Raw genomic sequence first — 107758 nt, 5'->3', positions numbered from 1 at the left:
AAACTGGCAGTTGTTAAGTGACAGAACTCAAAGTATCCTTTGAGGAAAAAGTTTCAGGATAACTTGGTATTTTCTGTGAGGTTTGTGGGCTTGAGTGGTGCATTCCAAGGTGCAGCATTTTTTGGCAGGAAGGGGGGCAAGGAGAAAGGAAAACCATGGAAGGACTGATAGCTCTAATTACTGTGGCCTGAAGAGGAGTATAGAGATATGACCCAAATCCCTATGAAACTAGACATCACTAATTTTGCTGTTTGCGGAGCAACCTGGGTTTTTTTTTGTTTTGTTTTGTTTTTTTTCAGATGACTGTTATTTATTTATTTATAACAATTCCCAGTGATGGATTTATATACATAAGGAAAGCAGAGCTGAAAGCTCTTATGTATTACTGCAGTAATAATTTTTAAAAGGAAGGAAAACAATTCCTTATATAAGGATACACATGCATCTCCTGCTAAGATTATGAGTTTCTGGCAAAATCTACATGGATGGGTTAGCCTAAATGGCTTATTTTATGTCCTGGAGACGTTTGCATCTCTTCCTAAATCTTTCCATTCAGGTTTTCATGTAATCATCTTTAGTGACCTCTGAATTAGTTTTCGTGAACTGTATGTAGTGTTTGGTAATGTCTCCATTGAATAAAGGAATACAGGGGAAATGTTTAGCACATTTGATATTGCTTTCAGTGCTACTGATAGCCTGTACAACACATACAGGGAGCGAAAGAACATCCTCTTTTCCCTAGCTGGGTTTTAGAGGACTGACCAGTGAGGCATGCTGGCAAGAAAATCTAGAAAGAAGCATACACTGCCTGTTCTACAGCAGCTGTCTGTCTAAAAAGTGGAGTTTGGATTTCTGATTTGCCTTTCACAAACACTGAAGTTATTCTTACAAAACAATGTGTCTGCAGCTCTTCGAGCATGTTCAAATTGCTTCTGAAATGTAGAAGTCAGCTGTGTCAGTCTACTTCAGGGATGGTGTAGTTTGCATAAGCAAAGACTGGGAAGAAAAGTAAATTTCTGTTAAATAAAACATTCTGATGGAAGTGTGGACAAGAAACCTTGCCCCTTCTCATTAGTTTTGTTTCAATAATTTGAATTCACAAGAATAACTGCATTTATTCTTCTTTCTTCTGAAGCATCACCCTCTATTTTTTATTTATGAAGCAAATTATACAACCCAACTATGTAATCATTGATGAGGGTACATACGTTGCAATCAAAATGCAAGCACACATGGATAGAACCTGGGATCAGAAATTCAATTCGACTACAACTGCTAATGTGTTAATCTGCCCGATTTGTAAGATTCTGACATGTCACACAAGTGATATGTTCTCTAAGCATTAGTCTGGAGTTTTCCTCTGCATAACCAGAATTAACAGCTGTGGTCAGCTGGGCTTAAAATCTGAGGACTCAGTTTTGTGAAACGTTACCATGATAGTCTGTTTACCTCCTCCTCTGAGAATGCAACCGGCACTGATAGCATTATCACTTTCAAACACAAAGATAGCACTATCATTTTCAGGTATCAGTAGCACTTAGGGACATATAAAAAAAGCCTAAATGATTGGATTAGTTAATTATATATCTGGTTATTAATTAAATGATCACAAGAAGGCATTACTCACAGACTTCAAAAAGGAGTAGAAATGAACAGTTGTCCTAGATTGTAACAGGAGTAGAAGCAATATGTGAATTCTTTTGGATGAAAAAAAGGCTACATTTGGATGCCAACTTATGTAAAACTGTTGGTACAATTGTGCATTGGCAGTTTTGCAGCTAGTATAATGACTTAGTAATAATTTTGTGTTTACATAGGAATTTTTCCGGTTACATTATTTTGTAAAACAGAACTGACTATTTTGTTATATAAGCTTTTTCAAAAAGTCCACTGTATAACTTGAAGAATGTAGAGCAAAGGATGCCTGGTTTTCTATGGATTTGTGTCTTGAAGTTTAAGTCATGTATTATCACTCCTTGGTGTCTAAAATGGGCATTACTCTAAAGCATTTTCCATACTGCAGACAGTACTTCACGCCCAAAACATAGTTAGTTGTGGTCAGCCAAGGGTTTGAATTATAGCGAATTCATCCATGCTCCATACTCATATCCTGTAAGAATAGCAGGCCAAAATGCCTGTGCTTACTAATTTAATTCTGTATGAACAAATCTGTCCCTTAATACACTGGATATACTGCTCTGCAGTTACCGAAGATGGGGCATGAAGACATGTCATATGTCACAAACTGTGAATATATTTCAGAATAAGTGTCTTTTGACAGATACTTGTGTCTTTTTCCTGTGTAACAAGTGTATGTTCAAATCAAAAGTTGTATTAAGGGAAAGATCAAGTCATGTCTGTTGAACATCTGATAAGCAGGTCCATTTACAAAGTAAGATGCAAAGAGTAAGTAACATTCCCCAAACTCTATTTTATGTGTTGTGGAAAGCGTAAGCATTTTTCCACCTAGACAATGGTGTGTCAGATGATCTGTGTACCCTTCAGCTAGTCTGTCAGAGACTTGCTTGAGGGAACCCTGTGTCAATCACTTCACACTCTGTTCCTCAGCTCTGCTCCAGAGCATTACGATATCACCTACTATTCTGAATTTACATTTTAAATTATATATTTCATATTTTATGCTTATAATGCTTGCTATGGGCATTAATTCAGATACCCTAATATAATAGCTGCATGACCTCAGAGTAAAATACTGATCCATATTCCATCTTGCCTTAGTGGTTGAAGCTGATTTATTTTTCAAAGAAAAATCCAAACAGTTCAATATAAGTAGGTAATACATGAAGCACAGAATCCTAGAGATGCAGCTCAATGGTCAAGTTATAACATAGATACCATTCAAATCAGAGCTGTAAATTTTCAAAACCTCTTATATACTTTTGGTCTCCAGGATCTCATTTTAACTACTGCTTTGTACAATCCAAAAGTTAATAGTTACACAAAATGAGGCATTTCCAGGTTAGCAGAGAAATTAGGTATGTTTAATTACTCTCCTGGTAATCTGGTTTGTGGTAGCTTCCTTGAAGGCTAAGCTAATTAGCAGAGAGAAAATCCTCCTACCCATCAGTAAAGACTGGATGGAGCTTTTGTATTGTTACACAAGAGGAGGGAAGAGCTGAACAGCTTTAGCTGCTCTCCTGTCCTGTGACTGTCTTAGCAAAGAACTGTAGAAGGGCTGCACTGTCAGGTAAAAGCTGCTGCTTCAATCTCTCTCCAGCCAGAGGCCTTGACATCGCCCAGGGAAAAAGCACACACAAGGTGAGTAAAGTGTGCATAAATGAGGCATTTAGTGCAGAAGTACTGTCTCTGAAAGCCCCTACTTGAAAAGGCAGTTAAAAAACCCACAACATTTCTAGATATCTTGCTTACAATATCAAAAAACGATCAATTATTTCATTTTTTTTACATGGACTTACAAAACAGACTCGTGCATTCACAGCACTGCTGCACAGGTCTTTTCCCAAACCTGCTGCTTTTAGCTTGCTACCTGTTCTGCACTTCCTTGTCCATTGTAACTGATGTAATAAAGACCAGAACAGCATGAATACGAGACAGTCTTCTCAAACTACATTTCTTATCAGATGCTCACAAAATGTGGTATTTAGTAATTTTAGAACAACCAACCTGTTGTGTCTTTCTAACTTTCGAAGTCCTTTTCCTCAGAGAAGTTTTAACAATGAAGCCAGACAGCTTCCCAGCCAGGCGCCTCAATCACAGAATGTCAGGGGTTGGAAAAGACCTCCAAAGATCATCCAGTCCAGTCCCCCGGAGCAGGAACGCCCAGATGAGGTCACACAGGAATGTGTCCAGGTGGGTTTTTAATGTCTCCAGAGAAGGAGACTCCACAACCTCCCTGGGCAGCCTGTTCCAGTGTCTGTCACCCTCACTGAGAAGTTTCTTCTCATATTTAAGTAGAACCTCTTGTGTTGCAGTTTGAACCCATTACCCCTTGTCCTATCATTGGCTGTCACTGAGAAGAGCCTGGCTCCATCCTCATGACACTCACCCTTTACATATTTATAAACATTAATGAGGTCACCCCTCTGTCTCCTCTTCTCCAAGCCAAAGAGATCCAGCTCCCTCTGCCTCTCCTCATAAGGGAGATGCTCCACTCCATCATCTTTGTTGCCCTGTGCTGGACTCTCTCCAGCAGTTCCCCGTCCCTTCTTGGACAGAGGGGCCTCACCGAGGTACCCCTCGGGATTTCCACAGTCTGCTCAGTACTGATTCCTGCCGCCGCCAGCTCACACACGAACACAGCTGCCTTCATTCCCCGAAGTGTTATCACAGGCAGCGGCTGAGCGGCGAGCCGGGAGCGGCCCCGGCAGCTGCGGACCGGGCCCTTCGCGCCAGCCTACGTGCCCCACGGCCCGTCCCGCGCACCGGCGCCGCAGAGGCGCGCAGGGAGACAGGCGCCGCGAGCCCGGCGCATGCGCAGTTCGTACTCCCGATGCGCGGGACAGCGGGCACTCGCCACGCGCCCCCCCCACCTCTCCGTCCTCGGGTCAGCGCGGTTGGTCGAGCAGAGCGCACGCGCACACGGCTCCGGGCCCGGCTCGGGAGCCCTCCGCGCCTCTCCTGCCCCGCCCCTGCAAAGGGCGGGTGTCTAACGACGCTCTTCCCTATTGGTGGAGGCGGCGCCTGCGCGCGAGGAGGGGCGGGGCCCGCGGCGCGGCGGTGCCATGTGTGCCGAGCGCTGCCCGGGCGCGGAGTCCGCCTCAGAGCGGGGGCAGCGGCTGCCGGGCAGCGCTGCGCTCTCCCGCCCGCAGGCCCCCGCCCCGGGCGGGGAGCGAGCCCGGGCCATGTGCTCCGTGCGGGGCTTCCTCTACGGCTACTTCTGCCTCGCCAGCCGGGCGGCCACCCGCCGTGCCCTGCTGCTCTGCCAGAGGGCGGTGGGGACCTCCTCCGCTGTGCCCGGGCCGCCGCTGCTCGGCGGTACCCGCCGGTGCCTCCTCGCCCTCCGCGGGCTGAGTCCCGCCGCCCGCTGGGCGGCGGCAGGGCGTGGGGCGGCGGGGCCCAGGCCGTGCGCGCCGCGGCGGCGGGACAGCAGCGGACTGGGGGCGGCGGGTGGCGGATTCCGGCCGTCGCGGGTGGCGGTGGTGGTGAAGACGACGCGGTACGAGTTCGAGCAGCAGCGGTACCGCTACGCCGGGCTCTCCGAGGAGGATCTCAAGCAGCTGGTGAGCGGCGGGAGGGGGCGGCGGTCCCAGCCTCCCCGGGCGCAGCCGCCGGGGTGGCGGTGGGTCCGGGAGCAGGGGAGCTTGAGGCGTCACCGGGGCGGTGCGTCCGGAGTGGGCCTGGGGCTTCCCCTCGCCTCGATGCGCGGGGCGGCACCGGGGGCGGGGCGGCTGCCGGGCGGCTCTGCCCGTCCCGCCGGCTCACCGGGCCCCGGAGCTCGACTCGGAGCTGGCGAGTGGCACTGCCGCCGCGGTAGCCCGGGAGGGGCGCTCCTAGCGGCGCCCCCACCCGTTCTCCCTTCATCTGTTGCAAATTACCGAGGGATTTGTGTAGTAAGCGCGTTTGGGTTTTATCCTCGGAGTGATTCCAGCAGCCTTCAGTAAGTTGCAGGGTTTTTTCTCTTGCAGCGTGTAATATAAAATGTGTTTAGATAAGTGCATGCTGAGAAAAACACTACGTTGTGAAAATTCCCTCTGAGACTTAGAAGGGACTCATTGCCATTTCTCCCGCCCCTTTGCTCTGTCACCTCGCCTTACTTCATTCTCCAGGTATTTTTCTAAAAACTCCTCCAGCTGAGCAGCCAAATCTGTTATTCACATCCGTCTTGCTCCAGTCTTTAGAAAAGCCCATTTATTTGGTCTTTAAGAAACATTCAGCACAAAAACAGGTAGCTGTTCCATCAGTGAAGGTGTGCTAAGGAAAGGAGGTATCTCTGAGTGCTGATGTACACACCCAGCGACTAGTGTCTTCATCTCCACCAAGCTTAGTGACCCCATCCTGTTCTGCACGTCCCTGTGACTGTCTCCTTCCCGTGCTCATCTGCTGCTGGTGGAAGTAAAGCGAGGTACCTTATGGAGATACTTTGGTTGCCAGCAGCCCACAGGTCATGAGCTCGTATTATTGTCTTTATCTTGAATAAGACCCATTAATTTGTGTCTGTCTGGTCTCTTACAACTGGAAATGTTGTAGACCTCTACTTGTTTGCAGTGCTTGGGTTAAACTTGAAAGTGTGTTTAACATACATAGCAGTGACAAATGCTGTGGTTGCATAGCTTTGCTTTGCAAAGCGCTAGGGTAAAAAGTACAGTATCTAAAGGAAGATTGTTCTTAAATTTTTCAGCATACTTTGGTCATCCATCTCCTGTGGAATTACTGTCCAAACGTTTTTACTTCTTTTGTAAAGCTCTAGTCAAATTTTATATGGCACCAAGTTTAATATGTAAACATCAACGCGTGTTCTTATTCTCAGCTACATGTAGGTTCCTGTTGCTGACATGCCCCTGTGCTTCCTTTCATATGGTAGCTGTGGAAAAGCAATGTATTTCACAGCTAATCTCTAGGACTGGTTTTTGTCTTTTTTAAGCTTCTCTTGAGGAAGCTTTTCTTGCTCTTAAGTGTAGAGAACCAGGTTGTCCTTAGTGCACAACTAAAACCAGGAAAAACAGAATGTTTGGTCACCTTTCCCTAACCGCATGTGTACAGGCAGGAATGGGACAGTGAATTACTAAGCAAGCAGTGTCCTCAGCATTGCAGAGTCCTGAAGGTGCTTCTGACTGAATGCAGCAATAGTTGCAGTTCCTCTTCTCACAGGGATGCAAGTTTTGCGTTTTCGGTAACCTGTGTCTGTCTGAAGTAAGTGAACGCACGGTGTCTGACTGCAATAGTTGCAGAAAAACCTTAGAGTTTGTCCTTTGGGGGAACTTACAGGTATAAGATAATTTTCCATATATAGGAGAATTCTAGAATTTTTATTCTAGGACTGGTGTTTTTTAAAATCTAGCTTTCCTGTGGAAATACCTCTGCGTGAGGGCTTGCAGCAGTAAAACTCATGATGTTGCCAGGTAGCCCAACTTGCCTGTGTGTGTAGCAATATCAAGTTTGGCTCTTGCCATGTCAGTGGGAGTACAAAGATTTGCTCAAGAACACACTGAATAGCTCTTCCAGAATGTTATCCTTTGAAATGTGAAATAAGAGAGTGAAGGAATTTTCCTTACTGCCCAGTTCTGAAATTTTTTAGCTGACCTGTAAAAGTTTATCTGTTTACATTTTTACATTCTATTGTGACTCTGATCTCTTCCCCCCACCCCAAACTGTTTGAGCTAATGGCAGCCTCAGTAAATATGTTGGGTGAAGGTTCAGGAAACTCTTACCCCTCTGCTGTGAGCAGAGATCACTTCTTAGTGGAGTGATTGTTGCAAAATGTGCCTGTCCCTCTGTGCCGTACTTTGCGGGCAGCTTGGGAATGCAGTGCCTTTTGCTTCCTGAGGTTAGGTGTGCTCTGTGTCTGCTCTGTGCTCCCTGTGCCCCTGCTTCTCCTGGGGAAGCTTCAGATGCTGCTCCCAAGGCTGCTGATCCCGGAGAAATGGGGCCAGAAGCTGCCCTTGGACCTGCAGCAAGTCCCTGCTGCTGCTGCGGCCCAGGGTGATGCTGGGTTTATCCTACAGGTTATGAATTGCAGCTGTTGTGCATGGGGGCACATGGGGGCTCGGTGGCCAAACAGCTGTGCAGAGGGCAGGGTGGGTGTCCAGGCTTCCAGGACAGTGTGGTGTCGGGCAGTGGCAAAGAGTGAAAGCAAAAGCGCATGGGAGAGGTTTGGGTTGCCTGATGCTGTTAGCTAACCCAGAGGATGGGTTGGTGGGTTGGTGTGTTACATTGCAGGTGCTCAAGCTCTGGTGACCCTGGAGCTGGCTGATGGTGTGACAGCATGGAGACGTGAGGGGGCCCATACCACGGATCTTCAGGTGTCCAGATGCTGACTATCTGAAATACAGAAGTTCAGTTTCAAGGCAATGTTAGAGGCTTATATTTGAGAAGCTGTACCTGGGCTTGTTTGCCTACCGCTTGCAGTTAGAAGAGATGTTTGCAGGTTCCTAGAAGATGACTGATGTCTCTATTTGGGAGCTTCAGATTTTAGTATAACATAAACAATGGTCATTATGGGCTTAAGCAGTTGTGCCTGGTGACAGAAACAGGAGAGCAGACCTGAACTTAGCTGTTGCAGTCAGTGTGTTTGTGTAATAAGACAGAAAATGCAGAAAGTCACTCAATGCAGAAGTGACACTGCGTGTGTGCCTTTGGGCACCCATCCTCATTAAATGAAATTTGTTCCATATTTAAGAAGGCTGAAGATGAATCATTGGTGTGCAGCAATAGATATTGAAATATTATACAGATCATAGCATGTATCATATATACGATATATTTTATAAATCACAGCATACTAAAAGAATCAGAATATCTGAGTATCAAAGTTGGCTGGCTGGTGCTTCTAATGGCAACAGTGGCCCTGAGCAGCTGTGGCCTAAATACTTCTGTGGCCTTGCTTTTGGGCACACCAAGTGAGTTGTACTGTACAAATGCTACTAAATGTTGCAGAGTCAAAGCTGCAAGGTCACGATTCCCAAATTCTTTCTCTGTGCAAACAGGGACCAGGGTGGTGAAGAAGCAGTGTGGGCAGCAGGAGAACAGAGCAGTTGGGGAAGAGATGGAGAGCAAGGGTGAACACTCTTCAAATGAAGAGTGGTAGATCTGTGAATGATTAAATCTTGCATCTCTACGCACATGTTATATATGCTTGCTCCAGGTGGTTGTTTTTATATATCTTATGGCAGATGCTTACACACAGGTCTTCTAAATCTCTTTATAGCTGTACCTAATCACATCTGACTGTCGTAATTAGTATTCTAATTCTGAACTATTTTGAAAATTGTAATTGAGTGCTCTGAATGCTGTTGTCCAGGGGAGGATTTTAGAGTCTTTAGTTCAGAAGGGAGATTAGAGACCTATAAAAATGAGAGATTTCTAATACCGGGAAAGAAAAATGCCCCCAAATGACCCAGCACTTTAAAAAGAAATGTTGCATCACTAAATTCTGTGCATCAAATCACACAAGAAAGAGTTTTGTTTTCCTTCATGAGATGTAACGAGACTGTGGGATTTCTGACACAGTTACCAGCTTAAAGGTAAATAAAAATACTAGTAATTTTCTTAAGTCCCTACAAACAGTTTGTGTACCACAAATGACAGCAATTTGAATTTCCTCTGACCTGGTTATTGGGATTGGCATCTAAATACAGCTGGTTATGAAAACGAAAGATCCAGTCAACTAATAGTAAGGCTGCTATATGTCCTGACTCCATTTAACTCTCAGCAAATCCATTCAGAGCAAGCATTGCTGTTGTCCTTGTGTAAGCTAAGAGAGCTGAATATGCCAGTAACATTAATAGATAAAGCTAATTTCCTGAGTCCTGTTTTTCTTTGATAGTGCAGTTGAGATACAGCTGGTGACTTCTCAATGCTGGAAGGCGTCTAGGGAAGATCAGTGATTTAGCTGTCCAAACACACTTCATATGTGGTTTTAATTACCTTTGAAAATGTCTTGTCAGGTGAAAAGTTGTTTGTTTTGGTCTTGAATGGGGAAAAATTATTCAGTGTGGACCACGGCTGATATTCTGTTGTGACTGGTTAATGTGTCTTTATTTGGAGTGGGGAGGGAGAAGAAGGAGTTGGAGTTTGGGACAAGTTTTGGCTCTTTTGGACCACTGCAACAAGTTGGTAGGGATGGTCATCTTGGAAGTGTGAAGTTCATACAGAAACAGAGTAGTGTTTCTGCTACAGTAGCTGCTTTATCATGAAAATACATAATTGAAAGTTTGACATTTTCTGACATTTTCTAAAATACACTAATTTTTATCTGTTTGCTGTACACAGCTGGTATTAAACATATTGTAATTGTTAAGGAGAATTTAGGACTTAGCACAAATTCTCGTCTAGTTGCACATACTGTTGCCACTGTTTGAATAACGAAAATTTTCACGTTTCTGCTGAATTCCTGACATCTTGCATTAGCAAAAATGTTTTATGGAAAACAGGGGAGTTGGCTATTTCACCTGAAGCTGATGAAGCCTCACTTCGGAGAACACTTTCCAATTTGTCTAGAACACAGTAGTAAGCATTAATACAAAAAAAGAGAGAGTAATAGAAGGCAGCAATAGGCAGTAAGAATTACATGATTAATGAAATAATTTGGTTTGATTTGATTTCTTGAAAACTGGTATCTGCCTAGAGAAGAGGTAGCCTGTCAGCAGGATGTTGCCTCCTCTAAAAGAGGCAGAACATGAGCTTCGGTGTCCTGGGCAGGGCTGGTCCAGCGGGAGCTCCTGCCCTCTGGTGCACCAGAACGATCCCGCAGAACTGTGGAGGGTGGGGAAGGGGGGTGCATGGGGGTGTGGAACACCTTTCCCCTGCCTTCCCCCCCAGTTCCTAATCTAAGTGTTTTTAGCACCAGCTGTTACTGATCTGCACGTTAAAGTTGTCGTGTTTGTTAGGAAATTCTCTATTGGGATAAATGTACTATTTTACCTGTAATGTGACAGATGATTGATTTTTTAATTTTTTTTTAATTACCAAAAAAAAAAATTTCTTAACCACCTTTTACATGAAAGGGTGAAAGATACATTTTTAGTATTGCTTTTGAATTACCTTTCCTACGTACTAGTTTTTTGCATTTGGGAATTTCACAGTACCACCGCAAGGTGTGGTTTTGGAAACTAGCCAGGTATTTCATTCTTAGTTTCTTGTTGTAGAGAGCTGCGCTTCAGCCCAGGTGTGGGTGATCCACTAGAACTCTAATTACAAAATGTTACCCAAATATTTTCAAAACACCAGGATTTTTACAGATATAGGGAAGGTAGCAGAAGGAAAAAGTATTATGCAAACTTCAAAGTTCAGCAGAATTCTAATTTTAAAATTAAATCAGATAATTCAGCAGAGTCTTCAAAAATTGTGTTTTGTTTTCTTAAAAAAAACCACAGTTGAGCTATTCTAAAAATCAGTAAGTACTAGGGTATTTACTCCACGTTCTCTTTGGATCCAAATGTACAGTGGTACACTTGAAGGTAATATCTTTAAATAGAAACTTATTTAATGAGTGAAGTGGTACTGTGAAGCTTTTTATCCTTCTGATGAATTCAGACTACCCATCTCTGCTTATGTTTTAATGTGAATTATTTCAGACGATGTTCCAGGGAGCACATAAAAGTGCTTAAGAACTGTTAGGACTGTTGTTAGCTGTACCTCACCCTGAAAAGGCCTCATCTCAATCTACTGAATTTGAAGCATTCAGGACAGAGGTTATAGTGCACCAAGGTTATATAAAGGTAAAGACACTTCTTTCAGAAATAAAATTTTTGAGCTAACCCACTGAAAACTTGGATGTAAATGTTTTTCAAGTTACACAGTCTCTATGTACAGTTGTTCATCTTTGCATTTGAAATTTGGTATACTTGAATCAATGTTAAATAACTTCAGTTCCATCTGTTTTTTAAAAAAGTTCCTCCTAGGTTGTCATTCTGTCATAAGAGGAGTCTGGAAAATGATGGAAACAAATGGGATGTACTAATTCATTTTTCCACAAGATTTGTTTTTTCCAGTAAGCTATTCTAGTACACTCAGTCATATATAGCAAATAGATGCAAAAGTATGGTGTTCCAGTGTACCTGAATTAAAATTTATGGACTACCTCACCAAGCACCTGATAGTATATACAGCTGAAAAAGACCACTTTTTGGAAGTGATGTTAATAACTGTTTTAAAGTAGTTATCTAGTTGCAATTTATGTTATGTTGGTATCCTGCTGAATTAGTGAGAACTGAGTGACTGAATTGCCTGGATTGCACTGAATTTCTAGAAACTTACCAGTGCAAGAAAGTAGTTACAGCTCTGTTTATAGTTAACACAACAATTTGCTTTGCATTAGCCGTTGAATTAAAACCACTATGTGCATTCCTCAGTTGTGGTTAAAAAGACAATAATACTTTAGTGTGGTAGATGAAGAATTAGAAAACAGTTTGTGGCATTTTTACTTTTGTTCATGTACAGATCAAACTCTTGCCCCAAAGCAGCATTTCTGTAAAGCTTCAGGAACATAGCATTGCCAGTTTCACATTCCATGTGAAGAAATTATTCAAGTCAGCTGCTACAGAAGTGATGTCATACAAAATGCTACAATATACCATCCCCTTGATATTCGTTACTCTACAGCAGATACAGAGGCAGCATTTGAAAGGCTGCCATGGCTGTGTATTGAAAGCTAGGGGTCTAAGTTGCTGAAGAAAACAGTGAGGAAAGTATAAGCGAAAAAATTTCCTAGCTAAAGCAGCACACTGGGCTTCTACAGCATGAGAGGTGACACAGAAACCTGGTAGAAAATGAGCAAAAGGGCAGGAGCAATATTGGAAACAATTCTGAGCAATCAACAACTGGTTAGTAAATGAGGTAACAGCAGACAGGCAAGAGTGTTGGTCAGATAGGACCAGCCTACTGCCTTGCCTTTGTGGTAGGTATTGACCTACTGTATGGGTTAACCTACCACAGTTTTTTATAAACAAACCATTGATGGCCTGTATAATGTCTAATAACCCAGGCTGGGGAGGGAGGCAGAACTGGGCTGAGAGTCTGCAGCTTGCAGCGCAGCAGTGGTTTGTAACTGAAGACTTGATTAATGTTTGAAGCTTTGTAGAGAACTTAAACCTGAGCCTAAGTAGGGCTGATTATCCGTAGGACTTTAGTTTGGGAAGCTGCATGTTTTGCTACTGCTTTAGCTAAGGTAAATGATTATTATTAAAGCCATCCTGTAAACAGTGTTTGTGGATTGCATTTTTTTAACTGTTATCTGAAACCAATCATTTTAAGTCCATTTGGGATCTGCAGGTGCTCAGTGAAACTGATTCTCAGGTTCACGTTGAGAGGGCTTCAGAGCACTCCTGCTAGTCTCAATTACCTGGACCAAAGGTCTCTGAAAGAACTGGATGTCCCAAAATGAGTAAATCTGCTAGTACTGCAAGCGTGATTTTGCTTAAACCTGCCCTATTGTTAGCGAAGAATTTGAGCTGGAGGCTTATCAAATAAATAATGAATCAAATTATCAAATAAAGCATGAATTCACTGATGTCAAGGTTTAAGGACCTTGGTTAACCAAGGTTAAGGAGAATGGAATTTTTCAACAAAAACTAAAATTCCACTGGTGTTTTTCTTTCCAAATGTGGTGACCCTACCATGTCTTTTTTCTCTAGCAAAACCATGCAATATCAGACTTCATGTGAAAGCAAGTAGGAGAGCACACTTCCGCTTCTGAGAAGGTTAATTCAAGAAACTTCTGTGAAAGGAGAATCACAGAATCGTAGAATGGTTTGGGTTGGAAGAGACATTAAAGATCATATGGTTCCAGTACCTGTGCCTTGCAGGGTCACTTTGCACTAGACTAGGTTGCTTAAGCCCCATGCAACCTCACCTTGGACACTCAGCCTGTCCTCACAGCAGAGCTGTTCCAGCCTCTGATCATTTTTGTGGCTCCTCTGGCCCCTCTCCAACAGGTCCATGTCTTTCCTGTGCTGAGGGCTCCAGAGCTGGACACAGGACTCCCGGTGAGGCCTCACCAGAGCAGAGGGGCAGAATCACCTTCCTTGGCCTGCTGAACATGCTGCTTTTGATGCAGCATAAGATACTATTGGCCTTCTGGGTTGGAAGTATGTATTGCCATCACATGTCCCATCTTTCATCCACCAGTACCCCCAAGTCCTTCTCCACAGGGCTGCTCTCAATCCCTTCATCCTCCAGCCTGTATTGATACCAAGGGTTGCCCTGATCCAGGTGCAGGACCCTGCACTTGGCCTTGTTGAACATCATGAGGTCCACATGGATCTGCTTTTCAAGCTTGTCCAGGTCCCTCTGGATGGCATCCTGTCCCTCAGGTGTGTCAATTGCACCACTAAGCTTGGTGTCATCTGCAGATTTGCTGTCATAAGTATAAATACAGCAGTTGAAGCTCCTAAGTGATAATTGTCATGACAACTCTCCTCTAGTTAGAAGAAATTACAGGTGGCATGCGGTCCTATACTTGAAGTGAAAGTTGGTGTCATATCCAAACCTGGACATGAGTTGTATTCAGCCACCAAATTCAACTCCCCAGTCAGTTTCAGCTGATGCTGACAAACCCACTGAATGTTCAGGATTGCTGTGGTGGTGCCTCAAGGAAATCCTCTTCTATGGAGCACTTGAAATGTGTCTCTGAAGTGCAGATTTCCACTTGGCAGGTTCTGCCATGGCTAACTGCTCAGTTTATTTTTATCTCTTTTGTGTTTTGCATTTTAAGATTCAGAAGCGAAGTCATGCTTTAATCCTATTTGTTGGTATGTGGGTTACATTACAAATAGGAAAGCTTAGTAAGTGGTTTGAGCTCTTAGAAAGTTCAGTGTTTGTCTGACCTGTGAAGAAAACTGGATTTTTTTAATGTGACAGTTGAAGATTTAACTTACCTAGTAGTTAACACTAGAACATAAGAAATTTAGTTGCATGCAACTATAGATGCCAGTCTTTGGCTCTTAAGCAAATATTGAGTCAGTGTTCCTTATTTGTCAGGGAAGCTGAGGAGTGTATTATTTGAGGCTTGTGCTATATTCAAAGCTTTTCTAGTGTAAGTTCAAAACTTAATGCTTTTGGAATTTTTTCTTTTTCCATTTTCCTGTCAAAATAAATGCTTGTTTCTTTTAAAACCGAGAGAACTAACTTTGTCTATACCTGGGAAGGGGGGCAATTTCTCTTTAATAGTGCTGTACTCTGCCGAGAAATGATTAGATGTTTTTGTCAATGTCATAGTATCTTCATGTTAAACTCCTGTGTTCAGCTGTTGCTTTCTAAATCCATTTGTTTGGTGGTTCTTTCTGTAAAAATTAGCCAGATTGGCAAGCTGTAATCTGTTCTTGTTTCCCTTCTGGGGTGTGTGCGTGGGCAAGTTCATTGTAGAAAATTAAGAGAGCAATAATTTCTAGATCTGTGTTTTTTGTTTGTTTATGTTTGTTTGTGGGGTTTTTGTGGGTTTTGTTTTTCTAATCAGGTATTTAACAAGCACCTGATTGGTACACTGAGGCATTAATTCCACCTGATGCAGTGGCAGTTTAAGGCAAGATGAAGGTTAGTGCTGTCAATCCAGGATTAGCACAATAAAAATATGAATATATGTTTCATATATGCATATTCATATATAGGCACAATAGATTGGGAAGGTTCCTGTTAATCTTGGTGTACTAGGATGAGATGTAGAAAGTGGTTGATTCACATTTGCATTCTGGACAACATTCACATTACTCTTTTGAGAGAGCATGCTGTTCTATCCTAACGCCTAGGTTAGCAGTGCCAGTGAGAATTGGCTGTAGCTTTTCTTTTTCCCATTCGCTAACTCAAGGATCGTATTCCAAATATGTGGACAACAGTGGGTATTTGGGTGTTATTTGGCTTCCTGTTTTTTTTTTTTTTTCCATATTCGTGGCTACAAACCATGTCCTCTTTGTGCAGCGTGGCTCCTGGAGGGCCAGCATTACCAAAGGACAGCAGACCCAGCGTCCAAACCCAGTGGGGTGAGGCTTGCCAGAAGTGAGAGATAAGGTGCCAGGAGGAAGGAGCTCTGTGAAAAATTATCCTTTTATCAAAAAAGGATCTGGCCAGAAGATACCAGAACTTTTTTAGGCATTCAGTCTAGACCTTTTGTCCGTCATTCTCCTGAGGAAAAATAGCTCCATTATAGGGCACATTCTGCTCACCTGAGTGTGTTTTCCAGTGCAAGTTCTTCTGGAAGTCTGCTTTGCATCACATCTCTGCTGTGAGGTTTAAGAATACTGAGACTGTGCCTGAATATATTTTTGGCCAGTTTGTCCCTGTTTTCTTATGCTAATGTACTTATAGCTACAATAGTTCTCATGTAAATATTAATACATTTTATTTTACATTCTTGTGGGCTGTTGAGGTCAGATTAATAGGCCTACAGTTGCTCTTGTTTCTTCCCACTCTTCGTGAATACTTCTGCTTTTCAGAACTTCCACTAATGCCACCTGCAGCTGACTACCCTTGTGCTCTTATGTGACATTTCCTGCACATTTTAGCCTTATTTTTTTCCTGTTCCAGGAGCCTCAGCAAGTGGGACTTGGCAAACAGCATGCTTCCTGTGTGTTTGCAGACCTAGAGCTGATAACTTCTGTTCATCAGTACTTTTCCTTTGCTCTTACTGATCTTTGCAGATAACCGCTGGAGGGAATTACTCAACCTGCAGTGCGGGGCTCCAGACCTGTGTGTGGCCCCTCATGTAGGCTTTTACAGCTTCCACACCAAGAAATGCCAAGTATTCTGCAGTTTGAAGGTCCTGAGCTCTGTAGGAATAGTGTTTTTATTTTCTTACCCATGTCTAGAGGGTCATTCTGCAGTTTCTGGAAGAATATCGCTAAGTTTGAAATGTTGGGATTTTGTAGTATGCTCCTTTTACTGACCTGACAGGCTTCTTCCCATTCTTTGTTATTTTTTTAAGTTCTCTGTGTTACTAAAGTAAGTTTTGCAGGAGTGTATAGTACTGCACCGTGACACTTAGTTAAGGATTTTTTTTACATTTTATGAGGTTTTCTTCAGTTTCATGGGCCAAACATATCTTTTTATTCCATGGAAGGAAGTGACTTTTTATAAAAAAGGCTAGTGGTGAAATGAAGTAGAAGGATTATTTTGGATGAGAATTTTTTGCTGTAAAATGTCAGAGCTCTGTTGTTTCACTTCATTTAAGTCTTAATGAGGATTTTAAAAAACAAAACCCAAAGAAACTACCTTATAGAAAGCTGCTTACATAGGTGTTACCTGACGTTTGGTATCTCTGTTTTTCTTCAGGTAGACTTGGTGCTCAGATCAAATTGTTACTACATGCAGTTTCAAATGCCAAATAAACTCAATATGTGTCTGTCATAATATCTGTTTCTTCACATTTTAGCCAAGAATGGCGATACTTTTTACAAAGACACCTGCTCTGTAAGACTTTTGGACTTGCTTTGAATGTTGAAAATGGAGGCTGGCCTGTCAGACCCTTTCCTTTTGGAAGGATGACCATGACAATTGTACATCAGAGCTTCCTCTGAAGAAAGAAGTATTTGCATGTTGTCTTCATGCAGAAGCTAAAACCAATGGGACTTTTTGAGGGGTGGGTTGGTAAGACCCAGGCCTGGGTTCACAGGCCTGTCCGATGAGTGGGCTCAGGAGCCAGGCTCTCCTGCAGTCTGGGGTTTTTTGTACATCACACGTTCCTCCCAGGCTCTTTGGGGAGGTGATCATGTACACAGCAACTCAACCAACCGTCTGATCTTTGCCTTCAGCTCTTTTAGACCAAAAAGGAGGTGGTGGTCTGTAATTTATCTTGTTCTTTATCCTTGGTGCAGAGCTCTTTTAAGGATTATTTGTTGTCGTTTCAGTGTTCAGGTCCTGGCTATGAGGCAGGATCAGAGGCAGTAGGCTCAAACTGAAACAGAGGAGGGTCTATCTGAACTTTGGGAGACACTTTTTCACTGTGAGGGTGGCTGAGTACAGGGACAGGTTGCCGCCAGACGTTGTGGAGGGTCTGTCTGTGAAGGTCTGAAGCCCAAATACAGGGTCCTAGGCAAGTGGTTCCAGGTGGCCCTGTCTGAGCAGGGGGCTTGGACCAAATGGTATACAGAGGTACCTTCCCACCTTAGCCACTCTGTGAGTCTGTGGCCTCTGGCAACAAGAGCCGTAGACACTTCTCTGCTTCTTTGGAGCAGTTACACGAAAAGCAGCTGATGATCAGCATTCCTGTTCAATATACTTGACTGTGGTTAGGCTCCGGCAGGCTCTCACTTTGTGGGTGCTTAGATCAATGGACTGGTGAGTTATTTATCTCTGAACTAGAGAGATGAGGCTAGAGATGAGCAGCGTGTTTTTAATCTCTGGAGCCTTTTGCAAATTAGGACGATTCATTAACTCCGTAGATGTATCTTCACCATTTAAACTCAAGGCCCTATTTTGTTGCTTAGTGATACCTGCTTGCCTGTTCTAGAGATAAGTTTGAAGACGAGACCTCTACCCATATGATACCTGCTTTGTGGTGCTGCTCTTAGCAAGAGTGGAAGTATCCCTGGAAATTCTTCAGCCAGTCATGAGGATACAGACGGTTTATTTGCTAAGCATCTTCTTCTGCCTTGTGAGGATGTTGTTGAAATACTTTAACACACCTAAGGGAAATGTAAGTTACAGAATAGACACTGTTCCACACCAGTGACACTACCCGTACCTGTCCTTGCTAGTAGTGCCCATGAAGCGTTATCTGTAGGCTCGCCACTGATGTTGGTGACTCAAAGTCCTGAAGATGATAATACAGAGATTCATTACACTCTTTGTTCTGAGAGTGAAGCTCTTTGACCAAGTTGAAAGATAGCATGCTGACAAATTAGCCAAATAAATGAGGTACATAAAATGGCAAGATGGAGTTTTTGGTACCTGTTGTGTGTGGAAATAGCAGCCTGAAAAACGTATGCTGCAGCAGCAATCTGCTTTTCAGGTGCTCGTCTTTCATTCATGGCAGATATTTCTAGAGGGGAGGCATGAATGGGAACCCTGATTTTAGCAGTACAGTTGATTTTTTTTTGAGGTTATTTGCTGTGGATTTCTTGTTCTTTCTGGTAGTAAAACAAGGTAAATTTGTGCTTCAAACATATAATTGAAAATCCCTCTTCTAGCAAATTAGAGCTATGGTGCTCAGAAGCAGATGTTGCCTGTGGGAGGCAAATACCTTCTTTTATCCTTTCCACTTACATTTTTCTGCCCCAAATGGATCATGAGAGGCTGACAGCAGACCCTGCAATGGGCAGAGCTGTAACTGGCCATAGCCCTGCTTACTGTTTCCCTCCCCACAGCAGGACAGGAGCACCATTCAGGTTCCCTGTGCAACACCATGGGTGCTGGAGGAGCAAGATGTGTGCAAGCATGGTAGTGGGGAGTAGAAACAAGGAGTGTAGGTCTGTGAGGCAAAGTGATGGGACATAACACCCTGTACCACAGTAAATCAGTATCAACAGGTTTTTTCTGGTTATTTTCTGATCACTCACGTGCTTATCTGTGTGTGGGACTAATCATGGCTGGAAGCCACTTCCATTTCTGCCTGTAGTGGTGCTGGTGGCATCCCCACAAAGTGCAGGAGCTGCTCTGCTGGAGGCAGTTTCCTGATCCCAGCTGTAAGACCACCTAAAGATTTTGTTCTTGCAGGTCAGTTGCTGATTGTAAACACTGTTAATAGGACTGTGATGCCTTTCCAGAGCAACCAGTTCCATAAGCTGGTTCCAGTGCTGCAACCAGTTCCATAAGCTGGTTCCAGTGCTGCAACCAGTTCCATAAGCTGGTTCCAGTGCTGCAACCAGTTCCATAAGCTGGTTCCAGTGCTGCAACCAGTTCCATAAGCTGGTTCCAGTGCTGCAACCAGTTCCATAAGCTGGTTCCAGTGCTGCAACCAGTTCCATAAGCTGGTTCCAGTGCTGCAACCAGTTCCATAAGCTGGTTCCAGTGCTGCAACCAGTTCCATAAGCTGGTTCCAGTGCTGCAACCAGTTCCATAAGCTGGTTCCAGTGCTGCAATTCCTTCAGCACTGAATCTTTCTTCTTGCTTAGCTCATGGTTGGATTACTTGACATCAACAGTTTTGGGTGAAGAAAGATTGCATTTGTTGGGCATTGGATTGCAGTTAACTGTAATTGTCATATCTTGCCAGTCCTCCCCACTTTGCTGTGGAGTTCTGTGGTGTGGGAGTCTCTGTGGAAATGCAATTAGATGTGGCTCTCTGGCACCATTTTCTCTTGGAAGGGTGTGCAACAGTGAGTAAAGGCACTTGAGTAAGTTGTTGGAAGTTCAAGGTATCTGGCACAGATTATTTTCTCTACACGAATGCTAGGAGAAGTTCTGGTTTTAACTGCTCAGGGCAAAGGAAGCAATGGCAGTGTAATTGGAGAATAACTCAGGCTAGAAGGAGCCTCAGGAGTTCATCTAGTCTAGCCTGCTGCTGAAAGCAGGATCACTATAATTATGAGAATGTATTTATAAACTCATTTTGCTAAACATCCATTCCACCCTCTTCTACTTGTTTAGTCTCCATGCAAACTTGTATCGGGTAGTACCCAGCCCCACATGAGCACATGCTAAGTGAGGTGAAGACTGAGTGCATACAGGTGGTGACTGAATTACTTGCACAGAAACCTGTTTCAAAAAAATCCAGTCTTCAGCCAGCAGTCTGATCTGCCTGCTCATAAGTCTATCTATATGAACTGCAAAACATTCATATGGTCTAAAAGGTGTGTGAAGATTTGATTTAAATTCTCTGACTTCCAAGAAGAATGATGCTAAAATAGAACTGCTAAATACTGTTTATGTTGTTATTGCTATGAATTTGTTTGAAAAATCTGGTTTATAGTCCAAGGGACAGTGTCAAAGGTAGTAGGTAGAATGTCCTTACTCTTTTTTTGACACAGGGGACATGTCACCTTTGTCACCACTCGGCAGTCTGCCATTTTAGCTCAAATACAATTAGACGGTTAATTCTCTAGGTATTTCAAAGAGACATGTTTTCTTAATTATTGTTCCTGTTGCATTTTCTGTTGTCCTCTATAGCACAGTATTTTTGACTCTTCAGGTAATTAGCTGTTTGTCTGGGTGCTTTTAGCACATGATAGGAGTATAGTTACTATAACTATTTTATGTAGATTTACCTAGGGTTAAATTACTTAACAGATTCAGGGAACACAGAGTGTCTGTAGTGGCACAGAAGACAATGTAGCATACTTGTTTGCATATTTTTTTAGAGCCCTTGAAAGGTCTGTGATTTGTTGGCTGCTGTGGCCACGTAACTCATTTAATGAACCAATCAGTGTGAGCTGACTGGTATGTATAGAGATGTAACTAATGGAATTCTTATAAAAGCATGTGTCTCTACTGAGATAAGATACATGGCTTTTTTATAGCTTCAGTTACTCAAGAGCATTTGCTGTAGCGATTAACTTCAACAGAATCAATTTATGTCTTGCAGCTTGCCTTGAAGGGATCTAACTATGCTGGCCTGCTGGAGCGGCATCGCATTCATACAAAAAACGTGGAGCACGTTGTAGAGAGTTTACGGTAAGAATGTATGTATGTTGAGATTTTCAGACAAAGTGCAAATATCCATTGATTGTGTAAATCAACAGAAGGAAGCTTTGTGTTACAAACTCTAATAAAACAAATACTGAAAACAGGGTGATACAGATCAACAGTCATCCCTGAAACAATCATAATGTGGACTAGCTCAGTTCAGTTAAGTAACACACTTTGAAAGTAACATACTTTGAAAACACAAGAAAAAGATGTAAAGTCTTTGTGTGACTGTCAAATGCTTATAAGCCAAATAGCAATGTAAATTGTGTCACTAATTACGTATCAGTTTTTCAGAAGGATGTGACAGGAAACAATATAGGATACACTCAGGCTTTTTCTGCACTTTGTAGGAACGAGGGGATAGAAGTTCGTCTTGTAAAACGTCGTGAATATAATGAAGAAACAGTTCGGTGGGCAGATGCTATTATATCAGCAGGAGGTACGACTTTATGGAAGAGAAGTATTTGTTTCAGTATGTTTTCATACATACTTTTAAAAAAAAATTTGCAGTGCATGAAGCATCTGCACATTTTGACTGTATGCACATTTTGAAAACAAATTGGTCATCTAATTGTCAGAAAATATGACCCAATGCTGTGGTTGTGACCGTTCTCTCTATCTCTAGTGTTTAAAAGTGTAGAACTGGGAAGTGAATCCCAGTGCATGGCCGCTTTGGAAATGTTCAGTATTGTTTTGTGTAAAATAGTATAGACTGTGGAATTTACTATAGTTTTCAAATAAAGAGGATAAAATGCTTTCTGTCATATGATTATACATAGCCCTAAACAATACTCTTTAGATTTTTGTATGCGAGATGGAGATTAATGTACTACCTTTTCCTGCCCTTGCTCAAACTGTCTTTCTTGCTTCCGCACTTAATTCCAGTGACTGTAGTATCTAGTTGGATGGTACAGGTAAATGTACGTGTCTTTTGAGCAGCCTCAGAAGCAACTACAGCTAACCTGGTTGTTCCTTTTTAACATTGGATTGCAGCAGTTCGTTCAGTTATTTTTGTGATTTGCTGCAAATACTGCAGAGTGTTGCTGGGCTCTGACATAATGTTCGGTCATGTGTGGCAGTTCGAGTTGACCAGGCTCTGCCTTCTTGAAGCATCCTAATATACTCCTGTAGAACTCCTCCAAAGAACTCCTCCAAGCTGGAGATTAAAGTGCCAGTTTGGCTGTGGCAACATCTGTCACGGTTATGAGGCAAGCAGCTGGGAAATGATATATCATCAGAGGGTTTCAGAGGTTGTGTCTTGGTGCAAAGACTGATTCAGGTTATTGCTGTCCTTCTGTTTAACAGACAGGACATAATACCAATAGCAGAAGAAGCCAATGACACTGAAAGAATTCTGTTTCAACAGCTTTATCTAAGACTTCTTTTCCAAGTGTGCTTATTTGGGGCCAAATAAGACCTTTAAATTGTGCCTTCTAGGATGAAAATGGAAATTGAACGAAAGTAATCGTGTTCATGTGATTTGCAGTAAAGTTTGGTATTGTTTCTTGTGTCCTGTGGCTTTGATTAGCAATACTTTATACATTTACTTTCTTAAAGAATTTCTCTTACCAGCTGATAGAGAGAAATTTCCGTAAATCTCTCTTCAGACTCGCTTCTGCCAAATTCAGTTGCCCAGGCCTGTGTAGCTGTTAGAGAAGTAGTACTTTTTCCAATCACATTTGTCGTCTTGAATTCAGTTGTCACTACACCACTCTGAAAGGGGTTAGTAGTTTTGTGGTCCCATTTTATTTCTGTGCAGCGTATGTGACCGATTGTTGATACAAAAATATGTAGTGATAATGCTGCAGGAGAGATGTGAAACTGTTTTCTTCTGGGATATCAAAACATGAAGTGAAACTAACTTTGGTTCTGCTTTTTCTGTAGGTGATGGTACAATGTTGTTGGCAGCCAGTAAAGTCTTTGATAAATTTAAACCAGTTATTGGAGTAAATACTGATCCTGAAAGGTAAAAGCACATCTGGGAAAGCTATGCTTTATTGAATATCAGGCACAATATACATCTATTTCCATGATGCCTGCCTCTGGCATTTGGCAGCATAAATGTCTTTTTTTGTGGATTGTAGCTATCAAATGAACCTGTTGTTTTATTAGAAAAGTTTCCACAATGAGTTATCCCATCTTGTCGGAGAGGACATTAAGGGGTATTGGATAAGCATGACTGTGTTAAACTGCTACATCTGTTTTCACACACCAGTGTAACAGCACTTGGAGTTAGTTAACTCATATTACTGACCAGAAGTTTGAGGCTAGAGATGGCAGTATTGAACAGGGACAGGAAAAGGGACTTAACAAAAGGAACTAACAATGTGGTGCCTGAACACAGGGAAAGTTGGTTTCTTTATGAAGATGAATCCTATTGGAAATCTGATAGGGCCTCAGATGAAGAAGTTTGCTTTGGTTTCTTCATGTAAGCCATGTCATAGCTCAGAGGACGCAGTCTCCTCAGCCGGTTAATGGCATTTAGTTGTCCTATTATAAACTGCACACAAGTTGCATCCACCTAGCTGTGAGATTGATTTGGGCAGGTGGATACAGTGTTTTAGTACTGCCTGGTTGGTATAACCTTCAAAAGATGACTAGCAAAACTCAGGATTCACCAAGGCTGTGTCTGCTGAGATTCCCACATATAGATTTCTGCTTTTGATATTACCAGTTAATTTAATCTTAGTAGGTAAGAAAGTGGTGGCCAGAAGTTTTTGTTCCTTCTGTATGTTACTTCCAAAACATTTCAAATGCTGTGAATAGATGTTCTCCAGTATCAAGCCTGAATAGCAGGGTTCAAATAACAAGTGCCTTCAGGTTATCAAATATCACTCATAAAAGTGGAACAGCATTTAGTCTTCTGGCTTTGACATGAGATTCGTTTGATCTTAGGCATGTTGCTTACCTGTCTCGTATCACTAATTTGTGTGTAAATGGAAGAAATTTTCTTTCTAACTTGCAAGGTTTATTAAGCTTGAATTCTTTGGCAAGAACTATGCTGACAGGAACTATATTAGTTACCTACATACTCCTGCAGGATTACTGTCTGGATAGCCAGTTTTTAGGGAAAATGTGGGAGAAAGATCTTATATTTCACACGTACACCCTAGGAGCTGAAAGAGGTGTGTTGTTGCTGATGTGCTGTTATGTAAGAATAGTATAGATTCACAAAGATCAAAACCTAGCTTTGCTTTATGTAACAGAAGGAGGTGTTTGGTTTGGTTTATGTTATAAAGATGCCAGATCTTAATAGTTATACTGTCCTTTTCATTGTCCTTTTTTTCTTCCAGATCAGAGGGTCACTTGTGCTTGCCTGTAAGATACACACATTCGTTCCCTGAAGCGCTACAGAAGCTTTATTGTGGTGAGTTCAGGTAGGATTCACTGATCTTTGGTTTTCCAGAAACTGTTATCGTTGTCAAATACATAATGATGTGCAGTTCCTAAGCAACAGATAATGCTTAGTGAAAATCTTAATGCCTCAAATAGTGAATTCTGTGTAGATGTTTACCATGTTAAAAAATGAGTTTATGGTCAAAAGTGAGATTAGAATAGGAAGTATAAAATTGTCAGTTCCAGCAAAAAGACTTGTTATGACCATCAGTAATGGATTTTATTTTCTGACTTAGCAAATTCATAAATTAAGAACTACATTGTCATAAAGGCTGTATTGGTTTACATATTTTAACACTCAAATTCATGTGTAGTAGAGGGGTGTGCCATGCTGATAGAAGCTAATGAAGTCTGTTGCATCTGGGGTTTTGGTGATTAAGGTGGAGTGGCTACCGTTTTGTTAAAAGATTAGTGTAAGGCAAAGCTGTTTTTATGCTGAAGGTAGCTCGATGTTTTTAATACTAGATATTCTTAAAATAGAATCTTACTTGAATTAAGAAGGAAGCAAGCTGAATTTTAAAGGACAGACTACACGTAAAACTTCCATAACACCAGGGAAGAGTTTTGTAAGAACTATTTAAAAAGAGACATTGTTCTGTGGTGTGTTAACATTCCAGAATAATTTTATGATGGTTTATAATGGCAAACCTTCAAACAGAAATAAGCCATGCAGGTGAAAATATATTGCAGTTGGATTTTATTGATACTTCTGGCATATTTGATTTGTAGCTTGAAGTGTAACTGTATTTGTTCCAAGTTCTAAACTGAGGTGAATGCAGTCATTTGGACTGATTATAGATAGCTGAAGAAGTTTCAATAGGTACTACTAAGTGTAAAGGTACTTTCAAGTCACATGTTCTGAAACTCAGAAAACAAAAGCTTTTATCTCTCCATCATGCTAAGTCGCTTAGGTAAAGCTGGTAGGGCTAATGCAGATAACCTCCCTTGGTAATGTGGCACTTCCAGTGTTTTCTTGGATGCCATATTATATTTTTGTTGCTGACACTGCTGTCTTGTTGCTCATGGTGGAGCTGAAGGCTTGCCAAAGTGAAACAGAATGGATCTCCCTGGTTATTTTTTCAGAATAATAGGAACTGATATTCCTAAGCAAGGACCTGAGCAGGTGTTTAACTGGGCAGTTCTCAGATTTATTTGGCCCTAAGGAAACTTTAGAATAGGTAGGCAACTGGATGAGCCTATCTGGAAGAGCTTCTGGTGGCTCAGAGCTCCATAAGGATGGTGAGGTGCCAGAGACTGGAAAAGGGGGTTGTCTTTTCTCCTTATCCTTGAAGTGTCAGACACTTCAGTGCAACAGTCTGCCTAAGCACTTCCCGGTAGTCCCATGAAACAAACGTCATCATTGATTTATAAAGGACAAACTGTATCAGACTGTGCATGTTTATTTTTTGTGGTAAATCGTTTAACAGGATCTCAGAATAGGAGTATAATAAGGGAACAAATCCCATCAATACCTCCTGTAGGAAAAATTGAAAAATTTGAATGTTGTAACAGCTTAAGGAAGAATGCCTTTTATATCCTTGTCTTTCTTCAGTTTAATTCCTCTTAAGCATCCTAACGTTCTTAGGTTAGGAGAGATACTTAAAGTATAAGGATACTTGTAGCCCTAATGTATAAAAAGGTTTGTTTTTCAAACAAACAATGGTAAAAATACATACATTGCTGTATAGATTCCTGAGAGCTTTTTGTTCTCAAAATCATCGCATCAGTCATTATTTGCTAAGTTAGGATCCCATGCCTAAAAAGATTAGTTGTTATCTATAATGTTTGTAGACTACTTTTGGCCAATGTCCTCTTATTTCACATGTACAAAAAAAAACTTAGGTAGCAAATTTGTAAGTGTAAAGTATTTACATTTTAGTATGATTAACTTTCTAAATGCAGAAATGATAGTGGAAGCTATAAAACTTGAAACAGACTTTGAATTTATTTAAGTTTTAATCTTAAGATGCTCTGCTTTGAGAGTGAAGACACTCTGACCCTATCTAATTTTGTAATGAATATTTCAGGTACTGATACCAGCTTCTTTCTTCTCTCTAAGGTGGCAGTGGCGGCAAAGAATCCGACTGTATCTTGAAGGAACTGGTATTAACCCAGCCCCTGTAGATTTGCATGAACAGCAGCTAAGCCAAGAGCAGCACAGCAGGGCTCACATAAATGAAAGGTTCCAGGATCAAAGTGAGTTAAAATCTGACGAGAATGTAATCACTTTGCTATGAGAACTTGGAACAGGAGATAAAGATTTTTAAGAGCTGAAGTATTTGAAGCCTGATTGCTGTATTTGAGAGACAGGGAGAGACAGCTCTAATTAGCTGAAGACCCAGATTAAGGTATATTTATTCTGGACTGCACACTTAGAACCAGTTTTCATTATTAACAGTTAATTTAGAGATGGTTTTAAATAGTATCTGCTGGCAAAACACCCGAGCTTTTTTAAAATGCTGTGTTTTTAGGGCTTCTGCAGACACTTCGAGTTACCACGTGAACATTTTACCATGCATTTAGCTGCTCCACACTAAAAGTTGTGTGTGAGTGTGCACGTGCGCTCTTAACTTGTGCTAAATTTGAGGTAGGTTACTTGACAATTGAAAAAGCTGGTCTCAGACTGCCAGCAAGCAAATGAGAAATTAGAAGTGAGAATCTCTCCCTGGGCAGTTCTTAGGTCATCAGACACCTTGGACTGTTTTCTTTATGACGGCTCGAAGATGCATGGTTCTATCCTTAATCTGTGTCTACCACTGCATTTCCTCGCTGGGGAGTCCTTAGGCAACATGAACATTAACAAAATCTCCCTTAATTACCCTGTGGTACAAACTCTGATTCTTGGAACTTCATCAGAACTGTCTGTTAAGTCACTGTCAGTAAATTTAACTAGGCTGTAAGAGGGACTGACAGAAGAGAAGACTTCAGTCTGTCTGATTGCTCAGTGAGTTTTCAGGGCAAGCAATGTCTGAACATAAGTGCCTTTGCCTTACTGACCTTGATTCAAATATTTGTAGTCTCCAGTAAAGGACATTGACTGGGTACAGACTAATTAATCAGTGAAAGATTGAGTCCTTGAGGAAAGTAGAGCACTAGATCTAGAAAACAAACCAAGGCAGCAGAGTGTGTCCTCCAATGACTTGTGAATTGTTTTGAAAATCCATGGTTTAGAGCCATGATTCAAAACTGTTATATTCAATATCTGCAGGGTCTGACATTTCTGGTCCACATCTTTTACCAGTGAGAGCACTCAATGAAGTCTTCATTGGGGAATCTCTTTCCTCCAGGTATGTTTGATTGTTTGTTGTTGCAGCAAGGCACAATTTACTTAATTTCCTTTTATGACATTGCAATGGGCAATCAATGATGGGATGTCTTTGCTGTCAAATTTCAGTTCTAGTCCTTGAATATATAACACTGATTGTATTGTTGCTGGTTACAAAGAGTATTTTCAGAGATGTAGGTGCAGTGATGTTAATCTCTGGTCTTCTACCTTCTGTCTGGCCATTCTTTCATCATTCCTGGCTGTTTCCTTTCCTCTTCATCATTTTACTCCTTTCCTGGTTAGTTAGTTGTTAGTTAGTTGTTACGTACCCAAATACCTTCAGTTACTGTCTTTACAGTGGATTGAAGATTTAAACTGCCTTTTCTCCTACATCTCTTCTTAAATATATTTTCATAAGCTTTTAGCATGACCAAGCAGAAATAACTTTTGACATGACTAAATACTCCTTTCCCTACCTCTCTGTCACTAGAGGCAAAGGTATCCGCCTGCCTTTGGCAGAGGCTTTGTTACTGTAGGAAACCGTTTATTTCCTTGTAAGAAACCAGTCTCCATCAAACCTTGGTATTGTGTTATCCAGGATAACTTTGACTGTTCTTTCTGTCCTGAAGATCAATGCATTTCTACCAGCCAAATGATAACAAGAAAGATGTGGGAAATGTGACTGGGGCTGCGGGAAAGGCGTTCAAATGTGATCTGTGGTCAGGACTTGGCCAGGTTTTTACTTGTATTTTCCCTTTATTCTGTATCTTTTTTTTTTTTTTTTAACTTTAGAGAGTAACATATTCTTGTGTTTGTACAGTGCCTGGAACACTGTGGTTGCTGCTGGAAACAGTATTAAATGTTCCATGAGTGCTTTATTCTCCGTCTGGACTGCAGCCTCAGACTGGCAGAAGGAATTAGTCTCAAAGAGATACAAATTTTGCTCTCTACTAAATCAGACCTAATTTTGTCAAGATTGTGAAAGGTTTCTTAAACTTACCATGATAGAGGAACAGAAAGCTGCTTTCCAATGCTTTAGAATAGCCCTTTCCTTCTAAGTGTCACAAACACATTGTGCTTTTTTGTTCCCGTGTGTCTGAGAAGCATTGGGGGAAACAATGCCCGTAGGAACAAATCTCTCGTGATAGATTTTCTGTTAGTAGGACCTTACACTTGAAAACTAAGTAATGATGTCACACAGATGAATCTTCTGTAAAGTTCAAACACACTCATCTGCTCTATATTAAGACAAAATGACTCTAGATGCTTCTGCCAAAGTCTTATTCTGCATGTCAGTTAAGAAAACAAGGAAACTGAAAGAAAAAAACAAACACCACCACCTTTTATGTGTAGCTTGCAAAAATTATCTCAAACTGAATCAAGCTATGCACCTGTGTTCTTAATTTGCTTCCAGTTCTTTCATTGTCCCATCTTCTCAAGAGTGAGTACATAAAATGCTCTTAGTTACCAAGAGTCTAAACTATTTGTCACCAAATATTCTTCACCTAAAACACATCAGTAAGCTCCTTTTACTGAGAACGGTGAAACTCAGTTGTGCTGAACACAGTGAATGTGTTGTTTTTCTGAGGGTACCTATTAATCTGAAGACCACGTCATACTGTTTGAATTAGGCACTATGAGCAACTTCAGTTCATAAATATACACTGGGGTGTTCTGAAGCTTAGCGAGAGATACTATCTGGTCTCTCTAGGCCTAACATTAGGAATCCCCTGATACATAAATAATACCATGCAGAATGATGATTGTGCCCCAAGACATACTACATTTGAGTTTTAGGAAGAATTTGCCCTGGAGAGAAACATGAGCCTGCTGACTGTTGTAAATCTAAAACTGTTCGTGAAGAATCACAGTGGATTTTTAATTACTGAAGTGATGAAGAATTCAGCTTGAAGCCATGGTATTACTTACTGGCGTTGGAGTCCCTAACTTCTTAGTGTTCACTGAGGTAGTTTTATGAGACCCAGTCACAGCATAAACACAGTTTTTTGGTAGTTCAACAATTATGTGAACAAGGTAATGTATGCGTGGTTTCATTTGTAAGTCCAGCAAACCCTGTTTGTGTACAGAGCTATTCCCAGATGAACCACAGAGGTTTTTGTGCAGAATTTAATTTGAAAAGTAGCTCCAGAAATACTGCTTAAAAGTTTATGCTGCAAATCACTTTTATCCATTGTAAAAGCTGCTATAAAACAGTGAATCAAAAGTGGCTGCCAAATCGGAAACACTGTGCGAAGTGTGTGAAATTGTCATCCAGATTTGAAAGTAGCCCCTCTAAATTTTTATGTGCCTGATAAGGCTGTGTGTTCTGTCTTATTCAGGGAGAACTTTAAGTCCTGCAAACCCAGTTTTAAATTCTCGCTTCATAGGGCATCCTATTATGAGATATCAGTTGATGATGGTCCTTGGGAAAAACAGAAGAGTTCAGGGCTTAATGTGTGTACTGGAACAGGATCAAAAGCATGGTGAGTACATGCTCTACATATTGCTGCTTTGATAGAACAAGTCACTTCGGATAAGCTAGGTGAGATGGACCAATTTTGCTTAAGCGTTTTGTCCATGCTGAGACAAAACAGTGCGTGTCAGTTTTATCCAAATATTCTCACAATTGGTATGGTTCAGAGCTGTCTTGGGTGTCTGAGAAAAGCAGAGCACCCCACACTTGTAGGTATGGAGAGAAAAGCTGAAAGGATGAGGAGCTCAGGCATTGAGACAGAAGTTTACCTTAGGTGTAGCTTTTAATGAAAGTGTTTGCATGCTGCATGTGCAGGTGAATGGTTGGGGGTGGCAAAGGGAGGAGATTCTGCCCTGACCTGGACTACTCCTGTTGGTTAAAATGAAACTTCTTAGATGAAGTAGCTCAGAAAACTTAAAAAATCTAAGCTCCAAGAAGAATGATAAAACATGTACTTGCAAACAGTGTTAAATGTTTTCTGGCATACCTACTGTCCATTCTCCTTCCAAGCCTCTTGCTTCTTTCAAACTTCATTGAAAGGGAATGGTCTCCTTGCCAAAATATTCCCACTAGAAAAAGACAGGCATATCTAACTGGAGCTGTGCTAGCTTAATCAAAGGGGTAAATTATCTTCAGTTTAAGCAGGCTGCAAGTCTAATAAACTTAGTTTTGAGTTGTGAAAGAGATGTACAGTGAGAGCCTCACTAGTTGTGCTTATAGTCTAAAGTTGTACAATAGGCCCTGGATCTATGTGGCAAGCTAAGATGAACTAAACCAAGCTTTTAATGAAATTCAAAAATGAATATTCATGCTGTAACCATGGTTACTAGGTTTTACTCTTCATTGTAATTCAGGATTTTGCATTCAGTCAACATAACTTGGTCCTGGAGGCTGCCCAGGATGAAATTGGCAGACTGCTAGGGGAACTTTCCTAGCGTTCAGTACCTTGGGAATGTACAGTCTTAGTTCAAAGCTGTTCTTATGCATTTCATTTGCTTATACACTCTGTACTGAGCAATCCCAGAACCAGGGACCCAACTCCAGGATTGCCCATCTCCATTGCTGGAAGCAGTGTGTGCTGCTGGACTTTTCTAAACCAAGGCTCAGGCTCAGCGGAGTCATCTTCCTTAGCCTGTGATCTGGGAACTCTCCTGGGATTTCAGACCTCCTTGGCCTGAGAGGCATTTAAATGTCCGAGCCATTCCTTCAGCTGCCAAAACTTGCATGAAAGAATAGTTGAGAGAGAACAAGTTCAAACTGTGCATCTCAGTTTCTTGTTAGTTTCTACTCAGGCTTGCAGGTAGGCAACATGTGAAAGAGAAGGAGCCTCGGACAAGCACCATCAGCAGCTCTGAAGTCTGTTAGGTGTATGGTGGATGTCTGAGGTGTTTTACTGCCATGACAGAAGTGCTGGAGTGAGGATTTTAAGCTGTGTAGAGACCTGGGCGGCTGAGATGTTCACTGTGCCGATGCGCTGAGGCTGTGATTGATAACTAATTTCTTTTGATCCCAGGCACAGAAGGGAGACTTTTATCAGAGTTTAGATTTGGTTCAGATTGAGGTTTTATTTTGACTTGGGCATGCAAATGTGGCAAATGCAAAAGTGCCTGATCTAACTGTTTCTTTTCCATATACACTGATTCTTGTGAGATTCAAGCCCACACCTTAGGATACAGACAAAGAGGCAGAATATTTGTTAAGAAGTGTTGGTTTCATAAATGAGAACTAGCAAAAGAAATTAATTAGCAGGAGATGGATAGAGGAGATAAGAACACACACAGTCTGTAGAACCGTCATGGTTCAGTTTTTCTAATGCAGACTTAAATCAGCAATTATTTGGGTTCTAAGGCAGGAGGATTATTGATAAGGAGACTACATCCTGTGTATCATGCTCTTCTTTCCTGAAGACTTCACTTAATGGATTCTTAAAGTTCAGAAAGCCACAGGTCAAGCCATGAGTAACTTTAAGGGATTTATTTTAAGAATCTGATGTCTGCTCACATCTAATAGCATTCTTTATTTTTCCTTTCTTCCTGTTGTTGGACATAGTTCTTCTATATGCAATGCAAGTTTTGGTTTTGTTTTGTTTTTCTCCCAAGTTGTGTTGCTTATCAAACAAGACTTCTACTTCTCTGTCTAGGTCCTATAATATTAACAAGGTAGCACATCAAGCTGTTGAAGAGATCCTTAAGATAGGTAAGTGAACAGTGTGGCATTACTGGCCAAGTTTATATAAAGATACACCTGTCTAATTAGGGCTCTGTCTCTTGGCTCAACAGCTAAAAAGCATGGAGGTTTGAATATGCCATTGAACATGGAACTAGTACAAAAAGGTCAGTGAAAAAGGCAAGATTTCTTTAAGATATGTTAACTTTGACCAGTTCCTTTTGTTTATATTCTTAATACTTGGCACTGCTATCAGTATTTTAGTGCTCCTGCAATAGTAGTAATTCTTAGAAAAATTATTTAGGCACATTTGGTGCAAAATGTGTGACTTGATATAAAAGCACTTATTTAGACTTTTGTATGTGCAGATCTCCAAGAGATTTGAGACACTTTAATTGCCTGAAGAGACCTGTTGAGTTTTCATCATGCAATAGAATGGAAAGAATTGTCTGTGAAGTTAATTTTTTTTTTTTTTTGGATGAAGGCAATTAAACATATGGCAAGATTTAGTATTCTCTCTTGGTAGGGAAGCTGCTGTTTCCTGGGGGAATGTGCATTTCTGAGAATAACTAATTTTCTCTGCAAAAAGCTAATGGCTGATTTCTCTATTTACAGTAACAAATGATTACAATGAGTCCCTTCTCTACAGTCCAGAAGAACCAAAGATGTTTTTCAGTATTCGAGAACCTATTGTAAACAGAGTTTTCTCAAGTACTCAGCAGCGTGGCTTCTCTTCAAAGTAAGTTTTGGCTGTAGCAGACACTGAAGAGTTGTGCTTATCAGTGTTTATAAATACCTCAAGGGTGGGTGTCAGGAGGATGGGACCAGACTCCTTTCAGTGGTGCCCAATGACAGGATGAGGGGCAACGGGCACAGACTGAAGCACAGGAGGTTCCATCTAAACATGAGGAGAAACATCTTTACTTTGGTGGTGCCAGAGCCCTGGAACAGGCTGCCCAGGGAGGTTGTGGAGTCTCCTCTGGAGACATTAAAAATCCACCTGGACACATTCCTGTGTGATCTGCTCTGGGTGAACTTGCTTTAGCAGGTGGGTTGGACTAGTTGATCTCTAGAGGTCCCTTCCAACCCCACCATTCTGGAATTCTGTGTGTTTGTCAAAGTATAACTAATCCAGGGGTTTAACTTGAAGTGTTCCAGCATCCAATTTGTGTTTTGAGGGGCTTGAGTGTTGTTCTTATAACAACAGGAAGAAAATGTTTCTGTGTTGTGTTACGCCTTTTTAATGTTTGAGCCATCCACAATCTTACAGAATAAAAAACTGTCATTGTGCCCAGTTTTGGGTGTGTGCCGTTTCTCTCGGTGTGAGACACAGGCATTGACAAACTGGAGTGAATTCAGGAAAGGGCCACTGAGATGACTAGGGGGTTGAAATACATGGTATATAAAGGAGAGGCTCAAAGGGAGCTTTTGTTTAGCCTGGAGGGGGCAAGATTAAGCAGGGTGGACCCAGTTGCTGTCTTCAGCTACTAATGGATAGTTATAGAGCTGACTGCCTTAAGCTCTTTTCAGAGCAGAATATGAGACAACAGACATGATTTTATATGATGTAAGATTCTGATTAGAAAAGGAAAAAAAAAATTACAATGAGAACAGTCTGGCAGTAGAACAGGTTACCCAGAGATTCTGCTTTCACTGTCCTTGGAGATACTCAAAACTTGACTGAGCAAGGGCCCAGCAACCTAATCTGTCTTTAAAGTAAGACCTGCTTTGAGTGAAAGGTTGGACTAGGTGCCATTCCAAACTGAATTATTTGGTAATTCAGTTAGGCCACTTGCGCCAAGGAAGGTTTAGATCAGATATTAGGAGGAATTTCTCCCCGGAACGTGTTGTCAGACACTGGAACAGGCTGCCCAGGGAAGTTGTTGAGTCACCATCCCTGGAGGGGTTTAAAAGGCAAATAGATGAGAGAGGTTCTTAGCTCTTGACATGACATGTATTCCCATTGCTCTTATTTATCTTTTCTGAGATAGTAGCTGCCCAGAGAGAAATGGAGGAGTGGAACACGCCTTTATGTTCTTCTGCAGTGTCCAGACTTCGCTGTGTTTTAGTGATGCACCGACCAGTTAAGCTTTGACACTGTGGTTGTGCTTCCAAGCTTTTCAAATTTCTTAAAGATGTGTCTTCATGAAAATTTAAAATCACTGGATAATTGCTGATTCAGTTTTGGAGATCAGAACATTGTCTAGACCAGGGCCTAAGTCAGAAATTATCAAGCACATCCATGTGTGAGCAGTCTTACAGCTGCTCTGCCATAACTGTTAGTTCTCATCCAGCAATATGAAAAAAGTTTGGAGAACTATTTATTTAACAGTGTTCTTACTTTCTGCATATGTGGAAGAATAAATTCCAGTGCTTGATTTAGTTTTCCTTTTAAAGGTAAATGAAGGGGAAGATGGTTAGTAGCAAGTCCTCCAGTTCTGTCTGGACTCTGCTAAGTCTATAAGAACAACTGTTAGGTTGGGGGATTATAGTGCTTGGTACAATATTCTTCTCTTAAGAATGTTGCTGTGTGATTAAGCATTTACTGACCCACGCACATGAATGTCCAAGAACCAGTCTTCTTGCTCAGATAAGTGCTTGTGTGAAATACTTTATTTTTTAAGCTGTTTCTTGAAAACTTTTTCTTATTTTTGCAGAGTGTGTGTCCGTTCCCGTTGTTGGGATGCATGTATGGTTGTAGATGGAGGAACATCTTTTGAGTTCAATGATGGGGCGATAGCATCAATAATGATTGATACGGAGGATGCACTGTGCACTGTTGTGCTGGAAGAATGAAGGAGCCTAGTGTTTTCTGCTGAAACAATTCTGGATCCAGAAAGGGAACTCCTGGGGATAGACAGCACATCACAATGCTGCATTAAGTTGGAAGTTGGCCTTTTTGGATGCAAGAGCATTTGGAGGAAGCTTTTCATTCCTTTGGGTTGGGGATATCTTAGCCTGATATTTAAGCTCTTTTTGCATCTGGTGTAAAAGAAATATATCGGAAGTCTTACCTCTAACTTCAGTGAAAATGGACATTTTAACCTGTAAGGCAAACATGAGAAAAAGCTCTTTTTAAACACAGGTAGATAGGTTAGGTATCAAGGCAGTAGCATTAAATACTGAGATGTACAGTTTTTTAGTAACAGTCTGGGACTGATGTAACTAAACACCTTCATACATAAAACTTTTGTAGAGAAGTTGACTGTCAATCTGGTGATCTGATGCAAGAATATATAGATTTTGGTAAATTCTGATGTTGATGTAATAGAAATGGAAATACAAACCTTTTGTATGCTTTTCAAAAATTTTACAACTTTGTAGTTTCATACGACTTCTGACAATTTTTTTTTTCCTTTTCCAGTATTTTTTCTACTTTGTAGATGTTCATGAAAAGTCTGGTTTAATCATATCTTGAATGAGGTGGCTCTTACCTTTTCCCTTTGGCTAGAAAGGGACTTGAAACCCAAGGGTGTTCTTGAACCCTTTAACAGGAATATACAAAGTGTAGGACACACGTTGAAGTAAGATATATTCGTTCACTGAATGAGTTAGCTAGCTAGCAATGTTCAGTCACAATAGTGTATGTAGGTGGCTGTCATTAAGGAAAATATTTGGCCTTATTAAGTTGAATGGTTTGGAATTTTAGGTTCCGAGTTTCTTTGTAATTGAAGAATGCAGTGTGCTGGTAGTTGGAGCACAAGTTAGTACCTGTATGTCTCCCAGTTTTCCAAGTATGAGTCTTTAACTTCCCCACAAAGTTTAAATTTCCAATCTTATGTGGAATTCTACTGATACCTAGTTGGCAACAAATTAATTTCAATTTTACATGCCCGTAATCATGTGTTAGGTAAGCAAGTTGATAGTAGAAAAAAAGGCTCTTAGAGAAGAGGAAGGGACTTTTCAGATAGGTTTTTTTAGAGAAGCTGTGAACTATGACTGCCTTTCACAGTCTGTGCTGATAATTACATAGATGAGAGGGCAGAATTTGACAAAATGAAGATTCCTGCAGCAGGAACACTTCTGCTACATGACTTGAAACAAATGTGTTTTGTTCTGTCTACAGATTATTTCCAAAAGTGAGTTTTCTTCCCACTACTTTTGAATGGAGAGACTTCTTCAACAGATGTTCTCAGGTCTAATGGAAACATTTTCTGGTGTGGCCAATCAGTGTATTTATTGCCAATCAAAAAATGTAAACTGATCTTTATAGATGGAAGAAGTGGATAAAGCATTTTTCCTTCTGCTACTGAAGTGTTTGTACTCACTATAAACCAGAACTTAGACGAAACAGATTTGACCAGACCATTCAATTCTAGGAAAATGTGATACGGATGGAGCTCTTTGAATAAGCTGTCACTGTTTGTGTACATTTCACCTTTTAAGTGTGCTGTAGATTGTTATTTACACTGTCTGCTTGAGTTATCAGGATTGCAGACAAGGGGATAATCAAAGTAACCAAATACTCTTTCAAAACTATGTATGTTAAGGAACTATCACAATACAGCTCTTAGTGTCTAAAATAATCTGCAAAATTGGTATAAAGGTAGAGATGCAAAAGAGTGATCTTTCTTTAGAAAGTTGGATGCACAAAGACCAAGGTGTTTAAACTATTCCTAATCCATCTATAACCACTTAAGGATGGTTTATGTGCCTCTGTCTAGTACACTAGTCAAGATGCTGTTAAGATTAAAAGAAACCCACCCAACCAACCAATGCCAGTAACACTAATTTATGACTTCCTATGACTTTACCACTGTGTTAGATCAGCGGTTTCGGTATTGAAAGTGTCCTTGAAAACCTGCATAGACAAATTCACAACAGAAACCCTGTCCCCTACTTGGAGACATTTGTGTGCTGTCATGCTTTCACAGAGACCTATGAGTCTGATCAGGGTACATACCTCTTAAAGATGCCTGTCATTCCTTGTTACAAACATTGAGACTAAAAGACAGTGTTTTCAGGCCCTACAGAGCCAACGTATGATCTGCTTTAGGGCTTAGTAAGAGATTTCACAGTCAAATTCCTAACTTGCTTAGCAAAATGTAAACTTGATCTACTCATGAGTGGCCTCTACTGGTTTTGTCTGTATTAAATTGCACTTCTGTTGAAGCATTTACTAGTGAATGCTTGGTTTAAATAACTAGGATGATTCAGAGATCTGTAACAGATGAGCAGTAAGCAGCTAGTAAGAATTGTAGGATCCTTTATCACAAGGGATTGCAGTACCGAGAACTTACCTGGTAGACAGTATTCCACGACAGGGCTGCTTTTCTGGTTTAACACTGATTTAGTCTGCCTGAACAGTGAACTCTGCACCTCTTATATAAGCTGAATCAATCCATAGTATTTTCGTTAACTGCCAGTCCACACTGTGTTCTGCTAAACTTGACCTGTCATTCTTGGCTTTTTTTTAAAAAGTGGTGTTTATACATTATGTAATAAAAATTAAAAACTTAATAGATACATGAAGGTCTCCTGTGCCTTATTTCAGTAGTTTCAAAAGTGTTTAAAGAGCTCAGCTTCTCACTTACTGTGCAGCTTTTTAAAACAGTGGTTTTTAAACTTCAATGCTTTAGGTAGAACACAGAGCTTATCTATGCAGCAGTTTTTGGTATGAGTTGCCTGGAGCTACCAAATGATTTTTTCAGCTAGGAAAAGGTCAGTGGTACACCCTACCCAGAGGACTTCCATTATGCTATGCTACATTATCTATATATTATATCACATATATATTATAATGCATATAATATATATTACTATATATATTATATATTATGCTATATTAGATTATGTTATATTACATTATGCTAACTCACACTATGCTACAGCTGCCATCATAACCGATAGACCTGCAACAGAAATGTTCGGCCCCTTCCAAAACTGAACCTGGTACTTAAAATAGTTCTGGACTACTTCTTCTAGCTAAAGCCATACTACTATCCCCAAGCAGTCTATTAAATGCTAAATGTATAACACCCTGTCCTCTAAACCACCACTGTTCAGATATTGCTTGCACAAATTTATCTTCTTTTTTTAAATCTCATGACACAAAATTGGTACCAAGTCAGCAAGTGTTCTCCAATTCATCAGTCACTTCATACAACATAGCAATTCCTTAATCTTTATTAAATGCAAGAGAAGTTGTATTGTGTTACATTGTGCAAAGGGAGAAGAAGCATTTACAATAGTGCTGCAAAGATTTTTTTTTTTTCCTTGAAGCAATTTAAGGCATAAACCTAAGGCTGCAAATTGTGAAGCAGTAGAATCTCCAATATTCAGTATCCCCAAACCTCCCATCACTTCTCCACTCCATCTTTCATAAGATATGTTTTCCATTTACTCCTCTCTAAGGGGCAAAAGCCCATTAGCAACTCAAGTGTTAATTACACTCTGTTTAATAAAAAATGAAACAATTTAGAACAGATTAATGAGATAGTGCTGTATTTTCTACACTATAGAAAAGTGAATTCAATATAAAACTAATACTCATACAGCTTTCCACAGTAAGTAATCTGTACAACCAGGGATTTATTCCCAAACTCTTTCAGACTGTGATGGTGAACACTATAACTAGGCAACAGCTATACAGTAATGCTGTAGGGTAACCTAAAACATCTGTGATTAAATTCACCACTTGCTCACTTATTCCATTCATGGAACAGCTGCACACTCATGCCCTATGCAGGGTGCAAGTTCTGCCCTAGGACTTAATCAACTAACACACCTGCTGGAACATTCTGGGTTTATGCATGAGGGCCCAGATCAAAGTTTTATTTAAAGTCATTGCCCATCCCTTTCCTTAGCTTGGTTTTGGTTTTTTTCATTGTTGGCTGGGGTTTATTTTGGCTTGGTTTTGTTTTGTTTTGGACAACTACTCAGCTTTCCATGAGACTTTAAAAAAAACCAAACCAACATTAAACAGTAGTGGTCAGTGTTATAGGTACAAGAAGTGAAATGATACAACAAACAAGCTATTCCAAAAGAGAAACTGGTGTCAATAGCACCAAAGTATCTCTTCCTTTGAGTGCTCTTACGCTGCAGTCCCAGGTGTTTTTTTTGGTCTGAGATCTAGAAGCATTTGAGCCCTCCTGCAGTATTTCTGCCAACTCACCAGTTGCAGTTTAAAGATATTACTCTTTAAAGGAAATAAGATAATATTTTAAAGAAGTTTTATCTGATATCAAGATTACAGAAGCTACATAGAGGTTCTGTAATACCTGATCAGAAAACCTAGCACCACGACATGAAACAATTGATAGCCAGCACCGACTTTTACAGATCCTTGTTCTGACTGAGGTTTTCAGATTGTATTTTGCTAACAATGAAGAATACTAAACATAGATGTTACCTGTTAAACTTCAGTGTAGCTCCTTTATACCACATCTTAACTTGTACAGTACTGAGTTGTCTCTTATCTGCTTTTATGTAGACATCCCTTCCACAATTTACCGTTTTCAGGTTTGGTGAATTCAGACTCCGTCCTCTGTTCCTCTCTAAACAGCAGGTAGCTTCTTATCTTACTGTACATCTTGTTCAATTAAGGATTTGAATAGGTTTAATATGATGATTAATTTTGAGTTCTGTAAACTCAGACCAAGACATTTTTTTTAGAACCCTTAATAATATATCTAGCACCTCTACAAGCTATTTCAGGAGTTTCATTGCTGGTAAGAGTTAACCAAAAACACCTTTAAGAACACCTTGGAGCAACAAAAGCCCCATCAGAACCTGCAACAATTGCCAGAGGTTGACACTATTTAATTACCATGACTGTTTCATAATTTTATTTTTTAAAAAAAAGCTCTCCTGTAAAAAAAATGACTTAGAGAAAAATTCTGCAATTGCTCATAGATCATCAGATCAGGTCACCTAAAGACTTTAAGTAAAAAAATACTGTAAAAATATTTATGAAACTACATTAAGGCACTAAGAAATTAGAATGCTTTTTACAAAAACAGTACTATGATTAAAGGTGCTCCAGCACTCTGTTTTGTAAGGAGCTTCACTACACGCAGCGTGTCCATTGCATCCAGAACATTGTACATGTGATCATAAGCCACTAGGATTTGTCAGCGTCAACCTGCATTTGATGCCCCAAATCTCATGGTTCTTTTTACTGCCAACAGTTGGCCTTGCAATAGTTGTAAAATGTGAACAATTGATCTTCATGTCAGGAAGTGTTTCCTTGAGAAGCTGTAGAGAGCTATCAGTCACTATTCCAAATACCTGAAGAGTCTTTAATGTTGGAATTTCACCAAGTTCTCTAGAAGGAGAAAAATAAGAAACTAATCATTAACCTGAACTTTTTTTTCCAGTCTGTAGCCAAACTACATAACTGCATTTCTACTATTTTTTTAGAAGAGAACTACTTAAGCTAAATTCCCCTTCCCACTTCTTAAAAGCACATATTTAATTGAAACTAGTTCTCCGTACTGATAATTCAGGAAACCGGCTGAATAAATTGCTTCTTGCTGTTTCTCTCAGACACAGTGAAAACAAACTGGTTCCTCCCATTCCATTTCCCTGGACTTAAATATTTATAACAAGTGGAAGGAACTGCCTCACATGAAGCTTCAGGCTATCATTCAGAGGACACAAGCCCGTAGGTACTATCAGCCTCCAGTTTGCTGGGACATTTTGGAAAGCAGCCAGCCCTGGGTTCGTGATTGCTTCACGTTTTCCCAGTCATCATGTGAACTGTGAATCTGTAAGCAAGTAATGGACAAAATCAAAAGGCAGAGACACACAAGCTTATGACAGCACACACTGCTACAGAAAACGTTCTTCAGATTCCCATTTTGATAGTCCTGTTCCTCTCAAAACACCTTGGTGTTGATCATTTACTTAGGATTGACATCCTTCCTGAGAAGATTTAGGTGGATAGCTGCTATACTAATAAAAGGCAGGAAAAACCCACCAAGGAACTAAGCTGTGTTTCAGCGGCAACCAATAACTGACACAGCTGCACACAAAAAGCAAAGGAATATAAAGAGATTAGCAAGTCAGCAAGTACTGTCAGCTCTGGTAACTCTTCAAAGCACTACACCTTCCTTGCTGCGTAACTGAAAGCCTAAGATTGATACCGGTCCTGGTCACTGGCAGGACTGGAACCTCCCGCTGCACCTCTCAGCAATGGGCACCAGCAGTATCACGCTATTGAAGGAAGACACGGTGCACACACTGAGCAGCAAGTTCCATGGGCACAGACTGACATAATGGAAACCTTATCTCAGATACCTTTGGTTCCAGTCTGGATTCTCAAGGCTACACACTAACAGTCATTTTATCTCAGTTCCTTCTTAATTCCTCATACCAGTCAGTTTTTCAAAACAGTACTTGCAATTTTAAACCTAAAATAAAGCAAGCTTAAATTAACTTACCCTCTGTATGAATAGCGAACTAAAGCCATTTAAAGATTACTTACACTAATGCAGCAGGTGATATCTGATAACATCGGCTAAGACACAGATGTTCTAGAAAGATGAGTTGATGAAAATACTGGAAGCACTTAGGCTTCAACATCACACTGTCGCTGTACATGAAAGCATATGAAATAGAGGTTTAAGTATAAAGCAGCAGTAAATTTGGTTATTTCCAAAATTCAGACTGAGAAATTTAATGAATATGAACTTCTCATGCCATGAGAAGATAATTACTTTACACACTGAGATTTCAAAATATATTTTGATTTTTACCTAGTCAATTAAAATACCTTTTTTTTAAACCGTTCTATGGCCAAGTAGCAAATTTGTATCAGAGCTGAACTAAACCCTCTCTAGAATGCTAAGCTCATTAACTGTATGCATCTAAATATTTCATTCCATTGTACCTACTGCCTACAATCACTTGTTAGTTAACAAATCTTATATATATGTACATAATATTTACGCTAAGGTAACAAATACATCTTCAAGCTAGTTATGTGCTCCAGATTAGGTCATGCCACATAGCATAGAAAGTGTTTTCTGGTTGTGCAATCCTACACAATCATAAGTTACTGCTATGTAATTCCTTCACTGCAACAGAGTTTGCAATCCCCTGAACCACAGGGATTTAGGACTAGCTGCACAAGTCTTCTTACCTTAGATCTAAATGGGTGAGGAAAGGACATCTTTCCACCAGTGTTTTAACGTCTGAAAAGAGGTCACAGAGTCAGTCCATCTTTCAGTAATAAGACAAACGTGCTTTATACAGCATACTCACTTCCATATACATTTGTTCATATCTTCTCTACTGGACCCCCACAATTTTGTTAAAAAGATACACATGTAAGACTTAACGGTATACAGTCTGCCTACCAAGATACATTACATGGACTTTTTTAATCCTCAGCAAAACAGATCCATTTTGTCCAAAGAACTGATCATAAAAGTCAAATGCACCAGCAACTTAACAAGTGGATAATTCAAATAATATTGATGTAGAAATCTACCAAGACAACAACCAGAAGAAAATTTATGGCCTGCTGCTTTATCCCGTAGTGGGATAAAAGCTTGCCATGCTGCTATTTACCTGCCATTTGTAGATTCTGTCTGTATCCACTTAAATTTAATTGAATTACTTTTGAAGTAACATGATTGACTGCTGCTTTGACATGGGTGGCTGTGAAGTCACACCAGGACAAGTTCAGCTCCTCCAACCTACACACAAATGAACAAAGAGTTGTTTGGAAGAACAACTGAAATACAGTTTGAGTTCTAATATTATCTATTACAGTTGATACTTTTAAGGCAAAAACTTTTAACATGTCTATTACCAACTTCCTGTATTCATTCCTAAAAATTTCACTACAATTAAGGACTGGAGCATGTTGCCCAGCGAGGCTGTGGAATCTGTCTTTGCAGGTTTTCAGGTTCCAACCAGAAAACATCCTCATCAATTTGGCCAGTCCTGAATTTAGGCCCCGCTCTGAACAAAGGGTTAAAGTGACTTCCAAAGTGACCTCCAACTGGAATGATTCAACAAAATCTTAGGAAGTGAAATGGTTCTCTCTCAGGACTGCCAAGGGGAGACACTGTCTTTTCATCTTGCTTCTGGTGCATGACCTGAATCTGTTACTACTGAACAGATGTTCACATTGAGTAAGAAAAAAGACTATCCTTTATCAGCCTTGGTCAGATGACCAATTAATCCTAATTAGGATAAAATACTTCATAGTTTCATATAAGCACTGGCCTTAACTCTCTGTGACCTTAACTCTCTTTTATATGCTTGACTACCTATAGCCTATCACCATTCCTGGCTGGGACAAACTGTTTTGTGCAGGTGTTGTAATCAGAGGACAAAGACAAAATGAAGAGCACAACAAGAGTATTTAGCTGGCAATCTCTGCGTAAATGAAAAAACAAACAGTTAAGTTGACACTAGCATTCCTAGGATCAGGTTTGCCATCTGCTGTTCACTGTGCACTGTACAGATTGCCATTCTCTAAAGAGCTCATGATCCAAGTAATCAGACCAAGCAATAGAAAGCGTTATCTACCCATGAGAGGCAGAGAAAGATTAGGGCTTTGTCTGTCCATTAACTTGGAACTTGATTAAAAACATGCTTTTGCAGAAGTAAAGATTAAATAGATTGTCCAGCATCTCACAGGAAGTCAGCGGAAAGATCAGGATATAAATCCCAGATTGACTGGGGCTCAGTTCAGCAACTTCCTGCCAGATGGTTTAATTATTTGAGCTGTCAATCTAAACACAGTGCTTCAAGAAACAGAAGGTTACTGAAGGACTATTCTATCATGGATGGAAAGGCACAATGTTTTCTGCCATTCATGCTGTACTCTGCAAAAGGAGCTCTGGGATTCCACTTTTCAGTTTCAGAAAAAAACCCCATACTTTCACTTTGTGAGGACCACATAGTGCTTTCATGAAGAAAATCAAATTTACATTATAATCAAAGGAACGTAAATGGGATTTACTCACTAACAAGACTTCCTTTAAGGATGATTAAGGAAACTCATGAAAAACTACTAGAGTACGTTTTTCCTATTAAAGAAGAAAATAACTTGATAGGGAGAAACTACCTGACTGTTCAGCTAACAACCAACTGTTAGACATCTAGGAACACAAAGAGGCTCATAAAAATGATAGTAAAGACAAGTACAATTGACATGTCTATGGAAAAAATAAAAAGTATCATTTTTCTCAGAAATGGAACTAAGTAGGAATGGCAAAAACTATTTTTATCTTACATAGAACAGCTGCTCAACATCAGCTCCAATGCTTCTGCAGAAAACCCTGAGCACCCACAGAGATTCAGTCGGATCAAACTGGGATTTTTAGCAATACTCCTGTAGAGAAGGAAAAAAAAAGGTCTGATAAAATTTAAATGTTGGAACATTGCTTGCATTGCTAGGATGTGTGATTAAGAGCCAAGACCCCAGCACATAATTATTTGTTAAACAGGCCCCACTGCATCTTTAGCAAACTGACCAGCCTAAGATTGACTAAGGATCTCAGCTCTGTACTTACTGCATCACAGTAAAACTTTGAAAGGGATACTTACCTGACACTCCTGAAAAGTTTGCATATTTATAAACTACTAAGTTTAGAAGGAAACAATTTATTTTCATCTTCTCCTGTTACATGCCATTAAACACATACCACAGAATAATAGAATGGTTTGGGCTGGAAAGGACCCTAAAAATTATCTAGTTCCAAACGCCCTGCCATGGGCAGGGTCACCTTCCACTAGACCAGGTTGCTCAAAACCCATCCAACCTGACCTTGAACACTTCCAGGGATGGGACACCCACAGTTTCTCTGTGCCAGTGCCTCCCCACCCTCATGATGAAGAATTTCTTCCTTATATCTAATCTAGATCTCCCCTCTTTCCGTTTAAAGCCATTACCCCTTGTCCTATCACTACCTGCCTTTGTAAAAAGTCCCTCTCCAGCTTTCTTGTAGGGCCTTATTAGGTGCTGAAAGGCAGATATAAGGTCTCTCTGGAGTCTTCACTTCTCCAGACTGAACAACCCCAACTCTCTCAGCCTGTCCTCACAGCAGAGCTGTTCCAGCCCTCTGATAATTTTCACAGCCCTCCTCTGGACATGCTCCAACAGGTCCACATGCCTCTTATGTTGGGAGTCCCAGAGCTGAATGCAGTATTGCAGGTGGGGTCTCACCAGAGTGGAGTGGATGAGGAGAACCATGGCTTATCAGAGGTGACTGTAACTCTACAAAAGATAAAGTAATCATCCCATTTCTGAAGTCACACTTCTGCAAGATGGAGGTTATTCTAGAACAAAACATGCTGTGGGATGAGACTGCAAGCACAGAGGGGTGAGGTGAATCAGGCTCTAAATTGACAAGCTTGGGGGGTGGGGTCCAAAGTGGTGATGCTCACACAATCATGTCCAACTAGGGAACATGCCAGACCAATCAGAGTAGTGACAAACATTCCTTAGCTGTTTCCAAGGATGAGAACCAGAGGGCCAACCACCTTAAGGGTATGCACAGCTGCAGATCTTTCTGTACCCCTGATGAGGAACCCGCATGCTTGAGTACTTAACTGAAGTGACTGTACACCAAGACGTGTAGCATGGGGAATAAACAGCAAGAATTTGAGATCTATGCGTGTTCACAGGACCACGACGGCATTGCTATTACAGAGACATGGTGGGACAGTGCACAACTGGAATGCTGCTATGGAGGGCTATGTACTTTTCAGGAAAGGCAGGCCAACCAGGCAAGGTGGAGGAGTTGCACTTCATGTGAGAGAGCAACTTGAATGTCTTGAACTCTGCCTGGGTAGGGGGACAACAAGCGAGTTGAATCTTTATGGGTAAAAATTAAGGGACAAGCTAACAAGGGGGACACTGTTGTGGGAGTTTACTACAGGCCACCAGATCAGGAGGAGGAAGCTGTTGAGGCTTTCTACAGACAGCTGGAAGTAACATCACAATCACATGCCCTGGTTCTCATGGGAGACTTCAATCACCCTGACATCTGCTGGGTGGGTAACACAGCTAAGCACGCACAGTCCAGGAGGCTCCTACAGATCATTGGCGACAACTTTTTGACACAGATGGTGGTGAAGCCGATGAGGAGAAGCATACTGCTAGACCTTGTCCTAACAAACCAAGAATAATTAGTTGGAGATGTCAAAATTGGGGGCAGCCTTGGCTGCAGTAACCATGAGATGGCAAAATTCAGGATCCTGTGTGGAGGAAGCATGACAATAAGTAGGACTAAAACCATGGACTTCAGCAGGGCAAACTTTGGCCTCTTCAGGGTTCTGCTTAGAAGAATCCTATGGGTTTGGGCTCTAGAAGGTAGGGGGCTCTGAGAGAGCTGGTTAATATTCAAACATCACTTCATCCAAGCTCAAGACTGATGCATCCCTATGAACAAGAAATCAAGCAACGAGAGTAAGAGGCCAGCATGGATGAGTAAGGAGCTCCTGTCAAAACTCAGGTGGAAGAAGGATGTTTATGGAATGCGGAAAAAGGGACAGATGACCTGGAAAGAATACAAGGAGACTATTAGAGTGTGCAGGGATTCAGTGATGAAACCCAAGCTTCACTTGGAATTAAACCTCGCCAGGGATGTCAAAGACAACAAGAAGGGCTTCTTCAAGTACATCAGCAGCAAAAGGAAGGTTAGAGAAAATGTAGGTCCACTGCTGAATGAGAAGGGTGTCCTGGTGACAGACAATACAGAGAAGACAGAGTTACTGAATGCCTTCTTTGCTTCCATCTTTACTGCTAAAACTGACCCTCAGGAATCCCAGACCCTAGAGATAGAAGAGGAAGTCAGGCAAAAGGTTCCCTTGCTTGAGGAGAAGCAGGTTACAGATCATTTACACAAACTGGACATGCACAAACCCATGGGCCCTGATGGGATGCACCAAAGAGTGTGGAGAGAGTTGGCAGATGTTATTGCTAAGTCACACTCCATCATCTTTGAAAGGTCTTGGAGCGCAGGAGAGGTGCCTGAGGACTGGAGGAAAGGCAACATCACTCTAGTCACATCAGTGTAAAGGTCACGGAATAGCTCATTCTGGACGTCCTCTCCAAGCATGTGAGGAAAAGAAGTATCAGTAGTAGTCAGCATGGGTTCATCAAAGAGAAATCATGTTTGGCCAATCTGATAGCCTTCTGTGATGGCATGACTGGCTGATACACAGTGGAAGAGCAGTGGATATTGCCTACCTTGACTTCAGAAAGGCTTTTTACACCATCTCTCACAACCTCCTCATAGGAAAGCTCAGGAAGTTCAGGCTGGATGAGTGCAGTGAGATGGATCATGAACTGGCTGAATGGCAGAGCTCAGAGGGTTGTGATCAATGGAACAAAGTCTGTTTGGAGACCTGTAGTTAGTGGGGTTCCCCAGCGGCCAGTACTCAGTCCAGTCCTGTTCAACCTGTTCATCAATGACCTCGATGAAGAAACTGAATGCACCCTCAGCAAGTTTGCTGATGACACCAAGCTGGCAGGAAGGGCTGACACACCAGAAGGCTGTGCTGCCATCCAGAGAGACCTGGACAGGCTGGAGGAATGGCCAAGGAAGAACCTGATGAAGTTCAACAAGGGCAAGTGCAGGGTCCTGCACCTGGAGAGGAATAACCCCAGGCACCAGTACAGGTTAGGTGTGGACCTGCAGGAAATCAGCACTGCAGAGAAGGACTTGGGAGTTATGGTGGACAACAGGTTGACCGTGAGTCAACAATGTGTCCCTGTGGCCAAGAAGGCCAATGGTATCCTAGGGTGCATTACCGAAAGTGTAACCAGCAGGTAAAGGGAGGTTGTCTTCCCCCTCTACTCTGCCCTGGTGACGGTGCATCTGGAGTTCTGTGTCCAGTTCTGGTCTCCCCAGTTTAAGAAGGACAAGGAGTTACTGGAGGGAGTCCAGCAGTGGGCTACAAAGATGATTAGGGGAGACTGAAAGAGCTGCGTCTGTTCAGCCTGGAGAAGAGAAAGCTAAGAGGGGATCTTATCAATGTTTAAAAATATCTCAAGGGTGGTTGTTAAGAGGATGGGACCAGACTCCTTCCAGTGGTGCCCAACAATAGCACGAGGGGCAGTGGGTACAGATCGAAGCACAGGAGTTTCCATCTGAATATCAGGAGAAACTTCTTTACTTTGAGGGTGCCAGAGCACTGGAACAGGCTGCCCAAGAGGTTGTGGAGCCTCCTTCTCTGGAGACATTCAAAACCCGCCTGTGCGATCTGCTCTAGGCGTAGCTGTTTTAGCAGGTAGGTTGGACTAGATGATCTCTAGAGGTCCCTTCCAACCCCAACCATTGTGTGATTGTGTGAAGACACATGTCCAGATAGCATCCCCCTGAATGCATTTGTTTGAAACACCAGAGCAGACATGTAGTTGGCCCAACCTGGAAAAATCCTTACACCAGGTATCTATTATTTGTACACAAGGCAACAGAATTCCATCATTGGTGCTAATTAGTACCCAGTTTTCAGATACTTTTAATCTGGTATCAAAAGCCAAACTATATTGCTTTATTTGTGCCTTTTTTTTTTGACTTCTCTGGTGTGAAGAAGGCATCAGAGAGCCCAGAAGTAAAAAGCAGGACACTCAGAGTTTCTGCTGTCTGACCTATGGTCTCTGGCATGTCTACAACCACCTGATGTGATTGAACAGCAGGTTGACCACACACCTATTAGTGTCTTTCCAGTTTAACCAAACAACAGTTCATCTGACAGAATCTAATTTTCCAAACACTCAGTGTGGAGTTCAACAAAGAAGTGAGAAACCACACAGAAGCAAAACAAGCATCTGATGGGAGGGCTGCTGTGACCCTTTAAAATAAAAAGTAACCTGTAACCCAAACACAAAGTTCTCTTTGGAGAACAGAAAATGGAAAATAAAAGTAGATCTGCTGTACAGCTTGCTGTGGGAACAGCCAATGGACACATAAATCCTAGAGAGATGTGCAAGTTCTCAGGCTCCCACTACTTTGGGGAATTAAAAAAAAGCCACCAAGAAACACTCTTCCAGAGGAGTGTTTCCTCCTTGTCTGTTGGAGGACAGAGAGGAAAGAGGCCGCTCACTCAGCCTGCCAGCTAGCTCTGTGGGGTGCCATTTCAAAAGACTACCACAATAAGCAACTCTCAACTACATTTGTTTGCCAGCCTTGCACAAGATGATAGCACCAAACAAGAGGTATTTACTGAATATTCCCAAACATGACACTCACTTGATGATGTCATCAGAAAGCACTAGTCCCTCCAAGCTGAGGTTCTGCAGCCTTTCACACCAACAAAGAATACTCTGGAGATCTTCAACAGACACTGTGCAGTTCGACAAATCCATATGTTGAACTTTGAGAGGTCTAAAAAAAGGAGAAAGACAAGTTACTGAAATTGCATTCAAACCCACTCCACAAATTCCCCACACCACAAATAATGCACTAAAACAATGCAAAGTTTGAAGAAAAAAAATTATACTGTTGTATTCAGCTGCACACTGGACATACTACTAAGCTCACTGGACCTACTGCTAAGCTACCAGCCAAAACTGCAGAACCTCTATCTTCAAGAAATTTTCAAGATTGATCATAACAGCTGAAAATCTATCCTGCTGGAGTTACAGAATTCTGTTGAGTTTCCCATATTAAAATGCTGGAGATGTTGGCAATTCATGGTTCTATGAGATATAAATTGCAAATAGATAATAGTTCTTGATATTTTCAAAAATGGCATTAAATTGGTTTTAAATAACTGACACGGGTGAATGCAGTTCCTCTTACTTGAAGACCCGCCCAACCACTGATCAGCTGTTCCACACTCCAGAGTACAGCACAAATGCTACTACTGGTGGAGACCTTGAAACCAAAGATCAAGAGAAACTGTGAATACTTGAGATGTAGTTTCAGGATCCAGAACACACAGAAAAAGCCTTACTTGCTCGTTTTAAACAGCGGATTCCACAAACATGATCTTGGGCAACGGAACACAGTAACACCTGCAGGCAGCAACCGTCCAATCACTCCTGGCAGCAGATTTCTACCAGTCAGATCAAGAGTCTGCCACAGAGATTCATCAAACCTAAGGCACAGAATTTTACTTGTTAGTGAGTTATTAAGGGTCAGAACTATGAGTACAACCACAGTGTCACTAAACACTGAGAGGAGGGAAGCCATTTAATAGAACTTTCTAATGTTAAAATGCGAGCCGCATTTGATTATACATACATTTAACCCACATAGAGCACAGATTGAATTACACAGGAATAAACAAGGTGAGAACCAGACCATTTAACAGTCTATTGAAGCAAAGATTTTCTTATTGCTAAATGATAAGAAGTAATACTTACGAAAGATGATGCCATCTCTTGCAAATCTGGGAAACTTTCAACAAATCATATAGGGGCAAATAAGCAAAGATTGCCAAAAGCAATTCATCTGGAAGTGCATCCCAAGAAACACCTTTAAGGAAAGAGGAAACATGTTTTAATTAAAGCTGATCAAATGCCTTGTTTGGCTTGGTTGCTAAAAACACCTCTAGTCTCTGAAGGCTACACTGTCAGCCCACCACCTCATCCCCATTTCAGTTCTTCATTGTAGGCTGAAGACGTTACGGCAATCTTTGCCTTCTTATGTCTGGCAAATGCCAAGCTTTTTCCTTAAAACACGCGTGCTAAATATGACCCCCCAAGAATTATCTGATCTGAAAGGACGTGGTGTGATCTCAACTTCTCATGAGCAGATAAAAGGCTCCAGAAGGTGTTACCATTCACATGGGGATTTCCGGGTGGATTATATTGGGGATGGCAGTGCCAATAATCTATATTCATCTGGCAGCTGCAGCCACATTTTGTGAAGAGCCTGGCCCTGCTTGGTATGTGAGCAAAACATCTGCTGGAATGGGCCCCCTGGGCAGCACAACAGATGCAGCTCAAGGCCATGCTGGACCAAGGTGCCACACAAGCCCCCAGCAGCAAGGACTGACACAGGGACATGCAGCACAATCCCCAGGCACACACAGGCGGGCTGGCAGGGCCCAGCAGGAGACAACCATGGCTGACACGGGTCACAGTTCTGGAGCCAGACACACCACCTCTGCTTAAAGGCTTGTATAAAACAGGACTTAATGGCCCAAGCTGGAAAGCGACCAGATTTAGAAATCATATTCTTCTGGGAGAGAGCAAAAAAAGTAAAGAATATAGTACTAATGACTTGTGATGCCCACTTTCCATCTCTACTGAAGAGCCAATGAAACCTGGAGCAGGATGATGGTACCTGACTCTGGCTCTCGGAGCAGCCGAGGCCGGCGCACAATGACAAAGTCTCTTTCCTTCTCCTTCACCTTCTGCCGTTTCTGAGGAGGACAGGATGACACCACCAGGTCCTGCGGCGTGTTTTCATTGCCCAGCTTGTCCTTCTTAAGGACAGACACTCCCATGCCAGAGAGAAACTCCGACGTCTTGCTAGAGTCCCAGTCCCAGGTGAAGCTGGTGGAAACATTGCTGCTGGAGGATGGGATCTCCTGGAGGTGTTTTCTGAGGACACATCAAAACCCACCAGATCTTAATGTACCCAGGCTGACACCAACCACAGGATGGGGCTCCCTGTACTGCAGCATTTCACAGTCACACGTGCTGGCCAGTAACTCCAGCTAAAGCTGCGGGTGCTTGGCGCACATGGAGCGGCCGCAGCGGAGGGGTGCGGGCCCGGCCGGGCGGCTTCACGCTAGCGACCGCCCGAGGACGGAGCGGCGAGGCGAGCAGGGGGCTGACCAAAGCAGCCGATTGCGGCGGCGCAGGCCGCGCAGCGCCGGGGCTCCGACCGCGGCCCCGGCACCCGCCGCCGGAGAGGGGCGGGAAGGGGCGGACGGCGGGAAGGCGCGGGGGGTGCGGGGCGGCCGTCGGGCGCCAGCAGCAAGGCCCTGGGCGCGCAGCGGGGGCGCCGCCGCCGGCGGGATGCCCGGGGGCCGGTTCCTGCTCCGCCCGCCGCGGGACCCCGCGGCACGCTGTGCCTCCCGCCCTGGCCTCGGGCGCGCAAGTCCCCGCTGCCAGGCACCCCGGGGGATCCACGCACGCACCCCCGCCCCAAACACCTGGGGGCCCTCAAGAACCCACGCGTGCTTCTCCGGGACCCGTGCGCGCTACCGGATTCCCACGCACACCCCCGGGCGGAGGGGGAAACCGCGCACGTCTCCGCGAGAGCTCGCGCACAGCCCGGGCACCACGCGGTTCTCCCCCGCCCCGCCAGCGAGGATGGCGCTGCGGGCGGCAGGCGCTGCGGGCGGCAGGCGCTGCCCCTCTCCCGTACCTGTGCATGGCGGCGGATGCCCGGGAGGCGGCTCCGTGCGGCCCCGCGCTCTGCAGCTCCGCGCCGTCCCGCCGCGCGCGCGGGGCAGACCCGGCCGGCCGGAAGCCGGTAGGCGCCCGCCGCACATACTGCCGGGAGTTGTAGTTCGCCACGCGCACGCCTTCACGGAATCCCGGAATGTCAGGGACTGGAAGGGAGCGCACAGGTCATCCAGTCCAGTCCCCTGCCGGAGCAGGAACAACTGGATGAGGCTGCACAGGAACGTGTCCAGGCGGGTTTTGAATGTCTGCAGAGCAGGAGACTCCACAACCCCCTGGGCAGCCTGTTCCAGTGTCTGTCACCCTCACTGAGAAGTTTCTTCTCAAATTTAAGTGGAGCCTCTTGTGTTCCGATTTGAACCCATTACCCCTTGTCCTATCATTGGTTGTCACCGAGAAGAGCCTGGCTCCATCCTCGTGACACTCACCCTTTACATATATATATAAACATTAATAAGGTCACCCCTCAGTCTCCTCCAAGCTAAAGAGACCCAGCTCCCTCAGCCTTTCTTCATAAGGGAGGTGCTCCAGTCCCTTAATCATGTTTGTTGCCCTGTGCTGCACCCTCTCCAGCAGTTCCCTGTCCTTCTGGAACTGAGGGGCCCAGAACTAGACACAATATTCCAGATGTGGTCTCACCAGGGCGGAGTAAAGGGGAAGGAGGACCTCTCTGGACCTACTAACCACCCCAGGATGCCATTGGCCTTCCTGGCCATAAGGACACAGTGCTGGCTCATGGTCATCCTGCCGTTCACCAGGACCCCCGCTCCCTTTCCCCCACGCCGCTCTCCAACACGTCGCTCCCCAGCTTATACCGGAACCCGGGGCCCGGTTGCCCGCGCGCGGAGGGGCCGTACCCACAGTGCCTTGCGCCGCCTCCGGGGCGGGGCCATGTAACGTCAGCGCCGTGGGGGCTGGCGGGCGGGTGTCGAGGGGCAAATGCCGGCGGCGGCCCCGCTCGGCCTGACGCGGAAGGGGGCGGGCGCGGCCGCCGATTTCTGCGTGGCGATCTGAGACCTCGTGTGGAGGCCGGCGGCAGCGGGGATGGAGCGCGGCGGTGACCCGCGAGGGACCGGCTGCTGAGCGAGGGCCTCTGCCTGCGGTGAGGGAGCGAGGCGGCCCAGCGCACCGGCGGGCGGGGGCGCGGGCCCTGCGGCGGGAGGGCCGGGCCGCGGCGGAGCCGCAGCGCCGAGTCACGGCGGGGTGAGGGCGGCGGCCTGTGCCGGAGCAGGCCTGGCCGGGCGGGTGCAGCCGTGGCCCGGGCCGCGAGTGGGGCACCCAGGGGGCGTTCCGGGTTCCCTCTTGAGGAGGCGGTGAGGCGGGCTGGGCTGGGGCCGGGTCTGCGGGAGGCCAGGGGAGCGGCAGGAGTCGTGTCTTCATGTTTGTGCTCATAGCCCCTGATTTTTTCCGTCCTTCGGGGACTCCAAACACGTACGTTTAAGACATGCAGGCTGGTGTTGGTTAAGCGTCCGTAGACCCTGATTCTGAGCCCCTTACAGGGAAGTGGATGTGCAGAAGTCAGCTTCACCAGCTTTAGTTTGCAGTGGCAGTGTCTGGTTTGGAAGACCAGAATCGCGCTGACAGTGACATTTTACTGTCGAAGGTTTTCCTGCATTTTTGAAACTCCTTCACTGTGAAGGCCTGAAATTGACAGACTGCCACTGTATTCTGGTCCTGTCTCTAGCACGATAGTTTAAAGTCTGCGGTTTGTTTGTACACCAGGCTTTCTTTCAGTAATGCAGCTCTTCAGGCTTTATCTCCAAAGTACTTGTTTTGAAATTGGTGGGGATGGAAAACTAATTCTGAATACACCTACTACTCCACTCTTAGTCAGCCGGTTGCTTGTGAATGCTGTCCTTTGTTTACAGCTTAGTGATGGAGAGAACTGCCTATAAAATTTTAGATGGTAATAGAATGCAGGCCAAATTGTACATAGCTTTTAAGTCATATATGGATGATGATGTGACTCAAATCATCATTCATATAATTTAAAAAAAATGTGTTAACTGTTTCCAGCTTTAGCTAAAGTCATGGAAGAGTTGTCTAAAGACTATTTAAGTGGATAATCACATGAAAGAAAGGTGGTATTTTTAGTTTTAAAAAAAACAAGCTGCTTATATTTAACCTGTTCTGCAGCCCCTTTTTTTTTCTTTGTCAGTATTTTCACTTTTCTCTGTTAATACATGGGAAATTGAAAGAAGAATTTGCTGAAGGGGATGAAATTGAATTATTTTTTAAAAAGCTCTGGATTACTGAGTAGTCTTAAGTTTGTCTTAATGCTACGTTAGGGTTGTAATCGTGTGATTGACTGCCCTACTGATACCTGTGTTCTGTGCTTCCATGACCTGTAAACTCTCCTCTTCTGCTTGAGCATACCCAACAGATCCCTATTTAACCACACAGGCCTCCTGGCTCCCTTCCTTGACTTCCTACGTGTGGGGATGCTCTGATCCTGAGCTTGGAAGAAGCAATCTCTGAATGCAATCCAGCTATCTTGGGCCCCTTTACATTCAAGCAGCCTTGCCCATGGGATTTCCCCCCGCAATTGCTTGAAAAGGCCAAAGTTAGCCCTACTAAAGTCCAGGGTTGCAATTCTACTTATTGCCCTGGTCCTACCACACGAGATGCTGAACTCCACCATCTCATGGTCACTGCAACCCCGGCAGCCCTCAACCTTTACTGCTTCGACCAGACCCTCCTTGTTAGTGAGGATGAGATCCAGCAGTGCACCTCTCCTAGTCGGCTCCTCCACCATCTGCATGAGGAAGTTATCATCAACGCACTGGAGGAACCTCCTGGACTGTGGCTGGCTGGCTGAATGGTCCTTCCAGCAAACATCAAGGAAGTTAAAGTCCCCCACAACAACCAGGGCCTGAGACTGTGAGGCCACTCTCAACTGCCCATAGAAGGCCTCATCAACTTCCTCAGCCTGATCTGGTTGCCTGTAATAGATACCTACAACACTATCACCCCTGCCAGCCTGCCCCTTAATTCTGACCCATGCGCTCTTAACTTGCTCTGCTCCTGGGCAGAATTTAGTACATTGTAGCTGCTCTCTCACATAGAGAGCAACTCCACCACCACGCCTGGCTGGCCTGTCTTTCCTGAAAAGGGCGTAGCCATCCATGACCACATTCTAGTCATGTGAACTGTCCCACCATGTTTCTGTAATTGCCACTAGATCGTAACCTTCTGATCAAACACAGGATTCTAACTCCTCCTGCTTATTCCCCATGCTGCATGCATTGGTGTGCTGGCATTTCAGGGAGCATGCCGAGCACACTGATTTCTGTCTCAGAGTACAGGAGGCCACCTGGTCCTCATCGGTTCTAGAATGCTGCTCCACTGGGACAAGCCCAGCTTCAACCCCATCCCCCTTCGAACCTAGTTTAAAGCTCTCCGAATGGGCCCAGCTAATTCCTGCCCCAGCCTCCTTTTGCCCCTGCGAGATAAACCGTTCCCGCGTATCACTGTCCGGACTGGAGTCTTCTAAATCCAGCCATCAAAAAATCCAAAGCCCTGCCTGTAGCACCAGCCTTGGAGCCAGTCATTTACAGTCTGAATTTTCCTGTTCCATCTCACATCGTCACTTGAAGATGGAAGGAGTGAAGAGAAGATCACTTGAGCCCCTGAGTCCTTCACCATCCTTCCCAAGGCCTTGAAATCTTTCTTCATTCCCCTCAGACTACAGGAAGCAGCTTCCTCCCCATCTGTCTGGAAGACCAGCAGCGGATAGTAGTCTGTCGGGTGCACCAGTTTGGGGAGCTCTCTAGCGATATCCTTGATCCGGGCACCAGGTAGACTGCAAACTTCCCTATAATGAAGGTTAACCCTGCATATTGGGCCCTCTGTTCCTCTCAGGAGGGAATTTCCTATTACAATTACCCTTCTTTCCTTCTTATTGGAGGCAGTCTTGAGTTGTGGAGTCAACTGCTTCTTCCTAAGTGACCTTGCAGGCAGGTCTGGCACCACCTCCTCACCTACCTCTTCTTCAGGATCCAGGGCCTCAAACCTGTTATGTAGGGGCACCTGGGGAAGCAAAGCAGGTGGGGAGGGGGGCTGCCCATGACGCCGGACTGGAATACACTTCCATCCTTCATCATCTTTTCGGTCCCCTACCTCTGCCTGACAGTGATGGGGTAGGGGCTGTTTCAGGACTTCCCCTTCTGCCTGAGGGGGCAGGGGGTCCATCTCCTTTTGGGGGGTACCTCCCTGGGGCCTTTGTGACTGGCACGCCAGGGTGTTACTCCACCAGTCGATCTCCCTTTTGCACTCCCTGATGGTACTCAATCTCTCAACCTCTTCCTTAAGTTTCAGCACCATGCTGAGCAGATCTTGCACCTGCTCACACCTCACACAGGTGGAGTGCTGGCCTCCCTCCCCCGGCAGCAGCAGGCTCTGGCACTCCCTGCAGCCGGAGACCTGAACAGCCACCGTTCAGGGCAAAACCTCAGTCTGCGTTGCCAGCTTTAGCTTTAGTTAAAGTCATGAAAGAGTTGTCTAAAGGCTATTTAAGTGGATAATCACGTGAGTTGAGTTAGGGCAGCAGTTTATTATTTTTTGGTTGTCATTAACAGATACAAAACTTGTTTCCCTAAAATTGTTATACAATCAATTAAATGTTTAATCAGTTTAAAATATTTTCTTCTTTGCAGTATAGTTGAAATTACAAGTATTAATAAAATATCAAGTAGTATATAGACTGACTGTTGTTTATTGGAAGAAGAAACCTATGCAAATTATGTTTTCTTGATTCATCTCAGAGATTATTTCTCCCAAATAGTGCAATTAGATAACTTCTCTGGTCAGTTTTCTTGGGTAGTTCATGATTATTTTCTTAACATAGTTTTCTCACTGTGCTGAGACTAAGCAGCTCTTTGTTGCCTACTTGTTAATACTTACCTTTCCCAAAGCTGCAAGGGTCAGTGTGTAATAAGGAAATAAAACACAAAACAAAATTCCTCCCCAAAAACAAAGGAAAAAGAAGTCCCAACAACACGCTAAGCAGACTTGGATATGAAAATGGCTGAAGGATTTATTTAGATTATTGCTTTAATTTTTGTTCTTTTTTAAAGATTTCTAAAATGTGAATTTAGCCCATTTTGTTGTTTAGAGATGGAAGTGTCAGGGGCTTTTATTGTGGGGCAGTTCTGTCAGTCCAAAAAGTTTAATCATGTCTGTAAAGTCAAGTCTTACTTCAGGATTCTTAACAGCATAGTTTTGCAGAGGAGGGCATGATTCACAAACTTATCACAGGTGTTGTGGCATACTGTTTTGCTAAGTGAAATGTACTGGAAGAAACAATGGGAACTGGCAGGCTGACAGAATGGTAAAAGTTCATAATTGAACTGGCCATTAATATTTTGATGGAGATAGCAGCTTTCGGTTTATACTTGCCACTGAGTTGTGCATTCAGATTGAGGTGGGATATACTGTTGCCCAGATGATTTTTTCAACATGCTGTGGCTCTCACTCAGTTTTGTCCAGTACTGTCTTTGATATCTCTTTCATAGTTCGGTAACTTTCTTGATGACAATTTTTTCAGATGTAATTATGATGTCGAAAATACAGAGTAAGGCAAGGAAATGTCTAGCTGGTTGGTTCTTCAAGTGGTTTACCTGAAGTATCCAAGATTTCTAGAAATGTAACTTTTCCAAATTGCTTTGGTCATCTTTATATGAGAACACCTGAAGAAGAACAACAAAAGTCTATAGTATTCAAAAAATTACGGAGGTACCCAAGATAGGAAAGCCAGAAGCATGGTGACTGTCTTCATGACTAGTTTTTAAGCACAGGAAGAACTGCAGACTAGTCTGCTTGCTTTTAGATTCCTGAAAAGAAGTCTGGAACAAAAGCTATTTCTAAGCATCTAGAATATAATAGCTGAGTAAAAGACAGCTTTGGTTTGTCAATGACAGACTGTTGAAATAATCTAACTTATTTCACTGATAGGCCTGCTATATACGAGAGGATCAGCTGATGTCTTATATTTGGTCTTTAATAGGACTTTTGATTCTGTTTCTCAGGATGTTTTTGCTGGGGAAGAACAGTTGGGAACAGCTGCTGTTGTGATTAAGAGGCCAGTCACTTGTCAACTACTCTTGATTATTTTTTGCAGTTTCCATAGTGAAATAATGTACTTACTGAAACTTAAGGCACAAAGCTAGGAGGTATTGCAGATGTTTTTGAGTGTGGTAGTGAAAATCAAAATGTCTTGAAGATTCAGAAGCTTGTGGAAGGGAAAAGGATACAAATGAGTGGTGTGACTGTGCTTAAGCAGGAGTACCAGCTATGAAAATACAGGATAGAGAACAATATTGTGTTTTGTAGTGGGAAGTAATTTAGAGAGCATAATAAGCTGAACACATGAAGGGAGCATCATGCAGGTTATACTTCTGTTTATACATTTCCATAAGGCATGTGAAGCGATGTTTACCCTCAGTTAGGCCTTCTCAGGCACTGGGTGGGACACTGCGTGGGTGGACCAATTATTAATACTGACTGGACCAATTATTAATACGTTAGTCTGCAAAATGAACAGTCTGCTGGTAAAATGCTTTCTTGCAAAGTTTGAAAATAAAAAAACTGTGGTACAGCCTCATCTGGGATTTCTGATTAAAGGGCTATTGGAGTCCACTTCAGTGAGACCAAAGTTCCTTCTTCACAGATATGCACTACTCTTTTTAGCCTTTCCTTAAGAATATAATATACAAATGTTAAATTGGTGCTATATAAAAGCTCTAAGAAAGTGTGTGGTGTTTTGTTCTCTGATGTTTCATTTAGTAACTTGAGTATTTCTTTGCCAGGCAGAGTAGTTTAGTTAATTTGTAATGTAGATTGTCATGAATGTAGTTAGTCTTGAGGCTGGCAAGGTAATTTAATGCTGTTGATAGCAGGGTGTCTCCAAGAAAATTAAGTATGAACTTTCTTTGTGGTGTTTGCGAAGAGTTATTAGCTGAGTTTGGATTCTACAGAGGCTTTCATGTCAGAAGTTTGAAATGTATGGCCCTTATGGGGGTTGCCAAACTCTTCCATTCACAAAATGAAAAGCTTACGGATTTTGTCTGTGTCTGAAACAAAGCAAGAAAATTGTGAGCCTACACAAGAGCATGTCTTGGTCGTTTCCATTGCCAGTGTTTCAGCTTTTGATGATCTTTGTCTTAATCTGTATCCATACTCTTCAGAAATAGGGTATGCTGATAGATACTCTTCCCTTCAGAGTGAGGAATTTTGTTACTTTTAGTCATTGCTTCATAGAAGCATGTTCTAAGCTGTTGAACGTTGTGCAGTACAAGAGAAGTCTTCTGAAATAGTTCATTGATCTCAGAATAACATTCTTTAGGGGTTCAGGAATTACAGCCAGCTGATACTAGGGAGCCATGTGCTAATCTTGAGGAGCCTGTCTAAATAAAATGAAGAAACAGGATCATTGGTAATGAACTTACCTTTGAGCTAACGGCCAGGATCAGAGGCAAATGCTGCTTGCCACAGAAAGGTGCAGGCTTTATTTACTGCAGTAGTATATGTTAATGTCTGATAACAAGTAGTTCTAGTAGCATGGGTCCCAAATATGACTGTCCTGTTAGGCAGGACTTAGTTCATAATGAGAGCTCCTCTCAAGCATTGTATTTCTCACTGTGTCATTTTTTTTCCACTTAAGCTCTTAGTGTTGAGAACTAGTTTTAAGTGGTCTCTGTGTAAAATATTTGAACTATAATTTTGAAAATGTATATGCCTTATTTCAAAATAACTATTTGTCATTAGTCTTATAAGAATTTGGCATCTCATTCTTTATTTTGAGATTAAAATAGGAACCAGGTGAAGAACAAAAAAAATGGAGTTTACTTTGATAACTGCAAAGTTGCTTTGGGGTTTGAAAATTAGTTAAGTTATGGAAGGACTAAATTCCTTCTCTATTTTAGCATTTTCAGTACATTTTTATAGTCTTTTTGGAAGTTCCCTTATGGTGTGGAACATCTGGCACAAAAAATTTTCACCTTTTGTTTTGATAGCAGCTCTTTAGGTGTGACTGTAGTAAAAAAATTGTATAGGTGTGACTACTGTATAATAGGTGTGTATACTGTATTTTTTTTTTTTTGTTCACATAGCATAAGGTGTGGCTATAATAGGCACTTAAAGCTACATATGGCAGAAAGCACTGCCTTAACAAAGGCGATAAGTAATATTTCTTTTCCATTCATTTTTTCTGTTTTAATTTGCTGCTATACTATAAACATAAAAGGCACTGTTTTCTGAGGAAACAAGGATGGTACAATACAATAGAGAAGTGATTGAGAAATAGGTTAGATATATCCTACATTCATGATTTACAAATGATCTAGCCAAAATGTACAGGCACATAGTAAGGGGATGCTTTGACCTAACAGATATGCTAATAATTTGAGAAACACATTAGGTGAAAGGCAGAAGATAAAAAGTGCATATGTGATCTTTGATAAGAAACAGGAAGGTAACTTGACCTATTTTCAGAATATGGTATGCTCTGCGTAGAACAGCCAGTATGGTGTAAACAGACTCCTACCTCTTTTTGGAAATTAAATGTGAAAGGTGCAAAATGGGGGAAACAATGCGTCAGGGAACAAAATCACAGAATAATTCTCCTGTGTGACCTCAATGAAATACTGGCATCACGAACTCTGGAATTTGGTAATGAAAATAAGACACTTTTCACTGCTTCATGCCCTCATACGTAACAGATCTGCTTCCACGATGTACTGAGAGATTAGTAAAGTAAACGGTGCACTTTTACAAATTCTGAGGGGATCTAAAAGTAAATTGAGGGAAATTTTAGTAGTAGCATTTCTTCTAAGTCTCTGAAGTTCCAGTGAAAAGCAAAAGCACTGAAAATACAACTGGGGAAGCCACAGCAAAAGCTATTTCAGTTAAATCAAACCAACTAAAATGGCAGTTTTGTTGGAGAAGCAAATTAACCTGACCAGAGTAATAAACTTGGGGTTTTTATGTGTGAAATGTCTGTGGTAAAACAATGGTTATTAAAAAGGCCAGAAGCCATTTAACTAGCAATGTAACAAGTCAGTGAAATTTTCTCTAATAGATTTGTGCAGCTTACTGGCCATCTGCATAATAGCATGCCAGTATGAAAGACATATGAACTTTCTAGGCATTTCCAGCTGTCTTGACAATAACATAGAGAAACTAAACCCAGAAGGATGACCAAAGCAAAAACGTGTTATGGCAAGACTAATAACAAATTAATTGGGACCTTTGTTTCTCTGGGGAAAAATAGAAGAGGGTCAGGAAGATGAATTAGCTAGCATGTTCACACTTATTACTTTAAATTTCAAACCTAAAAGACGTACATCACGAGTAGACTAACATACACTTTGCTGTGTTTCTATGCTCTGTTAACTGAGCACAGAATTTAAATGCATAGTTGAGGAATGGTCCGTTTTAAAAATTGCTCATTGGCTTTGCAGAAGTGTTTAAACTAAACACATAACCTGTGTCTAAATTAGTTGATTTATTCTAGAAGAAAGAAAAGACCAGAAGAGATTTGCTTTTCAAATTTATACTGGACTTACAAGCTTGGTTTACAGTCTTATTCAATGACAGAGATTTGGTTTCTGGATCTGTTGTATATCAAGAAGATGAAGAGGTATTGTCCTAATTGTTGCTAGAAATTGCAAAATTGGAATGAAATAACATTTTGACTTCTGCAGAGGACTTTAAAACACCTTGCCGAAAATCTTATTCTTCATCTGATCAGAGTTCTTGTCATGTGAAGTAAAGTATATTAGTATGTTTAAAAATGTCTGTTAAACAACTCTTCTCTGCATAAATATCTTCTAGAGATTTTAATGTAATTAAATGTCTTTTTTTCTTACAGTTTGGATCTGTGTTCTTAAGTGAGCTGGGCTGTGTGGCTGGAGTGAACATTCAATAATGAGTGGTGCAGCTTTGGGCATTGAGATAGTATTTGTCTTTTTTCTGGCCTTATTCCTACTTCATCGGTATGGAGACTTCAAGAAACAGCATAGGCTGGTGATTGTAGCAACATTATTGGCTTGGTATCTCTGCTTTCTTATTGTATTTATACTGCCTCTGGATGTCAGTACGGTAAGAAATTTGCGAGATTTTCTGCTTAGTTGCGTAAAATGTGTATGATATTTTTTTTTAGTTAAAATTACGACAGTATCTTAAACAAGAAAGAATTTTTCTGAATAGTATTTTACTATTACTATTGTTACCTTTTTGCATGACAGTGTCTGTGTTTGCAATTAATTTTATTTTTTGTTGATCTCATCAGATAAAAAAATATTTCAAATGCTTTAAAATTTCATTATTTGTTTATAGAAATTTTTTATCTGCTTAGGCAACATAAAACCACTGCAAGTTTATTTACTTGTCCTGCAGGTTGCATGCTGTTTTGAGGGTTTATTAGTGTAATTGCTCCCATATGTTAACCTGGAATACAGGAAATGTCTTTAAAAATGGGACTTATGGTATTTAGATAAATGTTGTACCTTTTTCTGGTCACTGATATAAGATTAATTGTCTTTTAGACTATTTACAATCGGTGCAAACTTGCTGTTAACTCCAGCCCTGCAGAAAGTAATGGCTCTGATGGTACTCTTGTTCCAAGGTATCAGCTATATGTTTTCTTCTTTAGCCTGTTTCTAAAGAAGTATTTCTGATTTTCTTTTTTTAAATGGTAGGAGTGTAATATCTTTTTAAGGCTAATAAGCTAATAAAGCTTATAAGTTTCTTGTGTGATATGATGGTTTAAGATTGTAAGCATACAGGAAGGTGAGGGAGAAGAAGTGAAGACAAGTGCATCTGCATCTATCAGTAGTAATTTATACAGTAGTTCTAGCTGATTACCTAATCTTAGGTAAATACACAATTTGAAAACTATTCCATAGCCTTTCAGTTTACCTATAGTTTCAGAACATGCTGGTGGATGTCGTACTATATGTGACTTGAGTATGTCAAATAGAAATATCAATTTAAGTAGTAAGCCAGCAGGTACTGTGGTGGTGCTACTCAGATCTTAAAACTTTGTTTGAAACCTTTGGTCACTCTACATGTGATGCTATGGTATTTGATAATTTTGAAAATATTTATGTGATGTACATAAAAACTCACCACTCAAGCTTAACTAGTTTGATCTTGGAAAACACCAATTATTTCTCAATACATACTCTTATTAAATTGACTTCATTGCCCCTTGACTCACCGTTGTTTCATTACCTAGACAAGTGTGGGTTGAAAAAACCTGAACTGTCATAGTGTGGATGAGCACTTTGTCTTTTGGTCTCTTTAAACTAAAAGGCTCTCATAGCTTTTCTGGTCTTCTGAAGCAAACACTACCTGTCAGAAAAGTTTTGGCTCAACAAATGAAAGTGTATATAAGCCTGACTAAAACCAGCTGGGTGACAGAGGAAACAAGTAATATATTTTTTTTTTACCACTAAATGCTCTGGGTATTAGAGCTGGGTGATGGAGTTCCTAAATATATTTTAAAAACCTGCTGCTCTTGGTAAAGCTGAATGGTCTTCTGTTTACAGAAATGTTTTTATTTGCATGAAAAAAGTATATCCTGCCCAAAGAGAAGACTTGTTACCTTAAATTGCTTAATTGCTTATTTCTCTTGAGTCTTTGAGCTACTGTTTTTTTCTCTAAGAAAGCTGTCTTGTCCAGGTACGTTATTTGCAGAACGGAGAATGATAAATATTTTTAAAGGGTGGTTTGATTTATTTTCTTCTGAGATGCTTGATGGTTGAGTACGTATTCAAATAGTAGTGTATTACTTCTATGCTATTTTCAAAGACCTTTCTAGATAGGGGAATTTATAGAAAATATTTTGTACTCTTTTCATTACAACTAACAATAAGTTCTGTACATTGTTGCAGCAAGCAAAAATGTTTCAAACCATGGAGTTATATTCCTGATGGAATTATGCCAATTTTCTGGCGTGTTGTGTATTGGACATCGCAGTTTTTAACATGGTAAGTAAGGCAAAAGCATGTAGCAAAGACTATAATATAGATATATATAACATCTGAACAGTCATGGCATACTCTTTAAGAATATATGTAACTATTCCACACAGCTACCTAATTATATGTTATTTGTTAGTGAAATTTCTCTAATAATTACTGTGCTTTATTGAGTATACTTTTTTTTTTTTTTACACCTTTTCAGGTGGCAACCATGTACTCTTGGTTAACTTTTGTAGTTGAAACTGAGTAATTTACACATAGAGGTGTTTATGGATAGATTATCTGAAAAACGATTTTAGGCAATGGATCACCAAAGTAATTCCACAAAAAAAATCGGGTAATTTTTGAGAACTCTTTAAATTATTTAGTTTTGTGTGGAATCCTATATAAAGCTATAGATACAGCTACAACAAACACATTGTCCATGCTTTTGGGCTAGATTGATGTGTGGTTTCTTATCAACCTAGCATCAAATAATGATTTTTGTAGCTCAGTCAAGAATATCAGGGTTGATAGCAAGTTCTTCGTTAACAAAGATTTTTCTTATTAAAGTCAGCTTGTTTAATGCTTGCCTTCAGACTAGTAGATGAAGAATAAAACCATGTAACTGGCTAATTTTGGTAGTCTTGGTAGTCTTTAGCTTGAACACCCCTGTCTCAGCATCCTGCCACTGCTAAACTATTTTTTGTTTTGTTTTGTTTGGCTGATGTGGTTTGGCTTTGTTTGCTTTGCTCCTAGGATTCTGCTACCTTTCATGCAATCATATGCCAGATCAGGAGGATTCTCCATTACTGGAAAAATTAAAACTGCATTGATTGAGAACGCAATTTATTATGGCACTTACTTGCTGATTTTTGGAGCGTTTTTAATATATGTGGCTGTAAACCCAAACTTCAATTTACAATGGTAAGAATAATGTAAGCACTTGGATGAGTTCTTAAGAAATGTCCCAGGTGATCTCTTTTGTAGATGAAATGAGTCTTTTTAAAAACAAACAAACAACAAAAAAAAAGGAAACTATTTTAGTTAATGATTTTTTTTTCTAGACAGTTGGAAATTTTTGTTAATTTTTTTATGGAAAGGGACATTTTTAATGTTTATAGAAATTTGTCTCTTGGTTTTCTGATTTTGATAAGTAGGGGAGAGGAATCCTCTTACATTTGCAATACATTGGGTGTTTTATCCCCACAAAAGCATTTGCAAAGTTAGTAGAAACTTTCTCAGCGTTTTCAAAGTAACATCTTTCCAAAAATCTGAGTCAGTATTTCCTGTTCAGTGCTTCTGTCTCCTGTAGATGCTATTTAAAGGCCATAAGGTGAGTTAAAAGAATTGGTATTCAGAACATTGCTAACAGTCTTTCATACTATATACAGCAGTAAACACTGTCATGTAGTGCCTAGTTGCTTTCAATTTTCACTTCTGAATACAAATCCTGCGTTCTGAGGCTTTTTCTTACAGTGACTGGCAGTATGGTATTTTGACCTGATTTTCAATAAGTTTGCTGAATTCGTGTTGTTTCCTAGAGGAACATGCTCCTTTGAGAACAGTTTTGTCTCCACTTCAGAAAGGGCAGAAACATGAGATTGTGGCAGATGATACAAAGTCTGTTCCTGTAAACATGGAAGCCGTATTGTTGTGTAGATACTTAGAATCATAGGATCATTTAGGTTGCAAAAGACCTTTAAGATCAAGTCCAGTTGTTAACCTAACACTGCCAAGTCCACCACTAAACCATCTCCCGAAGTGCCACATCTACATATCTTTTAAACACTTGCAGGGATGGTGACTCCACCCTGGACAGCCTGTTCCACTGCTTAAATACACTTTCTGTGAAGAAGTTTTTCCTGATACCCAATCTAAACCTCCTCTGGTGCAACTTGAGACCATTTCCTCTTGTCCTGTTGCTCAGTACTTGGGAGACCAACACCCTCCATGCTACAACCTCCTTTCAGGTAGTTGCAGACAGTGATAAGGTCTCCCCTCAGCCTCCTTTTTTCCAGGCTAAACAGCCCCGGTTCCCTCAGCTGCTCCTCATCAGACTTGTGCTCCAGACCTCTCACCAACTTTGTTGCCCTTCTCTGAACCCTCTCCAACACCTCAATATCTTTCCTGTAGTGAGGGACCCAAAACTGAACACAAGATTCAAGGTGGGGCCTCACCAGTGCTGAGTACAGGGGGACAATCACTTCCCCAGTCCTGCCAGCCACACTACTGCTGAGACAAGCCAGGATGCTGTTGGCCTTCTTGGCCACCTGGGCACACTGCTGGCTCATGTTCAGCTGCTGTCAGTCAACACCCCCAGATCCTTTTCCAACAGGCAGATTTCCAGCCACTCTTCCCCAAGCCTGTAGCGCTGCCTGGGGTTGTTGTGACCCAAGTGCAAGACTTCAGGGTTGATTTCTTGCAGGTGTGGTACGAGGATGCTGTTTATTTGGGGTGTGCTTGTTTGTTTTTGCTCTTGTTTTTTTTTCTTAGGAACCAACTTCAGACTATTGGGATAGCTGCTGCAAACACGTGGGGTCTCTTTCTTCTTGTGTTGCTTTTGGGTTATGGATTGGTGGAAATTCCCCGTTCTCACTGGAATGGAGCCAAGAGGGGTTATCTACTCATGAAGACCTATTTCAAAGCTGCCAAACTAATGACTGAAAAAGCAGATGCAGAGGAGAATTTAGAGGATATTATGGAGGTAAGTAACTAGCTTGCACTATGAAGTGAAGGCTGCTGTTATTCATCTCTGAATCTCCTCGTGTTGGGCACTTGTGGCAAGAAAACATAAATGTTGTGAACTTACTGTGAAGTACCAGTAAATTAAGAGAATCATCATAGTGTGCCACTTGATGACACTCAATGTCTAAAAATCAAGGGAAGTCGTCCCTGGTGTGAAGAACTTGGCAACTTGGTAGCCATGGCAACTTGGTATCTCCAAGACTGTCAATGTTTAAGGGGCATTTGGACAGTGCCCTTAATATAAATCATATGTTTTTAGTCAGCCCTGAAGTGGTGAGGCAATTGGACTAGATGATCATTGTAGATAACTTCCAACTGAACTATTCTGATCTGTTCTATTCTACAAAACATACCTTGTGCCTTGAACACCCTTCTATTGTTTAAAAACACAAAGTTTTAGTGGAGACACCAGTTCTGGAGCCAGGTATTGACATCCTGCGCTCGCCTGTTCCTTCCAAATTCTCCCCACGTTACTGGGAGGATTGAGGAAAACACTAACTGATGCTCCTGATTTTCTAGCATTCTTCCCAGGACTCTGAAATCTTTTTGACATTTCATTAAATTTATCCCTGCCCAACTCTCCAGCCTGTTGTAGTAAGCTATTTAGTCTTGTGACATCCCTAATTTAAGTCCCAGGAAGGCAGTAAACTTCCCTGAAAAGAGGGTCTTATACTAGACTGTTGTCTTGTGCTGGATTGTCCTTTAAGTCAGGTAGGGTGACTGACAGATTCTGAGATTATATCATACACAACATAAATACATTATATTGTTAATGTATGATAAAACCTTGTTTCAAGGTTTAGCACTTCATACAACCATAGAATAGAACCATCATAGAATAGTTTGGGTTGGAAGGGACCTTCAAAGCTCATCTAGTCCAACCTCCCTGCCATGATTAGAAATATCTTCAACTAGATCAGGTTGCTCAGAGCCCTGTCCAGCCTGGCCTGGAATGTCTCCACGGTTGAGGCATCTACCATCTCTCTGGGCAACCTGTTCCAGTATTTTACTATCCTCATTGTAAAAAAATTTCTTCCTTGTGTCTGCCTTGGATTTCCTCTTTTCTAGTTTTAAAACCATCACCCCTTGTCATTAAAAGGCCCTGCTAAAAAGTCTGTCTGATCTTTCTTATAAGCCCCTGTTAAACACTGAACGGCCGCAGTAAGGTCTTCTCATAGCCTTCTCTTCCCCAGGCTGAACAACCCCAACTCTCTCAGCCTGTCCCCACAGCAGAGCTGTCCCAGCTCTCTGATAATTTCTGTGGCCTCCTCAGGCCCTTCTCCAACAGGTCCATGTCTTTCCTGTGCTGAGGGCTCCAGAGCTGGACATGGGACTCCAGGTGGGGTCTCACCAAGGCGGAGCAGAGGGGCAGAATCATGTTCCTCAGCCTGCTGGACACGCTGCTTTTGATGCAGCTCAAGATATGAATGGCTTTCTGGGCTGCAAGCACACGCTGCTGACTCGTGTCCAATCTTTCGTCCACCAGCACCCCCAGATCCTTCTCCGCAGGGCTGCTCTGAATCCCTTCATCCCCCAGCCTGTGTTGTTACCAGGGGTTGTCCTGACCCAGGTGCAGGATGCTGCACTTGGCCTTGTTGAACCTTAGGAGTTTCCCCTGGGCCCACTTCTCAAGCTTTTCCAGGTCCCTTTGGGTGACATCTTGTCCCTCAGGAGTGTCAGTCCACAAACTTTTGTGTCAGTCTTGGTGTCATATGCAAACTTGCCGAAGGTGCGCTCAATCTCAGTATCCATGACATTGAGGAAGATATTGAACAGTACTGGTCCTTCACATTTATTTATCCACTTTTTTTTCCTTTCAGTCTAGAAACAATTGCACTATACTTTAGAAATTCTGGCCAATATTTTGTTTTCGGCCTTCACAGGAACACTGAAATGTGTGAAAATATTGAAAAATTCGTAAGAATGCCTATGCTGACTCTGAGAACTTGATTGTAAATATTATGAGTGACTACTGTGTCGAATAAGTCACATTTGTCTCTCACCCACTTTAGTTTAGGCTTTTGTTTTCTTCCCTTATCAGAGATTCCGAAGACACAAGAAAGTGTAATACTTGAGGATGCATCCCAGTTGTTTTTTCCAGTACAGGGCTCTACTTGACAGGCCTGATTATGTTAGGATTGGTACCCTTAAGACATTCTTGTGGAATTTTGTTTGCTTGTTTGTTTTTCATAATCCCACTACAGAATGAAAAGTTGTTTGCCATAGACTAAATAGATCTCTTGTGATCATTCCTTCAGAAGATTCAGAGGGCATCTAGAATTACTGGCATTCCTTTATTAGAACACCCTTTTACATGTTGAAGGACTATCTATATCCAGTTAGCCTTCTGTGTCACACCACACAAACACAATTCTTCTGTCTGCCTAATCATCCTGTTTCACAAGATTTCTAAGCTTTTACAATTATTTCTGTCCTCCAGAGTCTAGAACTGACGTAATTTTTCCTAAGTGCCCTTTGTAACAATAACAAAAAAGCATCAAAAGGATCTCTGGATTGCCAGTAGGATGAAAAATAAAACCTAGTTCTCACTAAGCCTGATAAACTGCTAGCGTCAGTTCTGACACAACTTATCTAGCTGTTAGGTAACATCTTTTTAGTATTTAAATGCCAAATGGTGTCAGAAATGATCTATGTGCAGATAAATGCGAGGAAGATACAAAGCTGCTTAAAGCAATAAAAGTGAAACTAAATGAGGTAAGATGGAAGCTCCTCCTCTTTACCTACAACTAAAACAAGGAAGTATTTTTCGTTTCAGCATTCATACATAGAAACCAGTCCTCCAGATCTTCGCAGAGTAATGTTTGCACACTAACATGTGTGGTGTTGTTTGTTGTTTTTTTTAAAGTATAATGTTCCCTATAAGTAATACTGCAATTATCTATTATTAGTTGTCTAGTAAAGCTGTGGCTTTTAGGAAATTCTATTGTTTTTAAGCTCTGATGATTATCTTTTCCATTGGGAGGGCTGCAACTCTTATCTGACCCTGTTAAATTTTTTAATCTATTTAACATAATGAAACAGCTCTTACATGTTTTTTTTTTATCTCAACAGGAAGTCCGTAAAGTAAGTGAGAGTATCAAGTATAACCACCCTTTGAGAAAATGTGTTGATACAATACTGAAAAAGGTAACAAATTGCTCATCTTCAGCCGTAATTGGGAGGGGGTACTTCCGTATCTACTGAATACTTGTACGTTGCTTTCTTTTCCTCTTAACGTAAAATCTAATTGGCATCTTCTGAATTTCTGACCAGACTTTGGGTTCACATTCTTTGTGGAATACTTTCTTATGTTGTATCTAGTTGTCTGCTGTACTTTAACATACATAGCATTTTAGAAAAACCTATGCTAAGAGTGAGCTTTTCAGCTGCATGAAGTGCCCCAAATATTTACAAATACTTAAGAAGAACACATTCTGATCCTTTGTCTTCCAGTTAATTTTCCCTTTTCATTCTAGTGTCCTACTGAGTACCAGGAAAGAATGGGTAGGAACATGGACGATTATGAAGATTTTGATGAAAGACAGAACAATTACCCAAGTGAAAAAAGTTTGGTCAAACTTCATAAGCAGGTATAGTAATAAATGAGAGGATGCCTCACTTATGGTAGTGTAATTAGAATAAATGCTAGTCAAACAAACATTTTTAAATGCACTTTACATGAGTTGCTGAGTATATTGGGGTTTGGGATTGCTACTTAAAATAAACTTTTCTTAGTGAAAGAAAACACAGAAATTTAATATCCCAAGTGATGTTGTAAAAGTGTTCTTGTTGTATTGTATCTTCACAGTGTTTTACCTGTGAGTAAACCTTGTATTGATTGATAGACAGTGCATTCTAAAGAAATAGTATTAGAAGTGTGGTATTTACTAAGATGCAACCAAAAAAAAGTGACATATTGGAAAAAGTAATTGCTGCAGTTAGATTGTGATGAAAGAACTGTGCAACTCAGCAGTCATGTATATAGTCCTCTTATGATTTATATATTTAGAGAATTAACTGCCTGTGTTTGTGGGTATGCAGGATTCATCTTTGTAACTCGGTAATGTAGACATTTTGAAGGGATTTTGGAAGTTTTTTTGTCTCATTTTTTGAAACAAGTGTGTTGTAACCATGTTATCTTGGAATTTATTATAGGTAATCTATTCAGTACAGAGACATCGTCGTACACAGGTCCAGTGGCAAATTCTTTTAGAACAAGCATTTTATCTAGAAGATGTGGCAAAAAATGAAACCAGTGCAACTCGACAGTTTGTTCATACCTTTCATTCCCAGGAACCAGAGAATAAAATTTTTCAGTATTTCTACACACCAACTGTTGGTAAGTGTTGTCATGCGCATTTTGAATACGTAAAGGAACAAGTGGTGCTGTTTTGTAAGAAGACCCAATTGGTTTATGTAAAATGTTCAGTTACAATAGAGGGAACCAAATATGTATTTTAATGCATTTATATAACGGAATAGCCATCAGGTTTTGATTTATGTATTTGACCATAAGCTTAAGTTTTTTTACAAATTTAATAGCAGTTACATGTTATAGTAGCAATAGCAAACTTTCAAGCCTTAGAAGAAGGAAGAAAAATAGCATTAAATTAAATTATTGAATCATGGCTACCTTCTACATTTGTGGGATATTCTTGAGGTGGCACCACTCTTCCAATAAATCAAAGAGGAAGGGACTCTTCATCTGTCATGTACCAAACATGAGGAGATGCAGCTGCTTGTCCATCTTTCTAGAAAGTGTCTTCTCCTAATCATGTTTTAACTTCTAACTTGTTGTGCACCAGTAATGAGTTATTTCCAGGGTAGGGCAATATAATTATTGGAATAGCCCTGAAATTAAGTGTGTGACCCAGCCTTGATTTTAAGGGTGTGCGTGCAAGAAATTCATAACACTTTCTGTGAGGGAGTTCTGTTTCTGGTTGTGTAATCTTCATTAATCCATTCCGGATGTGTGTGTGTTTGTTTTTTCCAGAGTGGTACTGGGAGTGTCTTCTACGACCATGGTTTTACAGGGTGCTTGCAGTTGTTTTGGCCACGTTTTCTGTAATTGTTGTGTGGTCAGAGTGCACATTTTTCAGCACAAAACCAGTTTTATCACTGTTTGCGGTTTTCATTCAGCTGGCAGAAAAAACATATAATTATATATACATAGAGGTAAGTTTGAGATAATTGCTCAATAAAAATATATTCAGATAGATTTTTATTACAATAATAGTAGACCAGATTGATGTAAAAATATATCTCTGAATAATCTGTCTGTTTTCAGATGGTCTCTGAAATACATAATACCAAACTTTGTTTCTGTGTCTGCCTTTTGCCACTTCTTACAACTTTCCAATATGCAGATACTCAGTTGAGCTGAGTATGATGTGTAATTTGTGAAACATTAGCTTGGAGCTTAGTTTTTTAGACTTTGTGTCTAATCAACCATGTACGTGACCTCTCTTTACTGAGCGGGAATTTGCTGCTCACCAGAAGTCCAGTCACAGGTGTGGCTAGCGTATACGTGCAGAAACTTATCAGTAAAGGAATGGAGCTGAAAATTTCTGATATAATAACAAAATAGGTTGAGTTGAAAACACTGTTTCTATCACTTTTTGTGAGAAGAAATGTCAAACCAGTCAGTAATTATTAAGACAATTACAACGATTTCATTTACATAAAAAAAAAGTAAACACTCCTAGGGTCAGTTGTGTTAGCTTATATGAAGTGCAGAATGTTAGAAGTATCATTCTCAACTTAAACAACTGGAAACTTTTCTCAGAGCTGGTGGTGTTGTCTCATCTCAAAATGAAAAATTAGATGGCAGTCTACCTGTTACATGTACAAATTATGTCTTGAATAGATTAAAACCTTTAGCAGAGTTCTGCATTCAAATAACTTTTTTTTTTCCCCCCCTAGATGGCCTGTTTTCTTACGATCTTTTTCCTAAGTATTTGTGTTTACTCTACCGTCTTCAGGATCCGTGTATTTAACTATTATTACCTAGCTTCACATCATCAGACAGATGCGTACAGTCTCCTTTTCAGTGGCATGTGAGTATGTGGCATATACTCTGCACAGTTTCTGTCAAATAGTCAATTGAAAGTGTCCATGAAACCTTCATTTATATTCTTCCATTTATAGACATATGGGTATAAATCCTAATGACTGTACATGATTATTCTGTGATATATCCAGCTATGATTTTTTAATATTTTAGTGCAAGAAATTCTTTAAATTGTTGCCACTTGCATTTGTGCAGGTTATTTTGCCGTCTTACTCCACCATTATGCTTGAACTTTTTGGGCTTGACCCATATGGATGCAACAATCTCTCACAAAAAAACTCAGCCAACTGCTTATACATCTGTAAGTACAGAAAATTTGATTTTGAGGCTTATCTATGGTTTGGAGAATAGGCAATATGTTTTTAAATACTTTCTGTAGTAAGATTCAGATATTCAAATCTTTCCAGTACTATTAAATAGGGTAGAAATACTTACTTATAGACCAGGCATTTGGCAATGGCTACTAGCCACACAGGTGTCATCGATAGGTCACTTTTTCCATTTTGGTCTCTTTATCCCAAGAAAGTAGAGTACTATGCTGAAGAGTTCAGATTGTGCTTTATACCCTAATAGCTTTAGCTTCCACCTGCTTTAGCGTATGAGGCATTGTTACAGGTTGGGAGCAAACCGAACTTGCCATTTGAAACTACTGAGTTTGGTTTTACTGAACAAGTTTCTCTAGGAAACCGTGTTACATCTCACACCTTTGCTGTTAGCGAGTACATTCTTACTGTTGTCCAGGGACTCCTTTCACAGCAGATTAAAAGAGTCACCAGATTTGCACTGGTTCTGGATTAGGTGAGACAAGAAGATCTAGCATTTTAGAAATCTCAAAGTGGATACACTGTTAGAGGCAGCCTTTGTATCTGGGCATTTTGGGTCAACTGTCTGCATCAGGTCTGTGATGATAATACTTACCTATGTTTCAGTAACTGTAAAAGGCTGTGTATTTGTGTGTTGTGAACTGCAAACAGCGAGGTGGCACAATCTTTATGCATATATTTAGAGTACATCTGATTAGAGATTGTTCTTACGTATTTGTTTTTTTTTTTTTTTTTCAGATAATGGGATCCATGAGGGTGCTGTCTTTTATTGCAGATGGTTTCTATATATATTACCCAATGCTTGTTGTCATTCTTTGTATTGCCACATACTTCAGGTAAGAGATTTGCAAGACAGAGCCTCCATGTTTCTTTGCATTAATAATAATATTAGTTTCAGCAATCAGGAAGAGATTCACTTCTCATCTTGCAGCAGTGGAGTTGTGACATATTAATAAAAATACAAAACTAAAACAATAATGAAATTTATGAACAATAATGAAATTACATATTTTAAGAATATTGATTGTATGAACTCATAACTGAGTGTTTGAGCTTTTTTTTCCCTGTTAAACTTCAGTCATAGATTTTAAGGTCTGATCTGCTCAAACTTTGGAGCCACAAACATTTGGATTCGGCTTTTGCCATAAAAATTACCATGAGGAAGCTATGTTATCAGCAAGGTTTTTCTAATAAGCGAAAAAGCATTAGCAGAAACTTTATGTAGTGAACTTTTCAATAGATATATAGCAAATCTCTGATCCATTAACAGAATTCCATTTGAAAGCATACTGGTTTAGATCATTTGATCTTGTCTCCCTAAGCCACAGTTTGTTGGAGGCTGGAAGGATAATTGCAGGAAACACTGTTCGTATAACATATGCTTGCTTTATCCTCATTTCAAAATGTCTGCTTTTGACCACTGTAGAAAATGAGATACTTTCTGTCTGACTTTGCTCGGCTACATTTATTTTCACTTAATCAGTTTTGCATTACCATTAAATCAGAAGCAATATATGTGTTGTGAGTCACATATTGTAGTTAAGTGCCTTGAATGTCCGTTAATACCCTGGTTGCATCCACAGATAGTAAGATGACAAGGAGTCAGTCCTAGGTTTTCACTGCTTATATTTAGGTTATGTGACAAAAGTAGAGGTGGAGGAAAAAAAAAAACAAAACCAAAACAAACTAACAAACAAAACCAAAACAAAGGAAAAAAACCCCCCCACAAAAAACCCACTAAACCAAAAAGTAAACAGGAAACCTAATGACAAGAAAATAATTTGTGTGACTTTTTGTCCGCGTTAATCCTGAGTCTAGAATGCCAGGGTAAAAAGAAAGAAACTAAAAGAGAAGTTGGTTTGCGTGAACTTTAATGCCCTCTGATAATTCAGATAAGTGCAAAACTTAACGTTTAATTAAAATCTGCCAAGGAAGGTTGTCTCCCTTGTTTAATCCAACAATCTTAAAGTTCAGATAGTATAGGAAAAAAAACTTTACAGCACAAATATACAGTGAAGCCAAATTTGAACATGATATTGATGCTCCACTTTGCAGAGAGGAAAGCTGTACCAGAAACAGCAGTTCTGTTCTGGTGTGAAGTTGAAAAGGGGAAATTGGGAAAAGGGGAAATCCGTGATACCTAGTTCCAGGACTGGCTTAGAAAAGATGGAGCAAGCTTGTTACCTGACTGCTGCATAATGGGTATCCAAAGTGGCAGCCAGCATCCCTACAGTGTAAGAGTGTGCCATGCATTTCTCTTGAGTGAAACCTTAGATCCAGGTGGCTTTCCTGTGTTACTACTGTTAAAAAAACATGAAAGTTATAATAGGCAGAATTTTTATAGTAATCATTTTCTGAAAAAGAAGAGTCAATGAGATATCATAGCTAAAAATGCGGTTATATCTGAGAATATTTCAAGCAATTGTCTTACCTTAAATCACTTGCACTGCTCTCAGACTACAAACAGTTTTATCTCACTGTTTGAATGGCATCATTCCAGCACTTTTCAGTTGGATTTAGGAACCTGTCACTGTTCTGAATTTTCTGATTTCTCAACTGGTAGAATAATCTGTCTTTTTTCTATATTGCTTTTTTGCTTTAATTTTCCATACATTTCTGAATAATTTGTCTTACATTTTGCAGTATAATATAAACTATAAATTGTAAATTAACAAAGGAAATTGGTTCTCCTGCTTTTACCAGTTTAGGAACTCGTTGTTTGAATCTTTTGGGATTCCAGCAGTTCATGGGGGATAGCGAAATGACCTCTGATTTGATTGATGAAGGAAAAGAGCTAATCAGAAGAGGTAAGTTAGGTCCTCTATCCTAGTTTTCCTACAAAATATAGTATATTGTTGCATTGAATTTGTATGAAATGTTGCACAAAAAAAAACCCCAAACATGCAGCTTGTCAGTATTTCAAAAATTGCTGAGGCAGTCTGCTGCACAAAATGCAGTAGGCTTACAGCTCTGTGTTTGTTATAAAAACAGTTATTGACTTCTTTGGAATCTGAAACAAAATATCAGGTTTACTTGTGCAGTATCTGAATTTTAGATATTTCTAAAGATTTTACACTTCGAATAAGTGGTACTCCTCTGAAGTCATTGCTGATATAATAATAACTGAGCAGGTATCTGTGTAATATAGCATAAAGGATATTTAGCACTTAAATTATCTTTACCATCAACAAACTCATTTTAATTTTTTTTTTTTTTTTCTGTAAATGTGTTCATTGAGCTGTCTGAATTCTGTAATTTTCTTTAGGATTTTTTGCTGTTTCAACTAATGGCTGTGTTTTATCATACAAAGCATGCTGTTCTGTAAAGCTGTAATTATGTGCTGTTTTGGAGAGCTTCTTGCCTTTTTTTTTTTTCTTACAGTTAATTTTTATTGGAAGTGTTTCTTGAAAGTTGTTAAAAGCTGTTGTGGTTCTTGAGTAAATGCTTAGATATTAAAATCTCTGGATACAGTGTTATATTATAGAATACTTTTATCCTTCTTTCATAGATTATGAAAAACTAGACCTAAATTTACTTGAAGTATCGATATTTCTTTTTTTGGAGAAAGAGGAGTGCCTCTCATTCCCTTAAACAAGAGGTTTCTCTTTCTTTGTTACTGTTATGTTCCACTTCCATCTTAATAGCAGATGTGGACATGAACTATTTGGGCCATGTGTTAGCCTTTATGGAACGTCAGCAAGATTTTGGTGCAATAATGCTCAAGTTTCTTCTTAACGTTATACTTCTTCAAACTATTTGTAAGAGGTTTTTTGCTTTGCCAACTGGTATCCAGATGTTATGCCTTGACGTGAGATATCATCATGATGAATTAATTTTAATGGAAAACTTCATAGTGATAGACAAGCAGCTCTGTCTTTTGCTTTAATTTAGTTGTATAAGCCATCTATTTCAATAAGAGTCTTTGCTAGTTAGTTTTGGATTTTTGTTGTTTGTTTAGAAAAATGGTAACGATTTTTCTTGTATAAGCTCAAACTACTTTTTTTTTTTTAATTTATAGAGAAAAGAAAACGACAAAGGCAGGAAGAAGGTGAAAACAGAAGAAGGGTATGAGATATTGTTTTAATCTACTGCACTATCTGATAGGGTTTGCCATTGCTATCTAATTCAGTTTGTTGTATTTCACAAAAAAAAAAATCTCCAATAATTGATGGAATCAGTTTAATCTTGCAGAATAGTCTTGGCTGAGGGGAAAAAACAATTTACTCTTTAGTTTTAAAGGGTAAGAGGATGGTTGTGGTCATGCTACTTGGGCACCTTTGTTATTCAGTGTTCTGTGAGAACAGTCTATGTCAAAAAGTGCAATAAGCATTAAGCAGGGTCGTCTTATCAGTTTTTTCTGTTGATACTGCTCTTCTTGAAATAACTACAGTTGCAATGTCATCATATTCACTGAAATGAGGACCGTATGCTTCTCCCAAACTTACCTGTTGCTTTGTGTGCTCATTGGAAAGTAATTGGTACAATTTTTTTTTTCAGATGAAGGAATTACGTTTAAGACAGAACTAATACTGTTAACTCTGAGTTACAAACAGAATGTTTGATTCAAATTATACTTTGAGTGCATATTGAATTGCAAGATTTGTAAAGGCAGTCAGTCTGGATAAGAAAATAATTCAGGCAGCTTCATTTTAAGCAGCTTTAGTTAACTATAAGCTTTAGTTTTCATTAAGTTACAACATTTGGAAATTAGTGTAGAAAGTCACAATCAAAGAGGTAAATTGAAAGGATGCATACAAAGAATGAACAGATTAAAATAAGGGAAAAATATTATCTGCAGAAAGGAAGATAATACTGGGACTGAAAACTCTCTTCTTTTCAAGGTCAGGGATACTTCAGTTCTTTATGGAAGCCAGTACTGCATAGTTGTACTGCATAGACCTTTCTTCTGATTCTTTCCCCCCCATCTCATGATTTTAGAACTTGAACTTATTGTGAAACCGAGTAGCAGCAAATGCATGATGCATTTAGTATACAATAAACTGATCTGACATTAAGCAATAATTTTAATTAACAGCAAACTCAATTTCAGATGTTACCTGATTTTTGAGTTTGTTAAATACTGTAGTACGTTCATTCTTGAAACTTGTGGGGCTTCAGAGAGTGTTATCTTCTTTTGGATCATGATTAAATGCTTGATCCTGCTGCAGCTTAGAACTGTAACATGTGGTATAGATTTACACAGTAATTTTGAGTATACCAGTTCCTACCAGTCCATGATCTGAGATCTAGATATGCATCTGAAACATATTGAAGTAATTGCAACAATTGGAGAAGTTTCTATTGAGACATGAAGTTGTGGCCTAATAAAAGCATGAGACATTTTCTTCTTCAATATTTCATTGTACTTCATACTAAAATGTGTATGTACTAAAATGTGGTGGAATGGAAACACAACAAAACAACAAGCTTAGAAAACATGGCTTGTCCAATTTTTTTTTTTTTTTTTTTTTTTTTTAGTGCTATCTGCATCTGGTTATTTTACCATTCTACCACTAGATGGAAGCAGAAATCCAAAAAAGCAACGTTCTCACCATAACTTAGAGCAGTTAAATGAACTTCGTGTGCAGATGTAATATGTAGTTCTGCAAGTCTTTCTTAAGAACCATTATGGTAACTGCTTTAGTGAAGGGACATATCTTGAGTTTAAAACAAAATAAAAATTGTTTCCGTGTCAAGAGGACCATTTTCAAAATATTACTTACATAGTCTGATGCACTTGACCAGTTAGCTCTAAATAGTGGGTCTGGAATATTTGTTGATCCTATGTATGCTTTCGTTGTGTTGTTTTTTCATAACAGCTTGTGTTTTAATTTTTGTCATTTTTTCAGGAGTGGAAGGAACGGTATGGAAATAGAGACGATTCCACTAGAAACAGAGTTGTCCACACAGACCAAAAAGAATCCAGCTTCTCAGAGGCCAATACCCATAGACGTAAGCTTTGTGCATTTTGAGCTGAGTTCGCTTTGTTTATTTAGTATCTTGTGTGTACAACACTGGTTGTATGAGTAGCTTCAAATAGATTCCTTTTTGTCTTTGATTATGATTATTCCCTTAGATGATTATTCCCTTAGATGATTATGACTATTCCCTTCTGTGGCACAGTACCATCTTGCCCATTAAAGACACCTGGAAAGGGTTCTGTGTTTCTTTCCATCTTCAACACTTCAACCAGCTGAGGCTGGAGATTCTGGCTGGTGTCAATTACCTGATCTTCTTATGGGATACAATGATTGCAATTAGAGAGCAGTTATCAACAAAGTTATCAACAAAGAGAATTTATTTAGGATATGTCTTGTGTCTTGAAGTTGGGAGTTTTAAATCTTTAAATTCACCTCTTCTAGTTGCAAGTGAACTCTCTCAGACTGAAATAATGGAATAATCAGATAAATGACCAACAAATATAAAGCAAATAATCTATCACATGAGCGTATATGTGTTCGTTTAATAATGTCTGTTAGCAAAACACTCCTTTGTGGATGCCCTAAACCTTGAAAAATTTTGCCACAGTGTTAATTAAGCTGACAACAAGTAAGTGAAACAGAAAAAAAGAAGGAAAAAGGGGGAGGAGGAGGGCAGCTTTGAACAGGCTTTTGAGACAACTCTGGTAGGTTTCCCCCTCCTCTTTACGAAGTTGGAAACCCAAATTTTCAGTGCTAGACTAACTGAAATTATATTAAATTATATTTTAATATTAACCATATAAATATGTATTATTCCAGCACCAAAACAGTCTGTAGGTACTAGCCTAGTGAACGAGGCAGAGTGAACTGCAAAATACCTATATTTCATTACTTCATGAGATTGCCTCTTTGAAAACAAAACCAAAACCCTCCCATTAGATTAGTTAAAGTGCGAGTTTGGGAAAGTGAATGGATGATTATCAATTTAAAGGTAAAGTTTGCGTACAACTTCTTTTTTTCTTTTTTCTTTTTTTTTTTTAATTCTTTGCAAAGCAGATATCATACTATTTAAGGGGCAAAAGGAAAGTTATAGTTAAATTGCTTTGGAGATACAAAAATGAAATAGTACAAATTTGAGTATGTAGCCAGATTTGCTTTAATATTGAATCTACTCCAAATCATCGCACTTACACTTTGAATGAGATACTGGCAAATCATTATTATGGTCTTTTATATTTTATGTCTCCACATACTCCAAGGTGTTCATAGAGCAAATGAGTCTTTCTTTCCTTTTACCTATTCAGCACTATCAAAATATACCCGATCAAATGGCAGGACTGAAAGAGATAGAATAGAACTCCTTCAGGATGCAGAACCTTTGGACTTTAATGCAGAGTCGATTAGTGATGACCCTCTTGAATCGGATGCGGGAAGGTGAGGAATCTTTGTTACTTACAATTAAATATACTAATGTCTTCTGTCTTCTGAACTGTGGCAGCTATATCAGATGGTATCATAAAAATAGTTCTGAAAACAAAATTTGTTGTCTCACCTAGCTCTTTTCCTTTCTTTCTTTTCTCCCATCGTATGGGATTTGTTTTAGAGCCATTTGAAACCTGAAGGTTTAATATAGTTTTGTGTATTGGCATAATATGAAAAATACTGCATATAAAAACGGAAGTGAAAGAACTGACGAATGACACGTAAATGTACAATAAAAGGTTTTCTATGGTTTCCTGTAAGACTTCAGAAGGCTCACTTGATTTCCCTGTACAAAGACCGTCATAAAGGGCTGCAAGAAATAAAACTGAGTATTACAAGACCAGAAGTTGCAGGAATACACCTGGGGATCCAATCTTGGAACTACTGGAGTTAAATTAAAATCTGATCTTATTGAACAAGAAGTCCTAGAGTACACAGCCTAGTACATCTATAATGGAGAATTCTGTGATTCTATGGGTTTGACTGCAACACCAAATTTCCTTAATTGTGAAAGAGTATAGCTACTAAGCTCCGCTCCTATTTGTAATAAGAAGCAATAAATTTTGTGGGTGCTTTTTATCTAGGTATTTACAATGTAGAACCATTTAATGAGAAATAATTCTAAATTCCCTTACAAAAAGTTATAGTTTACATTATTTTTCAGCTAAAATCAAATAGGAGCTAATACCTAATAGGAGCAAATAGGAGCAAATACCTAATCAAATTTAAAAAATCATAAATGACATATATCTATAGTGTCAACAAATATTAATAAATGTCATTTCAAAAACATGCAAAGAATGCTGTTAAATGCCACTGCCAGATTTTACAGATTGATTCAGCAATCTTAGTTTGTGTCAACAACTTAACTCTTCTAATGTCACCACATTTCAAAAGTTTGTTAAGCACAAGAGTTTAAAGAGGAACTAGCCTAGCCATTCTCTCAGCTGTTGTCTTCTATAGAGTGTGAAAGGGGTAGTAGTCTGCAAAAATAGCCACATGCATATATAATTCTTTTGGAGCAAATACTTTTCAAGTACAGTACCTGAAGTCTTCTGGGACCTATAATGAACTATGCAGAGTGGAACATTCTGTACTTTTTCTTTAAAAAGAAAATCTGGAGCCACAGAGCTTAGTTGAGCTTTCCTCTGGATACCTACTTTTCATTTCATAGAGGTAATAAATCAAGAATAATTGCGTATGAAGTCTCAATTCACTTAAAAAGAGCTCATGTTACATTGATTTTTACAACTAGAGCTCCTGCAATAATTACAAACATTCTAGGACAGTAAGAGCACGCTGTGCGTGCATGTCTGTGTGTGAGTGTCTGTGCGTGTCTGTGTCACTCAAACTATTTTTGCTATTGGATATTTTGGGGATTTTTTTAAAGAGGAAAATTCTGTTCAACAAAAACATTCAACTTCCTTTGTATCAGGGAAAAACGTTTGTTAAGGCTCCTGGTATTCATATCACTGTTTTTCTTGGTCACATGAGATTTAATTTAATAACTACTTATGAAATTCTCATGGAAACAGTAATTCAGTAGAACTTCAGATCCTGTAATACATTGAGAGTGAAGGAGTAAGAGTACGATGAAAGCTGTACGATTTCATGGGTCTTGATTTTTTTTTTTTTTTTTTTTTTTTTTAACTTCCTGTGATACTTTTTCATATTTAAAATTGATTCTGCAGGTACCAGCCTGGTGGAAGATACCTGTCAATGTCTCGAAGCAAAATTTTTGATGATGTCTAAACTCCTCAAAGCTAAAGAAAATTCCTTGGAAATCTATTCGTACTTATTGCTTAGAAAATATTGTATTAATGGTATATTGCTGAACTAGAAAGAACATTTTTGTTTAGAAAAAGAAGATGAAGGAACAACTATTTTGGAAATGCACTTGTATGATAACTATACTGCTTATGACAAGAATATGCTTCTTCTATTGTAGATATTGTTGTGCATCAGTGTGGGCTTTTGTGTCATTACCAAAAAGAGAAGACTGTTAATTGAGTTAATAGAGGGTAAACTTAATAAATATACCTTGAACTGTAGCACTGCAAGTTTTAGGAAGGTGATTTTTAGAAGAAATTTTTTTATATTTTAAGAGAGTTTGTGAGGGCATCTTGATGCACCCAAAGTGCAGTTATATCAATTACTGTAGTAAATACTTTATATAATTTTTCTATTTGAACTTAATTCATTTCAGTAGATTTTGGGCTAGGCATAAAGGCTTCTTTTGGCTTTAGTGGTCTTTGAATCAGACTCCTTATAAGCAGGAAGATTGAATTGTAGAATCATAGAATAGTTTTTGTTGGAAGTGATCTTCAAAGGTCACCTAGTCCAAGCCTTCTGCAATGAGCAGGGACATCTTCAGCTAGATCAGGTTGCTCAGAGCCCCATCCAGCCTGGCCTGGAATGTCTCCAGGGGATGGGGCATCGACCACCTATCTGGGCAACCTGTTCCAGTATTTTACCACCCTCATTGTAAAAAATGTCTTCCTTGTGTCTGACCTAATCTCCTTTAGTTTAAAACCATTAACCCTTGTCCTTTTGCAACAGGCTCTTGAGCTTGCCTGGGTCCCTCTGGGCCTTCGGGTATGTCAACTGCACCACTCAGCTTGGTGTCATCAAATTTTGCTGAAGGTGCACTTGATCTCAGTGTCTGTGTCATTGATGAAGATACTAAACAGTACTGGTCCCATACAGAACCCTGAGGGACACCGCTTGTCACCGGTGTCCATCCACATATTGAGCCCTTGACCACTACTCCCTGGATGCCACCATCCAGCCAATTCCTCAGACGCCAAACAGTCCACCTATCAAATCCATATCTCTCCAAATTAGAGAGAAAGTTTTTGTGGGGGACAGTGTCAAAGGCTTTACAGAAGTCCAGGTAGACAACATCAGTAGCCCTTCTTTTGTTGTCCGATGTAGTCACGTTGGCCACTAGGTGGGTCAGGCAGGACTTGTCCTTGGTGAAGCTGTTCTGACTGTCTCGAATCACCTCCCTGTCCTCCACACGCCTTAGCATAGCTTTTAGGGGGATGTGTTCCATGATCTTCCCAGGCACAGAGGTGAGGTTGACATGTCAGTAGTTTTCAGGGTCCTCCTTTCTACTCTTTTTCAAAACAGGTGCAATGTTGCCCTTTTTCCAGTCTCCAGGGACTTCACCTGTCTGCCATGACTTCTCAAAAATCATGACAGGCTGCTCTTCCTGGAATTTGGTGGCATAAATTTTGGAGCAAGATGTATCGGTCAAGAAAGGCTATATTTTTTTCTTTTCTAACTGTATATGCAGATAAATGATTGTAGCATGTTTAAATGGTTGAAATTGATTATGGACCTGAGTTTCACTGTCATATGAGTGAGTCTATGTGCAATAGCAAGAATACATTATTGATTATATGATAGCTGCTTAAGATTTTTACACTTGTAATGTTTGAAAATCTTGGCACACTAATGGTTTTTTAAATGTAAAAGAAATATAATGTGAAAATTGAGTTAGATGCTGAAACATTATAATTTGCACACACCTCAGGCACAGCTTCAAATTGTAGACTCTTTCATAAAAGAAGGGAAATACATAGCATGAGTAGATAATGGTAAACACTTTTGATGTTCCAAATGCCCAGGTTGCATTATGTATCTGTTTTTAAGATGCCTGTATTTTGCAGCAAGTTCTTGCAAAAAGAATAATGCTTATTCAATTGAATGCCATCAAAAATGCCAATTATAACAGTGTAAAAAAGCTTCACATTAATTTCACTGATGTAGATAAATTTTTAAACTGTAGTTAGTCGCAGGAATTTTCAAGTGTAATCATAAGGTAAAAGATGTGGTCAAATTCTTTTTATCGTTGAAAAATTAATTTAAAACATGGCTTGATTGCAGTTTGTCTTGTCTTTACCACTTCAACATTTTATTATGTGCTGTTGCAAAGTTATGTTGAAAACTGAAAGAGAACATCTTTCTGTCTTAATTTTTTTATCATGCTTAAAAAACAGATATTCCTTGAAGCAGCTGGGTATTAGTTATTCTTAAAGTATGTTTTCATTAATGAGGTGTTCTACTAATTTTTAAAAATAGTCTTTGTTTTCTGAAGTAATTGTTGATGGGGATCTAACTACCTCCTGTGATTTAGTACATTATGTATTCTAACAGTAGTGGTATTTGTAATATATTGATCTGCCTGTTTTAAAACACTGAATTGTTACTATGAAGGAGAAAAAATACTCTATTTGTATAGAAATAAATATATTAATAAATCAGAAGACATAAAATAATCATCAGTTCTGTTCTTAGGTGAATACACTGAATGACAGCCATGCTGGCATGCATTCACGCTCAAGCAATTTCCAGATCACCTGTAAGAGGGCACTTTTATAATACATATAATAAACTAAAAAAGCTTGATCAAAATCTTATGGCTGTATCAGGGACTGGAAGTCAAGAAAATGAAACTCTTTTTGTTCAGTTTGTTCTTTAGCAACTTTATGTTAGCACTTATTAAATTTATTTTAGATGTACTTAGAAATGCTATCCTGAATTCAGCCTTTTATAAGTCCTAAGAAATCCATCTACATCAGTGCTCTTAGACTTAATATTTCCTTTTTAAAAAATTATATCTCATTTAATTGCCCAAAGTTTTATTTGTGAAAATCTTTGGATGAAATGAGGCTCAAGTTCTTTAGGTCTTGAAATGTCATTACAAAGGGGTCTAATTCAGTGGTAATGAAAAAATTATAGAAGGAGTGTTTGATTTTTCTGAATGCTTGTGAAGTATCTTTACCTGGCTCTTGCTGACTTCAGACAGTTGAACTGAGTTTTCTTGGGGCCTGCTCTTTGCCTCTCAGAAATGAGTGGAATGACTGCAAACATAATTTTCAGTGGAAACTTGGTCAGGATTTCATATACAAAAGCTAACTAGTCCCTGGTGCAAGTCCTTTGTGCAGTTTTCCTTGGGATACAATAATTAAAGGAGCTGACTGTATAAATTAATGGCAGTGGGATTTCAGTTGCTAACATAGAAATTGAGGTGGGAATCCACTGACCTTTTTTGATGTTGCAGTGGAGTGATGGAGCAACCAATGGCTGCTCTTTGAAAGCATGGGAATTAGAGCTCTGAAAATCTCTCAAGAGGTCATGGAATCACAGAATCATAGAAAAGTTTGGGTTGGAAGGGACCTTTAGATGTCCCTGCAATGAGCAGGAACATCTTTAACTAGATCAGATTGCTCAGAGCCCCATCCAGCCTGGCCTTGAATGTCTCCAGGGATGGGGCATCGACCACCTCTCTGGGCAACCTGTGCCAGTGTCTCAACACCATCACAGTAAAAAGTTTCTTCCTTATATCTAGGCTGAATCTCCCTTCTATCAGTTTAAAATCATTACTTCCTGTCCTGTCACAACAGGCCCTCCAAAAAGTCTGTCCCCATCTTTCTTATAAGATGTCTGTCCCCATCTTTTAAATACTGAAAGGCCACAATAATGTCTCCCTGGAGCCTTCTCTTCTCCATGCTGAACAACCCCAACTCTCTCAGCCTGTCCTCACAGCAGAGCTGTTCCAGCCTCTGATCATTTTTGTGGCTCCTCTGGCCCCCTCCAACCGGTCCATGTCTTTCCTGTGCTGAGGGTGCCAGAGCTGGACACAGGACTCCCTTGGGGTCTCACCATAGCAGAGCAGAGGGGCAGAATCACCTCCTCTGACCTAATGGCCACACTGCTTTTGATGCAGCTCAAGATATGATTGGCTTTCTGGGCTGCAAGTGCACATTGCTGGTTCATGTCCAATCTTTCATCCACCAGCACCCCCAAGTCCTCGCCAGGGCTGCTCTCAATCCCTTCATCCCACAGCCTGGATTGATATTGGTGGTTGACTTGACCCAGGTGCAGGGCCTTGCACTTGGCCTTGTTGAACCTCAGGAGGTTCACATGGACCCACTTCACAAGCTTGTCCAGGTCCTTCTGGATGGCATCCTGTCCCTCGGGAGTGTCAAGTGCATCACTCAGCGTGGTGTCATCTGCAAATTTGCTGAAGGTGCACTTGATCCTAGTGTTTGTGTCATTGATGGAGATACTAAACAGTGCTGATCCCAATACAGAGCCCTGAGGGACACCATTTGTCACCAGTGTCTTCTGTGATACTGAGACCTTGATCACTGCCCTCTAGATGCCGCCATCCAGCCAATTCTTCATACACTAAACAGTCTACCCATCAAATCCATATGTTCAATTTAAAGAGAAGAATGTTGTGGGGGACAGTGTTAAAGGCTTTACAGAAATCCAGGTAGATGACATTCATAGCCCTCCACTTGTCCACTGATGTAGTCACTCTATCACAGAAGGCCACTAGGTTGGTCAGACAAGACTTGCCTTTTGTGAAGCTGTGTGGACTGTCTCAAATCACCTCCCTGTTCTTCATGTGCCTTAGTATAGCTTCCAGGAGGATCTGCTTCGTCATCTTCCCAGGTGTCTCCCAACAGGGGAGAGAATCAAAAGGGAAGGGAGAAACTTGGATTGAGATAAACAGTTTAATAAAATAACGAAATACTAATACACTAGTGGTACATATGTATATATATAAAATAGAAATAAAAGGTACTCAAGGCAATTCCTTATGAACTCTGTGCACAACTGAGCAGCCAGTGCCAGCAAGCCACACCTGGTCCAAACAGCCGATCCCAGAGAGAAAAAAAAGAGAGGAAAAAGGCAGAGAAACCAAGAGGCCTCTGCTGGTTGCAAAAGGCCGAGCTCAACATCCTGACTGAAACTCCCCCAGCTCGTTAGCAAGAGCAAGAGATAGCGAAAGAAGCAAAACCAGAAGATCCCGACTCCTAGCTTCCCCTTAAATAATTAGCATGACATTAATGGGATGGAATACTCTCATTGATCAGCCTGGGTGTCTGTCAAGCTCTGCGCCATCCATGCCCACCTTCCTCAATGCCTCACGCCTGTGGGCAGAGTGCTCAGAATGTCCTTGGCTCTCAGACCAGAGCAATTAAAAACATTAACTCTGTGCTGGGGTTTTATCACTTGTTCTCAAACTAAGTGCTAGCTATGAAAAAGAGAGGTTACTAACTGCATGAAGAAAATTAACCCATTTTCAGTCAAACCAGCATACCAGGCACAGAGGTGAGGTTGACAGGTCAGTAGTTCCCAGGGTCCTCCTTTCTACTCTTTTTCAAAATAGGTGTGATGTTTCCTTTTTTCCAGTCTCCAGAAACTTCACCTGACTGCCGTGACTTCTCAAATCTCGCAACTACGTCAGCCAGTTCCCTCAGGACTCTGAGATGCATCTCATCAGGTCCCATAGACTTACCTATGTTCAGGTTCTTCATGTGATCGTGAACCTGATCTTCTCTTATAGTTGGAGGTACTTTGCTCCCCCTATCCCTGTGTTTTATTTCATCCACTCAAGAGGTGTGGGAAGAGAGGCTGCCAGTGAAGACTGAGGCAAAAAGGTTGTTGAATATCTCAGCCTTCTCCTTGTCTGTTGTTACCAGTTTGCCAGTCTTGCGCACCAGGGGAGTACACTTTCTTTGACCCTCCTTTTCTGGCTGACATACCTGTACAAGCCCTTCTTGTTATTCTTTGTGTCCCTCGCCAAGTTCAGCTCCAGCTGCGCCTTGGCCTTCCTGACCCCATCTCTGCACAACTGGGCAGTGTCCCTGTGCTCTTCCCAGGACACCTGTCCCTGCTTCTGCTGCCTGTGCATTTCCTTCTTGCTCTTTAGTTTGACCAGCAGGTCTTGATTCAGTCATGCCAGTCTCTTGCCTTTGTTTCCCAATTTCTTACACCTGGGGATCGAGAGCTCTTGCACTCTGTGGAAAGTGTCCTTAAAGATCTGCCAGCTGTGTTCTGCTCCCTTGTCCCTGAGGGCAGTTTCCCAGGGGTTCTGACTGACTAACTCCCTGAAGAGCTAAAAGCTGGCTTTCCTAAAATTCATGGTTCTGACTTTACTCTTTGCCTGAGCCCCTTCCCTCCCAACAGCAAACTCCGGGAGTGCTGGAGTTCTCTGGATTGCACCTGGAAATCCCTGGTGTCACATGCTCCCTGGATGCTGGGTGTTTAAATACAGGGTTGATTACTGGAGTCAGGTTTCATCCACAGTGGTCATTGCTGACAAGCAGTTGCTCTAATTATGTGCAATTTTTCCGCAAATTAATCTGAAGTGTGTTTTGAAAAGCAATTGTGAGCTCATGTGGCTAAATCTGGAAGATTTTCAAAAAAGAAATATAGAGTTACGAGTATTAAAAAACATCATGGAATTAATGCCTGCACAACATTTGCTGCGTACTTGAGCTATATTTAAACTAATTTGTTTACTGCTTGTACAAATAATGCAGAAATTGTTTGGGGGCTACATGCCAAAGGATTTACCCCACTTGAGAGAGGTGATAGATGCCCCATCCCTGGAGACATTCAAGGCCAGGCTGGATGGGGTTCTGAGCAACCTGATCTAGTTGAAGATGTCCCTGCTCATGGCAGAGAGGTTGGACTAGATGAGCTTTGAAGGTCTCTTCCAACCCAAACTGTTCTGTGATTCTATGACAATTCATAGACAAATTGCAGCAACTTTTTATAAGTTCGTTGCCACTTTAGCTCTAGTTCTAACACTACCACAGCTAAAAAAATTTAAAACTAGCTTTGATATGTTTAAGACATTACTAACATTACTATACTGTAGGCTAATCATGTTCTTGCATCACATTTGATGCTCCAGCTTAGGTGATTTAAAATATAACTGCTTTGCAAACTGTGTTTTTGTGAACGGAATTTTGGTTTATTTATTCTGTCAGTATATAGTCATATTCATTTGCAGCTAAAAAATGTCAATTATCTCTTTTTTTTTTTTTAGTTTCACTTTCTGAATTACTGAGCAGTTAGGGTATGCTGCCATTTCATCATCATTTCTGCAGTTTCCTTTTCAGCTGTGAACACCAGAAAAAACCCCAAAACACCAAAAAACCCACACAAGTTAAGTACAAATGTTTAAGTATCTTCATGTCAAAGATTTAAACCAGTGAAAATAATCCATGCAAGTTGTAGTGAACTTTGAAAAGTGGGAGTGAAAACAGTAGCTACTTTCATACAGTGTCAGGACTAGATTTCTTTGAAAGTATGAATAGCAAAAAGCTCTAGTCAAACTTACTACTCCTACTAGATATGTAGTTCTGTTTTTTTCAGGCAGTTACAAATATACAAATATACATATCCTGATATCTATATTGGGAAATGAGTCCTCTGCACTCTGCTTAGGAAAGGTGCAGCTCTCAGTGATGAAGTGAGGGATTTTTTTAATGAGGGAAGGTAAAGGATATCCAACTTTTAGTATGTGCTAATAGTGACACTTTGGAGAAACTATGGTATATTTTATTATTTAGGTACGATAACATGTTAAGAAACAACAAACTTTATACTACTGTAACTTACACTGCTGGATAAAATCATGATGTATAATCTGCCTTTATTTTGCAATCAAACTTGCACTTGTAAAATTGTCATTGACAGTATTAATGGGGATAGCCGAAAACTGTTGTCTTTTCAGTATTTATTCTTGCTACAACAACTATGATAATAATTTTTACAAAGTATTAAAAAGTGATTAGCCTGATTTTCTGTGATTATGGTAATTTGTCTTTTATTGAATTTACTGTGGAATACTGTAAGTGCTATGTGAAAAATACAGTATTTTGTTCTAGTTTTCATTATTGCTGTAATTACTTGCAATCTGAGGGGCATTTACAATACCAAATAGAGATCACTCTACGGAGGAAAACTTTTTATGAGGTTTGTTAAAGAAATGTGACCTATTCATAACAGACAAATAAGTGCATCTTGATTATTAACAAAAACACTACTTAGAGTATGTATTGTGTTCTAGGTTTTAATTGCTCTTTAAAATTCAGAAAATGATTACTTTTTCAGAGCATTTGTGCATCTTATAAACTTTCTGAAACTTTTACGGTCTTTTTCTCTAGTGAGCTCTGCAGGAATATGTGCTGCTTCATGGCAGTTCTCCAGTACTAGCTGTGCCTCTAATTAAGTAGTCTGATCTAAAGCTGAGACACTCCTACACCATTGGATTATGTTAACAGAAACCCAGCATCCCTAGTGTAAAAGCACCTTGAACTAGATCCCTTTCTAAAACATTACTTGCTGTCATTGATTATGTTGCGTTATATTTGGTATCTTCTGTTTCAGTCATATGGGAAGCCCCATCAGGTTTATTCTTTGTTTCTATTATAATGCACTGGAATGTATTCCTCAGCATGGTTTTGTGCATGTGTGTTTTAGTTGTAATTGGCAGGCAATAATAAGATGCAACTTCAGTGAACTGTAATAGTTGCAGACTGATGGTTTAGCCATCACGGTAGAAATTAATTATTTTCTATAGAAATACCTTATATTTCTATAGAGGTATCTGGATGATAAGGGAATGAATTTGTAAGTAGAGGTGTAGTAATAGAAGATGTTAATTTTCCAGTGTTTATCAAGGATAGGTTGTAGGAGTGCTGCTTATGGATAGACTATCTTCTTTTGCCTTATGATGCAAGTATGTATGCATAATACTTTGTTTTGAAATTCACTGAGTTATAGATTTTTCACTGTAGTGTTCTAAATTATTGTTGTACTGGATATATTTTTGAAATGTGTGTTAAAATATCTAGTGAAAGAGTTAAGTTGGCATGAAATAAATAATTTCTGCAATACATTTTCCCTGGTGTATTTTACATATTCATGCTTCTCTGAAATATTTTTTACAGTGATCCTCTGGAAAAATTTGACCTAAATATTTTTTCCAGGTAGAAATTAAGTTTACTGAAGAAGAATTGTAATTTTACTGTACAATCCCACCTTGCTTTGCTCATCTTTTTACATCTTCTTTAACGCAGGTTAAAAAGGGAAATTGAGAAGCTTGCCTATTTATCACTTTTCTATTCCCTACCTAAAAAACAAACAAACAAAAAAGGCAAAAATAAGGTGAAGGAAGAAGAGACAGGTTTGTTGTTGTTGTTGTTGTTTTAATTTAAATATTGTCTCTATAGAGCTATAGTAGCAGGGTATGGGTTTAGTTTTCTTTTTGCACTGATAAAGTGACATTTTTCTTGAGAGGTACAGAAGTATCTTCTGGATATCATTAATCGAAAAACCATACCCTGGAGTAATTAATCTTTTTAGCACATCATAATATTTGTAACAATTAAGACTAGGTGATTCCTGTATTTGATTATTTATTGTCTGCTATAGTTAATCTGCAGCCGCTGTTTTAAGTGGGTTGCTGGAAACATTTTGGACACTCAAGACCAGCCTGTGCCATCGCTGCAATAGAAGTGCGCAATGAATGAGTGATGCATAACACAATGAATGAATGATGCATGCAGATGTTAAGAAAGATTAGTAACAGAAAGGGCAGTGGACCAAACTGAGACATCTATCATCATCTTCCTGTGGATGGCACTTTCTCTATTTACAAGGGAAGAGGTAGGAGAAGCAGAATGATCTTCTCTGTATGTTTTAAATTTCTTTCCAGAGACTGTTTGGTTATTGAAGTGAATCACTCCCAGCATAGTCAAGCAGCCACACTCTTCTTCCAGACTTGCTGTGAGAAGTAGCTACTGTAAGCCTGACAGTACATAGTTCAGAGGATGGGAGTTATCCTGCATTAGATATTAGTTTTCCGTTATTCATTGTCAGATTTTTATTTGCCCAGAGAGCAATATAAATTTAGTCGTTTAATAGTCAACAGTTGCTAATGCAACTAGCATACATGTTCAGTGAGTTTTAAGTCTTCTGAAATAGCATTTGACTGACTGAATTATTAGGGTTGTGAATTAACCTTTCGCTGTCCTCCTCACTTCGTCTCTGCCTGCATGGTGCCATGGTGTGCCTGCTGCAGCCTGCTGCCTGTTCATCCTGCTCTCTGCATACTGTAGTACAGATCTTAACCCTTCCTCTGCATAAACATCCTATATCTTTTGCTCCATCTTGTTATGCGTTAGTTCATTATACACCATTGCCTTCAGGATTTTTTGAGAGCTTTATGAAGAAGCCAAAGTTGTTCAGGGCCTGACTTGGACGGAAGACACATTTTTCCTTCCCTTCTTAGGGAATATGACCCAAACTGCGAAGATGCTGCTCATAAACAGAGGTCAGGTATTGGAGTGTTTTATGAATGTGTGTTATGCTCTCAGGTTCCTTCTACCACAGCCTCTCTGGTTAAAGGGTGTGTGTTCTGAGTCACTCAGTCAACATGAGAGCAAAGGTGTAACTGAGGCAGTACCTAGACATGTTCTGTGGAAACATAGGCCTTTGAAACCCAAGTAGACACTTATAGTTAAACAATTCACTGTCAAATGAAATAATTTCCAATGCTTAGGAAAGGACATCTATTCTGACTAAACTTCGCAAAGGCTGCATGCTGCTGGGAGTTTTTCTTGTGTGTTCTGTGTTCCTCTGATCTCCCAGGGGCTGGCTCCTTCCATAAGCACTAGTACTCCTGTAAAAACATCATGCTTTTTATTTTGGAAGAATTTGCTGGTTTAAAGTCTGTGGGAATCAAGAAGAAGATGCAAAAGTAGTGTGCTGCTGTGACATATTTCAATGAGCAAGCAACAGCTTTCAAGCCCTGGTTTCAAAAAAGCCTAGCAGGTCTATTGTAAGAGGCTAGGGTCAGTGGCAGCCAGTGTGACACAGTGTCACCCCATTCAGAGGGTGTGCAGGTGACTTGTGTGTGTCACACCATGTGTGGAAAGGACTGAGGCAAAGTGAACCCAGGGCAGAGAGACAGGACGAGGGAAGTGGGTTGAGGGGTAAAGCAATGTGAGAGACTGTTTGAGCAGTGGTGATGAGGAGGATGTGATCTCTGTGTGCTCCTGGTGCAAGTTTACACCTTTTCCTGCTCACAGCCTCACCTCAAATTTTCTGTAGGAAATCTGATAACAACATGCCAATGGCTGGTACTTAAGGTCTAAGAATATGTAGTTTTGACTGCAGAGCAGCCGTGAGAGCCTGTGTTGGGCTCAGCATTGTGCAAACACTCTGTAGAATTTGCCTCTCTTATATCAGGCATCTAACCTGAGCTTGAAGTTGAGAGTCCCTACACAAAGAGAAAACGAGGGAGTGAGTTTGGGCAGAGGCTGAGAACTGAGCAAGTGTGGTGTAATTCAGAGCACCAAAATAAAATAAAGACGTGTCTTGTGTTATTGCCTCTCACAGACAGTTCAGTGGTGGGTAAGGAGGACATAGTTGGAGTCAGGCTTTCTGGACTGCTGTTTAAAACATCTTTATGTATCAGCTGAAACTTGTGAGGTCTGAACAAATAAATGTTGCAGAGGCTGTGGCTGCAATGCTTGAGCAGGCTTGAACACTGCTGGGTAGCAGGGTCTGTCCCAGGGTACCCACTGAGGTGGGAGCTCCCTGCTGAAGGGGTAACAGCATGAACTTCGGTCAGTGTTCCCTTTTGTCAGTTCTGAGTGATTTGGAACAAATTTTGAGGTAGAAACCTTAAAGACTGTTCTGAAAAATGGTATGGACTTCCTTCCTGTTTAAGCAGACAGCTATTGAAATGCTGCAGCAGTATGATCAGAAGTTTGGTCACCATTTATCAGGAACAAAAATTACTGTTGAGCCTAAAGGGTTAAGACCATGATTCTGCTCTCATTTAAATGAAGACCTTTGTCACTAACAATATCAGACCATGTCTTACGTGGTTATTTCTCTGGGAACTGTTACAGAGATTGTCTGAATGCACTAGTATATTTGAATAAAGAGGAAATATGGAACCAATCTTTAGATCACCTATATATACTTGCTATTGGAGTCCTCAGCTAGTCAGTCCACCTGGGATATCCAACTGTGATACTCACAGTCTGGCAGTTTGAGCCCATCAGCCGTCAGGCAAGATGACACTTCCATTTACTTTGGGGTAGATAGGCCAAACCGGTACTCCTCCAGAAGAGAATGTTCCTTAACAAGACTGAAAGGAACTTGCCCACTGTCACAATTAAAAAGAAAAGAAACAAACAAACAAAACGCCAACAAAACACAACAACCAAACAAAACACAAACACACACACACAAAAAAACAAAACAAGAAACAACAACAACAAACTTTTTACTTTGGCTATGAGGTCTTTTAGCACTTGCAGAGACAAATAGAAAAGGATGGCAAGTGAAACGATTCTTCAGTTCTAACAGTACCAGCGTTGGATTCAAGCAGTTATCTCCTTGGATGCTGTCACGGAGGCACCCCGAGGTTAGTTTAAGGGACAAGAGGGTCCAAAACAACTTTTATTAAACCGGTGAGAAACAGGGGTTTAGCACTCCAAAAGTGACTTAAATAAAGGTTCGGATACCAGTTGAGGAAAATTATGAAGGGGCAGCAACTAATACAACAGGCGGTCCACAGAGTGCATGCACGTGGCTTCACTCAAAACAATGCCAGAGCCGGCCCTGAGTCCAGGAGGAGTACACACTTGCCTAAACACGGTGTGGGATTATTTTAAAGAGATACACGTACTTGTAGTGAGTACGGAAAGTGTACACTCGCAATTCTGCGAGGGTAAATTTATAATACGCTCGCAATCCTGTGAGGGTTAATACTCGTGCAAATGTGCACGGAATATTACACGTGCTTATGTGGAAGCACCGGAGGAAAGTACACTCGCAATTGTACGAGGAAATAATTTATACACATGCTTGTATTGAGCACGGAAAGTATGCGTGCAAATGTGCACAGAAAGTTACACGTGCTTACGTGGAAGCACAGGAGGAAAATACACCCGCGATTATGCGAGGATTAATTTTACACATGCTCATATTGAGCACGGAAAGTTACACGTGCATATGTGCACGGAAAGTGTAAATACACTCGCAATCCTGCGAGAAGTTTTACTCACACCCGTGGCAGCAAGGCAAGCGGAGTCTCCATCCCGGGGAGGGGGCTCTCGGCAGCAGCATCTGGCTCGTGCTCTGAGAGACCCGCGACAATGAGCCGAGTCTCGACGAGAATCCCGTTTTTATTGGCTGATCAGATCTGACTGTAGGCATCCCAGAAGCTTCTCTGCACCCCAACCTGTGGGGTGCCCCTCAAGCCTCCAAACATCCCCCACACTGGCTGTGGGCGCCCAGTGGCTCACTGGCGCCTCGGCACTCCCTTCTCCTAATGGCCCTGGCCAGGGTGCTCTGGGGCCAAACAAAAGAAGCTGTTAGCCTCAAACAGCAGAAAGAGAGGGAAATGTGCCTACTCCTTCCATGGGGAAGGAGGGAGGGGGAGAGAGGGGAGTTTGCATCCTGCCACAGATGCTTACACTCTTGAGATATTTTTTCATATCTTTACTGCTTTAAAATTAAGAGCTTCAACAGTTTCTGCTGTCCGCCACCTTGGCTTCTGCCACTCAATCAGGAAGGACAGGGCAGCAACTGTTAACCTATGTAGATTGAGAGAATTGTTATGTCTTTAAAAAAACCAAAACAAACCCAAAACCCAAAAACAACAACAAAAAAAAACCAAACCAAACCAACAAACAAACAAACCATATTCTGTATAGAGAGTCAAATTTGTGTTGAATTTTGTTTTTCTTTCTTTGCTGATATTTTCAAATTAGTCTGTTCCCAACTTTCGGCTATTAGTGATCAGAGAGGCACAAAACTCTTCTTCACACGACTCCAGAAATCCACAGCTGTGTGGGGATGAAGTATCAAGACACAACACATAGGACTGTCCATCTCAGTCTGTGTCCTGCTAGCAGTAGGGAACTCTGCTACAGAGCACACCTTAATTTTTCTACAGCAGTGCAGGAGGGATTAAGAGCATCAACCATGTTATGTCAAGTTTCCCCTTAAGGAATTGAGTTCTTTGAGTATAATATTGGTATGCCAGATGATTCATGCAACTCAGGTAAGGGGCTGAACATCTATTTCTATGGGAGGGAAAGCAAGACTGTCTAATGGGTGCTATTGGTACTGAGCATTTTAATTGCTACTTCCTCACCAGTTTTAGAGATTGTGAATTCTTTAAATTTTAATACTTTAGATGTTAACAAATATAGTTAACTTTTCAATTGGTCCTGTTGAAAAGAATAACAAAGTGTATTAAAAAAAAAAAATCAAGTGCACACTGATACTTCTGGATTGAAAAAGAAAATCCTTGATGCTTGGCACCACTGAAATCCATACTTATAAGATTTGCTTACTTTCAAAGCATTCTTAAATAGAAGGAGCATGTACCTTGTTTCACAACATCCCTGTCAGCTATATGTATGACTGTCCGCTTGAAACCCGCGTCCTCCCATCTCACACCACAGCACACTCTTCTGGGCTGCTTGCAGCTTTGCTCGTGAGGTCTGGAAGCCATAGGTTGCTTTTCAAGAGGCCAGAGTTAAGCTGAACATTGTGGTGCCTCGAGTAGCCTCAGGATTCAAGTGCGGCAAAGCCCTGCCTCCCAGGAAACCATGGGCAGTGTGAAAAACTCTAGACAACAGATTATGCTGGTAGGCAAAAATCTATTTATAAAATCTATCTACATATCTAGCTAGCCAGCTAGTAACACCAGCCAAGGCACTTGACAAGAAGCTCATTTGTCATAGCTCCAAACTCATCAAATCGCTGAGCTTAGTGTAATGACCCATTCATCTTCCTCATCAACAGAAGAGCCTGTCCCCAGAGTAGCCTCCCACATTTTGTGCTGACTCTGGAACAAGATTTGAGGAAGACAAGAGCAGAATTCTTCAAGAGGATTCTCCCCCTCTTCCCTTGCCTTGCAACAGTGAAGGACTGGACTGAGCCCTTAGCATTGGGCAGAAGGTGTTTGCTTTGGTCTGAATCCAAGCTGTGACAGATAAGAAGACCCTGATGTGAGGAACCCCTAACACGGCACATCGTCTCTCCAGGAAATTCTCTACTGGGAAAGTCCCTGGGGGAAGGCTGGAGAGTGGATGAATATAAATGCTTAGTAAACTTCACAAAGGAAACCTCATACCACCCAAGAGTTCCTCCAGTGTACTCTCTGACTTCTGAGCTGAACATTAAGGGGACTGATGCCTTACCCGTGCCACCCACAGAAGATTTCTGACATTGATTATGACCAGGTATGTCCCATCTGAAAGTTAGAAACCTTGAGAGAAAGTGTCACACTGTCTAAAAAGAGATGCATTGCGTTTTGTGTTTCCTTTTGTTTCCGCATTCCTCAGTTTGGGAAGCAGCCCTACACTGATGTGTTGATAGACAACCACTGAATTTCAAGCCTAGAAACGTCCTGTGTTTTATTCAAAGAACAAGATCCACCAGAGAAATCTCCAGACTTGAAACTACAAAAGTAAATTCCATGAATGTCTTTATGTAAAGTCTATTTTATCTTGCGGCATTAGCTTTTCCTAGGAATGATGTGGTAAAGAACTGTACATACATGGTGAAGCAAGAGAGAACTTCCACTGAATTACTTTTGCAGCCTTACTTCATTATTTAAAGCCTAGTATTTATGAAGCCACTGTCTGGAGCTGTGAGGAATGTGAATGGGATTTACAGATAATCGAAGATGGATTGTTATTAACTGACTGTAAAGAGAAATCACGAAGACTGTGTACCTGGCTTCCACAAACCTGTTAGTTTTGCTGGCAAATCCTTTCTTAAGTTCATCAGCATAGTGCTGGCCACCACAGTACTTGGTACCTTGGTAGGGATTGGAATGCTCCTATTTTAAGCCATATGATATTTATATTTTCAAAGAGAAGACATTTTTAACATATTGCTTTTAAATCAGCTTGTTTCTTTTTCCTTTGGATTCATGAGTCAAAAATGAACCTTTATTTCAAATATAAGGAATGAGTAACATTTGCTTTTTCACAGCTCTGGGGCAAAAGGAGACAGAGAGTTCACAGTTAATACTGATCTGGATTCCAGTTGTGACAATGACATCAGAGAACAGCTAGATGTCAGGCACCAAACCTCTCAGAAAGATCCACTGGCCAAGGGTATGTCTCTGTGCTTTGATCCTCCCAATTTACCTTACTTTGTCCCTAAGAAACAGGCATTGATTTGTGCCATGTAACCACAAATCCTCCAGGATAAGCTTGGAGCCCCAAATTTTCCAAAGGTCCAGGGCCCCGTGTTTTTCTTCTGGCTAGAGGAGGTCTGATGATAGTATCACTGGGGTGATAGTGCAGTTCACAGAATCACAGAATGTCAGGGATTGGAAGGGACCTCAAAAGATCATCTAGTCCAATCCCCTGGCCAGAGCAGGAACACCTAGATGAGGTTACACAGGAAGGTGTCCAGGTAGGTTTTGAATGTCTCCAGGGAAGGACCCAGAACTGAACACAATATTCCAGGTGTGGTCTCACCAGGGCAGAGTAGAGGGGAAGGAGAACCTCTCTTGACCTACTAACCCCCCTTCTAATACACCCCAGGATGCCATTGGCCTTCCTGGCCACAAGGGCACAGTGCTGGCTCATGGTCATCCTGCTGTCCACCAGGACTCCCAGGTCCCTTTCCCCTACACTGCTCTCCAACAGGTCGTTCCCCAACTTATACTGGAACCTGGCGTTGTTCCTGCCCAGATGCAAGACTCTACACTTGCCCTTGTTTTATTTCATTAAATTTTTCTCTGCCCAACTCTCCAGCCTGTCCAGGTCTCGCTGGATGGCATCACAGCCTTCTGGTGTGTCAGCCACTCCTCCCAGCTTGGTGTCATCAGCAAACTTGCTGATAATACACTCTATTCCCTCATCCAAGTCATTGATGAATATATTGAATAATACTGGCCCCAGTACTGACCCTTGAGGCACTCCACTAGATACAGGCCTCCAACTAGACTCTGCCCCATTGACCACAACTCTCTGGCTTCTTTCCTTCAGCCAGTTCCCAGTCCACCTCACTACCTGATTGTCCAGACCACACTTCCTCTATTTAACAGGGAAAACACTGTGGGAGACTGTGTCAAATGCTTTACTGAAATCAAGATGGACCACATCCACTGCTTTGCCATCCTCTAGCCACCTGGTTATGTTAGGAGAGTTTACTTGGCATTTGTGTCAAAACATTGCTGAAAGCAGCCAAAGCAGTCTCTAGGACTCTAGCTCCCACCTTCTTTCTTGATGCTATGTGCCACGTTGGTGATGGCTGGACAGGGCTGGGCCAGGTCACACTGTGCGGGTAGGGAGTGACACCAGGTGACATCAGAGGAAGAGCTGGACTGGCACAGCAAAGGTGCCACTTGGTAGAGCTTCCTTTGCTTAAGGACATTGTGGAGAGTGACCGGCCATGGACTGCAGCATAGCACTGCAGCTTCTGTCCTTGGCAGCAGCAACTGGCAGTAGACTAAATGCACCATCACTAGAGCCCACATAATATTCACAGTAGAAATATAATTGTGATTCACATTATTCTTGTAATATTCTATTTTGAGAATTGTTTAGTTACTTTTTGTTGTTACTATATGAGCTGATTTTTTTTTTTTCTCTTGGCATCATCAAACCAGCCATCGTTGGTGATATCCAGATCCTATGACTGTTTCTACAAAAGCTTGTGAGGTTTCATCCATCAGAGAATAGTGACTTCCTCCTGTAGATAACAAACATGCCAGATTATGAAATGTCTGGGTAGATAATGTCAACAAATTCTTGTTAGCATTATCTGGCTTCAAATGCAGGAACAAAGCCGTATTAGTGGGCTGGGTGCTTTTTTGTATGGCCGACCTACATTTTTCACTAGCATAAATCCATTTGAGACAGTTTGATGAAAGAGGACAAGTCTTCAAGCACAAAAACTAGTTTACAAGCACTTAAATGCTGATTCATGCCAGTATCCCAGACATTATGCTGTGTAAATGACCGCTTCCCTGCTTGTGGTTTGTACTGTGGCAGGATCCCCATGAACATCAGTGTGGCAATGGAGCTACACAGCGAGACACAGAGTGAGAACACGGGCTGCTGTAAATGGTCATGTCCCGGGTGACTAGCTTCAGGGAGAAGTGGGGACGCTGGATGTTTCATCTCTATTGCATCTAACTACACGTTAGATGCCAAATTTCTAAAAGCATCGGGAACTTTGGTAAGGAGTAAATTTAAGACTTGACTGGTGAAGAAGGTCTCAAAACAAAGGAGGGTCTGTAACATGTTACAACTTGGCCTGTGGAGTTAGAAAAGTTTTGGGAATTCCGCTACCATTTCTGCAGCATTGTGTGGGCCTACTTCTCAGCATTTCCCTGTTGGATGTCCTCTCCAGCATGTGCCTGCAGAACTGTGACACCGTACAATGCTCCTTGGTCCCTTCTTACACAAGCCATCTAGATGTGTACTGCACTGTGCAAGGTGGGGTCAGGAATTGCTTGGGAACTGTGGTCTCCTGCTGGCACTCCCACCCAACCCACAGCTGGACAAGAGCACCTGGGTTATGGACTAAAAGCTTGTGTGCATTTTGGGGGAGGTTAACGTGGATTTTTTTTTTCTTTTATTTTCCTAGCATTTGTTAAACTAGAGGGTAGACAGAAGGAGAACAAAACTTGCTGGTGTGAAGGAAAGGGAATGCCACAGCTGGGGCATATTTCTTTACGGGTTGGACGGGGGAGTCTTTGCTGCAAGATCTGAGTAGCTGATGCCAAATCTGCTGGGCATAACCAACACATGCTTACACCTCTATTTAAAATCATTTGTGATGATATGCTAAACTGTCATCAAGGGTCAAGTGCATGGTATATGCAAAGACAAAGACAACACCACCCTGCAGCCATTACGGAGAGAGACATCGCCTGCCTAACTTCCCAGTTGAGAAAAAACTCACCATCCCCTTCAAGCAAAATACTTGGAAATGGACAAAGCAATCTCACTGTCAAGACACACCTCACCTCTGTGGATGTGAAAATAACTGCACACAACACTAAAACTTCCCATTAATGCGGCTGGCGGCTGCCAACATGCATAGCAGACCTTGGAAAGAGCAGGACTGGTGTTACAGAGTGCCTTCTGCCCGCTCACTGGGAGCTCAGTTTGAAGAAGCTCCCATGCTCGTCTTTCCTCCCTTCTATTATGCTCAGGGTCTTGTTTATGCGCAAAAAGAAAGAACAACTTACATGTAAGTAAAGCCAAGAATTAATTGTTAATTGAAACATTAAGAGTCTATTAATATTATTGCTAGTCCAAATCTAATTGTTATAGAATTGAGAATAATAATAATGCACTTAAAATACTTCAATACAGGGAAAGGTGTCAAAAATAATACAATTAAAATTGTAACGCACACATGTCCTAGTATTTTATCCATTTTCTGGGGATTATGTTTTTCCCTTCTGCTGTTCCTCTGGGTCTTAAAGTCAGCATCTTCAGCCTGAAGAATGACCTAGCACTGTAAATCTTCAGCTTCTGGTGTCCTTTGTTGGGAATATTATCATGCTGATGCTCTAGGATCTACTTGAGGTCATTTGTCTGTGTTTCCTAACATCCATTTACATTTTCCTCTCTTTTCACTGGTGTGCAGCTCCATGTTACAGCTGAATTTGCTGTATGTAGTGTGTTTCACATATGTTAGAGGCTATTTTTTTTTCTCTTTGCTACTGCTAAAACTAGTTTTATCCATCTCCAGGTCTACATTCCCTAACTGACCACTGATGAGGAGCTATGGGGTCACCAATCCAAGCCTGTGCCCCAGCTTTTATCATTTCACATCGGTATTGCTCTGCATGGCATCCTGTGTCTCTACTTCTCAAGGCCTCTGCAATTGTTAACAGTCTCGTATTTCTCAAACCTGCATGGCATTAGTCATAAATACCTTATTATACATAGACTTGCTTATTTTACTGCTGTCTATATAAAACTGCACCATGCGTATACAAACAAAATGAAAACTAATTACTATAGGCAGCTGGTCAGTTAGAGAAATTGCTGTCACAGGAAGAAATAAAAGAAAGGTACAAGTAGGTCAAGCAAAGTTCAGGCAAAGTTCAGGCAAAGCGTGTGTGGCAGGCCCTCATCCTGAAGCTCTACAAACTCCCTACAAAGCTGGTGGGTTGATAGCAGGGGCAATGCCAGGTTACAGGTTGCATTTCTTTTCTGCCTATCAGGGAATGAGACTTGCTATTGTGATGAGTCCTTCTTTATATTTTTATGATGCAGCACATCTTCTGCAAGTCCACACCTCTTGAGTGTTCACTGATAAAAGAAACTATGCAGAGTTTCAAAGTTTTAAAGATCAGGAACAGCTCTTGTCTTGTTTGTTTGGTTGGTTGGTTTGGTTGTGTTTTGTTTTGTTGGTTTTGTTTTGTTTCGTTTTTTTTTTAGCTTCCCATCCTGCACCAAATTAAACTTTCAGCGCATGAACACTTATTTCGGGACCTTTCCTAACACTGGTACTATGCTGCCAAACTGGAGTCAATGCTTGGAATTGCTTGTGTCAAAGGCATGAGGAAAACTTGCTTGTAATATAATCCTCTCAGCACTATAACTTTTTCATTGCAGTGGTTTGCAATACACAGGAGGTAGTATGCAGATGAAACTTGTTTTAAATGTATTCCTGTTAAAGTAAGCTCTGTTTGGCTGAAGCCTTTAATGCCATTGTAACAGAGAGACACAGAAAATTATAGAAAGACAACTCTAATTTGATTTAAAAAACCTGCTGGGTAGGAGAAAGGAGCCTGTAGGATTGAGATCCTGTGTAGCTACTGAAAGGAATTACCTATATTTCATTCCACGTTAAAAAGCATGAAACAAATGAACAGACAAACAACCTCAGACTTTTAAAAGTAGGGTAGACATTTTGTTTTGTTTTGTTTTAATTTTGCATGTAGAATGGTAAAGAAGAAAGAGGACCATCTCTGTGTTTCATCATTTCAACAATGGCTGGCTGGTGATGTGCAGTAAGATCCATGCCAGAACCAGAGCACTTTGGGTTTGTCAGAAGTGGACATTATGATTTACCTGAAATGGTGTTGCAGAAAGATTTTTCACCAGAAACTTCAAATGTGTTTTTGTCTTCATTTACAGTGAAAAGCAAACACAGGATTGCATCTGAAAGGGAAAGGTGTGTTTCTCCTTTTGACCTGCCAGCAGACTTGCTCCCCCAGTCACCTCTAAGCGAAAGAGTAATAAGGATGTGATTTTTGCTAAAATGGAAATGGGCTCAGAGCTACAAGGGCTGCAGCATCTGAGCCTGTTATTTAGATCTTGCTGATATCTGAAAAGCACTAAGTTTGCTCTCAAACCCCAGAGAAAGTAGGGTTTGGCAGTTTCTCCCCGTCATCCTTTACCAAGCTGCGGGAGTTCACAAGCCCAAGCTGTAGTCTCCTGTGTCAGGGGTCTGCTTCCTCCAATAATGAAAACCATATCCAGACTGGATGGTGGAGGATGACGTTGGGAAGTATAATCCCAGAGCTAAACTATTAGGTGCTAGGAGGTAGTGGAGAAGAAATCTGTCTTCATTTTAATTCCATTTACATGCTTTGTGAAAGCTGTGGGCTCAGATCAGGACTCAAGGCTGTGATGGCAGATTGCCCAAAAACGTCTGCGAGAGCCTCACTCTCCTGGGAGCTTCAGTAGAACCAGACACTGAGCTCCCTTGGGCTTGCCTTGAGGCTGTTGAAGGCACCTGTGCATGATTAGGTAGGGAATTGCAGGGACTTTCATCTTAAGAGACAGTCTTCCCCATAGGCCAAAAATTTAGAGGCTTATGAAAGTGCTTATGTTAAGCAGATTTAATTCCACCAAGGCTAAAGAACAGCATCCTTGGAAAGCCATGTCTGATGACCTAGCCTGGAATTACAAACCCATGTCTGACTCCTACCCCAGGCAAATAAGAAGTAATCAGTAAAAGAAGAGTGCACTTAGACTTTCAATTCCTTCTGTTCTCCTGGAGTGTGTACATCTGTGCTATGTGGGCACTTTAGGCGCCCAGGTGCCCAGGTGTGCTGCTTTCAGCTAGAAAGTATTTAGGGCCTCTCCATGCCTCTCCTTTTCCACAGGGTTTGCTCACCAGTCCCAGCAAACCTGGGTTAAAGCCCTTGTCACAAGATTGGAAGGCCTGTTGGCAGAGACACCCTTTCTGGACTTTACCAGTTGCATCACCTCTTGCCTTCTAGTTCTCACACATGAGGATGCCCCAAAATCTGAATGGCTGCTTGCACCACCACGTGTGACCCACAGGATGTGACAACTCAGCGCATCTGGTATTTGATGCTGTGAGGTTTTTCACAACGCCCAAAGGTGTGAATGGGTTCAAAGAGGGGCTAGATAAAGTCATGGAGAATTACTCTGTATGTGGTACCTCTATCTTAGGAAGCCAGGAAATACCTGGATGCTGGAAGGTGGATGGTGGAGAGAACTCTATAGGCATGCGCAGTGTTTTTGCCCTAATGGCGGCTGCTAGCCACTGTGGGATTAAGAAACTGGGCCAGGAGATGTTTGGGCTGGCCCAAACAAATTATTTTTTGGCTTTAAATGTTCTTATGATGCTGTAAAACCTATAGCAGGGTCAGCTAGAGGGTGATTCAGTTGCCTAAATGCCAGTATCTGATATCATTAGCTGTTCTGCCATCCCTTCATCTCCTCTCCCAGGAGAGCTCAGGTAAGTCCTGCATGCCTCTGTGCAGGTACCTGGGGTGTCCTGGGTGGCTAAAATGGCCCTACGTATGTATGGCTGGACTCTCACTGTTTCAGAGAGCAGGTCAGAATTGGGTGAGGGAGCCCTTTTTGAACAATGGTACTTCCAAGGAGTCAAATGTTCGGGTTCTGGTGATCACAAGCCACAAGGTTTTGGGCACTGCATCATTAGGAGAGGGTAAATGCCAGTACTTTGCATTACTCTGCTTTGATATCTAACTCCGGGTCTTTAGTCTGTTAGCTCATCCCTGCACTGAAGTAACAATTGCAGACACACAAACTCCTCAGGCTGACAGGCGAAGCATTCCCCTCACTGGCAGCTAATGCAACTTCTCTCTGCAGCATCCAGCGCCTCATGCAGCCAACACTTTGCCCATGTCCTACAAGAAAGAGCCTCTGCTCTCTCCTGTACAACTGCCGGCATTGCTTTTCCTCCTCCTTTTTCCCTCCTGCCAAATGAGGCCTGTGCAATCCCATATACCTGTAAACATCCACAGTGTAGAGGACCTGGAGATTTGTCAAGAAATTATCAAGACTTCCCGTGTTGGCCTGTGCCGAGAGCAGAGTCTTCACAAGCAAGCTTCTTTCCTCAGCCTGTGCCAGCCCTTTGTCACAACCATCTTTAGAGAGGCCTCTTTGTGGAGCAACTAACCGAGACCTCCTCCCTGGTTTTGGCTGCCTTTTCTGTGCCCTCTTCGCTGAGAACACATCGTTCTCGTTTTTGCTGCAGCATGCTGCAGGCTGCTTTCCCATTCCTTCTTACCTCCTCCCCTCTGCAAAGATCCAGCGCAGCTTTTCAGCATCAAAAGGTATTTGATCCTACTAAATGCTGGGTCCATTTAGCTATTTTATTTTCTGGAGGAAAGAGAGACAGGGAAGTGAACGTGAAAGTTGCCCATGCATGTCAGACCTTCATAGCTTTGAGCACAGAAGTTTCTCGCATTAGACATTCATTGCATTGTTTGACTGTGATTGACAGAAGCTCAATATTTTTGAAAAATGTGAGAGAATAAAACTAAATAAAACCACAAAATTAAGTTTTTTCCACATTGTAAAATCTTTAAAACTTAAATGTTCATTATTTCAAGGCACAGGGTAAGAATAATTGATTTTTTGTAAATATTTGTTGATAAACTTCTTAAAAAGCGGAAGTATCTAGTGTTCAAATTATTCATTCTCTAACTGAAAACATATTTGTGTTAGATTGGCAAGGAAAAAAAAAACAACTATTTCAAAACAACTGCTCTCTTTTCTGGAATATTCCTGATCTCAAACCACGTTAAATATCATGTCACACAACAGATGTAGTGTTTAAAAATGTAAATGTTTCTGCTTCCCCAGAGTGAGGAGAAAAGGTAAGGCAGGACAAGGTAAAGGTAAGGAATGTCGAAGATGAGGCAGAGGGATCTGTCAGGCAGGGGACAAGCCAAGGGTCACTGTGATGGGTCAGACCCGCTTGGAGAGACCGTCCCCAGCAAGCAGGTTGGATGTGACCCCCCCCACCCCTTCAGAAAGAGTTCAGTAGCATGGGCTGCGTGTGCCAGCTGGTCTCAGCTCTGGAAAGCAATTAATTTCAGATGGATAACTACAAACCACTCAGGGAGACAGCATTTTTGGATATAAAAGTACTTCATTTGGATTGGAAGTTCAATTTAATTGGATTATAGCTTGGTTTAAAATGGGAATACTTTTCCCTTGACAATGTTACTTACTATGGTGGTTTCTTTTTTGGTGTATGTGAAATTTTCTCAATTTTAATTGCAGAAAACAAAACAAAACAAAACAAAACAAAGAAAACCCGAAACAAACCAAAACCCAAAACCAACCAAACAAAAAGTCCAAGATGACAACAACAACAACAACAACAAAACAACAAAGGTTTATCCTGTAAAATTAGTCTTCTT

The 107758-nt window shown here is 40.9% G+C and overlaps 3 protein-coding genes across 6 annotated transcripts; 2 read left to right on the top strand and 1 right to left on the bottom strand.

Annotated features, from left to right (window-relative positions):
• Positions 1 to 4664: 4664 nt before the first annotated feature.
• On the top strand, positions 4665 to 37957 carry NADK2 (NAD kinase 2, mitochondrial). 3 transcript variants are annotated; one of them, XM_065047565.1, is made up of 12 exons: positions 4665 to 5201; positions 21088 to 21176; positions 21542 to 21630; positions 23076 to 23157; positions 24485 to 24568; positions 26647 to 26783; positions 27796 to 27878; positions 30169 to 30335; positions 32466 to 32521; positions 32605 to 32658; positions 33107 to 33230; positions 35149 to 37957. In XM_065047565.1, exons 1-12 carry the CDS (start codon positions 4704 to 4706, stop codon positions 35285 to 35287), a joined length of 1602 nt encoding a protein of 533 aa, XP_064903637.1. In that variant the 5' UTR covers positions 4665 to 4703; the 3' UTR covers positions 35288 to 37957. The 3 variants fall into 3 exon arrangements, with proteins under 3 accessions (XP_064903637.1, XP_064903636.1, XP_064903635.1); XM_065047564.1 differs by having other exon boundaries at positions 4666 to 5201; positions 27796 to 27874; positions 30240 to 30335; XM_065047563.1 differs by having other exon boundaries at positions 4666 to 5201; positions 27796 to 27874; positions 30192 to 30335.
• Positions 37958 to 38601: 644 nt separating this feature from the next.
• SKP2 (S-phase kinase associated protein 2) lies at positions 38602 to 52881 on the bottom strand. 2 transcript variants are annotated; one of them, XM_065047566.1, is made up of 10 exons: positions 52726 to 52881; positions 51694 to 51953; positions 50769 to 50880; positions 50357 to 50500; positions 49651 to 49785; positions 44685 to 44783; positions 43007 to 43134; positions 42576 to 42627; positions 41919 to 42026; positions 38602 to 40757 (listed from the first exon to the last, which is right to left on the bottom strand). In XM_065047566.1, the coding sequence occupies exons 1-10, from the start codon at positions 52731 to 52733 to the stop codon at positions 40544 to 40546; spliced, it is 1260 nt and encodes a 419-aa protein (XP_064903638.1). In that variant the 5' UTR covers positions 52734 to 52881; the 3' UTR covers positions 38602 to 40543. The 2 variants fall into 2 exon arrangements, with proteins under 2 accessions (XP_064903638.1, XP_064903639.1); XM_065047567.1 differs by lacking the exon at positions 38602 to 40757 and adding an exon at positions 40856 to 41199.
• A 776-nt stretch (positions 52882 to 53657) lies between these two features.
• LMBRD2 (LMBR1 domain containing 2) lies at positions 53658 to 91984 on the top strand. Its single transcript, XM_065047558.1, has 18 exons — positions 53658 to 53865; positions 62632 to 62861; positions 63308 to 63387; positions 64658 to 64753; positions 65486 to 65653; positions 67223 to 67433; positions 70547 to 70621; positions 70951 to 71064; positions 71630 to 71813; positions 72468 to 72649; positions 73397 to 73530; positions 73740 to 73845; positions 74606 to 74703; positions 76571 to 76674; positions 77886 to 77932; positions 79717 to 79819; positions 81093 to 81222; positions 82962 to 91984. The coding sequence occupies exons 2-18, from the start codon at positions 62688 to 62690 to the stop codon at positions 83020 to 83022; spliced, it is 2067 nt and encodes a 688-aa protein (XP_064903630.1). The 5' UTR covers positions 53658 to 53865; positions 62632 to 62687; the 3' UTR covers positions 83023 to 91984.
• Positions 91985 to 107758: the final 15774 nt, after the last annotated feature.

This window comes from Columba livia, chromosome Z, assembly GCF_036013475.1.
Source record: "Columba livia isolate bColLiv1 breed racing homer chromosome Z, bColLiv1.pat.W.v2, whole genome shotgun sequence".
Classification (NCBI taxonomy): Eukaryota; Metazoa; Chordata; class Aves; order Columbiformes; family Columbidae; genus Columba; species Columba livia.
Note: the sequence above shows the minus strand (reverse complement) of the source record. Positions and strands in the feature narration are given on the sequence as shown.

Bases quoted from the DNA above. Each gene is read 5' to 3' on its own strand.
- NADK2 (XM_065047565.1), top strand. From the start codon at position 4,704: ATGTGTGCCGAGCGCTGCCCGGGCGCGGAGTCCGCCTCAGAGCGGGGG. The intron at 27,879-30,168 runs GTTTGATTGTTT...GTGCCTGATAAG, and splicing joins AATCTCTTTCCTCCAGGTAT to GCTGTGTGTTCTGTCTTATT. The intron at 33,231-35,148 runs GTAAGTTTTGGC...TTATTTTTGCAG, and splicing joins CAGCGTGGCTTCTCTTCAAA to AGTGTGTGTCCGTTCCCGTT.
- SKP2 (XM_065047566.1), bottom strand. The intron at 43,135-44,684 runs GTAAGATAAAAA...ATTTGTGTGTAG, and splicing joins ATGTTGAGCAGCTGTTCTAT to GTTGGAGGAGCTGAACTTGT. The intron at 42,027-42,575 runs GTAAGAAGACTT...TTTCATGTACAG, and splicing joins CTCACCCATTTAGATCTAAG to CGACAGTGTGATGTTGAAGC.
- LMBRD2 (XM_065047558.1), top strand. From the start codon at position 62,688: ATGAGTGGTGCAGCTTTGGGCATTGAGATAGTATTTGTCTTTTTTCTG. The intron at 63,388-64,657 runs GTATCAGCTATA...ACATTGTTGCAG, and splicing joins GATGGTACTCTTGTTCCAAG to CAAGCAAAAATGTTTCAAAC. The intron at 76,675-77,885 runs GTAAGTTAGGTC...TTTAATTTATAG, and splicing joins AAAAGAGCTAATCAGAAGAG to AGAAAAGAAAACGACAAAGG.